General features: G+C 40.1%; 4 protein-coding genes and 1 long non-coding RNA gene across 5 annotated transcripts; 3 read left to right on the top strand and 2 right to left on the bottom strand.

Moving 5' to 3' along the window:
- The first annotated feature begins 7,338 nt into the window (after window positions 1-7,338).
- On the top strand, window positions 7,339-42,434 carry tcf7l1b (transcription factor 7 like 1b). The gene is made up of 12 exons (XM_059337741.1): window positions 7,339-8,218; window positions 8,344-8,416; window positions 8,517-8,644; window positions 29,189-29,272; window positions 36,293-36,428; window positions 36,923-37,025; window positions 37,675-37,758; window positions 40,438-40,575; window positions 40,722-40,881; window positions 40,984-41,091; window positions 41,277-41,328; window positions 41,900-42,434. Exons 1-12 carry the CDS (start codon window positions 8,033-8,035, stop codon window positions 42,376-42,378), a joined length of 1,731 nt encoding a protein of 576 aa, XP_059193724.1. The 5' UTR covers window positions 7,339-8,032; the 3' UTR covers window positions 42,379-42,434.
- A 6,430-nt stretch (window positions 42,435-48,864) lies between these two features.
- On the top strand, window positions 48,865-57,252 carry tgoln2 (trans-golgi network protein 2). The gene is made up of 4 exons (XM_059337280.1): window positions 48,865-49,039; window positions 52,849-54,164; window positions 54,753-54,836; window positions 54,941-57,252. The coding sequence occupies exons 1-4, from the start codon at window positions 48,985-48,987 to the stop codon at window positions 54,944-54,946; spliced, it is 1,461 nt and encodes a 486-aa protein (XP_059193263.1). The 5' UTR covers window positions 48,865-48,984; the 3' UTR covers window positions 54,947-57,252.
- A 1,972-nt stretch (window positions 57,253-59,224) lies between these two features.
- Window positions 59,225-60,214, bottom strand: zgc:153044 (uncharacterized protein LOC751678 homolog). The gene has a single exon (XM_059337281.1). It carries the CDS (start codon window positions 60,094-60,096, stop codon window positions 59,551-59,553), a length of 546 nt encoding a protein of 181 aa, XP_059193264.1. The 5' UTR covers window positions 60,097-60,214; the 3' UTR covers window positions 59,225-59,550.
- Window positions 60,215-61,049: 835 nt separating this feature from the next.
- Window positions 61,050-65,566, bottom strand: LOC131974419 (homeodomain-interacting protein kinase 2-like). Its single transcript, XM_059336724.1, has 9 exons — window positions 65,427-65,566; window positions 64,716-64,921; window positions 64,396-64,587; window positions 64,053-64,234; window positions 63,784-63,907; window positions 63,554-63,673; window positions 63,365-63,448; window positions 63,091-63,263; window positions 61,050-62,976 (listed from the first exon to the last, which is right to left on the bottom strand). The coding sequence occupies exons 1-9, from the start codon at window positions 65,509-65,511 to the stop codon at window positions 61,050-61,052; spliced, it is 3,093 nt and encodes a 1,030-aa protein (XP_059192707.1). The 5' UTR covers window positions 65,512-65,566.
- Window positions 65,567-75,603: 10,037 nt separating this feature from the next.
- Window positions 75,604-80,078, top strand: LOC131975444 (uncharacterized). Its single transcript, XR_009394725.1, has 3 exons — window positions 75,604-76,330; window positions 76,934-77,391; window positions 77,901-80,078. It is a non-coding gene; the product is annotated as an uncharacterized LOC131975444 (long non-coding RNA).
- Window positions 80,079-144,179: the final 64,101 nt, after the last annotated feature.

A 144,179-nucleotide genomic window follows, 5' to 3' on the forward strand; every position in this document is an offset into this window, starting at 1 on the left:
GACATATTAAATAAAGTCAACAGCCTCTCACTTGGGCAGGGTTTTACATCACAGGAAAGAATCTCCCAATCCTCCGAGGAGCGCTGCAATGCGTCCTCAGCTGAGAAAACACAGACAGTTGAAGACTGTGACCTTGTGAGCGATAATGTTAACTGGATCAATAAAACCAGGCGATAGCAGCATCTGGATAGAGTCTGACTCGGGCATTGCGGACAATTATGGCAGTCACAGAGCTGTGCACAGTAAATAGTGTCCATGAGGACCTGTTGGCATTGTTGGCTGTGCTTGTTTTTTTCCCTTAAACCATAAAAGACAGATTTCCATATAGACACAGCAAAATAAAGAGTATATTTGTCGTGTTGTATTTAAAATGATGGGAAATTAAAGTTAACATTAAATAAAGCCTGTAAAAGATTAATAGTACTTTAATACAGGCTGTATTTTTGTGCTGTAAACCTGAGTTACACTGAAAAACTAGCGCCACAATGCATTAGCATCACCTCAATACCAGTGAGGGCCTCTTCCTGTCCATTTGGAAAATAGAAGTACATTTTCAAGCTGCTGCACACTCTAAAAGCAGAGTGCTTCTGGCAGGCTTTGAAGTTCTCAGAAATAATGCTCCTTAAAAGCATCCTCTGCAATACAGAAAAACATGAACATGTATTTCAGTCAAAAGGCGTGAGTGAACACTACTTAGCAACCATGTAAATCTGCACTGGAGGACTTGGACATTGATGTCTTATAATGTTGCACACTGTTGCACGGGCGGCATTGATTTGCTTTTACTAAGACAATATTCACTCATACATTGCTTTTCTAAGTCTAATCAGCTTGAGCACTGGAGCGAAATGTGTTAATTCAGTCTGTATCTCAATGAATTAAAAATGAATTGATTATATATAAATAAACACAGTCAACAACCATTTCATTCTTTGAGTGCTTTCTGCAACCGAACACTTTCTTGTCTAGAAAACAAAACCTTTCAGAAAAAGGATACTACGAATGCAACAAAACGCCAGGGAGAAGGAGAAAGGCAGGAATAAAAGTTTGCAGCAAACTCTTTTATTTTCTCGTCTCTGCACAGTTTAGTGTTTCAGTTACACCCTGTAGGCAGTAAAAACTGTCATCTAATCATATCCTCACACAGTCTTAAATGCCATATACGCCCATACCAGCCTGGAAAGGAGACCTTTCTGTGGATTACAACGGATATGAGGTTATTTTTGTGAGATCCATGATTGCATGAGGCACTCCCATCCAGACTTAGTGTGATGACTGAGGAGGTGAGCTAATATGGCACAGTGGTGATGCAAAGAGTTGTGTAAAGCCATCTGCAGTGGATCCTGCCCTATGGTCAAATGTTTAGATTTTTGGTCTTTTAAATCTGTTGATCATCCTGTGATCCTTCCCCTCATATGATGGAATCATATGAGGGGAATTTCAGGGTGTTTAAAAATAGACATCATCGATAATTCAACACCAGTGGCAGATACTGAATGATCTGAAACCCTTGAATCAGTGTTTTTCTAACTATGAAGCTAGGAATGTGCAATATATGTACGTCCTAAACATATGTCGAGAAACATTTTTGACACTTGATGAGAGTATCGTTGGGGTTTTGAATGTAGCACAATTTGGCCAGAAGACAGCACTATAACAAGAACTTTACGTTTTTTTAATTATCTGTAACTCTTAAAACGTCAGTCTCACGGAGGAAAAAAACTGCTGTTTGCGTGTTTTGTCGAATTTTCCACCGTTTTGAATTACGTCTACATCTGACCTTTACCACTTCTCCTACAAATTTTAAGCAATCACCACCAAATTTGATACAAAATATCTAGGAATCTAGCTGGAAGAATTTACCTTTTCAGATGTTTGATCCATACAGTTTTGGTATAGCTGGCCCTACAAGGTTTAATTAAATGCATTGGACAGGGTTCATATTACAAAAAAAGTCACATCTCCTGATCACTTTGTGCCATTTCAACCTTGTTTGGTAGACTTGTGTAGATATTATGTCTGAGTGACCATGAAAAATTTGGTGGTATTTTACCAATAGGTGGCCCTGAATCTCTTTGTTTGTTTGTGTATGAATGTGTATGTTTGACCGGTGTTCATGTCCCGTGTGAAACCAAGAGCCAGTGTTGTTATTTGGAGTCAACTTGTGTAATTGGGTACAGCAGTTAAGTGCGGAAGTAGTTGTTTTTTAAGCCAAACCCTGTTTCTTTTAAATTAGCCTTAGTCAAGTTGTTTTATTTCCTTAAGAAGTTTATTTTGAAAATCTGCTATGCATGTAACTAGTGGAAACAGACCCACCATTCATGAAACATCCAAAATTGGCGCAAAAGTGTCCAAATGCTTTGGAATAAAAGTTTCTTTTCATACTATAAATGCAGCATCGTAAATACAAAGATATGAGGCCTTATCTATTACTGTATAATTGTTTCAGATTTGAGCAAAAATGGTCGCACACTCCACTTACAACATTTCTACGCCAGGGAATTAAATGTAATACCCTTTTTTCCCTTTCTTTTGCATTATGTCCTCGTCATGGTCATGCACCCTCCACCTTGACTCAGATTTGTTTTGAACATCATTTTTTTTGCTCCATCTCCCAAAATTCAACCTGTATGAAAAAACGAATGGAGACTTTGTGGAGGGTTCTTTAGATTAATGAAAGAACATGACTTTGGTACAGTTCAAAGACAATAAAGTGAGACCTAAATCTCCTGAAGTGAGATAGATGGAAGCAGCAGTAGCACATTGTGTGATCTGACATGTCCTCCGCACACTTTAACTAGTATTATTAGAGAGCTTGACAGGGCGGGTTTGGCCCTGGCAAGAAATATTGGACACACTGCAGCAGATCAGAGGAAAGACAAGGGAAATGCTTTAACGCCTGTGGAACAGTGAGGCGAAAACGTGATGAGGAGATGGGAATTACTGCTGAATTAAGCACCACTTTGATTGGAAACTGATTGACCGATGGTTGGCAAAACATGAAAGAATGACCTTGAATTCTCCAAAGCGAGTATGGATTGGCACACAGCATCTCTCTCTCTCTCTCTCTCTCTCCTCTCTCTCTTCCACCCTCACTGTCTCTCAAACACACACACACACAAACGACACACACACCTGAACACACACCACATGCGGAAACACATACATGGGTATCGACACACACGAGTGCTCCATCTCTGCGTTTTTTTCCCCGCACTCTCTTTAGTGAGGGGGGAAAAATGAACACACTGTCACGTACGACGAGCCAGAGTTGAGAGAGCAACTTCAAAGTAAGGCAGATGCAGGGACAGCACCCACTGAATAAATTTTCTGGCCACCAGTCGATCTGCCCCCAGGCTAAGATTGTGGCTGTTCGCATCTCTCCTGACCCCTCATCAACTCCCAGTTAAAACCAATCCGGCTCCAACAAGGCAGACGTACAGAGAAGGGAGGGATACATAGGTATACTTAAATCCTTATGTGGTGTACGTAAAAAAAAAAAAAAAAGATTTTCATCAAATGCTCGATTATCAGAATATTGAGCAGTCGCTTTGATGAATAAATCAGCTTGAGCAGCTTTGCACCAACACAAAACACACAATAGACACCTGAAATTTATCATTCAGTAAATATACATGTGTAATAATTATGTTTTTAAGAAAAAAAGCCATCAATTAATGTGCTTTATTTTCACACCTGCAGCCATTTTTTGTAACAATAGTCCTCCTTTTGTTTTCGTAATGGTGCCTCTCTCACTTCGGAATAAAACATTTCAGATCCACTGGATATTTTTTTTTTATATATTTATCACAGAAGTGTTACATCTCACTGTGCTGTTACAGCTTACTGCGAACAACAGTCTACTTACTGCATGCCAATGGTGCTTAATAGCACACTGCTGAAACTTGTGTGTGTGTGAGAAGTGTCAGTTTTTTAAGAGATATTCCTGTTCAGCAACTGCTTCTGCATGTCATTATTATTTTTCAGTGTTGACTTGTTTTAATATTTGATTTCTTTATTAATCATTCATAAGGCTATGGTGCATGAGGACTGCATAATTGTAATTACACCTGCTGGGACATGCACAGTCCATTACATGTCTGACATGTGATATATTTTGAAGAAAAAAAATCTGGATTTTCTTTGTTTTTTGTGTGCTGTATTGTAGGTTAGTGTCAAACTAAAGAGTTGCATCATAAATGTGGATGACCATCTTGTCTAAGCATCATTTGGAGAATGTGTTCTCTCACATTCTCTGCATACTGTATCCTAGAAAAACAATGATATGTAGCCCTGAGGGCAAATATTCACCTGTGTGTGTGTGTGTGTATGCAAGTGGAAACACGTATCTCTGTGTACGATAAACCTACTATCCATAACCCTTTCCTGTATGCAATGCATAGAAGATGCAGTATGCAACTACAGTATACGTTTGCTTTTAACTGAATACAAATACACACACTGACGCCCACGCACACACTAACACCCAGGAGTAGTGTGGATCTAATGAGGCCCGTAGAGACACTGCTGAATTGTCAGTCAACCCTCAGCTTGCTGACACGCAGTCGACAACATCAATGACTTCTTTTCTCAAACAGGGGAAGCCTGTCGAATTGCATCAGAAGTAAGACTGAGGCCTGTTGGACTTAGGCTGAGACAGGTGAGGAGAGGCTGCGGTAAGAAAATGTTCTAAAAGAGCCTCAAGTACAGCAGCATAGTGCTGTGGAAAAAATGGATCAGCATCATGGTATAAGGTGAAAAGAAATGATTGTCAGTAATGTTTTTTGCGTTATTACAACACATTTTCACATTATTACAACATACTAACTCATGTAAAAACAGCAAACCGTTCCTGTTATAACAATATAGTTCTTATCTTGATAAAACGTCAAATGTTTCATATAATATGAAATTATTGTGGTGACGTAAAAAGGTATTGTAACATTTTTTTTGTGTTATAACAAATTTTCAAATTATTACAGCATACACAAATGTTATAACAACAAACCTCTGACATATAACAATATACTACTTAGTAGGTTATAATGTGAAACATTCTCGTGAAAAAGGTAGTCGTAACAAATGTCTTATGTTATAACAAAATATTTTCACTTTATTACGACATGCCAACTTATGTCAAAACAACAAACATCTCTTGTCATAACAATATAATACTTACGTTGTTATAATGTGAAAAGATTCATATTATAACTATAAATTGTTATAACATGATAAATTATAGTTATAACATGAAAATATATGGTTGTTTTTCATGTTATAACAACATATTTCTTACTTCCTACTTTATAAAAACAAACCTTTCTTGTTATAACAATATACTACTTAGCTGGTTAGCATTTTTTGTTATAACATTAAATTATTGTTATAACAAGAAAAGTTTCAAGTTATTACAAGATAAATAGTATATTGTTATACCAAGAAAAGAAATAAAAATATATTGTAATAACTTATCGTTATAACAAGAACAGCTTCATGCTATAAGTTATCAAACTTATTGTTATGACGTAAACATTTCTTGTTATAACAAGATAAATATATTGTTATAGCAAGAAAAGTTTCATGTTATAACTTACTGTTCTAAAATAAAACAGTTTTTGCAGGAAGTTAAATTCCAAGTGCATTGTTACAGCAATTGCTATAAAAAGTTTAGTGTGATAACTGATTGTTAGAACAGAAAAAAAGTTTCATGTTATGATGCGATATCTTATTGCCATAACATATGTTTATGTTACAATAATTTAATGTTCTAACATAAATTGTTTCACTTATAGATAAAAAGCCTATTTTTATTACAAAAAGTGTTTCTTGTTATGAGTTTATGTTGTGATAACATGAAAATAGCTTGTTATAAGAATAAACTTTTCATGGTATGCCGTCATACTGATCTATTTTTCTTCATCTGGTTTGGCAGCAATGAGCTTCCATACACAAGAGCTAATGTTTGCTAACTTTTAATTATTTGTGAGCCAAGTCGTGATTTAGATTTATGAGCAGGATACTACACAGGAACAAAGAAGAAAAAAAGTTGTAACCACTTCCCTTCTTCCATCTTCCATGCTTGCAAAACTGGGCCTCCAATCCTGTTCCTCAAATCAACAATGGGGCCGTGCATGTCAGTCTAAAGAGAGAGAGAGAGCTGAGGCTCGTCATGTCACAGGAGGCTTGGATGTTTAGAGGCTTGTTGCCTCACTCTGTCATGCCTACAGTTGTGCCATAATGGGCCCATGCTTATCCCAGGTGTTATGGCGCTTTGTCTTTCCCAGAGTATTGTTTCAGGACACGCAGACGTGCAATTTACATGGCAGTGTGTAATTATGACTTTCTCACTAAATCCTGGCCTGTCATTTTCACACAGATGCAGGCAGTGTGGTCTCCTGACCTGACAATATGTGGGGGTATCAGCTGGTCACACCACATGACAGACTGCTGCAAGTTTACTTTAAGGCTGCAAATAATGCTTGTTTCCATCATTTATTAATGTGCTTATTATCTCAGTGGCTTTATATTTAAATATGTTATACTCTTGTTTTGTTTTTTTACAATTTTGTTTTTGTTGCTTTATAAGCTTTATTATATTTCCTGTTGGTGTCATTTTACTCACTATTGTTGTGCTGTTCACGTTATTGCAACACTCTGGTCAACTCTGGTTGTTTTTAAACCTTCTTTTTATATCAACTTGATTTTAACTGATTTCATCGATTCATTTCATCCATAAAATCTCCACTGTGGTGTCTTCAAATGTATTTTTGTCTGTAAAAACCCAGCGATGTTCAGTTAAATATTGTATCAAACAGAAAAAAGGCAGGAAATCTCTGCATTTGAGAGGCTTAAAACAGCATTTTCTGTAATTAACTGATTATGAAGAAAGTCAGTATTTTCAGTGGATCGACCAATTGTTGCAGGTCTAGTTCATTTAAACTAGGGAACACAAGTCTTGTTTATTTTCAATTACTTTATTATTATTATACAATTATTATAATAATGTATTTTAGAGTTTTATTTTTATGTATATTGTAGTAATAATACTACTACTAATCAGAATAATAGTAATAATAATAATAATAACAATAATGATGATAATGATCGATTAAAGTAATTCATGTATTTGGTTAGTGTATTACTCCATGTACAAACCTCCACTATTCTGTTGAAATGCCCTCATTTTTGTGGTGTGGTGTCTGTGTGTTGGTGGCTTGAGGAGCTACATGGTGGTGAATGAAGTGTCGGTTTTCAGTGCAAACTCCTCCCCTACGGACGGGCTGCGCTTTTCTTCCACTTGAACAACCAAGTAGTTTTTCAGGGCGCATTCCCCGGCAGCAATGTGGAGGGAAAGGGCGACTACGTCCAGCTGAATACATTTTTTTTTATACTTTTGCATCGGCTTTTACTCCTCTTTTATACATTTTGTCAGAGAAAACAGCGAATCATTTGTTCTTCTTGTGGAAAACAAGCGAGTGAGAAGTGAAGAAAACTGCAGCCTGACGGTCTCGTGTTTTTCTTTCTTTCTTTTTTTGTGGTATAACTCGAGCCATTGTTTTCTCACACATGGATATTAAGGAGATGAAATCGGACGTGTTCCTTGCTCTTAAGTAACCCTCTAGGTCGCTTTGGACTGTAGTTTATGTGGTCCCCGGGCTCTGTAGGAGGAGGAGAGAGAGTCCCATTCCTCAGCAGCACAACAAGGAGAGACACACAGGGGCCACAAGTTGTCCACAAGCTGCGAAGGAGACCAAACTTTGCCAAGTTGCTGCGCATCCGGCCGCTCACGCCAAATATCCATCGATATTTTCTGCCTCTGTCGTAACTTTAACTGTGGATTATTATCGCTATTCTCGTCATGGACGGCAGGAGCACGTTCAGAGGATGAAAAGGGGCTTTTGAAACATGAACACTTTCTTGTAGTTAGTTTGCTACTCCAGTGACTCGTTTGGACTACACCGATCTGATTAAAAAAAGTCTATTGTTATTGCGATTGTTTCCCCCCCTTGTCGATACTATCTACTCTGCAAAAATGCCACAGCTGAACGGAGGTGGTGGGGATGATTTGGGGGCCAACGATGAGATGATATCTTTTAAAGACGAAGGGGAGCAGGAGGAAAAGATATCCGAAAATGTGTCAGCGGAAAGGGATTTGGATGATGTGAAATCCTCCTTAGTGAACGAGTCGGAAAACAACAGCAGCTCGTCAGACTCAGAGGTAAGGACAGTGCAAATATAAAACCCGTCTGCACGCTGCTCAGCATGAAGACAAATAAGATTTAATGCTGTTGAAAGTTTCAATAGTTTCTTCCTCTCCCTGTGTGTATTTCTCCCCCTTGTCAGCAAGCAGAGAGGCGCCCCCAAACCAGACCCGACTTAGAAAGTTATGAGAAAGCGAGAGACTACTTCAGCGAAGGTAAAAAATATATGAAATAAAAAGTACTTCGTGTGCTTTAAATGGCTAGTTATGTCGCTTTTGTGCCTTTATCAACCCTGACTTTTCTCTCTCCCTGCAGCTCTGAGGAGGCAGCAAGATGGTGGCTTTTTTAAGAGTCCTCACTATCCAGGCTACCCGTTTCTCATGATCCCAGACCTCACCAACCCGTACCTATCCAACGGTTCGCTGTCCCCGAGTGCACGAACAGTAAGTGTCCCCGTGGATATGTTGTTACTCTTTACTCTCTTCTCTCCGTTTCAATCGCACTCTGCAAAAAACAGAAACTTTGGCCGTGCGTAAAAGTTCCTTGTGCACTGCCAGACCGCCATATTCCCTCCGAGTGGCCTCTCAAGGAGTACTAACTACTTCTTTGTTCTGTTTTGGGGATATAAAGTTCTCCCTGCCACCCACCCCTCGACAAGCCTCGCATTTGACAACTTCTCATTCGGCTGAAAGTTCAGACACATTAGTCATTCATTTTTTATTTTTGAATAATTTATGGCAACTCCTTGTCGAAAATACCGTGCAAACCCAGACTGCATCCTGATTACATACTTTATAGTGAATGATTGTGTTATATAAGCTCTCTATAGCAACCTATATTTTGAAGACTGTACACTCATATAGTTCCAGAGTGTATTTAGATATTTTTAAGTTGGCCACTATTGCTTTCCTTTTCCTGCTTGTGTTTTTAAGGAAGGGATTAAAGCGAGTAACCATCAGCTCTTCTTCTGGCTATTTGCACACATTCTCTGCAGAAGATTGTGAAAAAAGCTGTTCCTGAAGTCATATCCTACAGTAACAATGACAATGTAATACCTCGCTTTGACACACATGGGAGGCATTTCACTGCCGTGTCCGTGACAGCTGTTGTCCAGAGGCTTTTAAAAGTCTAGATAAGGTTGACAGTCTTAAGTAAGTGTTGTTGAAGCAGAGTTCGCATTCATTTACTTGTTGCATCACAGCAGTTGAGGTCTTTTAACCAGTGCTGCGATTAATGTTGTATTGGTTTCTCTTGTTTAAGTCAAATATATTTCGTTAAACATGCAATAATAACAGAGCTAGAACAATTAGATGAAGAATCGATGACTTGTTTGACAGAATAATAGGTATTTTGGCCATCGATTAATTGTTCAAGTAATTTTTCATGCAAAAATGGGAGAAAATGTTGTTTTCAATCTTTCTAAATATGGGGATTTTCACATTTTCTCTGCTTTATATCATATTAAACTGAATATTTTAGCTTTGGATTGACAAAACAAGACATTTGATGGCATCACCTTGGATGGACAGGTTTTTGTTATTTTCTGACATTTTCTAGACCAAACAATTAATCAGTTGGTCCATATAATAATCAGCAGATTAATGATAATGACAATAATCATAAGCTGCAGCCCTACTTAACAGCCGGTTAATAAAGCATGAAGACGTGACGGTAATTTCACACCAGTTAACAATGCTGCAAACATGACTTAGGGAAGTTCATATTAAAAAAAATGTCCACACTACAGTTAAAGAAGGCTTTATATGAAGTGACAGGGAATACTGATTCCAAGCAAATGTGCAAGATTTTAGGCAATTTAAGCAACAATATTTGGAATGGAAACTACTAAATGCAATTTAACTATGCAAACTTCCTTGAAATAATCCCTGCTGGAGAGCTGTGTTCCTTCGAGCTCGTCCATCCCCCAATCCATGTCACATCCCCCCAAAAAACAAGTACTTTCGTTAAAGCCTGGCAGGCATCTGACTGAAAAGACGCCCCCCTCCCCTCCCCTCCAACCCCAACCCCTCCTTTCTGTCTCCTTTTCACTGTTCCAGGCCCACTCCCCTCGCCTCCCTCTACCTTCCATTCAATTAGAAAGGCGTTAGTTGACCATTGTTATTCTGAGCAGTCTTGATGGCTTCATTGGAGGTCTCCATTGGGGCTCATTAACTAAATGGCTACTCTGCTCACACTAGGTGATACATACCACTGTGTAAATCTCATTGCTTTTGGCCGCCTGAGTTTTGTCTGAGATAAACATGCGGGGATGTAAAATGCATCATAATATTATCTGAATGATTTCAGCAGAGAACTGTGGTGGACGCTAACCGTCGTCAGTAACCAACTGAATTTTTTTCCAGCTATTATCTGCTTTGTTTTGTCTTGTGTTTCTGGTATGAAAGCCTCTCACTTCCTTGTGTTTTTGTGCAGCAAGGCAAAGTTGAAAAAAAAAACTGTTGTTCTTGTTACTTGAGGCAAAGTAGCAAATAATTGGAGGGGATTTAAAATTCAGAGGTATAATCCTCCATATTAGAAAAAGAAAAGAATGAGGTCAATGGGACAGAGTGAGCTGACTGTGTCAATCATCAGTGTGGCAGAAAACATGCAGGCAGACAATGGCCGGCATACTTAGCAGACGTATTCAGGCCCTCCATATTGCTCGTGGCTCAGTGTGAACGCAGTGAATTTGATTGATGAGAGATTCGATTTAGCACCTTTTTAGGCTCGCACTCTTGGTGTTTAGTTTGTTTACACCTGTGGATCATGTTCAATACAGTCAGATGATATTTACCAGCGGCCTGCACCTACATCTGGCCAACAACTTACTTTAATTACTGAACTCTATATTAGTTAACCCTGTGATTAAAATGGCCCGCAGGGTAACCTAATTTGTGTTGTCACCTCTCGCACACAATCCAAGTTTATTATAGTGTGTGTGTCTTGGAAAGCCCTGTTGGGACTGACAGATTTGTTTTATAAGTGTGCTGTGGTATGTGGTTGTACTTGTGCTGCATGGGACACATTAAAGTTATGGCTCCAAAACAGATCATGCAATCAGGGCTGGTACTGAGTCCTGAAAGTTTGGAAAATGCTTGATTTATAATGTTGTTTCACCTTTTGATATTTGAAATAAAAAGTCCTGTCGCTTTATTTCATACAACAAGATGAGCTAAATAAGTCCTCTAGTGATCCCTTCCTCTGGAAATGATCAAGCATTAGATAATCATGATCAAAACATAAATCCAAAGTGAATTTAATCAGCTGGTAAAATGTAAAAATGATTGCTATAGGAGTATAAATAAATTCTGTAAACTATTTTTTACAACTGCATTTATAGAAATAATTAAAATGTGATGACAAAGTCTTAATGATAGTTTTGAATATTTTGGTTTAAATACCTTGAAAGTGCTTAAAAGCACTTGAATTCTCCTTTTTTTTTAAAGCTTTCTGTGTGATTAATGCCAGCTTGATTAAAATCTACTGCTTTTCCTTACAGTTTCATAGCTTTGAGCTTAATATAAATATTTTCATAATTACACATAGAACAATGTGTACGTGTGTATGAGGCACTCTGTTTTTACATTTCCTGCTGTATCTGTTTACAACCCCCCCTTCCGGTCTGACATCTTAGTAATTTTGCGTAATAATAAGCAGCCTAGTGCTTATATATTCCGCACGTATCAGCATTTAAAACAACGCATAGCTCAATGGTACACGTTGCTCAACAGTCACCATGCAGTGATTTCACTCTGCGAATGTGCAACATGATGAAGGATTTGAGGCCCTAACTTTTAAATTTGGATGTGGCAACCCTATCATGAGCAATGAGAGACAGGCCTACATGGGATCAGCACAGAGTTCCCCTGAGGGCCAAGCATAACTGATTTAAAGCCTGCTCAGAGCTGACATTCTGCTGTAATCCACTGAGAGCTGAGGAGGAGGTTTTATGTTTGCAGAGATGTTCCACCAGACTTCTGCCTGCTATGGTGTGCGCGGCCAGAGAGTGTTTTTTTTTTCCAGTCAGCCCGACAAATCCAGCTTATTGTTTGTCGATTCATTGATGTGATTATCGCCTCATTGTTCCCGTAGTGACAGACTAGTGCCAGATTTAATTGGTGAGCACACACTCTGCTTGACGCCACCTCTTGTCAGCTTCATCAGCACTTTTAGATAACTCTGCTAGTACATCATCATCGTCACTAAAGGGTGAAATGCCTCTTGTGTGTGAGAGGTGGCACATATGCGAGAGCTAGGTTAGCCACTCAAATATATCTTCATCAAATACACAGTGGGACACTCCAACTCCTGAGCATGATTGTTGAATAGGAAATTGTTTGAGATTGAGATATGAATGGAGAGCTTGTATAAGTCTGAACATGTCGGTGGCTACGATTGCATGCCTCTCTGACTTCTTTTTTTCACTTCTTTCTGCTGCTTTTCGTGCTTAAAAATGTGCAGACAAAGAAAAGTCAACACAGACATTGTCCCGCTGAATAAAAGGGCCTCTCCCTGCATAAGCAAACGCTGTTTGTGTGGAGGTGTCTTTTCATCAGGTGGCTCACTTGGCATGTGGCTCACCTTGCTGCGTGTGTGCGTATGTGCACACATGCATCCATGCGTGCTGCACGTTTGTGTGTGTAAAGTCTGAGTGTCGGGGGTTGAGGGTGGGGGTTGTTCAGGTGAGGCTCTGTGGATACTTTGCAACAGAGGCAACAGTGTACAGGCCTCACATTCTGACAACCCTCAGTGTTGTATTCCTGAATGTTAGCGTGCAAATATTTTTTTAACCAAGCACTGTGTCAACAGAGCTAACGTTTTTTGACTGGGTTTATAGTTTTTAAAAGATTTTTCCTTCAAAGGCAAACACATCTACATCAATTTAGTGGCACTGTTCAATTTAAAACAGATCGCGAGCGACCGCAGAAATACCATCGCTGGTTGAGAGCTCTTGCCTGGAGTGATTAGTTTGGGTAATGAACTCAGCGCTAGGGCTCAAGGAAATTAAATTAAATTTAGCAAAAAATTAGTTTTGAAATATTAGATTAATCATGATTTAGTTTAGGAAGGAGGGGCGGAGTGTTTGTCTAGTGTTAGCATGTTTGCATTTGAAGAAGCATTTTAAATGAAAGTATTGAGAACTGTGTCAGGGTTAATCAAGGTCAGGTCTAATTAGTGCAACATAAACAGTTTAAAGTCATGATCATATTGTCACAACATGTTTCAGATGTTACAAGTCTCTGTAAGAGCCCAACAGATAGTGTTTTAGAGGAGAACATTTCTGTGATTACCAATATGGAGGCTGATATAGTGAATTTATGAGCTGGAATGAAAATAGACCTTCTCTATGTGGACTCAGAAGGTACTCAGAAGGCTGCTATCCTAACCTAATTACATAATTTAAGAATATTTAACATTATTATATATCATTATATACACATTGTATTACTTTGTTAGCCAGTACTAGAAATTAAAACTAAGAAAATAAAGATTAATTTAAGAAAAATAACAAAATAAACACCAGTACTGTATTTTTAGTGTCAGTCCATTGCTGACAATTTAAAAAAGAATTAATGAAATTAAAAGAAATGGCTAAACCATTTCTAAATCACCCTAAGTATCATCATGTTATGGTAAAAAAGAAATATACTGATATGTCTGCGATAGGCCGTACTGTGTAAATCACCCACTGTGTAACAGACATTGAAATCCGTTGCTGTTATAACAATGATATTTAGCTTCATGAGCTTCACATACAGCTTTTCTTATGAAGTCTTACAGGAACAAGTGTTTCATTTTGAGACCATTGATGCTCATGCTGACTTCCTAACATCACTTGTCTAGAACTGTGTGAAATGGTGTCAGTCCTGGTCTGTATCCTTCCCTCTTTGGTCTCTGTGGAAAGCATGAGCTGGCGTCAATTCCTCCCACTACCCCATAGCCTGCTAGTTCACTACCTAAACCCACCCACCCGCCCGCCTGACATTAGAAATTCTGTTTATAGCGCTCTCAGGCTTCTCGAGCGCGGGGCCCATCAGGAGCATCTCAGCACCCTTTGAGGAAAGGATAACCAACATCTCCCCTCTCCAGCCGCAGACTCCCCATGTTCAGTGACATCAATGAATCCCTTTGATGTGCCAAGATGAATATGTGTGCAAATGTGTTTTTATCAATTAATGTGTTTTTCTCGTTCGCTGTTTGGCCAGAGATACTGCGTAGTTCGGTACATTGCTTTTCCCTGAGAAAATTTGGGCGAACTTTATGTTTGAGTTGAGGGAGATTTGGCCAAAGGTGAACATTTCCAACACACCCGAGTTCACTCCGAAATCTTTGATTTTCCCTACGGCTTTATACATATTAGAGATGGTTTTCCACCATGTCTGTTCAACATCCAAACAACAACAATACAGCTGTAGAATTATATATTAAAGCCTTTCAATAAACAAAAATCTCCAGCTTTTTATAGAGGAAGGAAGTTGTTTTGTCTACAAGTGCTCTGTTTGTCTGAAATATAAGTGCACTGTCTGGCCACTGCAGGTTCAAGCTATTATGAAACTAAAAGACAGTAGTTGAGGTATAAGCACATGAAATAAAAAGCATTCTATGTCTAGTGCTCCACGGCTGCACACTATCAAAAAAGTTTTAGCCACAAATCAGGGATGTGGAAGGAAGGTGGAGACAAGTATCATGTGTCATGTGAATACCAGCTTAGTCATGTCTGTTCTGTGGTCTTAACCTGGAGCCCCGGTGCAAGGGGGGATGGTGGACTGAGTCGAGTCAGACTCACTCCCAGGTGACCAAAGTCTTGATAATATTTGCCCTGAAACAATTTCTACAGGTTCTTATCTCTTTTTTTATTGTGTCAGCATGTCACAAGTTGAATATATTTTGGTTTATGGTCTGTAAGTCAGACTAAAAAAGTAATTTGATGACATTATGGCTGCAACTAATGGTTCATTTCCTGATCCAATTATTTTGTTAATGAATATATGATTTAATCGAGGTTAAATTCCAGAAAATAGTCAAAAAAAACAACAACAACAACAACAACAAAAAAAACCCATCCATTATACTTTCCAAGTAGATGTCTTTAAATTGCTTGTTTTTTCCGAGCAGTAGTCCAAAACCGAAAGATGTTACATTTGCAGATGAACAGTTTTGCTTAAAAAAATGATTGCAACGAGTAATTCATAATAAAAAATAGCTGTTCCAGTTCTCCTCACAGTGATCTAAAAATCCCAAAAAGGAGACAATTTTTCATGAATTGAAGTAAATGGGGTTGCATTGAACAACAGCAAACCTACACAACTCTTGCAGTATAACCCTAGTCTTATTTATTTAGTCGTATGCTCCCAAAAACATTTGAAACACATACTAAAACACCTCTGCATACTTCCACACTGCTAGTCCGTACATGTCCGGATGAGTTGCAGTTGTCTGAGATTTGGGTTATAAAGCTTGTAAACAGATGTATTTTTTGCTGTTATTAAATGAAACCCCAATTTACTTAGATTCATTATGGATTGTATCCGTTTTGGGATTCTTCTTAGAGGCATGCATTAAAAGTTTTTTCCAAGAATTCAAGGTATTACAGGGTGAGTGATGAAACAAATGTAATTTTAAGAATAAAATATTCCTTTCTTTATTTAGCCAAACTTGTATCTAACTGATAGACAGAGACACAGTACACTGTGCTGTTAGACTGTCCCATATAAGTGTATGTGGCCCTCTCATAGCCATAACCACTACTGTTTAGCTCACATAAAGAAATGTTTTCCCTCTGTAATTGTACCTTAAATGCTTCACTCCATGCTAATAAAACGAGATTGTACAGCAGGAAGAAAAAGAAAAAGCTCTAAACAGGGTTTCATCAGTCTGGTATTCTAAGCAGCTGTTTTCAGTTTAAGCACTGCAGGCAGCAAGAGAGGGAGAGAGAGCAGGCAGGAGGAGAGATTGTTGATGAGATGTGGTGGTGGGAGCATAAACTGGGGCAGATACGGGTCCTGCTATTCCTTTGCCTGTTATCCCGAGGTGGGCTGGCTTCCAGACCTTGAGGCACTCACTTATCTGAGGGATTCTGTCTCCCACAGAGCACAGTTTCTCCACCGTAAACCACAATGCTTTGCCATTCCCTTACAGTCACAGCCCAATCAGCAAACAGCAGGAGGCTATCAGATGTGCACATGTTGCATCAGTGCTGCTAAGATTTGTATCAGGCTATGCTTCGGTTCACATAGAAATGTGTTCTCCTGCACCGGGTCTGTTAAAGGCCATGTCATACAGTATGCGCGTAGTATCAGTGAGGTTGTAGTGGTCATACTAAATTAAGAAGTGTATGGATATCCGTCCAGGATGAGGTTAGTTGACAGCGGAGCAGAGCAGCTGTTCTTCTTGTTGGAGTTATAAATCAATTTGGCTGCTTCCTACTGAGTGTGTCCTGGACTGGCGGAGTGAGTTTGGACTGCTGGTGCAGCTCACGTCCTCGGACGGACGCATGTCACGTCAACACATTGCACCTGCGTACACGTGCAACCTACTACTCAACCAGTTTATTATTGATTTGGGTTAGCTTTCATTTATATAGATTATAACTTCCCTGATCTTCCAATTTTATTTATTTTATGTTCTATGTATCCCTGTCTCTCAATACCGATGGAGAAACAAAGATTAAAACTTACATATGCTATAAACTCACAGCTGTAACTGTTGATGTATCCGATGAGACTGACGGGCCATCTGTAATCTGAATTTAGCTCTGGCTCTAAAAACACAAGTAGAGTATGTAATGGATCGTATGTTCGACTACATAAATCTGAAAGAGAGCCACTGGGAATTTTCCATGTTTTAATGCATTATATAAGCAGCACACGTGCTACTATAAGGTTACTTTTACAAACTTTGTCTTGAATACAAAAGGAAAAGTCTTACAACAATTTTTTTTACTTTACGTTATTTTAGCAGTTACTGTAACGGTCAGAGTTTGCACAGAAACATACATTAAAGTATAGATTTAAATTTGATGTTCTACAAAACAGCCGTAACGTTAACATGTATTCATCACATAACTATGGAATTGCCGTGTCTTATTTGATTAAGTCATCCGTCAGTTAAGGTTAAAACTATTTTATGTTTAAGGATAATTGTCTGTGATTGTTTGTTAAATTTCATACACATAGGCACAATTTTCCCATGAGATCAGCCTGCTCGTCCTCATATTGATAAGAACGTAACCTTTGGGTGCCCCTTGCTTCCCCCAGTTACCCTCATAAACTAATTGTACTTGTTAAGAAGTCACAATGTTCTGCGGAGTAACAAATTTGATTAAAGCCGAGCAAAGGCACAAGTCATCCAAAATGTGTAGCCTCCTTATCTGCGACCGGACTTGTGGATCCTGTTAGAATAAACAGCAGGAGCAGCAGAAGAGTCTGATATTTTTACATTGAGCTCGGGCGCAGAATGTTACTCTCTCCTGACCTTATCTGCTCAATTTGAAATTATGAGGTAATGTAATGTTGATTTGTTATGAGGACCAGCTGTTGTCCAGAGCCTTGTGCTCCTCAGACATAAGACACTTTGTAGTGATAGAGGGATTCCCCCTGCCTGCCTCAGATGATCCGCATGATTAGCTTTCTTTGTAAGGCGAATTTATCATGTGACATTCTCATATTTTTCTCTCTTTCTATAATGTGAAGGCTGTCAAAATTAGCCAAAAATGGGGTTCAAGATTCCTTTTAAAAGAACACAAAGGCCCAATCTATTTGAATATCAATTATTGTGCATCATGTCCATAAGAGGACAAACCCGTACAACATAAAATTGCTTCTACAGGTATACTTATTTCAACACATTGTCTTTTACAAGACTACATCCCTACACGTTACAAAATAAACAGATTATATTAAGTTTTAGGGTATAGGATATTATTTTGAGACCCCTTTCTGCGTCATGGCTGCTGCTAGACTCAAAACTGAGCCCCTAGCAAGCTAGCTAACTTAACTAAGTAGCCAGCAGCTAAATTAGTCAATTTTATCAACTTGATGCTTCATCTCCACACCCTTGTCGCAGTGTACAAAAGCCAAATACTACCGCCAGATGAGTGACAACTTTGTTCGACTCACTTTCTCTAACCAGTAGCATGAAAGTTTGGAGGTGTCGGCAAGCTAACATTAGCTAGCTAGCTAGCTGCCGTCCTTGCTGGCGGGAAGTTAATCCCGTCTTGTCTGTTAAACAGTAAACTCATCAATGCAGTCGTCGTAGCAGACAGCTGCAATAGTGCTGCTTCTTTCTCACAATCAAATAATACATTTCCATATTGAAATGTTTATTTTTACAATTTGACTACATATTTAAATTTAGAGTATTTGCAGCCTTAGCATGAGGTGAATCTTGTATTGGATGAAAATGATGGAAGTAGGAGGGTTGGATGGCAGCTCCACATCCTCCGCTGACGTAATCCCTCATCCATTTACATGGCTATATGCCAAATCCCTACAAATGTGACTGACTTATTTGCTTCAAATTTAGAGTAGCTACATTGGGAAAAAAAGATCTAATCAGCCCTATATGACATGGAGTAGGCCAAGGAGCCCTTTTGTTTGATTTGTACATGGGTTGGAGGGGCTGGCTATTGGAAATCCCTGAAGCAGGCTTTAGGGGCAGGTCTGATTCTCGTGTGAAATGGGAAGGCTCTATAGCTCTCGGCTGACTTGACTGGGGCTGTATGGGTGTGTTGGCAGGGGGAGCGCCGGTCATGAATAGGGTCTTTGACTACCTCAGACTTGCCCTGAAAGGCAGGACAAAGACCCTAGGGCAACGGCTTAGAGCCTCACAGCTGAGCTACAGAATGCTTGGCCCAGTCTTCCTCCCTCCTTGCCTGATTTAAATACTACAGTGGCTTTCAGCATTCTGGCGACGGAGGCTTGCATTCACCGCAGCACATTTACCATCAACTTTTCTCTCTGTTTTTGTTTACAGTATACTAATGCCAGAAGTGTTTACGTAATCCATTGTATAGAATCCATCAGAGGTGCTGGTTATTATGCATCAGTGACGCTCTTAAAACCGCCCGAAGATCATCAGCTTCATGTTGTTCGTATTAAGCAGAATTTATTTGGATACAGACTAACTGTTGGCATATGTTTGTATCACAGCTAATCACAACTCTACTCTGAGCCGTTAATTATGCAATGATTTTGCTTATCTTCGTGCAAGATGGAGTTATTGGCAAGTAAACAAGATGAAACTTGGTGCACACCTCTAATTGCTTGATTATTTCTGACAGATCCGTGCGACTCATCAGCGTCAAGATTTGCAGGGGCAGAATAAAAAGCCATAAATCTTTTCTGCAGAGTTAATGGGGTTATTTGAGTCCTGTCCAGACACTCTCTCCCAACAGAGTGTCTAGTTTCAGATGTCACTCAGAGCTTTGTTTGCCCCCCAGGGTGAAGGGTTAGAGGTCAAGGTTCAGGGCCAGTTGGCTGAGTGGCCACAAAAGCCCAGGCTTCCCCTCAGCACATCCGATCCCTTCTTCCACACCAGCCTGCGGCCACAATGACGGGATCAGTTTGCAACATTTGTCTTTTCTTATTATAACCTAAAATTAATTTTCACTCATGTCAAGGGTGTAATTATAAGGTTATAGTTCACAGTTTCACAATGGAGTCATAAAACTGTCTTAGGTTTACGGCTTGAAACTTTAATTGTTTCTCAGTGGAAACTTGTGTAATTATTCACTTACAGTTCTGGAATAGTGTTGTTGCATTTTTACTGTCCGGCTACTGTGTAAGCCCACTATGATTATATAGAACACATAACTTAATTGGTATTATTCGCATCATTTCAGATTTCTGCTCAGACTCTCTTAGGCTCTCTTTCTCTGTCGACGTTAACAATCAAGAAATGGCACCTCAGCAAGATCTCACACCAACACCAAAAAAGTTCTCAGTTTCTTTTGTTCCAAACACCTCCGTAACACAACCTCGCCCGCCTCAGCCCCCACCCACAAACTAAACTTTTCTCCCTGCCCCACCACCACCACCACCCAAACATGTCCTCCAGCCAGGTTTATTATGCCGTTTCACGCAGACCAAAATTGCAGCTGCATGGAGAACAATCTGGAGCACATTAGCTCAGGCGCTGTGATTTATAAATTGTTTCTCAGGCCATAAATCCCTGCTGTAATTGTGCACAAGCACCCCTCTCTTTCTCCAGTCACTCCCCCTTCGTTCTCTCTCTCTTTCTCTCTCTCTCCCCCTCTCTGAGCAGCTTACAGTTCTGGGGTTAACACTAATTGTTTGCAGAAGTGTGCAGTTTGGATTGAGTGGAAGTTTGTTGCATTGTGGCGCAGATTTGAGGCTCGCAGAAACAGCTCTTCATGAAAGATAAACTTTCCTCCTTTTGTTACGCCGTTCGTAAACTTCTTCTGTCACGTGGTCTGAGCTTAACGTCCAAAATGGGATGTGAGCATTTTGTCTTCAGCTCCATGTTGCTGTGGTTCATGCTCTGCATTCCTGAATACTGTGTAATTGTAAGGGGCCTCTCCTAAACTCTGTCCCTGGGAATTTGATATTTACAGCAGCCCCTGATCGTAATCACCTTACCGTTCTCATTAGATTGTATTGAAACTGAAAGATAGCAGCAGCTGTATATGTTGTTTTAAATAGCATGTCCAGCCTTGAGTTCTCCGTGGTCTGGTTAATGTTATGAATGTGTTTTTTTTCAAATGCAATTTTTAACAGGAACAGCCAATTTAAATCAATGTTAGTTCCTCAAAAACATCTCTCTTCACAAAACGTGTAGAAAGTAATTTATTCAATATTGACAGAGCAAAAGAAAGAAAGACATTCTCTGGAGATAGGCAGTCCCTTGCTCATTGTTTTGCTTTCAAGAGACCTGATGAACCTTGAAGAGGTAGGGGACCTCATGACCCAGCCTCATCCCGCCTTGTGACTCCTCTAAATTTCTTTTCTCCAACGACGAAAACCTATACGATCTTACTGGAATATTTATTCTTTACAAAGTTTCAGACATGTAAGAGGATCCCGGGATGTGAACGTGAATCGAATTTACAGCCAAAGCTCTCACTAGATCATGATTTAGCACTCAATATCACATCACGCAGCGTGATGAAAATGAAGCCTGGAGATTGCAGGGGGAATGACTTTTACAAATGTTTTAAGGTATAAAAAAAAAAAAGCTTTTGGCGACGTTCCAGACCTCCCTGCAGTCTGCTGACAATACGCATAACTAATCCTGGGGAATGTCATGGTGGTAAGTTGTGCTCTTTGTGGCACACTGTGGAAGTTTGGAACTACTTTTGAAAATATTTTCTTATTCAATTAGGTCCTGTGAGCATTATATATGTCAAATTAGATTATTTTCAGTCCTAGAATTTTTTTTTTTGGTGTAGTTTTTCTTATGTAGTCTGTTAGAATGTAAAAATTGCAGATAAGAGAATAATTTTGCTATTATTGATTGAACTTAAACTACATAATTCTATACGCAGATCAATTTTTTTTAGTGACTTCATAAGTTATTTAATTTCTTACAGACAGTCACTGTATCCCTGCGCGACAGGACCGAGCGTCAGAGCATACCTGTGGCGTGTGAATGTGTCTGTGTGTTTGAGTAGGACAGAGCTGCGCGGGGGGGGGGGGGGCTGGCGGCTGGGACAGGCAGAGAGGAGACGGAGAGTGGAGTGAGTGGAGTTAGCGGTGGGGTGATAGGGATGTCAGGTAGTAAAAAGTGAGATGAGGCAGGGCCCAGGAGTCTGCGGGGCCTGGAGATTTGCGCCTTGCACTCGGAGAGCAAACACAGGAGGCATCTGCAGGCAGCTGTGTATGTGTGTGGGGGGAGGGACTGCTGGGCAGGGGGGGTTGGGGGTGTGGAGCTTGGTGGTGGTGGTGGTGGTGTTGGGTGGTGGTGAAGAGGGAGAGAGAGAGAGAGAGAGAGAGAGGAGGAGGGGGGTGGACTTGCAGAGTGAACACAATCAGCCCTCTGTTTTCATAAGACTTGTGGTATGTGAGAGCAGAAACAAATGTGTTTAATTTAGGCCCTTTTTTCTCTCTCTTGCCTTCTCCACTACACCCACTTATGCCCACCTCAGTCTTTCAAAACTGACTTTTTTCCTTCAAGATGCCTCTCCTGCCACTGTCAGCTGCTCTTAGGAAGTTTAAAAAAAAAAAAAAGGAACAATCACCCACTGTGCCCTGTCAGGGAAAAAAAAACTTTGAGACACACTTTTAGCAGACGTACTCAAATTTACTCTTTAGGTTGGGGGTAAATATTTATCTGCAGTTTCTGGAAAAAGAAGAGAAAAAGATTATTTTCATGTCTTCGCAGAGAGTTTTGGAGTGATTACTGCGCTGTGGTATTTGCCCTGTTCAGTGTGAGGGGTGCATGCTGGATTACTGCCTCCTAAATGCCTTGGCAGGAAACACTGTATTATATTGGTAACCCATGCTGTCTCCAGTCAATTTGTGTTTGGTCATAAATGAAAAATTCACATCTCACTTGTGTGTCATTGGCGTAGACTCGCACACACCTTCGCTCACACACACACATTTGATTTCTAAGTCGAGCTTTACTGTAAACATTCAGCCAACCACTGGTAACCACCTCGTGTTCTGGAGTTAATTATATAGACGTTTACGGCTGTGAATTTCAATGAAACGAGGCTACTCCCCAAACAATAAAAAGTTGTGTTCCTGTGCGACTGGACAAACAATGCCACAGGACACGGAAAAGGACAGAATCTTTGACATTTGAGGTGTAGACTGTCCTGACATCAGATCACACTGACATTAAGCGGAGCAGTGTGTGACAATTGAAAGCAGATCTCCCAGGTACGGGAAACCACATAACTGACTGCACATAATTGACTTGAATAGCTTCGCACCCTCCTCTTTGTCTTTATGAGATGGCCTTGCTTTTACCAGATGCATAATTATTTTCTTGTGTGTCTAATTATACAGTGAGTTTTATATGACCTGCTGTTGTGCTCTGTTACAGAATTACTCACTTATTCCTAAGTTTAACCTCAGTGGCACTGAACGGTTTCTTTAACTACATGTCTGATTCAAAGTACCTGAAAGCAAATGAGACACAATAAGAACAATGGCGGCTTCATTTAAACACTCATATGAGCTCTAAAGCTGTGGATACAGGAAGAAATAACTCAGGATCATGTCATGCAAAAGGAAAGAAAAAAAAAATAAAACCCTGATACAAATAATTGCTTGAGTTGCAAAAATGCAAACTCCTGCTGAAGTCGCAGCTCACTCACTGGGACAGAATGTTAAAGAAGCTCTTTAGGGGGGTTTATTTTGGCCTTGTATTCTGTTAATGCTGTTTTATTACTGAAACAGCAGTAAATTCACTCCCAGGACTTTTCAAATAAACCCAGTTTGCTGGCCTTGTGCAGAATATGCATGAGGCAGACATGTGACTCATTCCTCATCGGATTTTTTAAAAGTGGAATATTGGAGATTCTTTGAAGCAAATGTGGATTTTAACATTTTATATGCAGCACAAACATTTTTCATCAAAAACATTTTTTGTTAAAATACTTAAAGTTTCTTCTTAGTGTCCTCTCTACTTTTTAAAGGGACAGTTCATCCCAAAATCAAAAATACACAATTTTGCTCTTTCATGCAGTGCTATTTATAAATCTAGGTTGTTTTTGGCGTGAGTTTCAGACTGTTGGAGATATGTGCAATCTCTTGACTTTAATGAAACCGGATGGCACCTAATAATACATTTAAAATCAACAGCAATGTCACCTGGCTTCTCAAGATAATTCAGAAACTTTGTTGTGAGCAGTTTCATGTGTTACAAATGTATTTGATTGTGCTTTGAGGACCACAAGTCAAGCTGTATATTCAACACCAAACACCCAAATAGTCTAAATTGATAAATTGTTTTAGTTTAATGCTAAAATAGAACTACAGGTAAGAATAAAAATATGTATTTCTGATTTTTGGGCTGAACTGCTCCTTTAATGAGTTACTTATGTTCTAGGTATACTACATATGTGCGTGGATGGAGCTGCAGGCAGAGTGTGTAACCATCTTGGAAAAACCTTGTCGCTGTGTTGTTGGGACCTCCCTCGCGCTGCCTCCCCTCTTCACTCTCCTCTCTCCCTCTTTGCACTAATAGTTCTTTTGTGTACAAGAGCATGTTAAGAGGCCAATGAGCCTGGCCTTAATAGGCCACGTTGCCATAGAAACCACAGCACTCTGGATGTCTGACCTTTGACCCAGTTTTTTTTACTGGCTGTGAATAAGAGTGCAGGACGACCAACCAGGTCACAATAGAGGCCCGGCAAACTGAGGGAGTGCCCCTGTCATAGTCACTTAACTTCATTCCTCTATGGGCTAATGGACACTTCAAATGTGGTAGGCATTAGCTGTGTGCTATCTCCACTGCAGGACCACAGGCTTCTCGGGGTTAATACGATGTAAATATACTATATATAATATAAGTGTTGAGCTAGAAAATGGACAAATGTAGTTTGCTTGGTGTTGTACAGGTGCCGGACTATACAGAAGCAGGAGATGGAGCACATCTTCATTAATAAAATACCAAGGTCATAAATAGAAGTCGTCTGCAAGACATTTCTCCACAGATTCCACCCTCACAAAATATATATTTGATTTTTCTTTCTCTTCCATAAAGATTTAATTAATAACTTCCTCCCTGACTAATCTACTTACATCATAGTGAACCGGATAATAGGACATGGTCCCCATTCAGAAAAATTTGCAGTGGCCCAGTAGTGCATTGTGGGTCTGACCAGCTGAGCTGCTTGTCGTTTCCCCATCAATTACACACTAATTAGCACAATGACTGCCGAGGTTTGCTTAAGAATTGTCAATGTAATTGCCTCTAATGTTGGTAAACAATGAGCCTTAATGCAAACTCTGAGACAAGGCGGGGGCTACTTATCACATTGTCTTTGTTGCAAAAGCTTTAATTGTGTTTCATGCATAGATCAGGTTGAAGGTGTCAATGGCCCCGCATGAGCAGGTGATATCAGCAAAGCAAACCAGGGAGGGACTGGTGTGTAGGGGGCCTGACAGGGCCATTGTCTGAAGTTGCTGTTCATATGGGCAGGGGACGGTAATTAACACCTCAGCCAAAGAGCAAGCTGTGCGGCCCATTTGTTTTCTGTTGGGGGGTAAAAGAAAACAATGGGGAGGGGTTCTCCACACAGTAGGTGATTGACATTATCTGCTGGAGCGATCCGTGGAGGCATTCCTGCTGTTCTGCTATTCAACACAAGTTAGGCGAAGCCATTTCACAAGCGTCTGAGCTGCCACTTTATACAAATTCACTCTTTTATTTGTTTGACTTTGATTGTTTGCTCTAGACCAATTGACTTAATGCAATTCAGCATAACATGCAATCTGTTTTAGATAATAATAGTTATTATGCATGGCTGCAAAAAAATATCATGGTTTTTCATGTTTTATTGAGTTCTAAATATAATTCTACATTAATATTACTTTAAACTTTACTTTCTGACAGTCATTATGACTTCTCAGTGCGGCCCTGAAGTCGGCAGACAGTAGCGAGCAAAGTTTGGGATTTTTTTCTGTCCCTTTGGCAGAGTGTCTGACTTAGTTTGACAGCAAATGTCCAGACATCTGTCTCTTCTCCGTGCTCTGATGTTGGCCTGCAGTATGGCACCACACACTTCAGAGATGACAAAGACTCTTGGCTGTGTTTTCCTTCGCTCTGTGAGAGCGATGTAACAATTAGAACCCAGCTCTGGCAGGCCACATGCCCCAGAGCATATGTTGCATTCTCTCTGTTCAAAAAACCAAAGGGCTCCAGTGTAGCTTTTTGGAAAATTTCAGCGGCATCACTGCCACCTTTGTCGCATCTGGGTCCTGTAAAAGTAGCACATTCTACTGATGTCTATTCTGAGTGTTGGAGGCAGCAGGGAAGGCTGGAAGACAATTAGAGAACTATGAAAATGGATCAGCTAAACTTCACTTTAGTTACACATTTCTTTCAGTAGTCTGTCCGAGTCTGTTTACCAGAGCTTCCAGCTCCCATGCTGAAACAGACATTGCTATGGGCCCTGACCATATGTCTGTATTTGTTTCTAATAAAATAAGGGCATGTGTAGAGCTTCAATAAATGTCCTGCAGTTACACTGATATCAATGTATCGCCTGTTTCGATCTCTTATAAACATTAAATATCACTTAAGACCTGCCATAACTATTTGAATCATCAGTTTTAAGAGCTTGCTGTCATTCAGCTGTCCTAACTTTTTTTTCTTACACTTCCCTCTTGTTCTTTTTTTCACTTGAACACCGAGAAAGTTTTTGCTGAGCAGCATGGCCCACAATTCCTCGCCTTTTGTTTCCTGAAACAACTCAAACGCCCTCCCTCTCTCCCCTCTCATGTGTTAGTGAGTGGTGTGCTGCTGTAGTCTGGACTGGAGCTAATGTGACAGTGTGCGGCTGGCATTACCTGGCTGGATGTTTCGGGGAGTGTGTGAACAGTTGCTCCATAGGGCACGCTGGCAATTAAAAGAAAAGTAAGGCGCTCAGAAAAAAAAGTGCCTGGGGGCATGTTCCTCAGTCCTGGCAGAAGCTGTCAAATAAGGGATGGATTGGGTGGGAGAGCCGGGGTGGGCACGGCCAGGCAAGACCAAACGCTCACAATAGCGCTCGTTTCATTTGTGGAAGGACTCATGATTGACATAGATTAGACAGAGAAAACTGCATTGTTTTGGATTTTCTCTCCGGAGAGCAGCATTCATTAGGCGCCATGCACACAGCAGAGTAAAGTTTCAATAGGGAGCTAGCAGCCTCTAAAAGCAACTGCCTCCTGACAGTTGTATGGACTTGGGCCCATTAGTTGGAACCTACGATTCAGCCTTGAGCAGTATAGTGAAAATGAAGAGGGCTGATGTCAACTCCAAGAATTTCCCCCCTTTTCGAAGGGAAAAAGGGTCCCCTTCCCCCTGCCTCGATCCTCTGTTGGACCCCAGCTGTCAGGAAACAATACCCTCTGCCTGCTCCGACAAACTCATTCCTGAAAATGTTTTTTTTCCCTCCTCTCCCTTTTCCCCCTCCTGCTATAATGTCTTTTCCATTTTTAACCCACAGCCATCCAAGCTTCCTTCCTCCTTACAAACTCTGAGTGATGAATGAAGTTTTAAAAATCAAAACCTGAATGCATGACTCCTCCAGTTTGCTTGTTTGTCATCATTTATCCTGCAACAACTTCTGAAAGGCAGACAAAGCTTAGCATATATTCTTTAACTGCTTTTGTCAGTCATTTTTTAAATGTCAGATACTATTTCTTGTCCCTCCCATTCATCAGATGTTTGCTGTGGGCGGACAAACTATTTGTGCATAAGAAGTCGTGAGCGCAGTGCTATGTAAATGAAGATGACAGTGTATGTTGTAGAATAATAATAGAGGATGTATGGTGAGATTGTGTAATCACCACTTAGAGACTTTTATAACCCATAATATGCTTCCATGCCCAAAAGGCGTCTTAAATAATAAACTATGATACCTTTTTGTCTCTGTGCTACATGGTCCTGGACGAGCAAAGCACAACCTATAATATAAAACCCTTTTAATTAATTTGAAATTGTACCAGAGAGAAAATCCACATGCATGACAAGCTGCTGTGTCCGGTATTTAAACTGATTCATAAACCAGATGGTTGAGCCGTGCTTTTGGAGCTCTGGCTTCATGCTATCTCCATTGCTGGAGGATACAAAAAAAATGCTCAACTTGTTGTATGAGGCAGTAAATCTAAAAAACCTCTCCTCAAGTACACACAGCCTTTTCTCTGTGGCACAGCGGCGAAGGGACAGACAGTGGTAACACGGTGGTTGAAATTTTTGTGACATGTGAGGGGGAAAAAAAGGGAAAGTAAACACTTACACAACCCTTTATGATAACTTTGATACATGTGTGAAAATAGTGATACTCAAAGGAGGAAGGGACTATGTTTGGGGTCAAAAGGCCAAACCAATGCAAGCTCCGAGTCCGCAGCTCAACCTTTCTGCTGCTCTGTAAATGGGGCTTCCTTCCAGCTGTCTCTTCCCACCCGCTCAGCGATGGGCGCCCACAGCTGGCCTCTTGTTTTTCCTTGACAAACGGCAATTTCACAGTCCTCCACCAGTCCGTTGTGTTCACATCGCTCTCCCTAGTCTTCCCCGTGCCAGAACTCACTGTCTGACTCCAGCAGCGATGTGGGTCTGGTACAGGTGTCTGCTGGAGATCTCTGCGGGCTTGACACCATTGATACCACGTTTGCACGCTTCAGTCCCTACTGTTTAGTAACAATAAACAGAGGGGTTATTTTTTTGCAATAGCCTTAGATTTTGCTTTTTTGTCTCTGTATCATGCATATTTTTGAGTGCATTCTGTTAAAGGAGACATTTTATGCCTTTTCTGTCATATATGATGTTACAATACTGGGTCATCATATAGGCCAAAGGTTCAAATAATGTGGTAAACAAATGTAAAAATAATTCATGTGGGCAAAAATCTCAGGTTTAAGGCCTTCTTTTCCACTTTATGCTCGAGCTGATGTCAACTTGTAACATATTTGTATATAAGGTCATCTGTTACAAGCATGTTACTGCAGTGCTCACATTGCATACACTTCTTCATGTAGCTTCAGGCTAATGTCAGTTGAAACCTGTAATTATGATCGCAGACGTTGCTAATTTCTCCCTAATTTCGTATCACATTCCTTCTGGAGCATATTCAATCGTGTAGATTTTGGTTTTGAAGCTTTTATTGGATTTTTTTAATGGTAAAACATTATAATAAAGCATGTTAACATGTTCAAGTAGAAACCCAAAGTGCTAGTATTAACTTGAAAATTACCATAATAGGTCGCCTTTAAATCTTGTCATGTATTATGTGTTTTTCTTCCTGTTTATATTTTTCCCGGCAGTGTTTCTGGCTCTGTTGTATAATTCTGCTCCTTTTCTGTCACCCGCAGTACCTGCAGATGAAATGGCCTCTTTTGGATGTCCCTGGATCTGCAGGACTAAAAGACTCCCGTTCTCCAACACCGGGACATTTAGTAAGTAGCTGCATTTTCACTCAAAACGAAACAATTCTTTGATGACCAGATGAATCCCTAATATAGAGTATGTCAAATTCAGTGTGCCAAAAATACTAGGATGGATTTTTTTGTAAGGGCTGCTGCAGTACATACTGAAAATAAAAATAAAAAGTATGCAACTTTGCAAAAGTATTTGAGCAAAAAGGCAACCTGGCTGGTTGGGAAAGGAAAAAAAATACTTCCCCTTAAAAAATTCACACACCAAACAACTGTGTGAACACCAGCAGAGTCCCAGCACTTTCCCTCCCTTATTTTTTGACACTAATAAGACGTTTCCTCCAGGCTACATCCTACTGGAACCTAATTATAAAAAATAAAAAAATCATGTCAAATTATTTGGAGAATTAGTTTACTGCAAATCATATAAGTGCTATAATCCAACTATCACCATAATGTGGTTATTCACAATAATTAAATTATAGTGTGCAGATAAATCAACTGGTTCCCATCCATCTATGCACAGCTTCGCCCCATAACCCCAACAGCACCCGCAGGCCAACTGCTGAACAGTCTGTCTGTCTTCACCACAATAACTCAGTCTCCATCATAAATCTCTCAAGTTCGAACCTCCTTGCCATTCTTGAACTTTCCCACACAGGTGTGAACTAGTCATCACGGTGTCTCACTCACGTTAGACAATGCGGGGCCTCAGCAGACCTGTTTGGTTTGTGGCTTCGCTGTGTGTTTGGGATTGAAAACATTAGATAACACGACCATCTATCTGGCATCTCACCTGCTTGATTGTATCAGGGCGTTTTCTGCTTCGGGAAGTAATGTTAAGCAGTGCATGCAACAGAGAGCCACCATCACTGCACTTTAGTAAATACAGCCGTTGTGACTCAGCCCCTTGACCTTACATATCCTGACTAGACGTGCTTGCTGAGTTTGTGGTTGATTCGCCAGATCCCATAATCGCAGCGATGCACATGACAAAGTCCTCATTGAGTGCAGTCAATGGGAAATTGTTATGAAGGGGACTGAGTTTGCTCATGGGAATCCAGGAATGACTAAAGTCTCAATAGAAAACGATTAAATATATTTTATTAGAATAAATGGTGACCTGTCGGTGACCTTGTTTATTTTCTTGTGGGACACAGCAGCTACTGTGTGAAGTTTTATTGCGGCAAACTGATTAGTTCAGACAATGTGTGACATTATGAAATCCGTGGATCCCCAACAGGCAGAATTTAGAGGAAAAGTCAAAACAATGACTACGATAATAGCAGTTGAATTTAAAGGAATTGAAAGCACATTGACTGAAGTTAAGTTCTCTGTTTGGATTGTTTCTGTTCTGTCCTTCAGTGGTTGCTGCTACTTTTCATGTGGCTCTTTGTTGGTGCTTTTCTTTTTTTCTTATTTTTTTTGTTTGGCCTTCATCTCTTTGAATGTTTTCAAACTAAAAGGGTCAATATGAAATGAAACATTGTAGAAGATGGAGAATGTGAAGGATCTAACTACTTTCTGGCAGAAATGTTATTCACATTGAATAATAAGTAGCCTTTGATTTTGTGCTCTTAAATATGTTCTTTCCTCAATGTTTGTGCTTTTGCCGTATGCAATGAAATGTTATTAAAGTGATTTTATATGTGTATAAAGACTTGCAACTACCTATGTAGTTTCTGCATTGTTTTGAGCATGTATAGAGGCTTCTTTGTATCCTGCTTTTATAGTTGATACTTGAGCGTTTTACTATTTTTATTGCATTTGAATAACACAACTCTAATGAATGGGCAAACCAAGGCCAGACTCTCAAATGAAACACTTCAATTGGCAGAAAAAGAATATGAGATAACATTAGTGTCTAAGAACTCATGCAACTCTTTCATTTTAAAGCAGTATAAAAGGTAGGGAAGTTCATTGAAAGTGTAACAGCTTTCGGTATGTGAACTAAAAGAGGAAGTCGCCATGCTTGATCTGATGACCTGTGACTAGAGGGTCATTTGATTAGTGGTGGGAAGCTGTAATACCGGGTGTGCTGCACCCTGGGCACGGAGGATAGAGAGTGAAACACCCCGCTGTGGCCTTACCCCCCACTCTGGGCCAGGAGCCCACATGCCCCTCTGGTGTGCTGCTGCTGACAGGGAGCCAGGCTGATTATGTGCTCATTACTCCAGCCGAGGAGAGAGAGAGGGAGAGAGTGGGAGGGGAGCAGCAGGCTGGCTCCCCAGGCCTGCAGGCTCCCCAGGCCCCAACACTGCACTAATGAGAGCAGGGGGAGCGGATGGGCACACACGGGGGGCCAGGGATTACTGCCCAGGGCCAAGAGGAGCCAGAGAGAGAGACCCGAGGAGAGGAGACACCAGCAGGGACTCCTGGAGCAGACCTGTCCTCCTGCAGTCATTCTGCAAGCATGTGCTAAATCTGACATGGTTGTTTTGTTTCTATGATGGACTGGCGTTCTTTAGAATATCTCTCAAGATCTGCTTGTAAGCATCTTATATTTTTATGCATGTCAACTATGCATAATGTCAGTGTAGTGATAAGGCTTAGAGGCCTGCTCGGTCAAGGGCCTCTGCAGATTAATAAATCATCCTCCGGTGAGCTCCTGCATGAAGACAATGTCAATTGTTTGATTTTTATGTGAAAATCATCTCTATCATTCCTACATATGCTTACAGAGATCAGTGCAATTGTTGTTGGGGAAGTGAAATTGCTTTGACAAGTATATGCTAATTCTGGCAACGTGGAACGAGATTAAAGGATGTTAAATAGAAATCAGAGCGTTCGGTGGATACCAAAGTCCAGGGAAAGACCATCCTGTCACTGTGCAGATTGGGTCCATAAGGCCCGTATGCTAATCGGAGCCTGCTCTGGCCTGAGATCCTCAATTATTCAACAGACAGGTTTGTTTAGCATTCAGTTGGTATTGCTTTTGGTAGTAATGGTGGTGCTGGTGGTGGGGGTGGGAGGACAAGGTTTTTCTGTGAATGTACCGCACACCAACCATGCATATACACACTCACACACACACACACACACACACACACACACACATTCACATGCACACATACACATACGTTCAGCACCCCGAAACCCCCGTATGGACCCCTGTGTTCAGAGGGCTGCCTCTTCATGAATAATACATCAAAGGCGCTGCAGGGCCAGGTGATGCAGTATGGGGAACATGTCAGCCCATCAGTAGTGGCCGAGCTGAAGAGGAGAGGAGAGGAGAGGAGAGGAGAGGAGAGGAGAGGAGAGGAGAGGAGAGGAGAGGAGAGGAGAGGAGGTGGCGCTGCTGTCTGGATCACGTGCGTCTCGTACTCATCTTCCACAACGCAGCAATTCACAGTCATTAACACTCCGCTGATAATGATGTCAAAGCAGCGTACTTTCCTCTCTGAGGTCATTCAGTCACTTGCTGTAATTTGTCCATAAAGCCTATTCTCTGTGTCATTACCGACTACACTGACAAGTACTGTTACTCCAGATTAGAAGGAGCTGTGAGTCTCTAATGAGGTAGAACTGACCAGGGTGTCTGTCCCTCAGTTACTTATCTCATCACGGCACACTCTGTGCTCAAATATGAGCTGATCTTCACTTGACAGGGACGCAAGAATCGTCCTCTTTGTTTTTGATATTGTAAGAGTAATCAAGGCGTCCTGTCAGCGTGTCATAAGGCACTTAGTCACAGAATTGTTTAAGTGAATTGAAGTGGTAAGGTCAAGAACAGCATTCCAGAGATGCTTTTTGTCTCGCTGCAATGCGTCCCGTGCAGTCTTCAACTCTCAGGGTGATACGACACTTTAAGTAGAGACATTAACTGGAAATATGCTGTGTTTTTCTGCTCTCCGAAGAGATACATATACTTGCCTTCAACCCATATTCTTTCAGCAGACCTTTGACTGAGGAGTCCGGTGAGATTCTCTCGTTTTGCATTAGGCAGTGAACAACCCGGATCCATCATGAAATCAAAGGCTTTGGGAGGAATGAACTGAATACTGATCTGAGGTCTGCAGTCCTGCTGGGCCACTGCAGAGACAAGATCCTCTTCAGAAATGGAATAAGGAACCAGTGCTTTGATTTCAGTCAAACTCTGAAGCGGAGAGATTTAGGATCGCTGAAGGATGCTGTTTATTAGTTACCAGAGAATAATATTGATGTATATCTGACAGTTTACAGATACTTATTACCACCGTGTTTGTGTCCATATATGCTGTGCTTATTTTGTTAAGAGCTCTCCCAATTTATTTAATGACCGCTGGGGATATCCACTCCAGTAATATGACGCCGCTCTGCTTTGTATTATTTTAAGCTCGAATATTACTCCCATTGACCCTTTCAGAGGCGATGACCAGACGCAAAGCACACGTTGTCTGTGATGAATGGCATAGTTTTGGAGCGGTTGATTTTAAAGACATATGACACGGTCAGTCCCCTCTCACGTCCGCTTCCTGTTGGCGTTGACAAACAAGGCTTGGATTTCTCAGCATGCCAGGCATTCTTTTCACCCGGTCTTTCCTGCAGTTTTGAAAGGCCTCTGAGCCTCCCACCCAGAATCACCGAGCATAAAGACACACAAAGCTGCGGGGTTATTCAGTTTGTTCTAAGCTCTCTTCCCCATCGGCTGTTTGCCTAGTAATTCAATTCAGATGTGCAGGATCCAAAAACATGTTTGCTTGAATGAAATCCACCCCTCCACCCACATTGACCAAGGACTGTGCTTTTCTTAGCGCCGTTCCAAGTTGGACAGCCAAGCGAGGTACTGCCACCTCGGCCTTTTTAGCTTCAAACCCTCTTAAGAGACAGACATCTTTTTCTCTGCACCGGCTCAGCAACTTTTCGCTGTGTTTTTTTTCTCCTTTAAACCTTCCTGTTACTATGTCCAATCCGCTCTTAAGACCAGTTCTGGCTGTTTTTACATGCTAGGTGAGAAGCACTCACCACTGTAGACCTGTTTGCAAGAAGCACGTCTATGTAAGAGCGTGATTTCTGCCCGTCGATGTAGATACCATCTGGTTCCAGGTTGCCCTTTATCCCTCCTATCACGTAGATGTTGTTTATATTTAAAACACGGCTCATGTTCCTTGTGGTTTCCTTATTACACTTTGCTTGTGGATCATGAAACCAGACGTATGAAGCTGTCGTGGGCTGGAGGAATATTACCTCTACACATAAAAGCAAGTGAAAGAAGGCATTGATTCGTTAGTGTTTAGTTTTAATTCACGATTGAGCCATTAGTCTAGTTTTTTTAAATTCACAAAACCACATGTTATGCTCTCAGAGCTCTGGGGAGTTTAATAAATAAAAATCAGTGTAGGAAATGATGCTGATTTTGATTGATTTCTTTAGATGATTTAAAGAGAGGGATTTTGCTTAATGAAGTAGCCATCCTTATTCCTAAAGGAGACACTCTGGCAGGTATGATACAGGTCAGAATAGTTTTGCATGTGTGCAACCTGCATTCTTCATTTTTCTCCACATTTTGTCGGGCTGCTGAACTGAAAGGCAGCCCGGAGTTGAAACTAGTGCCTTCAAACTTAGAAATATGTGTAGAGCACACGATTGGTGTATTCCAGGATATGAATAATTAATAGGCATCATTTCAAATTCTCACTGAAGTGCTTCCCAAAATGTGTTGGCACCCAGGTCTAGAGGTCTCAAACAGCCTTCACAATATAGGGAAAATTCAGGCATATTGTACATTAAGTAGAACAACAAAGCACAACTCAAATATACATGACATGTGGGAGCTGGGATTTCAACCCAGCAGGTCAACACTATTTCTGCCACAGAGCTTCATCAAAGCCTTCTCTGTGTTGTGTGAAATTGTGTTCTCTGCGCATCATCATATGCATTGACCTTATGTGCTCTTAAGTCTGGAGAAACTAAAAAAAAAAAGGTCCTGAGCAAAGTGATCTTAATATAGCCATGTTTAACACCAGTAAATATTTTCCTCACTCCATCTGGCATTACCAGAATCAAAGCGTGCTTTAGACACGGGAGAAACCAATTTGCTAAAGATTTAAAAGGAGGAAAAGGTTGGACCTTCCTTTAAAAAAAGTGGCAGAAAAAAAGCAAAGATTTGGAACAATTCTAAGCAGCGTGAAGCAAGAGAGTGTACAGAAGTCTCAATGCAAACCTTGTTCCCTAGCAGACCACGTTGGAGAGAGACGAGAGGTTGAGAAGGGGGTGGGGAGGGATATTGAAGAAAGGTTAGCCTGGAGGAACAAGACTCCTTTCTCCCCCCCCAACCACCCCTCCACCCCTTGACCCTCCCATGTGACAAGTTGAGCCAACAAGTGCTCTATTCAGCCAGGCAGCCAGGGGAAATGACTGCGAGACTGAGCGCTGCCTAATGAAAGTAGAGACGCTGGTTATTATTATTGTCTTCATCATCCTCGTTGTAATGCCAGTCGGATCTAGTGAAGTATTGAAATAGCTAAAATATCCACAGTGCATGTGAAACCAAGTCCCATCCCTGGACTTTTTGTTAAGTTATACACAACTTGAAGTGTTTTTCTAACATCATATGCAGTATAACGTGGCAATGTAGTCCACCCATGGGCGTCTGCTGTCAGACAGAGTGGGAGATGATGTCTCCACTTGTTTATGGGCATTCAGTTTACCTTAGCCTGATTGTGTTTGTTTGTGGCTCGCTGGTGTGACTTTTGGACTCGGTGGCACCGTTGTTTTTCTTGTTGGACTGAACAAACAGTTCTCTCCTCGGCTAAATGACCGTAATGGTCTTGGCATGTGTCTGCAGGGCTTTTTAGTGTTCCTTGGTGCCGGTCCAGATTGCATCACAGGGCCGGTCACACGCACAGACTGATGTGATGTTTACCGTAGAGGGCATTCACACATGATGGCTTATTTACACCAAGCATTTCTTTTGAACAATGGGCAACAGAGCTCACCAGGATAGTTATACACTTGTTTTCCTTTTCATGGATTACGGTCATGCTGTTTTAAATGTTATTTGTCAGACACTTGTTGCACTTCTTGCTTTTAACATCTTTGTGTTTTTCCCTTCTTCAACAGTCCAATAAAGTCCCAGTGGTGCAGCACGCCCACCATGTCCACCCTCTGACACCCCTCATCACCTACAGTAATGAACACTTCTCCCCCGGCACGCCGCCATCACACCTCTCCCCAGAGATCCTCGACCCAAAGACAGGTAACGTCTCAAGGATGGACACTGATTCACTCCACTGTGGCTTTTAAAGTGATTTTTTTGACATGAAGTTTGACTGTAATCTTGACAGGTGGCTGTTAAAATGTTACTTAGTCAGCATAAATTCACATCCGTTAGGTTGAATTCATATAATGACCATGTTTTACAGCTGCAAAGAAGTATAGAAAGTTCCACAGAAACCAGAAGGCAGACACTGTAATGTGCACAAATGAACGACAGTCATGAAGTCTGAAAAGGAAGCAGCGTGTTTAAACACATTTTGGAAAAACTGTATCTGTTTGGAACATACCGAGAAAGTTTCTATGGACATTTTGTTCCCTTTTCCCACCTTGAAAACTATTTGAATCACCAAAGTTAATTCACCACATCTGCTCTTCTCTGTGAAGGAGTATCAAGAATATGGCAAAAATGATAGCAAATATTTTCAGATATGTTGTGTTTATGCGTTGCATTTTAAAAGCTGGTTTCTTCTGCAGGTATTCCTCGGACACCTCACCCGTCAGAGCTCTCTCCGTACTACCCGCTGTCTCCGGGTGCTGTTGGTTCCATCGCACACCCTCTGGGCTGGCTCATGCCACAGTAAGCCACTTTAATTTTTCAGCTATCCACTCAGCCAGATGTGTTTTATTCTTAGATACATAAATACTAAAAAACACCACAGTTAAAATGTTAGCAAATTAACTTTATGTAGACTGGTCCCCTTTATTTAGTGGAGTAAATATTATTGCTATTTTGCTAATTTCTATTACTTATGAAGTTATCTAGTTATTTACAGTGTTCTTTTGTATTCTTGTAGTTGATTTAGTAAACACCACGGTTTCACAGATTTGGAGAATTGTAACACCCCTACTAACTGTCTGAAAGGCACAACAAAATGATAAAGTTCAAGTTTAGAATCAAATAAGAATAATAAAGTGTGTAAAGGAAGACATTTAAAACATTTTTGTTTAAAGTGTCTGATTGAATGCCCTGCTATCTTAGTACAGGTGCACCAAATCAGAAAAATGAAAAATGTAAACATTTTGGTTCACCAGGAGGAATCTATGAACATTCATGGGTTTTGCTACGGCTCTCGTAATCAATTGCAACGGTGCTGTTCCACAAGCAGGGGATTTGAGTTGATGAGTAGAGGATTAGTGCTGGTGGGTTAGCTGTCAGCTGTGTTTGATCCACCTCACACTCTAGCTTTCGCTCACTCTGTCTCCCTCTGTCTCCCTCTGTCTCCCAGGCAGGGCCAGCACATGTACTCCATCCCTCCGGGGGGTTTCCGTCACCCGTATCCTGCGCTAGCTATGAATGCATCCATGTCCAGGTGAGCAGATCATGTTCAGCAACACCCCCACCCTCCCGAAGGGAGACATCTAATATGTGCTGCTTCTATGACATGCTGTAATCACATTTCTCCTGCTTTCTATGCCAGCCTTTTCAAACACGAGGTAAAAGAAACGGCTGCTGTGCACTTTTAAACTTCCATTGTTTGCATTGTTCAACTATTTTGGCAATGGTTTATAGACGTTATTTTTACTAGCACACTTTCCAATTTTGGCAAAAATGTCGGATCACAGACAGGCAGCGGCGTCAGGACCACAAAGGGATGTGAGGTCTAAGTCTATCACAGACAAGTTCAGCTTCTTAAATAGTGTGCAGGCGTTATTGGCATTCAGCACTCCTCTCCTGTCTTTTCTCTCAGAGATAAACTTCTGTGGTCAGGCCAATGTTCTGAGCCACTCCACAACACACACACACACACCGCAGAGATGAAAGGGCTGAGAATCGATAACGACAAATCAAAGCTCATCTGAACCTACACGTCCAATCAGACTAAACTCTCTGACCCTCTTTCAAAATTGGAAAGATTTGTAGCGAACCTTCCGGTGTTAGTACGGGATGAAATATTCAGAAGGGTCTCTGTGATCAATAGGATGTGTAGCACCATCCTGAAACGGACTCACAACAATCGCAGCACACCTCACGGAAGTTTTATTGAGTGCATGCCACAGGGGTCGTACAAAGTCTGGAAAGTTTGGAAAAATGCTTCATTTTAGCTGTTGTTGCCGTATTTTGTTTGTTGTCTGAGTTAAGCTAACTAATAACCAGAGAAGTCATCTGTTGATCTCTTGTTCTGGAAGTCATCGAGCATTAAGTAATCATGATCAAAACATACAATTCAAGTTAATATAGACAGATTAAAATAAACAACACCAAGTCATCTACATCAATGTAGGTGTAAATACATTTTTTAACCCATGCACAAATTGCATTTATAGTAACAATTTAGACGTGATGATAAAGGTTCAAAGAGTCTGGACATTTTGTTTTAGGTACCTTGAATGTGCTTTAATTTTACTGCTTGAACCTCGATGCCAAATACTGCACCAGTGCACACAATTTCAACTTTAATATGAATTTGAAATGGGCTGTCTATTTTTGACATGATTTGATAATCAATATCAGAGTTCATACGTGGAGAGTTTGGAAAATGCTTAATTTTGACCATTAGGTTTTCAAGGGTAGGAATATGCTTGGATTCTAATATATTTGCAGAAAAATTTAATTTTCAACATAATCTGGTATTTCGTCTACACATTTACTCATGTAATTATTCATTAAATAGCTGCTAAAATAAACAGAATAATTATGGTATGGTAAAATGAGTGCCAATAAGTGCCAATATAAATTGAATACTGTGGGTAAAATTAATTCTATGAACTTTATTTTTCACAATTGCATTTAAAGTAACAATTTAGATGAGATGATAAAGGTTTTAATTGTCTGGAAATGTTTGGTTTAGGTTCCTAAAGTGCATTAAAGTGCTTGATGTTTTTCCCTTTAAAAGGTGTATAAAGCCTGATGCCAATACTGCACAAATCAACACAATTTCAGCTTTGATATGAATGAAATTATCTGTTTTTGAGATTATTTTCGTATGAATTTAATGTGTGCAGTAAAACATTTAAGATAAGTAGAATAAAAGACTTAAAGTAAGAGTAAAATATTAGTCAACAGCTTATTGTAGGTAACATAAACATGCCTGCATCGCTAGTTGGAGCATTATTTTCAAAATGTGGAGCTTGACTGCGTGCCATCACTTGGAGCAGCATTGAGTTATTCATCAGGGACTAAGTGGGATGTTTACAGATTTAGTCAGTATAGGTTTATTACCAAGGGAATTACATGGAACCTCCTTGTTTATACAGCATAAATTATTAAATACATCAAAGAAAATAAAGAAAATAAAGCAAAACATCAGTTCTTAATAACAGATATTTTATTAGACCTCATGTATTTATACATTTTTTCCCCTTTGGGTCAGATTTTATATTCAGTCAGATAGTAAATATTGAATGAGGAGTCCAAACAAGCCTGGAACGATCTTTCTGTGTGAAACCTGGACTCCAGGGTTGTGTAAGTTCTCCACAGCGAGTGTATCATAAGGTAAAGCTGATGACTGCGAGTACAAGGCTGTATTGTGCTTTGTCTCTCATGACAGCCTGTGTGACACGTTAAAAGAATTAAAATCGAGGAATTTTCCAATCTAACATTAACTGGAGTGTGTGAAAGAGGGATACAGAGCTTAATTTCCCCCTTGTTCATTACAATGCTCCATTGTATTAACAATTGGAAATAAAGAGAGACACTTTTGTAAAGGTGTTCTGTGTGGACGCCTGTCAGAACGCTCTCTGGAACGTGGTAAGGAAAGTGGTTTCAGGTGTCACGGCCATGCCGTCACCATGGTAACAACACACTCCACTTTTCTCCAGCCATTGCTGAATAAAGAGGCTTTTGAAAAAGTCTTTATTTGAACAAAAAAGCAAGCATGTAACTCATTGTGTGCATGAATTTAGTCTAGACAGACACAGTGGGCACAGTGAATTTCGCCCGGAGGGTAAGGCAGGGCGCTTATGTGCCAAGCTGAACCTTTTATCCTCAGGTTGACAGTTTTTGCTGTTAAACCTGACTTAAAATGTTGCCTGTCCTGTTGCCCTCGCAGCTTGGTGTCCAGCCGTTTCTCCCCTCACATGGTGACTCCGCCTCCACACAGCCTCCACCAGACTGGCATTCCCCACCCCGCCATCGTCTCCCCGGCCATCAAACAAGAGCCGAATGACATGAGCCCCTCGGTGCACGCGTAAGACCATTTTCTTAACCTTTAACTGTGTCAAAACCTGATTCTGTTCCCGCACAATATTTCCTTTTGTTTTGCTATAATTCACCAGCACCTCTCCACCATTCACGGTTTATTAACAGCATACTTTTAATGTTTCGGATTAGCAGGAAATCCCCCATTCCTCCCAAGAAAGAAGAGGACAAGAGGCCTCATATCAAGAAACCTCTGAATGCTTTCATGCTGTATATGAAGGAGATGAGAGCCAAAGTAGTGGCAGAGTGCACTCTGAAAGAGAGCGCGGCCATCAACCAGATCCTTGGAAGACGGGTAAGTAGCACAGATGTGCATCTGAGTATAACTACATATATATTTATATGTGTGTGTGTGTGTTTTTAGCAGTCGTTTGATATCGTCTGTCTTTGTCCACAGTGGCATTCGCTGTCAAGAGAGGAACAAGCCAAATACTATGAGCTGGCCAGAAAAGAGAGGCAACTGCACTCCCAGCTCTATCCAGGGTGGTCAGCACGAGATAACTATGTGAGTAGCTCCTTTCCATAATCTGCTCTGATATTAAGTGGGTAGAGAAAGTTTGTTTTTTTTTCTCACCAGGTTCAGTCAAATGTGGCTGTATCAGATAATTATAACGATCCCACTCTTGTCGTTGAGGTGGTTTACTTTCACTTTGACCAACAGTTTTTAACAGCATTGTTTTATCTGTGCAGGGAAAGCGGAAAAAGAGGAAGAGAGACAATAAGCCTGACTCAAAACCAGAAGGTAAGGGGGCCTTTTTCTTCTTGACTGCCTTCTTTTAAAATTTTCTTCATGAATAACTTTAGAAACTAACAGCAAGGTCTTAATTTTAGCTGTGACACTGCGCTTTTATTCCTATTCCTAACCTATTATTCTTTTTTTATCTCCCTTTATTTGCATGGATTCTTTTCTTCACTAACACGTACTAACTTCTTTCCCTGCTTCTATACTTTGACAAGCAGCTTATGAGGTTCAGTGCTAATAGTGGCAGGTATGTCTGCCGTTGTGCAACCAAAATGACCATCGACCAAAATAAGAGAGCTTTCCACACTTCAGTGCACATTTAGACGTAGTGTGTCATGTTCTTATTTTGCATCATAATTGCATACCATCTCAATATGTTTAACGTTTCGTTTCACTATGTTGCAATGTGTTTTCACAATGATTTGAACATGTTTCACAACTTTCACTGCCATCGTTTCGCTGGTTTTTATCATCACTCTGTCACCGGGAGCATTGAGGGACATGAACCAGATTTGAAGCCAGCAGCAGATCCATAATTCAGCTTCCTCACTTCTCCTTTGTTCTCCCCCAGACTTCTCGATAAGAAGCAAGAAGCAGTGCGTGCAGTACCTGCCCTCGGAGAAGATGTGTGACAGCCCGGCGTCGTCCCACGGCAGCATGCTGGACTCGCCGGCCACTCCCTCTGCAGCTTTGGCCTCCCCGGCTGCCCCCGCCGCCACTCACTCCGAGCAGGCCCAGCCGTTATCGCTCACCACCAAACCGGAGGGACGCATGCACCACCACTTCTCCCTAGCTGGGAAGGCTTCTGGATCCACATCTTCTTCTTCCTCCTCCTCTTCCTCCTCCTCCTCCCACACCCACCTCTCCATCCCAATTGGTACTTCAGGTAGCCAGTCAACCACACCCATCCTCACCCGGCCAATCCCCTTCACCTCTCTGCACCCCTCCATGCTCTCCCCCCCTTCCCCTTTCCATCAGGCAGCCCTTCACTCCCATCATGCCCTGTTCCAGTCGCAGCCCCTCTCCTTGGTTACCAAACCAACTGAATGAATCCGCAAAGGCAATTTCCTCCCATTTATTGTGCTGTATATTGCTTTTCTTTAAAATAGGTATTAGAACAGCTTTTTTTCTAAATAATGAAAAGGAAGAAATATTATTGGTCAATATTTGACTGTCTCCTTTTCTACATCTGTCAATGAAAACAAAATGTATTTTTTGTAAAGTTTACTGCAGAACTGGTTTCTTTTTGATGCATTTATCCAATGAACCTCTTGTATAAAAGAACCAATGTACATAAAGTTTCTTTATAAAAACAAAAAGGAACAAAAACATGTTTTCTTTTTAGCCAAACTCTGATTAATGTTAGTATTAAGTTTAATTCATAGTACTGGCCAATAATTGCAGCCCCCTTTTCAATTCACGAGTGTGTGCCCCTTCTTTGACATGTTAAATAAACATTTGAAATTGTTTCTTAAATAAAAGGTCTCTTTTTGTTTGTTCACATTCTGTCACTCCATGTTTTTGTCGTTGAATAAAGCGAGGTCATTTAAAGGGAAAATTTTCCACCTTTTATGTGGATACCAGTGTTGATGGTAAATGTAGTCCAATGAAGCAATGCTTTTCTCAGTGTGTGCTATGTTGAACGATAAAGCTATGTTAAAGCTATGTAAAGCTACTGACGCCCAGACAAATTATAGTGCAGCCGAGGGTTATGAGTTGTGCCTATACTTATGCAGGTAATAAATTAAAAAACACAGAGGCTCCTTAGTCCAAACCAGCATTTTTATTTTTCAAATTGTCCACAGGAGCACATAAGTTCACTTCTTCCGTTTTTACCTTTCACCCTAAAAGCCCAACTTGAAGGCAACTTAACAAAATAGCTTACAATTGCATTAGGTGATCAAAATACTCCCTCATCATCTGCACTCTCAGTCCTGCTGGTCTTGGTTTTGTTTGCCAGTTTATTTCCGGGATCCCAAAAAAAGTCTCCAGCACACCTCTGTCCAACTGAAGAATAAAACTTTTATGTACGGGTGCATCTCAATAAATAAGACTATGATTTTAATCATATTCTTATTTTTAATTTATGTCAGTAATTTAATTAAAAAAATTGAAATAACACATAATATCGATCCATAACACAGAATGAAACATTTCATGTTTTAATTTACTTAATTTCTTCTAATTATAATGATTATGACTTACATTTAATGAATACCTAAAATTAAGTGTCTCAAAAAAATTTGAATATTACAAAAGACCAATTTAAAATTTTTTGTTTAATATGGAAATATTGGCCTCTGAAAAATATGTCCATCTATATATACTCAATACTTGGTTGGGGCTATTTGACTTGAACTACTGGAAATAGACTTTTCCTTGATATTCTAATGTATTGAGATGCACCTGTATAGTAACGCACACACAGGCTCTCTTGGTGGACGTTGACCACAGCATCCGAGGAAAAAACTCCTCACGCTCACATTTATTGCAGAATTATTCTGTTTTTGTTGGCAGTCGGCGGGCAATTTGAGCAAAGGCACCACCAGTCGCTGTTTGTTCTCTGCAACTCTTAGAGGGACCCCACCAGCCATATCCCACCTGCATACACCCTCATCCATGACATCCTCATATTTTGGGATGACACTTTTGCTGTTGTAAGTAAAGCCAGTTTGCAAATCAAGCGAAGTGAACAAGAAGTTCTGTTTTTGTGTGACATCAATTCCACGCCCCCTGGCTACCCAGAGAAATTTAAGCTGAAGTAGCCTCCAACTACGTCACTGTCACGTCAAGTGACAGCGCTGGATACAGGAAGAAAAAAATGTTCTCAGTCAATATAGCACGTACTGCGGAATTTATTGCTTCACTGGAAATACATTCACCCTCTGCACTGACTGGACCTCCACATAAAAAGGTGACAAAAATTTTTAACAAGGGAATGTGGTTTGGATTAATATTCTCATACAAGTGACCACAGTGCATAACAAGTCAAAAACTGCCTTTCGTAGGTGTTACAAATGTATATTTAAAGAGCAGTATAATTTTATTACAGCCACACTGAAATTGAACATAAATCCATGACACACCTGTCATTTTCATTTTTTTACTCTTGTGTTCTGCTTAAGTTTTAAATGGAACATCTTCTTTAACCTTGCTGTTAGTAGTAGCAAATTTAATGTTTAATAAAGCAGAATTAGGCTAACCACACTGGAAAATGAGTGCCTTAATCAGGGTGAAAAAAAATTCAAGCCCAAAATAAATACAAATAAAAAAATAATAGACATCTGCTCTGTCTCAGAATATAGCGTCCCACAACAATGACAAAAAAGCAGGTCAGCCCCATCCCAGCACACCGAACCCTGCTTGGGTTCCCTGTTCCTCTTGCACTTTTACTGCATCTTTATTCACCGTTTGGCACACTGCTTAGGCTTTAATTAACTCAGAGGTAATGGGATGGAGCCCTTGGGACCTCATTAGGCATTTCAATTAGTGAAAAATACACAAGGTAGGTTACAGTTTTTGGTGGCTTTGGAGATGAGGAGAAGTGCCAGGGATGGACCAATTATGTGGGAGCAGGGGGGGACCGGCCTGGACGGGTCCACAGACGCCCCGCTCCCTCCCCACCTTCTCACTTGGAAACTTCCCCACGGGGAGCTCTACAGAGCTGGGAAATGTTACTTTTCAATCGGATTTGAGCTGATTGGAACATTCATGTATGTGCATTTTACCAACAAAGAAGAGTTTCCATAGCAGACAGCACCATCAGGCACATTGGACCAACACAGCACTAATTGACTTTAAGGTTGATTTCAGATGTCACTATAATGATCTGGACATTGTCAAGATTATTCTTTTCTCTCTCTGTTTTAAGCAATCATTAGCCATAATAAAACTTTGCTTATTTGCCGTTGTATCTTGCATCATTCCAAGCAAAAACCACACAGCCTCTGGTGCCAGGGCTGCCTATTCGGGGCCACTCCACCAATCCGTCAGTGAAATTACAGGTAATGAGTTGTCAAAACAGCCAGCAAATCTGTCTCCTCAAGGCTATACATCCAGAGCAATGTTCAATTCTCCGAAGACAGTACCCTTATTAAGAAACTCAGCCCCCAAGTGAATGACTTCAAATGCACCAGGTTGTTCTATTAAATACACTTCCCTGCCTGCTTAATTATTTATTTCTTATATCTCGTATGAGTTTTGTCATATTGAGGAAAATCCTGTGAAAAATTAGAATGTGATTGATGAAATGCAATTTCAAGTATTTTAAATCATAGACATTTTGCTCAGTATTAAACACAATATTTATCTTAAAGTTCCCATGCACCACTCAAAATGTAACACGCCACTGTTTATCTCTAATACCGTATCTGGTTGCTGCTCCACTCAACATCTGCCATGTAAGCACGAGGTCAGATTTAATTCATGTTAATTTTTGCTCATTAAATTCTTCCAATCTCTTGCCAAGGTTCTTTTTTGGGCCTTCCTTTGATCTTGAATTTATTCCAGGTTAACCCTTTGATAGTTCACATGCGTAGTAATATTGCACGGGGAACTGTCATTTGATAAGTCACTAAAATCATAAAAACATTGCATCATTTTCAATAAAAAAACACCCCGACAGCAGCAGTATTTAGCCTAAATGCTCATCATAGACAGCTAGATTATAAAACTAATCAGATAAGGTTGATCCTATATCTTCCGTTGACTCATGACCTTATATTCCCATTAATAACAGGATGCTATGTTTGCTTGACGTGTGGATTCCCAAAGTGATATTAATTGATTGCTTGGGTAACATTAACTGAGCTTAGCAACACTCAGCTGGTGCCTTTGTGAATATAGGTATAGCTGGCTGTGAGCTTAAGAACCTCCTTAATGTATTATTCATACCCATTTGACCTTAAAGATGGAAATGCAAATGGGAGTCAAGAATGAGAGGGATCATCGGACTTTTCAAATGTCAAATAGCCTGCTACAATTAGGACATATTCTTTACAAGAACCCGCAGGTCCCCCCACACCCAGCTGAGATGTAAAACACCCCCAATTAACATTTTGATGATTATCTCATCTCTAAAGCTACTGCACACATTCAATCCCTGTAATATTGTTACTTGTGGTGTAAAATCTAGTGGTTTTATGTTAATTGCTGCACTTAATGGGATTTTATTCTCTAGAATAAATTATATTTTATACCCCTAAAAGTTATTATATTATTAGTTTTTGCAAATATCAACAATTACATGCACATAATGTGTCATGATGTGCTTTTGTCAGGGTTTTTTTTCCAAGTGCATTGTATATCAATACTGCCATCTGCTGATAAGGTCAAATACTGACACAAGCACCGTATGTGGAGTAAATATCCCATCATGTCAGCACCTTACCTGTGGGTGGCAGTAATCACACAAATGTTATCTCCTCCTCTCCTACTGTGGTGGATCATTAGGGAAAAAATAAATAAATATACCATGTCATTCTTCATTAGAGCTCTTTTTACTTCATGAGTTCAGTTCAGCTGAGTACAATGGGGTGTAAGTACAATAGGAGGATGTCAGACTCACATACAGAAGCATCTGTATCTGAATCTGGCCTAAATATTTAGTCTCCCTTTGTTTCCACATGTGCCTTTCAAATAAAACTAAATCATGCAGCCATGAGAGTAAAGTCTGACCCGCCCGCTGAATAGCAAGATTCACAGACACAAAGAGCTCAAGTCAACTTGCGCAAATAAGCAAATATACATTGTTTAACTCAGTGAAATGTAAATACAGAGATATGTGCAGGTATGTGTGAAGGAAATGTGCAATGACGGGAAGGAGAACCTTTACATCCTCCCAGTTGGCATAAACAGTAATACTTCAACAACTGGCCACAGGGCATGTGAAAGCGTAAGGTGAAGTGTAAATGTCAACCCAGTAACATTGATTAGAACTGCAGCATGACTGTAAATATGTTATGCTGTAGCTTCTCAGGCAGTTTTCTATTGGTGGCAAGATCTGATCTTCTAGTGAGATGAAATCTTGTTGCTAAACTGGTGGATCCAGAATTTCAGGGTGCAGGAGTTCGCCTTGTTACGCCTGACTGATGAAGGATGTGATATTTTCCAGGTTGTGACGCAAGAGGTGCGCTACTAATGTCATATTATGAGAAAATGACACTGAATGCTGGCATTTGAATTTGACTGAAACTTGAAGTTTTAACTTGTTAGTTTAAAGGAATACTACATCAGCAAACTGATCAATAATTCACTCTGTGTTACCTTGAATCCTTGAAGAAAATTATCAAACTCTTGTTCCTCAAGACTCCAAAATGGACAAACTTCTTGATAAATTGAAGTAAAAGGAGGCCGTGCTTAATAACTCACACTTGGTGCCTAATGCAAGTGTCAAGCTGTCGGTGGAGAGTTTTAGATAATACGTTTTTAGCCCAAAATATAAAAAGTATGTTTGGGAAGCACTGAGAATATGACAGGATAAATTATACTTTATATGAGTTGAGTGAGAGTTTGAAGACAGATGTTCTAATATGGGTTTGCAGTTAAATGCCAATTTAATGCCCCAATTTAATTCAATGAATCAAGAATTTTCAATCAATCAAGGATTCAAGGTGAGTAGTTGATATACAAATGATTTTGGGGATGTAGTATTCCTTTAAGATAGTTAATATTAATATTAATATTAAAAAAACATTAACATTTAAAGATTGAACAACAAATGTATGAGCTTAAATTTGTCTCATTAATATCTGTAAATGCACAGAGAATGATCTACAAGTAGTCCTTGATTTGCACATGTTTTGCTATCCACAAATACAAATTTCTAATTTGTAACTTGTATTTTGTTTTATTTACAAATAAGTGTGTATTTGTCAATATATTGTGTATTTGTAAAAACACACTTCACAAACAGAATTTGTTTTTAAAAATGGAAAATTGTATATTCACAAATACACAATATACTGACAAATACACACTTATTTGTAAAAATCATAATACAAGTTACAGATTAGAAATTTGTATTTGTGCACACGTGTGTAACTCAAGGACTGTAGATCACCCTCTGTGCGTTTACAGGTATTAATGAGACAAATTTAAGCCCATACAAATGTGAAGTTTATTTAATCAACCCAATGTGAAGTTTACTATATTTCTTTTAGCAGTGTGTACCAGGACCTATATCACTCAACACCACATTTGCCTACTCATCCCATTGTTCCCAGTGAAACGTCACACGTGTTGACACAAAAGAAAGGAGTGATAAATAGTCCTGCCTTGAGCAAGCAAGCAGATAGCCTGTGTGAATGCATGCACAGAAAGGTGATAGTCCCTGTGCGTTGTTTAAGGCAGCTGGAATTACTATTTGGCAACTACTGAGAGTAAAGTCAGAAGAGAATAGGGGCACCAGGGAACTTCATTCATTGAACTAGATCCAAAACACTGCCCCTGTACTAGTAGCCCTCAGCCTGTAGGTGGCAGTAAGCGCTGTGTCTTCCGCTGCAGAAGAAGAGCAGACTTGTTTATACACGGAAGCAGAACCGGACTTGTCAAAACCTCCAACCTGTCGACTGGCGTTTGTCACAACGGATTCGTGTCGTGAGCTGAGCAGACGACAGACAGATTAAAGAGATTTATTTTAATTAGTCTGCGGTCACAATGAGGACGGCTTCCTTTGTACTCACCATATTTCTGTGTTTCTGCTTCGTCAGAGGTGAGTGGAGTTTTGTGTCACTTTGTTATTTATGTTCCCCGCACTTTACTTCTACGTAGATACAAAAAGGACATTGACGTGAACTGCTCATTCTGCAAACAGTGTGAAGAAGATCTTTGTCATTTGTTCTGGTCCTGTCCATTTCTAAATGTTTTCTGGCAAAATGTCTGTACATTCATTTCCCAGAATATGTTATCTGGTGTCTCTCTTACATATATAAATGTACTGTTTCGGTTCCCTTCATATCCACGAACAACAAAAAACATTTTTTCATTATCAACCTGATTGTTCTACTTGCAAAATACCATAAACACAAATCCAAATTCTCTAATCACACATCTTTTTAATTTTTGAGAAGGAGCTCAAACAGTACATTACAACAATCCAGCCTTCAACAAGCAGAAAAGCCATCAAAACCACTGAGCTATGCACTCTTATATATGTATAACATACTTACGAATTAATTCATCATTATTTTGTATACTGTGACCCCCAGGCAGAAATGTTTGCCTCCCCCATATTGCCTACTAGCGCTGGCTGCTATTTATCCAGAGTACAAAGTGTCAATTGTTTAAACACAGAGATGATTAACTCATCATAGACGTGTCACGATAATAAACTGACAATTTGTAAATATAGCTACACCTCCCTGTAGTTTAAAATCGTACCTAAAAATATATTAAAAAATGAATTCCTGTGTATTAATATGTTTATGTACTTACGTTTGTTATTTATTATTGAAGTATTAACTGAATATAAGTGGCAGTATTAATTGTGTTTCATCTTTTGTCACACAAAACCAAATATCACGTTACACAAAACACAAATAGGCTGAGAAGGCTGTCAACCTATCGATATGTCCATATTCGATATTATCGAAAGTACGGAAGGAAGTTTAAAAAAATCTACAGTCATGGAAAAAAATTATTAGACCATTTTTTCTTCTAATTTTTTGTTCATTTTAATGCCTGGTACAACTAAAGGTACATTTGTTTGGACAAATATAATGATAACAACGAAAATAGCTCATAAGAGTTTAATTTAAGAGCTGGTATCTAGACATTTTCCATGGTTTTCTTGATAATGATTTTGGTTATTATCAAGAAAACAATGTAAAATTGTCCAAATAAATGTACCTTTAGTTGTACCAGGCCCTGAAATGAACAAGAAATTGAAGAAAATGGGTGGTCTGATAATTTTTTGTATGACTGTAGGCTGAAAAGGCGGTCAAAGTATCGATCCCACGTGCCAAAAACAATAAGATGGCCATATTCATTATTATCAAAAGTACCGAAGGAAGTAATTAAGAAAAAAATCTATATTTAGACTTTTAACTCAAGAGAATCAACTGTTGCTTTTTATATAGTTTGTATGTAATATACTTTCTCTTTAAATCTCTCCTATTTTTTTTGTGCCTGGGAGGTTTTTTTTGCAGTGGTAACAAAGAGGCATTGAGGATTGTTTTACCAGTTATACCAGTTTTAAAATTGTGGTACCTCATTAATACTAGTCTGTACTGTACTGGCTTTAAAAGGCGGCATAGCCAGATTCATGTGTTGGTTCAAGGGTCTGGGAAGCCACACCCCCATCCCACGTCTACTGGTTTATGGATCCTGTCGGCTCCAAGTTCCCATGAAGTACCAAGCAAACAATAGACTATATATAGCAGCTTAATTACAATCACAAATAACCAGGACTGTGATCCTGAGATTGTACCTCAGTTTTTAAATGTGTGATTTAGTCGGTGACAGTTTCAGTCGACACAGTTTTAGTTATGAAAATCTCACTCTTAATAAATAATACAGACGACGAAATGATGAGTGTTGCAAGATGGTTTCACCTCAATAAGATCTCATTAAATATTAGAAAGGTAATTTTATAATATTTGCAGGAAGGGGCAGGAGGGATGTTTTGGATTGTTTGAGTGTGTCATCAGAAGGGAAATACATTTCTCAACTGTCTTAAACTTGCTTTTAGGCATTTTAGTTGTTGAGGAATTAAGTAGGAAAAACTTAAATTTTACCGGGGATCATCAGCAAAAAATGAACTTTCATTAATGCGTCTTGTTTATTAACTTTATATATAATTTCATGACTTATCTCTATTTGATTTATAGTATTTTTGTTTGGGAAAATATTTACCACTTCAAGCTTTATAAATGTTATTTGCTGTAAAACAATGCAATAAAAACCTCTGTTCTACTGTTCAGGAAACTGAATATTATTCAGTATATCACATAAATATTCATCAGATATGTGTTTGTTTATAAATTCCTTTTTTTTTTTGCCTTCTTTGTTTAGCAACTCTCAAATTAATTTAATTATATAACACTAGACAGGTTGATCCTCTTCACTCTTCTTGTGACAGAACAAAACAAATGCCAAAGTACATGTTATCAAGAGCTTGTTATCATCAGAAAATCGTAAAAGGAATTGTTATCACAGTCAACATCACATTTAATTTATGATGTCTCTTTATTTTGTGATATTTCTACATTTTTTTTACCCTACTGGTTGGATGTTTTTTGTGCTCACTCTTGTCACTTATTTTTTGTTGTATTTTTGACATAATTTTCTAAATTATGTCAGCATAGTTACCAAATTTTCATCATCTTTGTTACTGTTTGTTTCTCTTTTGGTTTAGGGGAGGTCCGTCGTATGAGCCTGTGGCTCCTTGACCTCTCCTGACACATTTCTTATTCTTCATTTATAGCTTTTACAGAGTCTTATGTATGGGCAAACAAACAAAAAATACAATAAAATATAATCTTAGAATTAAGAACTACAATTTTACACAGGGCCCCTACACAACATTGCGTCATTATGCAAATAATGCATGAACCACCTGAGTTGATAATGTTCTTTCCCTAACCCAGGAAAGTCCCCCAGTCCTCTACTTTGCCTGGTTTGTAATCCAACCCTGATAAATAGCTATGACTCAGGCATGACTTACTTGTCAGTACACAGTGTGAGAGTCATACCTATTAATACCTTCTTCTTATTTTTTTTAATACCCATTGATTTCTGGGATTCTGTTTGGTAAAATAAAATTTTGCAGGTGGTGGAGAGCAGTTTCAAATATAGGGGAAAAAAACAAAAACATGTTGTTGTCACAGTCCGCAAATTGTCCAAAAAGAGTAAAAATACATTTTAAACTTGCTTTAAATATTATTTTAGAATGTGTATTACAATAGTTATATGTTACATTTTTATGTGTTTTAGCTGTTTGTTTGTTTTTTTAATTTGGGTTTAATGCCAGAACTGATAAAAATCACAGTATGATGATGATTTCACTACTGCAGATTTTCTTTCCTCTTACAGTCATTTGTTTTGTTTATTTGCATAGGTGAATCAATTGGGGATGTTGTTTGTCCTTGTTCAGCGTGTACACCAAACTGTTTGTCATGTTTCCAAGTGGGTTTCAAGGGTGCGGAGGCTGCTTCCTCCACCTTAATGTTCTGGCTTTTATTTCATGCTTTTTACAGAATATAATCTAATCATCTAATGAAATCTTCTCAGCTTATTTAATCATGTGGAGGAAGCTGACAAGAAAGAACATAGAACATTACTAACAAGGTGGGACAGTACAGACGAGTTGTGGAAGTGACAGTTTGACGGGGAAACAAAGATGGGGGCAAGCAAGCAGATGTGTTTAGGTCACCAAGGCAGAATTCAAAGATTCAAACTAGCAGATTTCATGGTATTTATTATTGGATGGGAATATATTATTTGTTCTTTCTGTTATTGTCAAAATGGCCTGTGTTCTGCTGGTTAAAACTCTAATTCTGTTTATTTTTTTCTTACTTACAGGGGCTCCTGTAGGAGAACCTCCAGCAGACAGTGACACAGTTCTGCAGAATGAAGGCAAAAGCCCAAAATCGGATGATGGCAATGACAAATCATTAGAATCCAGAGCTGATGGTGACCAAAATTCTGCCAGTTCTATTGGAGCAAACAATAATGATGAACAAAAGGACAGTGACAAACCCCCAAAGACTGTACAAGCAACAGAAAATGAAAATAAACCTGTTGAAAAACAACCAGGTGGTGAAGTAAAGCAGGGTGATACTAGCCAGGAAGGACCAGTCAAACCTATACAAGGCAACAATGAACAAGGAGTATCAAACACACAAGGTGGCGAAAGTAATGAAAAAAAAACGACAGCTGTGAATAATGAAAAAGCGAAGAGTAATCCCACTGATAAAGGGCCTACATTCACAAAAGGACCAGCCAAGAGTCTTGAAGAGTCAGGAGGGGAAGGCAAAATGCCAGGAGCAAAGGGACCCAAGGAGTCAGAGCCACCTGAAAACGCTGACAAAGACGCCACAGAGGGAGATAACGCCAAGAAAGGCGAGACGACAGTAGACAACGGCAATAAAAAAAACACGGAAGGAGATGATGGCAAGAAAGGCAACACGGATGGAGATGATGGCAAGAAAGGCAACACGGGAGGAGATGATGGCAAGAAAGGCAACACGGAAGGAGATGATGGCAAGAAAGGCAACACGGAAGGAGATGATGGCAAGAAAGGCAACACGGAAGGAGAGGATGGCAAGAAAGGCAACACGGAAGGAGAGGATGGCAAGAAAGGCAACACGGAAGGAGAGGATGGCAAGAAAGGCAACACGGAAGGAGAGGATGGCAAGAAAGGCAACACGGAAGCAGAGGATGGCAAGAAAGGCAACACGGAAGGAGAGGATGGCAAGAAAGGCAACACGGAAGGAGAGGATGGCAAGAAAGGCAACACGGAAGGAGAGGATGGCAAGAAAGGCAACACGGAAGGAGAGGATGGCAAGAAAGGCAACACGGAAGGAGAGGATGGCAAGAAAGGCAACCCGGAAGGAGATGAAGACGACGTCAACGCAGAAGTCGACGGCGGCAACGAAGAAGTAGACGGCGTCAACGCAGATGGAGACAACGACGATGTCTTTGACAGTAAGAAAGATGAGAAAGAAGTAGTCGACAGCAAGAAAGATGAGAAAACACAAGGCACCAATAAGGACAAAACTCCATATGAGCCATTTGGCATAAAGGACGAGGCAGAAAGCAGCCACTTCTTCGCCTACCTCGTCTCTACAGCTGTGCTGGTTGCCGTGCTTTACATCACTTACCACAACAAGCGCAAGGTACTTGGCCTTTAGCTCTCTCAGACCTCTTTGAAGCATGCTTCCTATGTTTTCCACTGACCTAGATTTGAGTTGCAAATGTCAACCACTTGACTGGTTTGTGCATTGTTGTTGCAGTAACTGAATGGAAATTTACTTTTTTGTAACCCAGTTATTGTGCTGAACTAGAGATGTTGTAGACCTTTGTTTTATATTCAATTATATACAATGAAATAACTGGTCCACAGTTTAACTCGGGGGAATATTTGCTAGTTTAGTTAACAGGAATTTCAGACTGGACTAATTTAGTGCAGAAATATGTCATGCACTCAGTATTATGATATGATAACTGAATACTTGGTACAAATGGTCAGCTTGTGACTTGCAGATACATTTCTGGGCCCAAACAAGCACATAAGAGGAGCAGTCTTAAAGGAATAGCATGACATTTTAGTAAAAGCGCTTATTTCTTTTGTGACAGAGAGAGCTTAATCCTCTGTGATGTCTGTGGTTTAATTTATTCATAGTTGTTTTGTGGGTCAGGCTTCACATGACAGGCCAACTCATTTGAAAATTTGCCAATTTCTCTTTACCCTTTTCTCCTTCCAGATAATTGCATTTATGTTGGAAGGAAAGAAATCCAGATCCACACGTCGACCTAAATCCACAGAATACCAGAAGCTGGAACAGCATGTAAGTAATTGAGATAAGGAAAAATATTCTTCCCTTTTCAAAAATTAAAACACGTTATCATTACACATTTTGTGAGGACTGAATTCTCTCCATTTTCTTTTTAGATGTAATCTCAAGTCATTCTCTTGAAGCCATTGCCTCGAGCAGCTGAATACACTGGGGGTTGTGTGAGATGAATGAAAGGATCCTGGTGTTAGATATTTTCCTAGTGCACTCTGCATTGATTTCACCTTGTGTTACATAGACAGTCTTCTATTTTATAACCGTAGATGCTTATCATATGACTATGCAGATGACACTGTTGCCTTATTGAGGGAATTAGTGAAATGCAGTGAAAGTAAAATAAGCATGCTGTTTTTGCACTTGTGTCGTTAATCCACTTTTAAGGCAATCTTGTCATTTGACCTGACTAAGGTCCGGCACTCAGGATATTTCAGTAGCAGATGAAAAATATTAACTGTTTGGATTCCAGACTTGTTTGTGCAGTACATTAGTGATCACACTGTGCACTAAAGAAGCCATTTGAATCTTTGTAAAATACTTCCGTTTTTTCGAGGTTATTTTAAAAATGTCTATTAGTTAAAATGTATTAGGGGTTTAGATGTACTAAAGTATCACATGGGATTTCTGCTCGTGTTCATAACCATAATGGTGTTGGCCGGATGAATGTAGCAAACTTTATTTTCCAAATGAGATGCATACATATACAGTCTGTGTTTAAAGCAATAGTTTTGGAATATGCACTGATTTCCTTTCTTGCTAAGAGTTAGACAATACCACTCTCAAATATTTCCAGTATATTAAACATTAAAGATACAGCTCTCCCTAAAATCAAATACACTTTTTTCCCCCTCTTGCCTGCAGAGCTTTTTATCGATCTAGATTGTTTTAGTGTGACTGTAATGAAACTAGATGGTACTTGGCTTGTAGAAAAACCCAGAAAAACTCGACAGCAATGTCTCTTTCCAGCACTGATGTCCATGTTATTCAGGGACATCATTGCAATTAATCCCACTCCTCCTGAGGTTAGGATAGCCCTTTGGTCAGGGGATAAGACCTAAACAAATAATGTTCTACCAATCCCAGTGCTTAAATGCTGCAATGCGTGGGTCTTACATTGGAAAGGAGTGGGATTCAAAATAACGCGATAATTCAATATAATCTGCAGACCTTGTTGTGAGATAAACTATTTTCTTTCAAGAATAGACCTCAATATAAGGTATGTGGATTATTTTGTGTAACCGGGTCCTGACTTCTTGAAAGAGACAAGCTAAGAGCCAGACAGACATCTCTAGAGTTGATATCTCCAACGCTCAGCAGCTCACACCAAAACAATCTAGATTGCAAAATAGCACTATGGGGAAGAGGAAAATATATATGTTTTATTTTTATTTTGGGGTGACCTGTCCCTTTAAGACTACCACCAACTGCCAGTAAAATTAATATATCATAAGAGCTGGAATTGAGGCCCTAACAGTTAGCCTTGGCAGAAAAGGAACAAGCATATTTCCCAAAATGTTGAACTAGTCTCTTAAGATAAAATTAAACAACTGCATGACATTATAGCTGCTGCTGGGGTTGACCACACATGTAAACACCTTTTTTTTTATTTATCAAGATTCAGTGTCCTGGAAAACAATCTGTTCACCACAATCTAAGGTTAAAGCATGACTGTGCAACACCTCTGTGGCTTCCTCTTTAAGAGGAACACATCCAACTTGTACTACTTGTTGCTTAACTTGAAACCACTGTCTGACATTTTGCAACCTTAAACCTGTTTTTTTCAGAGGAAGTTGGAAACAAGCTGCTCTACTTTGACTGTTGGTGGGAAACTATTGGAAAAAATATGCATCTCTGAGGAAAGGTTAAATAGGGATACATTAGATTAAATCCTCTAGAGTAGATGTGTATTTGTGTTCAGAGATGAGACTTGTGCCAAATTATGAACGATTTTACTGTGATTCAATGTGTGATTCTTGTATTGTGCCTGTTCGCTAAATTAACAATTATATTTGTATTGGCCGATTATCATAATATATGAAAAGCCCGTTCTGTAAAAAATAAAATAAATTTAAGCGTATTGTTTCTTGGAGGAATCAAAAGTCCATATTAAGTCTCAAGATATATATTTTTATTGCTGAATCTGCAGAAAAGTGCAGCATTTTGTAGTTGAGTGAAATAAGAACCAGAAATAATTATTTCATACAGTCTCGCAGTTGACATGAGAAAAGCATGTTTTCAGGATGAACATATAGCTAAATTACTAGGTATTTATTTCAGTTTGTTGTGAATGGCTGTCCATAAAAACATCCTGCTGTCCGTCAAGTGTTTTATTGCACAACTATGTGTCTGTTAAACAAAATTTAAATGAGTATTGATTCTGAAATAAAAGCTTTTTGTATTTTCTAGCCTCAAATGTGTTTGATTGCTTTCACTGTCACAGCTGCTTTAGTGTCTGTCATATACAGGACAGGTTGGTAGTTAGTGTTAAAAGGACCAATACAACGATTTAAAATTCATACTCCTACAAAGTATTTTCAGCTAAATAGACCTCAAGTTTCTCTGTTTGATACAGTTGGGTAGTTTAGTCCAGTGCTTCTCAACTCAACTCAATTATGTTGCCAATAACATGGCGGTGAAAGTACACTGTAATAACTGCAATAAATGTTTTTGAAGTTAGACAGTGTGTGGGAGTCTTCTCTGCAGGTTTTAACTGACCAACAGTACTAGTCCAGCTATAAAGTTTATTATCATATATGCAAAAGAAAAGCATCAAATCCCCGCATTTAAAAAGTATGAAACCAGAAAATGTTTGTTTTAAAATGGCTTTTTATGCTTTAAAAAAAAATACTAAAACAATGTAATCGAGTATCAAAATATTTGCCATTTCATTTTCTATTGATCGACTGATCTACTATTCATTACAGCTCTTGTAATAAATTCCCGATAATGTAATAACCCCGATAATGTAATAAAAATCTGCACTTGAGTCCATTGAAAATGTAATAAAACCTGATAATGTAATTACTTCCCGATAATGTAATAAAGTGCATTTCCCAATAATGTAACACACTTTTTACCAATAATGTAATAAAGTATAACACCAAGCACCTTTAGATTTCAAGAAGCTGTTGAATGCATTCGTGTGTCATGGATACGTCATTTGTGAAAAACAGATGAACGGGTCAAAAGTTAATAAACATTCAACTTTGACCTGTTGGTGGCGCTAGAGCACAGTATCACCACTTGAACCCAAGTCATGGGTGGTCTGCTGTTAAATTATTACAATATTGGGGAATTATGACATTATCAGGACTTGCGTTATTGGGAAATGCACTTTATTACATTATCGGGAAGTTATTACATTATCAGGTTTTATTACATTTTCAATGTACTCAAGTGCAGATTTTTATTACATTATCGGGGTAATTGCATTATCAGGAATTTATTACATTATCAGGTTCTACAGCTCTGTTTCCCAACTTAGTGCTCAGGCCACTTTCAAAGGGTCACAAGGGAAATTGAAGGGGTTGTGAGATGGTAAAAGAAGCATTCACACCATCTCCAGCAACTTCAATGAGGGCGAAGTGCTTTCGATCATGGCGGTAGGGGTATGAAGTGGTTGACACCCAGATTTTGTTCTGTTGTGCTGAACTTTTGCCAGTGACCATCATAAGTTTTTAGGTTTTCTGGAATTTGGCAGCAGTTTGAGCAGCTGCTAAACATCGGTGTGAAAGCTCTTTAATGCAGGAAACAAACATTCCAAATTTGTTTCTCACACTGAGAAATCTAGTGGAAAACACTCTTTGGTTTGAACTGCTAACAACTAAAAAATGTGAAAGGGGCCCTCAACTAGATGCTGCTATTTTGCAAGGGACATGTTTAACCTTCCTCTTGTGTTAGGGTCGGCACAACCCGTTTTAGGTTTTAAATGCACACAACTTTGCTTATTGCATCAAGGCTTTTTGACTTTGTCAGGAACCTCTATTTAAACAAAAAAAATCAATTTCACTAAACTATAAAATTCCCTGGTGAAAATGATGTTTGTGTTGTTTCAGTTAGAATATAGGATTATAAAACAATATTTAGTGAAACATATACAGGTCAAAATTTACCTGTAACACCATAGATGTTACTATAGTTAATATTAAAATAAAACATTAATTTCAGATGTCTTCTACTACCCCTCAGTAATAGTCAGGTAACACAACAACCTTTTATTTTATATAATTCTCTTGAGGTTCATTTCACGATTTGGTCCAGGTGGCCACACAAAAAAATATTAAAACCAATCTTTTAACATATAAGGAAGACTACTAAGGTCACCAACAGGTGAGAAACCAATTGGATGATAAACAATTTTTTTAAGGGTATTTTATGGATAACATAAGAGGAAGGTTAAAAGCTTCATATACACTGTGTTTCACAAGAATATGTTTTGTGTTATGTTTTTATTGTAGGCTAAACTAAAGGTCTAAAGCTAGAAGCTGCAGCTTTCATAACAAGTGGAGGAAGGAACAGACAATCCCCTTTTGAAATGTAGTTGAGCCCATATTTACTCAACAGTAGGTTCATTATTAATATTTTATGTTTCTTTAAATGACTTAACAGTTGTTTATAACTGCATATATGTATAATATATATTGGATATATGCTACACACATTACAATATATTATTGCGCATACACTCATTAATTGTCCAGTGGCATCTTCTTCACAGTGGCATCATATTTCTGGCCTCTTGTTCATAAATGTCAGGTAGCTCTCCCATGGACGAGGTCACCATCCGGACAGAGGTGCACCCACGCAGCTCCATCTCATAGTGGATGAGCTGCTTCCAGAAGCCGTTATTCGGCCTCACCACGGGTCGACAGGTCCTCACCCACCTGTGGGCCTCCAGGAGGTTCACCCCGCGGTGCTTCATCAGGTAGGCAATGCACAGGGAGGCGGAGCGGCTCACACCGGCGATGCAATGCACCAATGTGCGGCCGCCCTGCTCTGCAGTGAGCTGGATTTTATCGGCCACCGAGTCAAAGTGCTCGCTGAGAGGCGACACGGCGGAGTCAGGGAGCGGGATGTGGATGTACTCCACCCCGGGGGGCAGAGGGCGGATGCGCTTGGTCTCAGTGACGTTTATGATGCAGGTGATTTTGCACCGAGTCACCTGTGAGGAATCAGTAGCCGCTTTGCCATTACTGAGATAAAGATGATCGGTGACTCGGCACAGGCCTGACAGACCTGCAAGACCCGATTGATGCATACACGACGTGGAATTCACCGCTGCCACAGTGTCCTTTTCTTTCCAAAATATTGTTGTTAGTAAGCTCTCTCAGCCCCGGTAGGGCGGGAACGATATTTCATTTCCTTGGATGGCGATGACCCGCCTCACGCTGCCTCTGATTGGCTGACCCAGAAATTGTTACTTCCATATTAACCAATCTCACGCCCTGTGTCCAAACCTAACCAATCAAATCAACGAAGGCAGTTGTAATAGCCAATCAGAGGTAGAGAGAGGCGGGTCGTGACTTCGTCAGGAAGACCAAATTAATGTGAGCCCACACGCTGTCGCCCCCTGCTGGATGGATGTATTAACGAGTTAGCCAAAATAAAGACAGGTTAACGTGTAGGTCTAAATTACTTTTCTAGATGTTCAGTATGACTTGTTCTATTGATATTCTCTTCTAATTTATTCCTATATTTTTGCCTCATGTTCTATGTGAATAGAACTTTGCAAACAACTTTGCAAAGCAAATTTGGTTTGTAAATAAAAGTTTGTCATGTTTAATTATATACATATTTTGTAAATGAGCAAAAAAAGTGAAAACAAAAGTTTAAAAAAGTGAACTTATTAAGATAAAAAAAAAGTGCAGGAGCGAAGGTGTGCTCAATAGGGACATGCTGACACATGCAGGCAATAATAAGTAGTAGGGGAAGGCAACATTTACTTGCTCATAATAACATAAAACAGTTTAATTTGTAATTGGTAGGTCATATGAGGGTAATACATAAAACCATACATTGAATTAGCTTATATCAATATAAGAATATATCCATGGCATAGCTTGTGTCAGTTGTTGCATTCATGAAATATGTCCAGAAAACCAAATAAATACATAATTAGATGATTTATTAAAATGCATGAAATAATAAATGTACATATTTACATAGGCATTAAAGGCTTCACATACAAAAACTCCATTTGATGCTTGAAGTTTAGCATGTCTTCTTTCTAAAAAGGATTCTTTTTGCCCTGCCAAAGAATTTCCGGATCGTCTTCAGCCGGCTCTTTTTCGCTTTCAGAGATGGAGCTTCGTCAGGTGACCTGTCAGTGGAGATCGTCTCCTCTGCTGGACTGGCTGCACCGTGGCTCACAGCTGGTTCCTCAGCTTGACTAGCTGCAACATGGTCCTCAGCTAGTTCCTCCTCAGCTTGACTGGCTGCATTATGGCTCATAGCTGGTTCCTCATTAGCTGGACTGGCTGCACTGTGGTTAACAGCTGGTTCCTCAGCTTGACTGGCTGCACTGTGGTCAACAGCTGGTTCCTCAGCTTGACTGGCTGCATTATGGCTCATAGCTGGTTCCTCATCAGCTTGACTGGCTGCACTGTGGTTAACAGCTGGTTCCTCAGCTTGACTGGCTGCATTATGGCTCATAGCTGGTTCCTCATTAGCTGGACTGGCTGCACTGTGGTTAACAGCTGGTTCCTCAGCTTGACTGGCTGCACTGTGGTTAACAGCTGGTTCCTCAGCTTGACTGGCTGCATTATGGCTCATAGCTGGTTCATCATCAGCTTGACTGGCTGCACTGTGGTTACCAGCTGGTTCCTCAGCTTGACTGGCTGCACTGTGGTTAACAGCTGGTTCCTCATTAGCTGGACTGGCTGCACTGTGGTTAACAGCTGGTTCCTCATTAGCTGGACTGGCTGCACTGTGGTTAACAGCTGGTTCCTCAGCTTGACTGGCTGCACTGTGGTTAACAGCTGGTTCCTCAGCTTGACTGGCTGCATTATGGCTCATAGCTGGTTCCTCCTCAGCTTGACTGGCTGCATTATTGCTCATAGCTGGTTCCTCATTAGCTAGACTGGCTGCACTGTGGTTAACAGCTGGTTCCTCAGCTTGACTGGCTGCATTATGGCTCATAGCTGGTTCCTCAGCTTGACTGGCTGCACTGTGGTTAGCAGCTGGTTCCTCATCAGCTTGACTAGCTGCAACATGGTCCTCAGCTAGTTCCTCCTCAGCTTGACTGGCTGCATTATGGCTCATAGCTGGTTCCTCATTAGCTGGACTGGCTGCACTGTGGTTAACAGCTGGTTCCTCAGCTTGACTGGCTGCATTATGGCTCATAGCTGGTTCCTCCTCAGCTTGACTGGCTGCATTATGGCTCATAGCTGGTTCCTCATTAGCTGGACTGGCTGCACTGTGGTTAACAGCTGGTTCCTCAGCTTGACTGGCTGCATTATGGCTCATAGCTGGTTCCTCATCAGCTGGACTGGCTGCACTGTGGTTAACAGCTGGTTCCTCAGCTGGACTGGCTGCACTGTGGTTAACAGCTGGTTCCTCAGCTTGACTGGCTGCATTATGGCTCATAGCTGGTTCCTCATCAGCTGGACTGGCTGCACTGTGGTTAACAGCTGGTTCCTCAGCTGGACTGGCTGCATTATGGCTCATAGCTGGTTCCTCAGCTTGACTGGCTGCACTGTGGTTAACAGCTGGTTCCTCAGCTTGACTGGCTGCATTATGGCTCATAGCTGGTTCCTCATCAGCTGGACTGGCTGCACTGTGGTTAACAGCTGGTTCCTCAGCTGGACTGGCTGCATTATGGCTCATAGCTGGTTCCTCATCAGCTGGACTGGCTGCACTGTGGTTAACAGCTGGTTCCTCAGCTGGACTGGCTGCACTGTGGTTAACAGCTGGTTCCTCCTCAGCTGCGCCGGTATGTTCTACAACTGCTGCTCCATCATTTGGGCAAGGCATATTCGTAACGCCATCATCGGCGCAAGGAGTGACTTCACAATGTGTTTGAGTTCTGTCTGAAGGTCCATCATCTTCAGGTCTTTCATCAGCCTGGTCATCAGAAGGAAGTTCCTCTTCTGAGTCATCCAGTGGACAGACATACATTGCGTCAAAGGAGTCTTCCACACTGAATAAAACAAAACAATCAATGAGTAAACCAGTCAGTCAGAACAGAAATCTGACCATTCATCCAATCATGAATCTGTCCAACTGTACTGATACCAGAAACATAGTGACTTACTACAAGCTGGAGTTTATGCCATGCTCCAGATGTGACATTGTGATAAACCGGTGTTTGAGAGCTTTCTCAGGCGTGATCCTCTCCTTAGCGTCCGTATGGAGGAGGCATTTCAGGAGGCTCACAAATTCTCTTTGGTCCTCCAGCTCAATGGATTCCTGCAATTCTGTGTCAAGCTGAATTTGAAATGAAATGTTGTGTTTATTTTCTTCCTGTCTCTTAGCAACACATGAAATTGTTATGAATGCAAAATTTACCCATGAAATGGACCACTTACTGTTATCAGGCCATCCAGGCTATCAAAAGACCGCTCCCATCCTTTCGGCTTCATGCCAGTGTCGAGCTGGTACTCCTCTGGAGTCTACAAGAACAAAATATAGAAGTCAGATGCTTTTTCCTCAGTTCTGTTACCATTTCAAAGAGATGTTTTGTCATTGGGATGCAAAATCAAAACTGGTTAACATACCTTCAGCGACCATTTGGGGTTTTCCAAGTGCTGACTTGCCTTGAAGTACTTTTTGGTGTAGTAACCAGCACTGAGGAGGTGGTCAGCGGGCTGGCCCAGGATCTCAACAATGGCTTTCAGCTGGAGAGAGAATATTAAGAACCATGTCAGCCAACACAAGTCCCCCTTTTGGGTTTGTGGCATTATGTAACAGCCTGTGCATTTAAATGAAGATTTGTTTGGATTCTTACACCCTGGTACTCGCACTGGATCGAAAAGGCGTGGTTGCCGATGTACAGCAAAACAAGCACACAGCCTAGACCCCACATGTCGATGGCCTCGCAGACAGGGAGACCAAGGGTGACTTCAGGTGCCCTGTGTGTAACATACAAGAATGACACAAGATGTTAAGTACTGTCTCAAATTTAAAACGTGCGCTTGAGATGAGACTGTTGGGTTATTTACTTCTTAAACACGGCCGCAAACAAGTTCAAAGATGAGCTTTGCAGATTGAACCTACCTGTAGCCCAGAGGCTGGATTGAACAGCCACGTAGCTTCTCCGAGGTGTAGAAGGACACACCAAAATCTATTAATTTCACTCTGAAGGGCTCAGCCGAGTGGTTTACCAGCATTATGTTGTCTGCCTTCAGGTCTGAGTGAACCACACCGATGCGCTTTAGAGCAACAAAGGCCGTCAGCAACTGCAGAGACAAAGGGTAAGATGTGGACGATTAAAGAACAGAATCTTCAGTTCAGTTTTCAGTTTTAATTTATGTGTTTTACATAACAAACCATCTTCCCTATCTGATTGAGTATATTGTCTAGTTTGTTAACACCTAGTTCAAAGTCACACAGCGCTTACCTGCTGTGCTATTGGCCGTATCTCAATGAGAGACAGTGGCTTGCAGTCTCTGTCATTGAGCAGGTCGTGAAGACTCCTGTCCAGCAGTTCAAAAGCCAGACAGGTCTGACCATTGTGTTCAAACTTTTCAAAGAACTGGGCCACATTCTTCTTGTCTGAATCAAGAACGCTTACTGCTTCGAGCATTTTCATCTGTGGAGAAGAGAGGAAAAAAATACCAAGGTTAAGTGACACAGCACGGATCAGTAGTTAATTCAGTTCAATCTAAGTAAGAACATTTGGAAGAAAAGATAATTATCTAAAAGAATAAAGTTATCTACCTCTCTTGTGGTGGCTACACGGTCCTCAGCTTTTAGGATCTTGAGGGCTACTTCCTGTGATGTGTTTAGATTCACACATTTGGCAACTTTGCCAAAGCTCCCAATAGCAATGAAGTTCTTCACTAGGTAGCGACCTGTATCGCCGCACAGTACGTCGCTTTTTTTCACCTCAAAGACCTCCGATTTCTTCTGCTCATCTGCAACAGCTGACAGAGAAGCAGTACAGAGTTAGTGGGGGTCATTCAGTCAACACAAAATAGACAGATATATAGGTGAAACACTTTCTATGCTCATGTAAATAAATGTGGTTATCATTTTACGACCACACGAAAAGACTAATGTATCACATACTGATTATGAGCATTTCATTGAGTGTAGAATAATTAGAGCAAATACACTTAAAGAGAAGAAATATGCACTAAACTGCATTGATTGTCAGTATTTACTTCCTTTACTTTAGTCAAAGAAGCAATACAACAGTGTTAAAGTACTCAATTACAAGTCTTGCTTTGAAAATTTAAAGTATCAACAAAGTTTCAAAAGTAAAATGTACTAATTACACAGAATATAACTAAATTATCAACTCAGTTATCACAGTAAGTAGCATACCATTCAGATACTCATAATACAAGTAAGTACAGTACTTAAATAAATGTACTTAGTAAGTAAGTTTCTTCCCATGACTGTGTGTGTTTTAGCAGCTTTTCTTACCATTTTTATCTGCTGACAAACAGATGGCTGAACGTGAACTTGATGGCATTATGCAAAAAAAAAGTTTTTTCCAAAAGCGCTTCATTGTAACTTCTTCAACTAACTGTTAACCAACTTGGCTTGTAGGTAGAGAACGGTTTGCAACTGAAGGTAAACTGACCAGAGGTCCAGATATATAGGAGATATTTAAAATAATTCTTAATTACATCACAAGGCACCAGTTCCATTCTAAAGGCAGTTCCATTCTGGAGAAGGACTGAAGATTCTATGGGGTTTTTTGGTTTGGGACAAGCTAATTAGGGCCTGAGCAGGCAACGACCTGCGAGGTCCCTATTGTATTTCGAATGATTTTTTTTTTTCTTCTTCCCAAATGATCGCATTTTTCACTGCCTGAACATACCCCAAAACTCATGAAACTTTAAATATAAGTCATACCTGGCAAAATATTTTATAAAACTCATGAAACTTTAAATATAAGTCACACCTGGCGAAATATTTTATAATCTATTGTCATCCTGAACTTCCACCACTAGGTGTCGCTATAATAAAGGAAAGTGCGTTTTGGCTAATAACTCCCACATACTTTATCGCACATTCAAAAACCTTATATCCACACGTTCACTGAATTGTGCTGAATCTCGTGATATAGGCCACGCCCATTTTCACCTCGAGTTTTTTCCCCCGCAAATTCGTGAAATGTCGTAAACCTACTTTATCGAACTCCTCCTAGGCAATTTCATCATTTTGCACCAAACTTTGCACACAGCATCTATGGACCTTCACAACAAAAAGTTATTAAAAGAATTTTGATAACCCAAAGAATACTCAAGTTATTAAATAACAACTTCCTGCAGGTGGCGCTATTTTCAACACAAAACACAAAGTGTTTTATATCTCCATATTGGTGTGTCTGAATGACATGGAACTCAAGATCCTACTTCCCCATGAGCCCCTTGGGCTCTGTTTACAAAATTTTGGCCGATGACCTCTAGGTGGCGCTCTTTAAATTTAAGTATTTTATATCTCCAAATCGGTTGGTCAGATTAACACCAAACTTGGTATACATATTGTCAATGCCCTCCTGAGGATAACCCTTGAAGGTTTTATTGATCGGCCCCTAGGTGGCGCTCTGGCGACAATTTAATTTAATATTTGGCACTGTGCCCAGACCATAAGAATTAAGGCAATGAAATTCATTATCATTATCATGTTTTTTATCTTTTTATCTATGTTATTTACTTTATTTGTACCCAGAGGTAGATTTTGTTTGCAGTATAGAATCCTCATACAGACACACAAATATCACACACATATCACACATCATTCAACTTAAGACAGTGGGAGTTAAGAAATGGCAAATTAAATTAAAAAAATAAAAAATAAAATCAAAAATTATTAAAAGTTCTTACAGGTCCAGACTATACTTAGATATTGATGTGAACTAAAATACGCATCGCAAAAAAAAAAAAAGACAGAAAAATAAACAAAATAAAACAGCAAAATAAAATAAAACTTGTATAGGCTGTAAAAACGTAGATAAAGGTTAAAATGTATATATAGAAATAGTAAATACATACATAAAAGCAACAATAAATAAACACCTGTGCAAAGAATAGCAGGGACAAAACTGTTTTTGTGTCTTTTTGTTCTACACCTAGGGATTGTAAACCTATGCCCAGAGGGGAGTAGCTGAAACTCTGTGTGTAATGGATGGGAACTGTCATTTAAAATTTAACCAGTAATGCGCTGTAATTGTTTTGTGTACAAGGTCTCCACATTGAGCTGTGGCTCACCAATCAGTCTGCAAGACCACTTTACTATTTGGTTGACTGAGTTTTTATTTTTCAATGACACGTTGCCGTCGGGGTGTGTGCGTTACAGGGGCCAGTCTATACCACCCCTATGAATTTCATTGCCTTAAGTGTTATAGTGTGGCCACGGTACCGAATATGAAATTAGGCTGCCACCACAGTGCCACCTAGGGGCCGATCAATAAAACCTTAAAGGGTTTTCCTCAGGAGGGCATTGACAATAATTGTACCAAGTTTTTTTATAATAATGCACAAACTATCCCTTTAATCCTCATACAGTGTCTGAAGGAGGACTCTTAAATTAGAATTAATCAATTAGAATTGATTTTAAACTTTTGTTATTTGTTTTTCAGGCCGTTAATGGACTGGCCCCATCTTATCTGTCAGAGATTTTAACTGTTCGCAATTGTGGCAGAGCCCTGCGCTCTTCGGGTCAACTTCTCTTAGAGGTCCCGAGGACACGGCTTAAACAGTGGGGCGATCGGTCTTTTGCCGTCGCTGCTCCAAGGCTGTGGAACAAACTGCCCCCTGACATTCGTTTCACTTCTGATCTCAGCCTTTTTAAATCAAAGTTGAAGACCCACTTTTTTAGGTTGGCATTTAATTCTGCCAACTCTGTTTCTTAGGTCTACTCATTTTGTTTGTTCCTTTCTATGTATGGCTATGGTCTATGGCTTGTACTACCTTGCAGCACTGCAGCACTTTTATTTTGTACTTATATGTTATGCATGTGTTATGTATTGTTTTTATGGATTTCCTGTGAAGCACGTTGGGTACCTTCTGGCTACTGTAAAGGGCTATACAAATAAACTTGATTTGATTTGATTTGATGTATAAGTTAAAAGAGGCAGGTAGCAATGGTGGAAAGTTAACTCAAGTACTGGACTTAAAGTAAAATTTTGAGGTTTATACTTCTACTCCACTACATTTTGAGACAAAAAAAATAAAAAAAATAAAAAATAAAATAAAAAACAATAAAAAATTTAATTCATTATCATTATCATGTTTTTTAAAAAAAAATCTTTTTATCTATGTTATTTAATTTATGTGTACCCAGAGGTAGATTTTGTTTGCAGTATAGAGTCCTCATACACACACACAATTTTAAAAAAATTAAAATAAAAAATTATTAAAAGTTCTTACAGGTCCAGACTATACTTAGATATTGATGTTAACTAAAATACGAATAGCAAAAATAAAAGAAAACAGTCCCGGCCCCGGTTAAAATGAGCAGAGTGGAGTCATTTCACAGTGTGGTATTAGTACTTTTTACTGAAGTAAATGATCTGAATACTTCTTCCACCACTGTCCTTTTTACTTCTTTACTTTTTCATTTTTTTTTCATTTAACTTTTTTTTTTTTTTTTTAATAATTATTTTTTTATTTTAATTATTATTATTTTATTTTTCTTTAATTATTTTTTTCCTGCGCTACTGCACATGTGCGTCCCCGGTTCGCTACTGCCCATGCGCGGCCCCGGTGCGCTACTGCGCATGCGCAGCCTTGGTGCGCTACTGCGCATGTGCGATCCCGGTGCGCTACTGCGCATGTGCGGCCCCAGTGCGCTTCTGCGCATGTGCGGCCCCGCTGCGCTACTGCGCATGTGCGGTCCCGGTTTGCTACTGCGCATTTGCGACCCCGGTGCGCTACTGCGCATGTGCGACCCCGGTCCGCTACTGCGCATGTGCGGCCCCGGTCCGCTACTGCGCATGTGCGGCCCCGGTCCGCTACTGCGCATGTGCGGCCCCAGTGCGCTACTGCGCATGCGTGGCTTTCGCACATGCGCAGAAGCGCACCAAGGCCACGCATGCGCAGAAGTGCACTGGGCCCACGCATGCGCAGAAGCGAAGAAAAAAAAGAATAAAAAAAGAATAATAAAAAACACTAAATTTAAAATTTACATTTTTTTAAAGAAATTTAAAAATGTAAACAATTTTTTTTAATTAAAAAATTTAAAAAATTAAAAAAAATTAAAAAAAAAAAATAAAAAATAAAAAATAAAATAAAAAACAATAAAAAATTAAAAATTAAATTCATTATCATTATCATGTTTTTTTTTTTTTATCTTTTTATCTATGTTATTTACTTTATTTGTACCCAGAGGTAGATTTTGTTTGCAGCATAGAGTCCTCATACACACACACACAAGAGGCACATATCACACAACATTCAACTTAAGACAGTGGGAGTTAAGAAATGGCAAGTTAAATAAAATTTTAAAAAAATTAAAATAAAAAATTATTAAAAGTTCTTACAGACCCAGACTATACTTAGATATTGATGTGAACTAAAATACGAATAGCAAAAAAGAAAAAGGAGACAGAAAAATAAACAAAATAAAACAGCAAAATAAAATGAAACTTGTTTAGGCTATAAAAACATAGATAAAGGTTAAAATGTATATATAGAAATAGTAAATACATACATAAAAGCAACAATAAATAAACACCTGTGCAAAGCACAGCAGGGACAAAACTGTTTTTGTGTCTGTTTGTTTTAAACATAGGGATTGTAAACCTACGCCCAGAGGGGAGGGGCTGAAACTCTGTGTGCAATGGATGGGAACTGTCATTTAAAATTGAACCAGTAATGTGCTGTAATTGTTTTGTGTACAAGGTCTCCACGTTGAGCTGTGGCTCACCAATCAGTCTGCTAGACCACTTTACTATTTGGTTGAGTGAGTTTTTACTTTTCAATGAGAGGTTGCCGTCGGGGTGTGTGCGTTACAGGGGCCAGTCTACACCACCCCTATGAATTTCATTGCCTTAAGTGTTATAGTGTGGTCACGGTACCAAATATGAAATTAGACTGCCACCACAGAGCCACCTTGGCCCGATCAATAAAACCTTAAAGGGTTATCCTCAGGAGGACATTGACAATAATTGTACCAAGTGTTAGAAAAATTGCATGAGGAAACCCTGAAAATTGAATAATCTGATTCCAACAACAAAAAATCCTCACCAATTATTTCTGCGCAGTCGTTGATGGGGACTGATGAGCAGGAGACGTCCAAGTTCTCAGTTTAACAAAAGTTTATTACAATACGTCAAGAAATGTGAAGTTACAGAGCTCTGGGTTCAATTTTTAACTGTCCCTGATACACACAGACTGGTTACAGGTCATGAAGTCTGAACCAGGTCTCTTCCCCTGGAAAAAAAAACCCCAGTTCCAAAACTAACAATGTTTATTATATAATGAAGGTAGATTTCTTCCAGGAAGTGCCGCCTTCTTCATCCGCTGATTTCGCCAGTCTTAATCAATACAGGGACACGTCAAGCCAACGGGCAACAATCTTGCTGCCTGGAACAAGGCCGTGCCCTGACCTGCTAACAAACTTGTTATGACAAACATTCTGCCTTGTTATGTTCTACAGAGATATAACAGGAGCCAAAAGATTCTTCAATGTCTACTTGTTATTTTACAGTCTAAAAAATATAAAACAGACGATAAAATTATTTGTTATTATAGAATCTTAATCAGTTTAAGCAAATGGACTATATGTAATTAAAGTAATCATAGTTTCTAAATCAACATTAACACACAAACATAATCATTGTATCAAAATCATATCACCTGATTAATATAAATGCATAGAGATAGATATTGTCAAGGTTTAGTGAATTACGCATGCATAGTGACCTTTGATGATCGTGGAGACAAATAACAAATACAAAAAGAGAGACACAGTAATCATTTCATTTTAAACAACGTAGAATATTCAAATTATTCTAACACAAGTTTTGTATAATAATGCACAAACTATCCCTTTAATCCTCATACAGTGTCTGAAGGAGGACTCTTAACTGATATGTATAAGTTAGAAGTGGCAGGTAGCAATGGTGGAAAGTAACTATGTACATTTACTCAAGTACTGGACTTAAAGTACAATTTTGAGGTACTTTTATGTACATTTTATGTAACTTTATACCTCTACTCCACTACATTTTGAGGCAAATATTGTACTTTTTACTCATCTACATTTAGCTGACAGCTTTAATTACTTTTCAGGTCAAGATTTAAAATGAAAAACATGATGCATTTAAAATTATTACCCATTTTTATAAATTAAACCACTTAAAAGTTTATTAGGTAGTTAAAATGAGCAGAGTGGAGTCATTTCACAGTGTGGTATTAGTACTTTTTACTGAAGTAAATTATCTGAATACTTCTTCCACCCCTGTCCTTTTTACTTCTTTACTTTTTTATTTTTTTTATTTTATTTTTTTTTTATTTTTAATATATATATTTTTTTAAATAATTATTTTTTTTATTTTAATTATTATTATTTTTTTTATTTTTAATTCTTTTTTTCCCTGCGCTACTGCGCATGTGCGGCCCCGGCGCGCTACTGCGCATGTGCGGCCCCAGCGCGCTACTGCGCATGTGCGGCCTTGCTGCGCTACTGCGCACGTGCGGCCTTGCTGCGCTACTGCGCATGTGCGGCCCCGGTGCGCTACTGCGCATGTGCGGCCCCGGTGCACTACTACTACTACGTGTTTTCCGCACATGCGCAGAAGCGCGTTTGGGCCGCGCATGCGCATTGCGCAGAAAAAAATAAAATACAAAATAATTAATAAAAAATAAAACACATAAAATAATTTAAGTGAAAAAAAAGTCAAAAAAGTAACAAAAAAATGGCAAAAGAAGTAAAAAAAAAAAAGAGTAAAAAAAAGTAAAGAAGTAAAAAGGACAGTGGTGGAAGAAGTATTCAGATCCTTTACTTCAGTAAAATTACTAATACCACACTGTGAAATGACTCCACTCCGCTCATTTTAACTACCTAATAAACTTTTAAGTGGTTTAATTTATAAAAATGGGTAATCATTTTAAATGTATCATGTTTTTCATTTTAAATTTTGACCTGAAAAGTAACTAAAGCTGTCAGCTAAATGTAGAGGAGTAAAAAGTACAATATATGTCTCAAAATGTAGTGGAGTAGAAGTATAAAGTCACATAAAATGTACATAAAAATACCTCAAAATCTGACTTTCAGTCCAATACTTGAGTAAATGTACAGTTACTTTCCACCACCTGTCTCTTTTAACTTATCAGTTAAGAGTCCTCCTTCAGATACTGTATGAGGATTAAAGGGATAATTTGTGCATTATTATACAAAACTTGGTACAATTATTGTCAATGCCCTCCTGAGGATAACCCTTTAAGGTTTTATTGATCGGCCCCTAGGTGGCACTGTGGTGGCAGTCTAATTTCATATTTGGTACCGTGGCCACACTATAACACTTAAGGCAATGAAATTCATAGGGGTGGTATAGACTGGCCCCTGTAACGCACACACCCCAACGGCAGCATGCCCCGACACGATTGTACTGCGAGGGCCCGTTCAGTACTGCTTGCAGTCCTAGTTTTTAATGTATTTTTATGCATTTGACCACTTTCTATCAGCTACAAAGGGAATACAATAAAGTCCATGTACTGTAGCTGTATAGTATATGGTTCCAGTGTGAATTATAAACTGTGTTGCAGAAAAGCAAACACTGAGACCCTTCAGGACAAAAATGTGCCCACTGAAATCCATTATAACTAGTCTAACTATAGTATACCATCCAAAATGCATAAAAATGTCATAGTATAGCATATCATCCAAAAAGTCACAAACAAGTCATAGTATAGTATGATGTTAAAAATCAGAAATGACAGAAAAACACTATATTACAGGAAATGGTGTTTGTGGTGTTTTTCTGTCATTGCTGGCCATGCTCCAACATGTATCAACAGACTATATTTGACCAATTTGAAGAATTTTTAGGCATTTTAAAATTTGAGCATTTTTGCAAAAATCGACAGACTATAGTATGACTTTTTTGTTTTAGGCAGTCATTTTTGGACATCCTGTAATATGATGTTTTTTCCCCGCTATTCTTGGACAAACTATACTATTACATGTATCAAAAGAGGATAATTTGGCCTTTTCTAGCACTTTAAAATTTGACCATTTTTGACACAAATCGACATACTATAGTATGGCTTTTTTTGAGGTGGTCAGTTTTGGAAATCCCATAATATTGTGTTTTTCTGCCATTTATGGCCATAGCATGCTCTTATATGTACCAACAGACTATATTTGACCAATTGCAAGCATTTTTAGGCATTTTAAAATTTTACAGTTTTTGTCAAAATTGGTCAAATGTTAATTAAAATGCAGAAAAGGCCTGATTATACTCTGTTGATACATGTAGTAGAATAGTTTGTCCAAAAATAGAAAATGACCCCCTCAATCAAAAAAAGTCATACATGTCGTAATATAGTCTAATATTATGTTGATTTTTTGTCAAAAATGCTCAAATTTTAAAATGCTTAAAAATGCTTCAAATGGTTCAATTATAGGCTGTTAATATATATATATATATATATATATATATATATATATATATATATATATATGACAAATGACAAATAAAACACCATATTATGGGAAGTCCAAAAATGACTCCCTGAAAAAAAGTCATACTATGCTATGTCGATTTTTCTCAAAAATGCACAAATTTTTAAAAAAGTGTGCTATATGTCCATTTTTCTCAAAAATGGTGAAATTTTAAAATGCCTAAAAATACTGGAAATGGTCCAATTATACTCTGTTGATACGTGTGGTAATATAGTTTGTCCAAAAATAATGAAAACACCATATTATGGGACGTCAAAAAATAACCCAATATAAAAAGGCATACTATAATATGTCGATTTCTGTCAAAAATGCTCACATTTTAAAACGCCTAAAAATGTTAAAAATGGCCCCATTATTCCCTTTTGATACATGTTGTATCGAAAAAACACCATATTACAGCATGTCCAAAAATTACCCCCTCAAAAAAAGTGTTGATTTTTGTCGGAAAAAAGTCAAATTTTAAAACACAAAAAAATTTGTCAATTATAGACTGATCATACATATTAGAGCATAATATTGCCAGCAATGACAAAAACACCATATTATGCAATGTAAAAAGAATATAAAAAAAAAAAATAAAAAAAAGTAATACTATAATATGTCATTTTTTGTCAAAAGAGATCAAATTTTAAAATGCTTAAAATGCAAAAGAAATGGACCAATTATAGTCAGTTGATACATGTGGTAGTATAGTTTGTCAAAAAATAGCAAAGAAAAACAACACCTTATTATGGGATGTCCAAAAATGACCCCCTCAAAAATGGGGTAATACTATAGTGTGGCGATATTTGTCAAAAATTGTCAGATTTTTAAAATACCAGAAAATGCTTCAAATGGGTCAATAATAGTCTGTTGATACATCCAGTAGTATAGTTTGTCCAAAAACAGTGAAAAAACCCAGAATTTTATGGGATGTCATAAAATGACTCCGTCAAAAAAAGTCATACTATACTATATCATACTCTTACTCATGTAAGATAATCTGTTTTTGCTAATAAACCATGAAAATAATCAGGAAAAACATTTGGACGATTCATATTATTTGACAACTGTATGGCTCGTACTACTGGGAGCACAAGCAGTCACTTTCCACAAAATACATAATCATTGTTGGTAAACAATAAGTTTTCATAAAAAATTCATAGTATATGGCGTCCAAAATTCAGAAAAAAAGCTCACAGTATAGTATGGTTTCCAAAATGTCATAAAAAGTCTTAGTATAGTCTTATGTCCAAATTTTCATTAAAAAAAAAAGTCAGTGTATAGTATGGTGTCCAAAATTTCTTCAAGTCATAGTATTGTATGTTGTCAAAAATTTTCAAAAAAAGCCACAGTACAGTATGGCGTCCAAAATGTCATAAAAAAAAAAGTCATAGTATAGTATTATGTCCAAAAAGGGTCTAAGGACAGAGGATGTCGTACCATGTACAGTCTGTGAAGCCCTTTGAGGCAAATCTGTGATTTGTGATTTTGGGCTATATAAATAAAGTTGATTTGATTTGATTTTCATCAAAAAGTCATAGTATAGTAAGTATAGTGTCCAAATTTTCATCAAATAGTCATAGTGTAGTATGGCGTCCAAATTGCATTAATAAAAAAGTCATAGTATAGTATGGTGTCCAAATTTAATAAAATAAGGCATAGTGTAGTATGTCGTCCAGAATTTCATTTAAAAAAAGTACAAAAAAAGTCATAGTAGCCTAATGTAGGGCGCTCAAAAAAGATATAACATCATTATCATATTTTTTTTACATATATATTTTAATCCATACAAAAACGTTCAAAACCAACTTAACATAAACCACAATAAGGTTCACATGAGACAAGCTATTATTAAAACAAAGCACAATGAAATGCTAAAAGTAAGCATATAGATTACAACATGAACAATCAGACATGATACCATAAAATAAAATAAAATCACTTTAATACATCTTTTATCACTGATAATGTAATTCCTAATTTCTCATCATTACAAAGCTATAGATCAGAAAGGGTTAGTTTGTGTTTTTTGTGCTATTAAAAATAAATGAGAAGCAGAAAAAATAGAATAAATGCGTTGTGCTTTTGCGTGCATGTGGAGAAATCAGTTGAAAATCAAGTTATAAAGCATTACAGTATGTCCCTTTAAGTAGAAATATCGCAGTACTGTAGTGTCTTTTGGTTTGAGGTGCTGGTGCCTGCAGGCAGTCCTCGGTTGCCCAGGAAACACAGATGGTGGATGAAGGGCGCGCATACAAAAGACCATAAACCTGTGGCAGCAGCTGGAGACCGAGACCACTGATTAATTCAAGTCTGTGCAGTCCCCGCTCAGTCAAAGACGTCTCTGTTATCTTTAATACCTCCCATCCATTTTCTTTGTCCCGGGGCTTCCGTCTCCACTTTATCCTGTTTTCTCCGGACTGGTCTCCCGTCAGTGCGCAGCTGTTGTTGGCACTCCCACATCTGCTTGTCTCGGCTCGGCAGCCATGTAGACGACGCTCAGCCGCGGCTCGTGTTAGTGCGTAGCGTGTAGGTCCAGGGGGCGACCAGCCTTTTACTGCGGGCTAATCACTGCACACCCACGGCGTGTTTCTGCAGGTTGGCCAGCTTGCCCTCAGCCTGGAAGAAGAAAAAGAAGAAGTGTGTTTTTTTTTTCTCCCACCCGCACCGTTTGATGCTGCGGGACAGGTGCAACCTGGACATCACTGGTAGGAAAAAATACATTCTGTACTTCCTATTATTCTGTTCTGCTTTTACATTCAACGTGTTTATTCTATACTTAAATTAATCTGTTGTTAAACTACATGAGCATGGACTCATTTAATTCCCTGCAGAGGAGGGCCTTGTCTGCCTTACCTCAACCTGACAGCCTTGCAGGGTTGATTAATATTAAAATATGCTTATTTATAGAACACCTATTTCTGGCTGGTGGACACATGCCATTTTGGAATAAAGATGTATTTGATCTCATACAATAAGCTGCTGTAGGCAGTGCTATAGTATATACAGCATAGCCTACATGGCCTTTTATCTGCAGAAAGACAGTGTATGAGCTGCAGCCAATGTACTGTTTTTTTTTGCACTGATGGACAAGAGAAATATCTGACACATTGAATCCACACCTAGCTATGGTCTAAAGTTCTGATTATTGCTTCAGTTTTTAGGTAAATATAAGGTAAAGTGGGCCTTAATTTGCTACAAATGTAATGGAAAACAGTGAATCGTCTGCTGCAACATCTGCTTATAGATATATATGATCAGCTGTAAAATGTTCCACACATTTATCCATTTAGTATGCTTTTATTTTTTAGGTAATCGTGCAGTTGGCATGGCTGGAATCATCAGAGGTGGCGACATATCACCAGCCAGGACAGTGGGAGGACCGAAATGAAACCAACAGCAGGACAGGTTATGTGTACAGGCTGTATTGTCTTTATTAAAAATCATGGGGAGGAGAGTTTTTTAATAGCACACAGTATCAGATGGAGAATTTGATAGCATTACTCAGTCAGTTAAATATCTTTTTAGCAGAGGATGTATTTCAGTCTCATTTGTCTTAAATGAAAACCGATAAGGAGAAGACAATTAAAGGAAAGAACAAGTAATCCCCAGGGTATCTTTTGAGGACAGTTGGGTTGCGTCCCACTTTTCTGCTGCTTTGTGTTGTGTGTTCCTCTCCAGTTACACTGATGAAAAAGCAGACCGGGGCTCGCTGGACCTCACAAGTGGCATGGCTCCATCGCCCTCTGCTGTGCTGCCTCGCAGACTGGTACAGGATCTGTCAGTAGATTTACACTGCTGTGACTTTTATTCCCCTCATATTCACTTTACACTCCACCCTGTGACTTGTTATATAAGGTTAGATGAATATAAACTGCAGGGCCAATTTTTATAGACTCTTATCTTGCTTCTTGCCCACATACAGGATGTACCCCAGTGTGTGTGTGTGTGTGTGTGTGTGTGTGTGTGTGTGTGTTAAGCCTCTGTGCCGGCTAAGAGAGCAGATAAATGGGGAGCAGATAGAACATGGGAGATTAGTTATGTGTTAAAATTGCTGCCATATTTCCACTATATGCTGCTATCCCTTTTCCAGGATTATGGTTAAGAGGGGAGATAAACCAACCTGAAAGTGGAGACCATGACCAAATCAGATTTAGCATAATCTGCTTTTTAGATTCAATATTCATTGTGCAGGATTATCCTGGAAAGAAAAAGTCCCGGCCTTTAAAAGTGCAACAAATCAGAAAAATCACAACTATTGTGTCATTTCTCCTGCAGTGATCGATGCATGGTGCCATCTCTGCTGACCTGTACCTTCAGAGGGAGAGAATCCATGTCCAAGTGTGTCCCCACTGAGAGATGACTGCTGCTGCTTTTTTGTATAAGTGAAAAAGGGCTTTGAAGAGCTCAAAATGCCACCACTGCTTTGTAGTCAGTGTCAGCATGATTAGATTTAGCAGGGAGGTATTTCATGGATGGTGTTTTGAGTCCAAAATTATTTGCTGCAGCGTTGTTTCCTGTTTCTCTCCAATGTGCGTATCTTCCTGGCTGTGTGAGTAATACTAATATAGCTTCATCCACCCCCACTGTCCTGTTTTTCATTTTTTTGAGCTGAAAAAAACACAGACAGTGCAGCCATCAAACACCACTAATACTTGTTTTCTTCAGCCGACATGTGCAGTGACCTCTTCACTAACACTTTGGCCACTTCTCCCTGTATAAGACACTTAAACGAAGTGGTGTTTTAACATGTGGCAACTTCTCACCAAAGCTAGCCTGTATCTATGCCAGATCCAGAAATGGAAAGCTCTGATGTTTTTTAAGCCTGTATTGTTAAAAAAAAATCTGCTTCAATGTGTGAGAATGACTACTTTTCTCACATTGTGACAATGTGTAATTCTCACAGTATGTTCTTTGTTTGTCTTGAAACTTCCTAATCTGGGTGTGATACCAACTACTTGTAATGTACTATGTACAGTGTATACTCCGTGTATTTTTACTGTAGTGTGTGGGTGTGTGTGTCTGCGTGAGTGCACGTGTTTGTGTGCATGTGCTCTATTTGTGTGTGTGTTTTCTTCCTGTACGTGTGCATGTGTCTGTCTGATAAAACACATTTGTAATGGGCCTGAAGCTACTAGCTGCTTTTCAGTGGTTTTCTCATCGCTGCACAGTTTTTTAAAATGCCTGAAGTTCTTGTTTTAGCACACTGGATGTACCAGACAAAGGATAAAAAAAATATTTGCAAATGGTTCTTAGCATTTGTTACAGCCTCATTGAAGTACCAGTTAGGTGGGGGTTCTTGTGATTTAGATAATCACAAGAATGTCGCTGGAAATTAATGGTGTGTGGTTTTCTAAATGATGCCTGCCGGCATTAATTAAACTGTCCCGATGCCTACAGCCCCATCATCTGATACTTCAGCAAATTACAGCAAATGCTAATAATTATGTGCAAATAGCTTTTTACCCAGGTCTGGATTCTACTAACAGTATCTCACTAATATCTAACAATACTAATGTCTGCTAACAGTCGGATGATTACTAACCTGTACTCTGAATGCTGATGGCTGGCCTTGTTCTTTCTAACCCACTGACTAACCTCTGCTTTATGCCCGCAGTCTGATGCACACACTCCTCTCTCATGATCCTGCAATCCTTCTTCTAGAAATCACCGGCTAAGATGAATTATTAAAGAAGAAAATCAATGAAAACTGTTAAAGTGAGCGAGTCAAGAAGGGTTTCAGGACTTGGGAAGGGAAATGTTATTAACCACTAGATGAAAAGAGGAGCAGAAACAGCTGCTGATGTCAAACTGGGTTGACCACATACTTAAGAAAATTCCTCTCAAAAACCGATTATGATCTGATCCCAAATGATATCACTTCACAGGCTAAATTCACATCTACAGAGGCCATCTTTTGGTCTCTGCCTGTGCGCTGTGTGGTCAACCCTCGCAGGTGAGTGCCTGGCTTGTCGTCACCACAGGCCAAGCAAACCTCAACTCCACTACTAACTTATAATGGTGTTGATACTAACAGTGGTGAGGCTGTAAAGACCCACCTGTTGCTCTTACTAACATCTGTGTTCTTTCTGGCTCACACATCCTGATGTCTGTAATCAAATTATTCTGTGTCTTTCTTAATCTTTAATTAAATCAGAGCATGCCTTGTGGTACTAGTGATGTTTATTAAAGGGACAGTTCACCCCCAAAACAAAAAAAAATTTGTATTTTTCCTCATACCCGTAGAACTATTTATCAATCTAGACTGTTTTCTGTGAGTTTCCAAGTGGAGATATTGGCTGGAGAGTTAATAGAAAAAATAGTTCCGACATAAAACGGCTCACAACAAGGACTGTGGATTATCTTGAGTAACCAGTTCAAGAGTACCTTATAAATCCATTATATTTTAGAGAGTGCAGACTTCTCTATTGCCAACATCTGTAACACTCAGCAGCTCACACCAAAACAATCTAGATTGATAAATAGCACTGCAGGTAGGAGGAAAAACATCTTTTTTGGACTTTGGGGTGAACTGTCTCTTTAAATTTTCCAAAATATCTTCTAGTGCCATGATTGTATGTTCTTTAGCTCTTACTGTGCCAGTGACATACTCAACAGAATTCCTTATAAACAAGCAAGAGGAGTTTCGTTCTTTCAACAAGCTACTAACATCATCTAAAGTTAAATTAACAGATACTAACCAAAGAGCTTTTGTTAGCTCTCTTCAAACTAACAAACTAACAAACTAACCCACTAATAAACTAATAATCTAACAAAAACTAACTAAAATCACTAACTTTGTGTTGAGTGGTAGAATCAGTGAAGCACCCTGATGTTGAGGAGTTGCATAACTTACTGAATGTACTAACAGAATTACGTTTTTGAAGTTACTGATTGAATGTAGCTGTGTGTGTATGTATGTGTGTGTGAGAGAGAGAGCGAGGACAGAAGAGTGTGCGTGTGCATGTTTGTTTTCATAAACAATAATTTAAAATATCAATGTCAGTTATATTCATAGAGCAGTTTTAGCCAAATGTATCCAAAATTAGCAGCAGGATAGCTATAAAACACATCTTCTCAAACTATACACTGTGTCGAAAAATAAATTCACTGTACACAACTATTTTTGTAATTTACTGCAAATGTATCAGTTGTCTTTATCACATACTTTTGTAATAAACAATCTTTACATGTAACTAAAACATGTTTTTGTTATATTGATTCTTCTTTCAATTACGTATGTGGGAAGCTGCAACCTACAGAGTCAAACACAAAAGATCTCACCCAGGCAAGTGTTTAAATTATTCACAACAACAACAACAACAACAACAACAGACGGAACAGAAGAGTCCTGTCCAGGAACATGTTTTCTGAACACAGCCAAGAAATTACAAGGTGTTTTATTTCTATGGTGATATGGAGAGCCAACTCCAGGAGTGCAATTTTACTGATTGCTGTAATCAAACTGAAGAATGATTACTGTGACGACACATGCAGAGTCCTGCAGAATACTTTTTTTTTCTTACAAATTAATTGAAAATATGTGCTATCCATCAATGACAAGTGTTTTCAGGATGTTTTTGTGCTCAAAAACCAGTAAGAGTTTAAAAAAAAATAAAAAATAAAAAAAGTAATACTTAACCATGTTTAAAGGTGCCAACTCTCAATGGATTTAAACTCTGCAAAAATAATGCAATTCTGCTACTACATGTTGCCACAGGTCCATTGATTTCAAGATTTTCATGCATGCAGTGTGACAGCAGGGGGCAGCAACTCCTCAGGTTTGAGGATTTTATGGTTTTTGGTGCAGTGTAAGCTATTCTATATATTTGCAGCTTCTGAACACATGTTTGCAATGGTGCAATAATTTCACTATTTCATTTGGATCATACACTGCATATTTGATGTATTGTGGTTAAAACTACATGTTTCTGATTCTGATCATAGGTTGTTTTTTAATTGTTATAAATAGTAGTAGTAATAGTAATCTTAATAGTAGTGTCTTTCAACATAAAGGTGAGAAGACACTGTTGTCAGTGCCAGTGGAAAGATTTGTAACATGAGAATGTGTAAAATTGTCTTTTCTTGTAAAATATGCACAGTAAATTATTGAACTGTCTCAACTTTAAGGGTGTGAAATAATTATAAGCACTTTTTCACCTTAATATGAAAGACACAACACTAAAGACATTCACAGCTTTATAAACTCTTTGAAGGAATGATATTTCCTGTTATATGTGTAAGATTTCTCACTGATCATTGAAGGGCAGATGTTTTAATTCAGCTGTTATCAGACTGCTCTTCCACAGCATGATGTCAGAAACTGTCCTAATTGTGTGTTTGTAGATATATAAATGCATGTGTGAATATACAGTTTATGTGTGTTTATGTGCAGATGTGTATATAAGTTGTATATTTATCTTACATGATGATGCAGCCTCATTCAACGTCAATATTATCTCCCGCACATGCCCATCATCCCAGCCTCTTCACACACGCACACGTTTCCATCACTTAAGAGGACATTACACCAACTTACGTTCATGTACTGGAGACTTCTCCTAACCCTATCCCTAACCGTAACTTTAATTAAAATGAAAATTTAATGATTTATGTTTGGGGACTCGTATTTTGTCCCCATAAGGAAGGCAAGTCCCCAAAATGTGACTGTGTAAACAGATGTAGGTCCCCATAACGTAAGTAATATATGATCACACACATATACACACTTGCATAGCTTGTTTTTCTGGCCTTATTTACCAACTCACTTGAATTAAAGTGATATTTATTATTTGTTTTTTGTTTTTTCTTTTCTGTAGTTTGTTTTTATCTCCTTTTTTAATCCCCTTTCAGTATGTATCTTATGTGTCCCTGCATTTGTCTTCAGTTGTTCTCTAGTCACATTATTGTACAATAAAAAAAAGAAAAAAATGTCTTAGTAAGTTAGTAGTTTTTGCTAATTTCCTTCCTCCATGGTTTGTTGGTCGAGATATAAAGATCAAAGGTCATCCCATCTATATTTTGAGAGATTGCATATTACGGATCTACTTAGATCCAAATATGTTATCCGGGATAGCACAAATAATACAATGGAAAGATTGCTGCTGAAGTTGCTTGTTATTATTCAGGGGAAAAAAGGCCATGATTGACACGTCTGTGTGTCAGCTATTTGTTTATTCAATTCGATTCATATCATCGTGGATGGCCACAAGATAAACATTTCCAATCAGTTTGCAACTTTGAGTTCGCTAACTAGACTTTTCATTTGCCAAACACTATTGAAAAGTAAATTGCTATATTTTATAGTTGTACACACTGAGTCAGGTGCAGGAGAGACAAAACTCTGATGTGGCAGCTGGATTATTCTGCAACCTATACGTCAAAATGTGGCTGGGTACCTTTTTTTTTTTCAGAATTTGTTAACTTCCTCCATTTAATAAAAAAAAGTTGAAAGTAGTTTCATTTACTAGACCCTTTTTCCAATGCAAAACAGAATCTTTTGACTCATCAAACTTTATTTCGATAACAAAAGATATAGAATTGTTTAATATGAAGATGTGGAAATACATTTCTTAATTAATAATATGCCAATATAAAATACATGTATGACTTTGAAGGTACAAAAAGTGCATTGCCAATTAGTACGACTGTAAATTAGGAAATACAAAATTTGCCTGATTAAATGTGATTTATGGTATAAACCGAACCTACTTCCTGTATTCTATCTGAATACAGTGACAGCTACTTTTGTTGGTTGAACATGTCCAGATGCAAATAATGTCTTTGCACACTGTTGCATATGCAGACTCCAGTAGTGTCCAATGACATACAGTCATGGAAAAAAAATATGAGACCACCCTTGTTTTCTCCTTGCTTTCTTGTTCATTTTAATGCCTGGTACAACTAAAGGTACATTTGTTTGGACAAATACAATGATAACAACAAAAATACCTCATAAGAGTTTAATCTTAACAAAACAGTTGTATCAGGCATTAAAATTAACAAGAAATTGAAGAAAACATTGGTCTAATGACCAATGGTCAACCAAAGTGACTCCTACTTTTGACAACCTAATCAAAAGGACAGATTTATTTATTTTAATTGTTCTTTTTTAACAAATAATTTGGGTTACCCTGGCTGTGATATACTCCAACTGAATGTCATCCAGGTTTATGTGTGTGTGAGACAGACAGAGAGAAAGAGGGTTTGTGTTGCACACTGAAACACATACACACATACTTCAAAAACACACAGCGGACCTTCATTCCATGGTGCGCCTCCTTTGCTTGTGTCAGACAGAAGGGGCTCTGCTCTGCTCTGCCCCCCATTTGAGCCCGATGTGATCCAGATGACGGGGGTTCCAAAGGTAGGAGCAGCGGGGCCCGGGGTCTTCATGGGTCAGCTGTAATTCACCACAGAGCTCAGAGAGCAGAGTCTTAACACACACAAAACCCCTCACAGAACAGTGAGGCTCCACTTAAAGTCTTGAATATCACACAAAAACTCCAGTTCAAAGGCAGGTATGTTGGGATGAAAAACATTAATCGGCTTAATGATGTTCTCAAGCAAATGGTTAGTTTAGCCAGCCTTTGAAAACACACTAATGCTCGAGTTTACAGGGACTCGGATGCCACAGAGGCATTCGTGGCCCAGAGAGAAAAAAAGAGCGAGTGGTGGAGAAGAAACGATGCAGGCTGGCAAGAAATAATTCCACAATTATCTCATCATTTCAGAATTTCTGGAGATTTTACCGACTATGTATTTCCGTTTTACTCTTTCCTTAAAAAAAAAGAAGCATGAGGAATGTCTGTGCATAGTGCATGTGTGTGTGTGTGCGTGCGTGTCTGTGTTTATGTGTGTGATCGAGAAGCAGCTCTCTGTAACCAGAGCCTCCATCACAGGGAGGATGTCTGCTGAAATAACAGCTCACTGCCTCCAACGGAATTTGTCTGTAAGCTGTAAAAGATGGCGAGGGAGAAGGAGAAAAAGTGAGCTTGGGAAGTATTTCTCTCTGTGGCGCTGTAATCAGCAGCGCTCGGCCCTGCGGAGTTTAAAATAGTAAATCCGCTCAAAGACAGTTCAAGGGCTGAATAGAGATTGCTCTCCCTGCAGGTATGTGTGTTTGTATGTGTGTATCTCAGCTTGTAGTTCGGATGAAGACGTGTGAATGTGGTTGTGATGTTGAGGCTCTCTATTTTTAGGGTACAAGTCTTATTTAGGCTTGCTCTACATACATTCACTGGCATATTAAATGTGTTTTACAAGCTTAAACACTCTGTACTGTCCATCTAGGTTTGGAAAAACACACAAACTAGTGAAATATAGTGGTGAGGTACTTAATTTCTAAATAGTTGGAGAGCAGCAGATGCTAAAAACTGCGGAAAACCCGGATTCCTGATTAGTTAGAGGTATCTTCCATTTCCAAAATCCAAATTTGCAACAAAGCAAAGTTTCCTTAGTTTTTTTCTTTGAGAATTTCCTCATGCATGATAAAGCTAGACCTTGCGATCTGCTACAAAGCAGATCCAGACAGACCTCAGTGCTTATGGCCTGCACCCATATTATTTTGGGCCCCAATACAAGTATTGGAGAGCAGGAATGGAAGTGTAGAGCAGCAGAATTTGGGTCAGGGGTTGCGGGTCTTTAAATGTACAATAGGGGCTTTAACGCGAGAGCAGGGGGAGTTCATGAAAATGGTTTGCAGACTTTTAAAACATTTGAAGAAGAGGAAAATCTAGCTCCGAACAGGGTGATCTCTGTTTTAACCAGCCTGCAGGTTCTTTACAACAACAAAACATCCAACGACTGACGTGACTCAGTGTCTGCAAGACCACAAAACACGATGTGGTTCAAGTATTTTGGAAAATCTGAGTGTTCTTGTACTGCTTTATGTTGATGCATACTTGTAGCAGACTTTTCTTTTTCACTTTCTTCTTCTTGTTTCACTCTGCCTCTAAAACTTTGAAATTATCTTCCATTAAACTATTCGAGACATGATCTGCTTCCATTAAACTATTTGACACATGATCTACCTTGTCACACCGTATCCGCCTCCCTTCCTCGTCTTTCTTCCCTACACTAAGTCCTGTTAATAGTGTGAAAATGGTGATATTAAGTCAGAGACCTGGTGCTTCCTAAATGTCTTTCTTTTCCCCGCCTGCAGCCAACATTCAGAGACTAGATAAGCGGACAGTCGGAGAGGGCCAATCTGTCCTCCTGGCTGGTGAATGATGGACAGTAATTAAAAGTTAGCTAATAACCTCTTCACACCTGACATTTCAACAGGGAGGTCCTGGACACCATTATCTACATATAGATTAAACAGCGTAATTGGCAGGGAGATAGGGTTAGGAGGATCGCGAAAGGAAAAGGAGAAAAAAAAGGCCAGGCCATCGCCAAACCATTAAGCAGAATATCTGAGTGACACTCTGATTTTGCTCCTCTTGCTAATGCGACAGGAATTGAGCTGAACTAAAATGCTAAATGAATGAAGCCTATCTCGGTGTGGTTATTACCGGGGCAAACATCGGCCATGGAAAATAGCTTTAATTTCATAATAATTGCTAGATGGACGTGACTCGTTAGAGACACAATATGAGAGTGCAAGGAAAGGGAGAAAGAGGGGGAGGCAGGGAGGAGGAGGACGAGAGAAACTCTTCTAAGGATGAATGCTGTTCGCTGGGCTGCACTACTTGTGCTCCCACACACTGCAATTTGCACAAACTCATTGATAAGTGATACTGTGGACTGATGAGATGGAAATGGAGAGAATTAGTTGCACTGTCATTAGCATTGTGGAAATGTGAAAGTACTTAATTTAGAAACTAAAACACTCCTGAATGAGTTTCTACACAGGTTAACACTTTTATAGTTCCCACAGGTTTGTGTTTAACACTAATAGGCTATTATGCATGCATCATATTGTAGTATTCAAAAATTCTGATGGCTTTACTAATGAATGTGATATTTAGGTTAAGAACTACTCACTTTGCCAGGTCCACAGGAAACACTGTCATCTGGCGTCTCCATTAAGGCTTTTAGTTCATTTATGTAATACTTTGCAATGTCAAAGAAGTAGTTTGACATTTGGGAAAATACCAACAAGTCCTCCAAACCATATGGCAACATATGTTGATTGTTTCTACCCTCTGATCTGATCTATAAGAGTGTTTCCTTAATTAGAACCCGAAACGATAGCTGGGGATCAACACGTCCCCATACTAAACGTAACGGTCAATGTTTTAAATATGTGGTTAACAATATCAGATGGTTGCAAAATTACTTGGTTAAGTTTAGGAAACAAAACTGAATGGTTGGGCTGAGGAAAAGATAGTCTGGCGTTAAATAGCCTACACTGGAAGTGGGGTAGTTACATTATAGTTGTAGGTGATGTCAAACATAACATAAAAAGGTGACATAGACATGGAAGATAACGTAATAATAAAATAAACAATTTTAAAATAATAATGTTTATTTTTGGTTTCACTGTATACATAGGTCCTGTGTTTTTTTTTACCCATCTCACCCAACCTGAGCAGAACTTGTCGTTCTTTATACTCCATATCCTCACTTCTGCTTTGGCTTCCATCATAATTTCTACGACCACTAGAGGGCGCCACCTAACAATAAATCATATAAGACTTAGGGGTTGTTTTTGGGGGGAGGACATTGGAAATACACTAATACGCTTTCTCACCAAGAGTTACATGAGAAGATTTATACCGCTCTCATATTTTGTCCATTATTACGTGACGCTGCAGCCAGTTGGCTTAGCTTAGCACAAAGGAGGAATCAGCTAGCCTGACTCTGTCCAAAGGTACAGATAACCAGTGCTAATCATTATGTTGTATCTCAACTGTTGAGTACATACAAACACTTTTTGTTGTTGGAGTTCGCCAGACATATAGCATTGACTCCAAGAAGCCACTGCTCCTGACCAAAATATTACTTTTTGTACTGATTAAACGAAAGAAAACAGTATAACTAGCTATAACTTCAACAGACACATGAGAATGGTATTCATGCTTTTGCCCTGCATCATACGGCTACTCCCCAAAAAGTGTTTCATACAGAATTCTTTTTTTTTTATAGAAGGCTAAGGCCAGTTGGCAGAAAAAAAAGCTGTTGGCATTGCATGTTTCTGCAAACAACAGAAAGGTTGATTATGAAATATACTTGATGCCAACGAGACCTTACAAAGCATCTGTATGTTAGATCTTGTTACATCTATTACAAAACTTCAAGACTCAATGTATCTGTGGTTTGCAGAAACATACAATGCCAACACTTTATTCTGGCAGCTGGGTTGGCCAAGTTTACAGGTTTGGGAAAATACCAACAAGTCTTTTAAACTATTCAAAAACAACACAATTTGGGAATATGGAGTAGATATTTTACAATAGGATGAGTTGGACAGATGGGAAGCAGGAGACACGGCCATTTCTCAAAAGCAGAGGAAGTGAGTCTGTCCACACTTTAGTCCCAAAGCCGTGATGTGCTGTTGCAACTTTCCTCACCTGTGTAAAGTCAGTAGAAGATGATGTAAAACTGTATCTGAGAAGACTAGCAGAAAAACAGCCATGAAAACAGCCTTATTTGCTTCCTCCCAAATAAATCAAGCTGACAGAGAAAACTGAACAATAATGACAAAAGCATGCAGATAGTTGCGGCCCCTAAAGCTATCAAATAGTTACCTTAAAACCTGCCAGGTCACTGCTCTGTGTTTTTCTGACTCTTATTATTATCCGGTGATGAATATAAACCCTTTCTCCTGCTATAGGGGGGTAATTTAGTCACATTTTGGACAGCTTTTGATTTTTGGCCTATTATTTTCACTGTCTGAGAAAGGGCAATTAGTCTACTGCTTGATGCAATTGCTTTTACCCAATAGTTGTTCTTTTCTTTTTTTCCTGTGTGAGCCATTCATTGAGGCATAATAATGGCTCCAACCCCTCCAACCCCCACCCTCCCCCCGAAAAACTACATAAAAATTGCCTTTCAGTGGCAGATAATGGCCACTTGCTTTAACAATGCTCTATATCCCACTGAATAACCATATGTTTATGGTAGAGTGGTAATCTTTGTTGCACAAAAGTCAAACTATATGCAAATCAGCTATACTGAGGAATATGATTGGCTGGTGCCATATTACAACATGAAAAACTCCATTTATGTTTTGGATTTTTGGAGAAAAAATGTAAAATAATTACTAAAGAGACTGTATGTAAAACATATATCAGCTTTTTTAAAATGATGATTTTATTTAAATTAGTGTTGACTGTACTACACAAAGCTTTTACATGATTTTTTTTTTCACTCTGTGTCTTTGGTAAACGTCCTTCTCTTGCATCTATAGAACTGATTCCAACACATGCAGCCCACTGTAGAGCGATCAAATAGAGCATATTTGGCTCTCTAATTATAAGTGTTAACACATTGCTGTGAATAATCACTCACAAGTGCTGCAGCCAAAAACAATTACATATACACTCAACCCTTCCAACAGCAACACACAGGATGTTAAAGGAAAAGTTCACCCCCAAAATCCAAAATACATATTTTCCCTCTTACCTAAAGTGCTTTTTGGTGTTGGAGTGTTGGAGAACGTCATCACTTCATCTTTTTATCCTATTGCCAAAAACACATTTTGTAATGTGACAGTGACTTTGACCTTTCAACACCAAAATCTAATCAGTTCATCCGTAAATGCAAATGGATGTTTGTGCCAAATTTGAGGAAATCCCTCCAGGTATTTTTGATATTTTGCATTCACAAGAATGGAACAGACCTGAGTACACAGTGACCTTTGACCTCTGACCACCAAAATCAAATCATTTCATCCTAGAGTCTAAGTGGATGTTTGTCTCAAATTTAAAGAAAGTCTCTCCAAGTGTTCCTGAGATATCTCGTTCACAAGAATGGGATGGACGGAAAAACCTGACTACATAATGCCTCATAATATAGCAATGTAGGAACTATTTTCTTTCTACTGAGCTACACCCACCAACCGTATCTACCTACCAACCCTACTAAATTTACATTACAGCTCAGCCGAGGAGAACGCCATTAATGTTTTCATCTCACACTTGAAGACTAACCTCTCAACCAAGAGTAGATGCATGCTTACTTCTGCACAGTGATATGACTATAGCATGTAGTTTGGTTGGAAGAAAACAGTTTGTACATGAAACTGCTCAAACAATATCTGTGCATCATCTTGAGTAACTGGGTCATGATTTCTGGGAAAGCATGGCTGTTGAGTTTTTCAAATGTATATTTTTTGCCCTTTAAGCGAAGTTCCATCTAATTCTATTATAATTGTAGGAAGGTAGATACCTCTATGATATCTCCAACACCCAGCAACTCACACCAAAGACATTAAGATTAATAGCACTACAGATAAGAGGAAAAATGTGTATTTTTATTAAAGGGTGAACTATCTCTTTAAAATGCTGTGTATAGTCATACATTTTATTTAATTGTTTGACTTTCTTTAAGTTACAATCCGTCAAAATTTATGGCAAAAGTTTTCTTATCTGACAAGTTTAATTTGTATTTGCTGTCAGTAATCTTTTCATTGCACAGTAAGGCAAATAGATGATATTTTTCAAAAAATGTTTAGGTTTGAAACTTGACATTTAAAACATTTGCAAGGAGGAAAGAGTAATATATGGTGAAGTTAAATGTACCACCACTAGATGTCCCTCTTGCTTAAGTCTGGGGGCTGCTGTGTTGTGACTGGAGTGTGTATCTGAGCCATCTGTCCATGACTTGTCTATCCAGACCCCGGGTTCATCCATCATGTCCAGGGGTGCTAGTCTCTCTAAAACCAAACAAGAAAACATTTCTTTATTCCTCCGCTTCATCTCTCCTCTCGGCTCTTTCCCTCTCGCATTCTCCACATTCTCTCTCCGTCTGTCTCTTTCCGTCCCCCTGCCTTCGATAAAAGGATCACTTTACTGTTTATACAAGGGGATTGGTGTTGTTAACAGGTGTAGGGTAATGGGATCCCTACTGGCAGCCAGGCACGGAGAGGGTCGCACACCCTCCTCTTCCCCACACTCGCACTCGCACCAGCGATACTCTTCTGATGGATTGCACCCACCATTCATCTAAATTATGTCACTGGCAATGAGCTATCAGTTCAATCTGGCCTAAACGAAGCACAGGGTTTGTTTCTGTTGACACTTCCTCAGCATTCACTTCTCCTCCTGATTACTGTCAGGGCCTGCAGGAGTGACGCAGCTCGGCCAAGCTTGTGGCGAGGCCCCCGCTCTGCCGCACATTGTGAGTGTGTGTTTGTGTGTGTGTGGCCCTATTTTCACTGCCACTCTACAGCTGTTGAGAAGCTGCTATCAGGAGGAGGGTGAGGACTTTGAATCTGCATTAAACAGATACAGATTGCTGCTACTTGAACTCTGACATGCTGTACATTTACTACTCATTAGGTGAAACTTGACTTAAGCTGCAAATTACCTCACCTTTATCGTAAAAAGAGGTTTTTACGATAAAGGTCAGCATGCAATCGTAGTTCTCAACTACGCTTCCAAAGTTCATCACGCCAGAGAGACACAACCAAGCCTATATGACTGTGTATATAAAAAGGTGTTTCTTTACTCCTGCCATCTTAATACAGTCCAGCCATTTTGGATCCCATGTTTCTCCTCTCTCCCAGCCTTCCCTGAGCGTCCCCTCCTCCTCCATGTGTTTAATTCCTTTTTCTCCTGGCGTCCTTTAGAAATACTCCCAGCTGCATAACAGATGTCAAATATCTTTCTTTCTTTCTTTCTTTTTGTATCCTCCTCTCCCTTTATCTATATAACTCCCTGATGGCCATGACGATGACTGAATTCATAATTCTGACCACACAGCCAACATGAGATACCAGCAAAACGGTGATTGCCATAGAGGCTGTACCATCATTTACATTTATTACAGTTTGGTCTTTCCCTTTGCTGGCCTTTCTTTCTCTTATTTCACTCGATCTGTCTCTCAAATTTGCAGTTCGCCTGGAGGAATTTCACCCTCTTCCAGTGGGTGCGTTTGGTGAGGCGAGTGATAAGGGACCGCAGACAAAGTGAGAGGGGCCAAGAGTGCAAACAGTGAAAAGTTACTCTGGTCTTTCCACTCATTGAGTAAAAAAAAAAATACAGGCATGGCTTTGATTCATTGAGCAAATTCCTAAAGCTGATTATTTGACCATCATTCATCGTGTGAAGCTTGATAAAACAAGATAAAGTCTTCCACTTGGCTCAAAAACACCTCATGGTTCAGACTTCTTAACTAGATGGGGGTGGAGAACAGCAAACAAGCAGAAATTGAGAAAAGAGAAAATGAGGAAGAGGCACCAACATTACGCTGTTTTTTTTGATTCGCTGGTTAATTGAGCCTATCTAACACGTTGTTAGCTTGTTATTTCAGACAAACAACCCAATAAATGCTCCCCAGATTACATTATTACAGTTGTAAAATGTACCCAGGGAATCAGTTCCTCTATATAAAAAACTTGTGATCATGCCTCCCCCATACTCATTGTTTTTTATTGAGTTCTTCACCCACAGGAGCCAAATATAGAACTAAAGCCACGCTGATAGAAATAATGTGCAATACTTAGTTTGGAATCTACACTCCCAAACGGTTTAAAATGCACGTTTTACCGACGCCTGACAGCAAGTTCACAAGACTTACAAAAGAAAGCCCTTTCACAACATTTGCGTCATTCCTTTGATGTCTAGACATTATATGTTTCTTTCTTTCTTTTTTGAGAAACTGAAAAACCCTACATCTGACGGGCTAGTATGTCATCTCCTAAGAGAGAGGTACTTGACTGAAGTCACTGTGTAGACAGTACAAAGCTTCCACATTGGTCCATATTCATGAAGGTGTAGCTATTACTGACATATTTTCTTATGGGAACAAATCACCAGTAGGGTGTGAAGAAGCTGCGGCATAGTCTACAGTCTCTGGAGCTTTGTCACATTCAGCTGATCTGAGTCCAGTCTTTGTGTTGAGCCTGTCGTGCGGGGAAGTTCCCATGGGCGGGACAGTTTTTTCGGCCCCCCTCCCTTATGAGAGTCAGTGGGTGGATGGTGAGAAAGCGGGCTGAGTGAGTCAGGGATTAGGGCGACAGAAGGTAAGATGTAAGGTGAGGATCAAGGAGGTTCAACAGTGAAAGTCAAAGACAACTAAAGAGACAGAATGAGAGAGCATCTGTTGTGTCTTGTGTGCTCAGCAGTTTGGGTTCGGGCCTCCAGTCTTTCAATCTGAAGCTGATGATTTATTTCTGGGAAGGGAGGAAAAGTCAAATCATGGCCTGTGATCTCTTTTTTTGTAACATATTCAACATGCAATCCTTACTCTTCCTCACGCAGCTGTAAAAACTAGAAATGGTCACAACAACACGACAAAAGTATTACATCAGAAAATCTCCACAGAGATGAGACACGCACTGCACGAACAAAATCTATGATTACTTTTAGATTACAGAGCAGTTGTCTAAAAAGCAATGTTTCTTTTACATGCCAGTAATTAGTCAGCACCAGTCGATGTCATCATGATTTTTCTCCATTCCCCTTTGCCTGGTCAAATTATTCATAGGTGTCATTTGCACTGGGGACGCAGAGGACATGTCCTCGCCACTTTTTACCCCTATCACTTAAAAAAAAAATTGTTAAAAAGGTTCTGAAAAGTATCTTGCACCAAGAGATGTTTTCTAACAAATGAGAACGCTTTGAGAAAGGTTTATTTGCACAATAACAAAACAAAACGAATGCAACATAAATATTGAAGAAACAAATCTGCATTGTCCCTTAAAAAGTAATGCGAGCTTTAAAAAAAAGGAGTAGCCTTGGAATTCTAAAATTTCCCCCCAAAATGTACATATGGCGATCAGTTGCAGCTGTGGATGTGATGCATACTTGTGCTGCCGTTTTATGTTGAGTATTTTCATATTGTCTTTGTAGTAGCCTATGCTATGCCTTTTTGATGCGCCAATGTGCATTTTTTCCCCCCACATTGTTGTAAATATGTACTCTGACATCACCCACATTGCCTAAAATTGCATCCATTGAAGTCCACATAAAAACTGTTCATCTGGGCCCTTATGTCCCCACCACTTTTCAACACAAAGTGACACCCATGAATTCACTGTGATTAATGCAAATGTGCTTACAATTTTAAGCATTTGCTGACCACTTACAAACTTATGACCTTAACAATGGTGCTATTGATCTCTTACACTGATTGTTTTTCTTGTGTTTGTTGGGACCATGGCTCTCTTTGCCAACATCCCTCCTCCTGCAGGATGACATTGAACATGCGCTGAGTTGAGCACACATGGGAGTGAGGGTTAGCAACAAGTCAATAACCGAAACACAGCAGAGCAGTGAAGGTTATAGAGGTTTTGTATGCATGCAGACTGCTAAATGTGCGACTACCTGTGTGCATTAGTGCGCTGGCATGGCGAAGGCTTCTGTAGTCTGTTACGAGGCCTAGGTATTCCTCCTCTACCTCATTAGCGCTGATTTACGCCACAGCTAGGTGAAAGCAGGCAGGATGGACCTCCCACCTCCCCCACACACTCATACACACACACACACACACACACACACACACTGCCCTGCGCCCCCCCCCCCCCCCCCCCCCCCCCTTCTTCCCCTCTCTTTCCCTATCTCTCTCCTTCTCATTCTCCTGCCGCTCACAGACAATGGGGCCCTGGAGAATACCGGCTTGTGCTGAATTATTCAAATCAGCAGTGGCAGCAAGCCGGAGAGCAAAGGAGAGAGGCAAGGAGGTAGAGGAGAGAGAGGGGGGAGAGAGGTAGAAAGTGAGAGAATGCAGGATGATGGGAAGAGGATGTGGAGGGGAGAGAGAAACAGACAGAGAGAGCGAGAGAGAGAGAGAGAGAGAGAGAGAGAGAGAGAAAGGCATTGTAGAAGTGGTGAATCTCGTTGTCTCTGCATGCAAATAGCCTCTTGCTCCTCTCCCTCCCTCTCGCTTTCCCTCTCTATGAGTCACCCCCTGCCCTTCACTGCTTCATTAATACACATCTGTACCCCGGCCCTCCCCTCCACCTCCTTTCTCCGCTCACTCCTAGTGAGGAGGAAGAGAGAAACAGAGGAGTGGGGGAGGAGGAGGAGGAGGAGGTGGTGGTGGTGATGGTGAGGGTGGGAGGCGGGTAGGCGCTCGACAGCAGCAGCACGCTGTTGGCAGGAGGAGAATGTGCCGGTAATTAGCCAGCACCGGTACAGACGAAAAAACCCAGGAAGGAGAAAGGAGAAGAAGAGGAAGGGAAAAAAAGAGCAAAGCTCTGAAAACAAGCCTCCTGCCAGGCTAAACTCCCCAGAGGCGAGACCTGGACATGTCGGTGTGCAGTCTGGGAACAAAGGAAGAAGAGGAGAGCTGGGGAAAAGATGGGAGGCTGAAGAGTGGGCCCATGACAGCACCTGCAGAGATTGAGAATCTGATTGTGTGCATGTGTGTGTGTGTGTGTGTGTGTGTGTGTGTGTGTGCGGGCATGTCAGCATTATTTTCTTGTGATTGTGTGTGCGTCTCGGTGAAGGATGCCTTCAGATGCACAGATACAAGACTCATCACCAGAACGTCTACCTCAGACTGGAGGGTAACAGCTATGTGTATTTGCCTTATATTAGAAAAAAATCTTCTTTAAAATTACAAAGAAAATATCTTGTCAAGACGGAGTCCCTCTGATGCTGATTGGTTGTTTAAATCCACTTTCTGCCTCAGTCAGCCTTCACAGACTCAGATAGTGAGACAAGAAGCCATGAGAGTCCAAGGTTTACTGTTATAAGTCAAGCCATGAAGCATGAGTTAATTCATAATTCATAATGATGATAATAATCACAATATTCTCCCCAGCAACATAGTTGTTGAACAGGTTGCTAAGCAACAGAATAGTATATGAATAATGATTTCTGGCGATGGTGTTAATATTCTCTGCGTTTACTTCACAGCAGCTTCAAACATGACTCAGCTAATCATCCTGCATCATTATTTATTATAACATGCAACAGACATTTTTCGCCCTGATAATACAAACACGGCAGATGGTGCCTCCTGAGGTCACAAAGGTGTGATTTCCCACATTGATGTGATATAAAAAAAAGCACTTCATCGCCTGGTGTCATGGAAGGTTAATGAACTTAAGTCTAATGAAGAGACTCTGACCTGTCCTTACTAATTAACTAAGAGCCTCGAAATTTTAGCGCCAGTTTTTCTTTTTTTTTTATAAAGAGCTTCAAAAATGAGTGTCAGTGGAAACAAAGTGTGTGTGTGTGAGAGAGGGGGAGTGGGGGTGGAAGAGAGAGAGAGAGAGAGCTTGACCCTTGAGTCCTTTGCTAGCCTCATTAGTGAGAGGACTTGGTTCATTAAATGATGTGAGCGAGCGGTGTGAGCTAAGCACAGATCACACACTGAGAAGCTGTCCCTGTGTTTTTTCTTTGGCTAATTTAATGTTTTTGCAGAAGGAAAAAAATAATGAAATGAGGTCTGTCTGAAACACACCTGAGACAAAGATACATGCAACTGTCTCAGCGGGACTATGCAGAGGAGGGTGTTCTATGTTCTCGCTCTCAACAATGCCTTGTGCGGCTAATTGGTTGATCCAACCTCCTGTTGAAAAGTGGGTTCAAAAAGGGAAAGAAGTATTTGTTGGTACAACTTCAAGTATTAAGCCAAAATGAAATTGAATGCTATACTTTAATGATACTGCAGAAGTATCATCTGAGTGGGTGTTAGCCATGGCAGCGGCTGACTGACATTTGAGGGCTGATTTTGCTCAGAGATGCACTGTCACTACCTCAGTGCAGTACTGACTGGAGAATGTCATGACAGTGTATGAATGATGACGCTACAAGACAGGGTTTTCCCACACAGTGTAGGTTATGTACCATTAGGAATTTAAGCAGTCTAGGTGAACTACTTTCTACTCGGAAAGTGGAGGAAAAGCTTGCTAACTTTAGCACTATTTCCCATCCGTAGGCTACTTATTGATCATGCTGTGTCTGCTGTTGGCAGCTCCTTTACAAGTTGTTTGCTTGGCATCTTGCAATTTATATTTTTTCTCACAAACTGGCATCATAATATAATTATTTTGGCCTTACCTTTAATCACTTAATTACAATGAAATTGCAGCAAAATATGTTTATTTTGGGTACATACCATGCTGTAGAGACTCTGTAGAGGCAGTCAGACAGACCCAGTTCCTGGAGAAGGCTGTGAAACTCTGCAAAAGATACAAAGCAGCAATAGTGGTTATTCATGCCGCTGCTGATGACAGAAAATTAGTGATACTATCATTATCATTTTGTACCACAACTGCAGAAAAAAAATGTAACATTTTTGCTAAGAAATCAGTGTTTGGTCAAAACATCTTTTATACTGCAGAAAAAACATAAAATGAACATTTACAGTAAAATACAGTTCTGTCCAAATTCTAGTCAAAACAAACACTGATTTCTTAACAAAAAATGAGAGTTAATGCATTGGCAAATGTCTTTCATGCATATGTGCTGAACTTGCAACTTGATATGAAAACAAAAGCTGCAAGTCAAAAACAGAAAGTGGAAGCCTGACGTGGAAGTACAATATGTCAGAAATCTCAGTTTAAAAGCATTGAGCACATTCTGCAATGCTCCTTCCTTGCTATCATTGATGTGTGGTGGCCTCTCGTGACTTGGCTGTGGATCGATTCAGCCCCATGCGCCCGTCCAGCCGTGCAGAGCCCCAGGAGAGACTGGCTGTGGCTTGACATGCTCCGTGCTTCCCTCCAGCACAGCAGCAGTCAGCCAGCCAGCCAGCCAGCCGGCCGGCCGGCCCAGCGTCCCCACACACCGTTTGGAGTGTCAGCCCAGCATGCTCTACTGGGAGCTGGGCTTGGCAGTGCTGGTTACAGGGCTCAGATGGACCACTGATAGGGCCTTCTGCCCAACAGCCCCATGAGGGCAGGTAGAGAGGGTGAGAAAGACAGGTGTGTTTATGTTCCACTTGTTGCCCCCCCCCCCTTCCCTCACCACAGAGGCCAGGACAGATGCCCATGACATTGATTTTGGAGAAGGCAGAAACGGAGAATCAGACAAAGGGGAAAAAAAAAGGGGGGGGGGGGGGGGGGGGGGGGAACATGGGATTGAGGGAAGGAAAGGAAATGCAGTGTGATGGTATGAAAATTGATCTCATAAACTCTGCTCAATAGAAATCAATAGAGGATTCCTGTAGGATGCAGTTTGTGACAAAGGCTTCCCTTCTGCATACAGGCTTGTGCATATGATTTCCTCTGCTAACATATACCCAGCCTTAGGCAAGAAACACATTTCCAGGAAATCCATTTTTCTCAATGCTCCCGGGGCAGTTTTGACTAGTCCCTTCGTAGTCATCAGTGCGTTTTGGAAAACGAACATTACACCACATTCTTGGAACAAGCATTATACAAGGTGTCTAGGTTGACGACTGAAGCAAAGTCAGGTCGTTTGGCTCAGCAGGTTGCAAGGCTTTGAGTAATCAGGGTTTGGGGATTCTAATTAGGACAATTAAGTCCTAATTACAATGTAAACACATTCTGCTGCCAAAACCCTAGACCCCTAGAGTGAGGCCTCTGTACCGTACCCTCCCATTCTGCTCTGCTGTCTAAAGAACAGCATGGCCCCCATACTGTACAATTCTTACAAAGATTAAACTGCCTCAAAGTACCAGCAGGAAACTACCCATAAAGAAGACATTTAACCTTGACCGACCAAGGTTCAATCACCATGCTTAGGTCAGAGATTAATTAGTAATATATATTTACTGAGGGGCAGATTTTTATGGTTCAGAAAATAGGATGGAATATTAAAGTTACTGATGTGAAAACTAATTCTCAACACACCATCTGACCAATACCAACTTGTAACAATCTTGCAAAAAAAACATCCCCTCAGCAGATGACACTACCCACGGCTGCTGCTGTTGAAAAATGGAGGGGGAGTAAACAGACAGAGGCACCAGACAGGACAGTGCCGGGTTGTTCTGCCATCAGCTCTAGAGGCTCCGAGATGAGAAACATACAACGAAGGAGCTCCTTGGAGAGGTAGCGGGGAGGTGACAGGGTGTCAGGGTGCTGTCACCATCCAGGATCAGGATTCTTTGCAGCAGAGAAAGGAAAGTGGTTTGCTGAGGTCAAAGAGCCACCATGAGCTGTTATACCTTTGAGGGAAGAAAAAAAAATATGCTTAGATTTTTCAGCCTTTGCTTTTTCCAACTTTTATACGCTGATGACTTCCCTCCCTCCATCTCGTCATCATTCTCATAATTCATCACTGCCTTGTCCTTTTTGGCAGCACGTCCCTGTCAATGTAATTGGCAGTGGGCCTCAGTATGATGAGGCTGTGAACTGTATTTAGTCCCTGATGTCCAGATTCCTTCCTACAAACTAATTTCATGGAACATGTGACATGTTTAAAGTAATATAATGCAACATTTCAGTTTTGGTAAAATATAATTGTAATATTAACACGTCTGACTGATGTTACATTTGAAAAGTCTTGCTGTTTTGAATTCTTGCGAAATGCCATTCTTCCCCAGGAAAATGTTAAAGCACACAGGAAGAGATTTATTCCACATTTGATTGTGTGTTAGGGACCCATCATGCCAGTTTTTAGTACAGCGGGGATCCTGGCTGCCCTTCCACGCCCAGCCCACCTCCAGTACCACATAAGCACCCTAATTGTCACGCCACTTCCCATTACACATGTCATTCCTCATGCCACGCTCCCATGCCCATGTGCCTGGCCAGCTGCTCAGAAGGGGTTGGAAAGCAAGGACAGGGCAAGCAGTCACTGTTTCCATGTATTCCTGTCACTTGAACTTTGGTGTTAAATGAACAATAATCAGTTTCAGGCAAAGTTTTTCTGGTCAAGGAAAAATAATTATATTGTAAAGAGAGGCTGGCCTCCCCCCAAAAACCGTCCCATAGGTCAAGTGTAACACCAGCTTATTACAAAACATATTTACGTCATAGACTGTATATAAATAATGGACGTAGTCACCGTGACGTCACCCATTGGTTTGTGAACTGCCCGTTGGAAGCCTCGAGTTCAGCGTTACACTCGTCGCCATCTTGCGTCGCCAACTTGTTTCCGATACGCGGAGCAGGCCATATTTGGACTGTGGAGGAGCGCCAGGGATCTGATGACACTGACTACACGCCTCTCTACATCGGCAACCCGACTGAGAGAAGTCACTGCTAATTCATGTTAGCATTAATTGGAGCATTAACTGGGATGTTAGTTTTGGCTAGAAAAAAACAAAAACAAAATGTATGTTACTTACCTCAAAAAACTGAGCAGCGACTCCTTGGAGTGTCTGTTAGTCCAACCAAACGCTGAACAAGACATTTTTACTGAACAAAACGTTCAAATAAACTGTCACTAAGTGAAAATACAGTGTGAAAGGGTCAAAGTTATGAGACCAAATCGGTAAACGTCCTCTTTTATATCTATATAACTTTATTGAGTCGTTGCCATGGATACGCATTGCTCTGCTTCTCTCCTGATGACGGCTCGCCTTGTCAGTGACCTGTCAATCAAAGCTAGAAACGCCCCAAATCATACGATTCTTTATCTTCTATTTTCTTCTAAATGGGGCCATTATTAGAACTATTGACATCAAATTGTCTTGAAGATCATTTTTAACTAGCGATTGAGACCATAGTGTTGTCCTGAAAAAAATTTCTGAGGTAATAAATCAAGTTTTTTAAATTTTGCACTGAAATGAATGGGCAGATTTTTCCTGCAGCCAAACTTAGCACCCCCTACTGGAAATTTTCGATGGATTGCAGGCTTAAGGCACTTCCTGGTTTGCCTCCATGCTCAGACACGGAGATTGCCGCCTGATTTACGTGTATTATTAGAGGCGACCTCTAGTGGCCATAGGATAGAATGAAGTCAGATGACATATAAAGAGCGACAAAGTCCATATAGGGAGGAAATCAGGGTGGATGGGTAAAAAAACACAGGACTTTGACTTTTATATCACAGATCTAACGTAATGAAAAAAATGTGAAAGGGTGCCTTGTGTGTTGATATCAGACACAGACAGTTGTCAGTATATAATGTTTTGGGGATGAGAATGTGTCAATAAGAGGGTAGAAAAAAACCATGTGTTCGTATGAGTCAGATTCTATTTATGTAAAGAAGAAACTCACTCATTGTCCACTTTAAAATACAGTATAGGTCTGTGTCTTCTGTATTGTCAAGAAATGATTTATGTCACCAAATATCCTTTGAAAGTGTATTATAACAGTTTTTTTTAATCTAAAGTTTGTGTTATTTTAGCTGTGTAATGGTAGTTGTCGTTTTTAAATGTTAGAGTTTTCATGATGAATACAACTTCACAAAGATCACATTTTCCCCAGGTTTCTCACAGAGGAAAAATATAATCACTGTCGGTTCTCAGCCTCTGGGAAAAAAAGCAGTGTTAAGTACATGAGAAATACATTTGAACAGCTTGATATTAGACAGCTTTTGTTCTGTCTCATTACCTTGGCAAATGTAATCTAGGACTCCAAAAGACTCCCATCCTTTCAAGCGCATTTGCTCCCCGTGATAGTATTTCCCCCGTGCGCTCCTTCCTGTTAGAGAATAGCTGGACCTGACAACTCCTCCACCCCCACCTGCCACCACTTGGACAGAGCAGAAACTATATTCGGCAAATGAGGCAAGGAACGGAGGCCATGGTTGAGTGGCCCTAAGGTGAAGGCGAAGGCTGTGTCCAGGGGAGCGGGAAGAAGGAACCAGAAGCCTTTCAAAATGAGACTGTTTCACAGCCGTGATGATCTCACTTCCTGCTGGGCAGGTCTAGCGGAGCGACCTGTGATGTTGTTGCTGAAGCTGAGAGGCCGGCCAGAGGCCCCTGGAGGAACAGGAGGTCTGTGTTGTGATGTGGAGGTGATGAAACAAGAAATATACACAGACACAGAAAGCCATACATGCACACATGAGAACATTCATCACTCTGGGACAGAAAGAGGGAGAGAAAAAGAATAATGACAATTTTTTTTATACTTCCTCAAGCCATTTTAGTATTATTAATGATGAAAACTACAGAGGGACATTTAACCTCACCAAGCACCCGGCATCTTAAATCATTCTCACAGTGTGTGTGTGTGTGTGTGTGTGTGTGTGTGTGTGTGTGTGTGTGTCTGCTGGTGTTTACCTCACATGGTTAAATAACTGTTGTCTGGTGGCTTAGAGTGAGACATATTTGTGAGGGAAAACTACAGTTAACTGCTGCAGTTGCAATTATTACAATGAGCATTTAATACCCGACTTGTTCATTAGCGCTGAATGAAAAACATTATCAGTCCATCATAATGAGGATCTACTGGCCTTCTGTGGCTCGACTGCAAGATGTGGTGGTGGTGGGAAGCAAACTGGTATTTAACATGGGATTTTCATTCATCATCATCAGTTAAACACTTGCTAGTGTTGGTTCCTAAAATGCATCAAATCTAAATCACTTCTGCAAAGGAACTCTAATCACTTTATTTAAGGTAACAATGGATAACATAACTATTGGTATGTGAGAATTCAGTGTTTGTAGTTATACATATGTGAAGTAATGCACTGGTATTCATAGTGGTTATAGTACATATTGCAGTTGGAGAGGGTGAAAAAAATCAGTTATTTTAACTTTAAGGATTTATATTGCCTTATCAAATAAAATGTTTCTTAGGGAAAATCATCTGGTGCTTAACAGATATCACTGGAACAAACAGTAGTTTGTTTGGAATGAAGAGAAGAAGAACTGGGTAGTTACCATGAGTTATTTGGGCAAAAACAAATCAATTTGATGTTGAAATCATCCTCAGGCGGTGCTGTTTGAAGGCAGCAGTAAGTGCTTGTAACCAAAGAATTCACCAGAAAATGGGCACTATGGGTGGTCGTGTGGTTAACTTTTTTCTGACATTTTCATGCATTCCCAGTTGTTTTTTATTTTTAAGTGAGGTCATGTAACAGAATATGGCTCTGGAGAGGAGTCTGAAAAGGGAGAAGGTTTAAAGTATTTATGCAATGAAATATTTATTCAAACAAAAGAGAGATTGTCTGTGTTTTATTAGGCAGAAACAGCAAGGTTACATTGATTTTAGATGAGGCAAATTGTTGCACCCATTTGTTATATCTTTATGGCTACAGACTTTGAGTACTGTAAGGTTGATGACTCTGCAGATCAGCAGTCATGTTAGTTTGGTTTAGCAGCTTAGATCATCTTCGGGATTTACAGGCCTTTTGTTTACCACATGTTGATTTAATTCCTTCTTAGAAAGTTTCTGTTTAATTCAATATACAGTAATGCTTGAACAGGACTGGGCTGCCAATTCCCCTGCAGCTGGACATAAACTTTTATTCATCTGAATAATCATCTATGAATCGTGGTTCATAAAACAAATTGTCGTTGTAAAAGACATAAAGACATTTTGCGAGCAGCAGAGAGATTGTGGAGTGAGAGATAGTTGAAAAGGAGGAGATGCTGTCGCCTTGTGTGCAGAGCCTTTCCTGTGCTGCTTCCTCTTTTATGGTCTGACCTTTCTCTTAATTGGCTGCCATGTCTTTACACTGAGATTCTGTTGGTCTCCCAGCCAAGTAATTTCTCCCGCTCTTCTAGCTAAAGCGTCTCCCTCTGACCCATAAATTGGAAGTGCTTTAACCTTTCCTGAGTGCTCACTTTATAGTGCTCTCCTTATTCTTTTATTATGCAGATGAGATGGATTTTCAAATTTCAAAAAGTGACTGGTATCGCTCACACCTGTTTTTTATTCAATTCTTTTTATTCTAAAATATGTTTTAAGACTACATTTTTGTAGAGAGCACATGATAAATGACATACTGACATTAATTTGCTAACTACAGTTAATCTCTTTTGAAGAAATAACATGACCATTTAAAGAAGTACAGGCTGCGTTGTAGTGTATTATTGCAGATATTGCCAGGAGATAAAAAAGAAAAACATCTCCTCATTATAGTCAGTAATCCATAATTCTCCTAAATCAACAAGCATGTAATATTCCCCACAAATGCTTGAATTCTGAATCAGAAATGATGGCCTAGTTTGCTTATTTCATCCAGTTATCTATAAAATACATTACGTGTGCATTAATCTACCGTGTATTAGGCTAAACAAGGTTCATAATATATCTGTGAAAGTGTATGTGTGTGCTCGGGGTGTAATATACTTGATGTATTGATATGTTTATTTCAATTTATTTCAAGACCTCATCCTGCGACTCTGACCTCGAAATCAATACCTTCATTTATGGTCCACCACCTTCAATCAATTCTGCCCCCGTCTCCTCTCCACGATGGACTGCCTCTGACTGGACACATGTAAGCAGAGCTCCACAAGCTCTGACTTTTTTTTCTTCTTCTTCCTCTTCTTCTTCTGCCGACTGCCGTCTGTGTCGCTGTGCAGTGGGAGGTAACTGGTCACTCACATCCTAGATTGGCTGCTGGTCATCATCCTACAGCTTTTCATCGGCACTCATTGCTCTCCTGCCCTCCTTTCTCGGCGTCCTCCTCCAGTTTTCACCTCCCTGCTCCGATCGTGACTGGCAGCTATATGGCTCTGATTCATGATAAACAAAGCACACAGCCAACAGCAGACTGAGAGAAGCACATGCTGAACAAATGCAAATGGCCCTCAGTTCTGTCATGCACTTCTTCTCTCCCCATGCTGCGCTCTCTGTCTCACCGTTTCTGGCGTACTTATCTGCAGAAATGTATAATGTCATTCCTATGAAATATAGACGCTGTGTGCATGCAGATATGGTGTGGCATCCCTTTGACCACACTGCAAAATTGTATTCCTACCAACACAAGCAAAGCTGTTAAGAACATCGCCCAGGCCTGGCGAGGAAGATTTAGCCGTTTAGCCCGGTCACCTCCTTTTAGAAAAGCACAAGGTTGAGGGAAGCCAGGAGGTTTTATTCTTTTTAAAAAGCATGCATGAGCTGGCAGTATTGCTCAAACAGCCCTTTGCCTCCTCTGGATTTATTAGCCAATTTCCACTACCATTGTCTTTCACTTCAATCTCAGAAGTGAGGGTGCACCGGGCAGAATATAGGGCTGCAATCATCCGAGTGTGTGGCGACAAAACCTCCAGCACTCGCACCTGGAACTCAATAGATATTCATGAACATTCTCGTATTTAGAGAAGGAAATAACTTAATACCGACAGTGTCGATGGAATAATAGCCATTTCCTGCCTGACTTGCAGCCCCTCAGAAAATGAGATTGCGCTGGCCGTCATTTTTCTTGTCTGCTGGGTGTTTCCACGCAGAGGTCTATGGCTGCAGCTATGCTCCCTGCATTGGCAATGAGGTGCAGATAGAGAGAGGTGAAAGAAATAGGGAGGGCGAGAGAGACACGGAGAGAGGGAGAGCAAGTGAGATGGGCTGACTTCAACAGGAGACAGAGGATTTGTTGTCAGATTTTACCATGCATAAAAATGGAGGTTAAATAGAAAATAAAAGTGGAAAATGGAACGGAATCAAAACGTGTGTAATTTTCTAAAACGGCAACATGGTGTCCTTCATCCCACTCTGGGTTCCTGATTTAAAAGACCTCCCTGGATTCAGTGTAAACAGGACACAAGTTGACCCAGCCCAGAGATGCTGCTCCCTGCCTGAGCCAAGGCAAATATTTCATTCATACCATGATTAAGATTGATTACTTCTGAGATGGAGTAAGAGTGTCCACTAAGGAAGAGAGGTCTGAAAAAAGCAAAACAAAAAAAAGGAGATTCAGGAAAAAGAAGATAGAGGAGGGAATTGAGTGACGTGAAAGGATGCCTGACCTGAGAGACAAAGGAATCTTTCAAACTATTCCTTACCATTACTCGGCCTGTCACGTTACCCCCACCACCGGTCTATAAATTAACCATCTCACAGAGGAGCTCAATCCTGCAACCCTCTCTCTCCTCCACAATTAGGTTTCTCCTCTTTGTAAGCCTTCCTTATCTCTTTGCTTTTACTCAGGCCTTCATCAGCACGAACATATATCACGATTTTCCTTTTTGGTCCATTCTTATTCAAGCCTTCATCCTCACGAGTGCACAGCATTCATCATGAGTTCGAGAAGGTCTGCTTAAGATTCTAGTAAGGGTTGCGGCTACAAGTGCCATCATGGAAAACCTCTCGAAAAAAAATAAAACATTTGGTGCTATAAGAAATGAAAACACTCACACAGACGATGCATCTGTAGATTGCTAGTAGACTAAATCTAGACCTTTTATTAAGGTTAAATGAGTTGTATCCTCATTACCTGGGTACATGTGATTTGCACTGATTTTCGAAAATGTTTTAACATTTACAACTCATTTTATTTAACTCATGCAGCGCTCTAATATTCTACAAAACAGCAGATGCAGTTAGATAACAGAACCACTTGTTTAATGTTCTGAAAAAAGAACACAAAAAGCTAAAATAACTACTTACGTACCAGAATGGTCTCGCTCCCAACAAATAATCGTTCTGCATCTGATACCAGTGCACAAGGCATCGTTTAGCATCTATATATGAAACACACCAGCCTTTCCATTCATTTCAGTGTAAACCCATATGCAGCAGTATTAGACGTTTTGAATAGGAGATGTATTGTCAAGCGCGGTAAAGTCCGTTTCAGGTGGGTGGGTCAAACAAATTTCAGACTTTAACCCAGGGGATCGGTGTTCGTGTCCTGTGTGAAACCAAGAGTCAGTGTTGTATTGAGTAAACTTGCATAATTTGGGCCAGCTGGGCCACGACAAAGCATTGAATATGAAGATTTGGCATCAGAACACGTTATATATACATAGCTACGAGATATAGTTACAGCAATGACTTAAAATATGAGTCAAGAAGTTTGCAACAGGACACAAGCACCCATCTACTGGGTCAACGTTATTGGTTTGTGCCATTCACTTCCACTCCCCCGACCCTTTATGCTCTTGCGGTTTGTTCAATTGTGTGGTATAGTTATGAAATTGTGCATTTATTCCAGAAAGCTATGGAATTCAGTGCATTACTTTCACTAGGAATAACTACAAATCCCGAGAACAGCATCAATATGTGGCTTTCTATGCTGCTGAGCCACCGTAAAACAATTAAGAACTTTTAATGCTAGCATAAAAACATTGTACCATTGAGCGCACAAATGGCCGGATTCCCTTTGTGTCTTTGCTCTGAGTTAGAGGACCAAATCCAGGAATGGGTGGCTGAGCTGTGGCCATTTCAGTGTCTCTTTACTGGGCACACAGAGAGCAGTGTGAAGAGGGAAGTCTTGCTATTTTTGGCTGAGTTGAAAGACTCCTGTCTGTTGGTTGCTCTGTGAGAAGGAGAGAAAAAGTGTCTGTGTGATTTTGTGTGGGATAATAGTATGAATTTGCGCTGTAGGGAAGGGATTTTTCTATAGAGAGTTCAGAGTTGCAATAAAAGGAGTAGAGACGGTGAATGAGTGTGGAGAAGTGGTGGTAGGACTGTGGGAGTCGGAGGGGGAGTGGGGTGAGAGGGGGGGTGGAGGAGTGTTTAAATTAATTTGATCTTGGATGCCTCAGAGACATGGCCGGTGTGAGCTAGCCACGCACCCGGACAGAAACCTGAGCAGATTGCACCGCTGCTTTGTATTCCAAATTAATTGGCCTCTGAAGATCGCCCTCCACCCCTCACAACACTACTGATGCACATTTTCCTCCCCTCAATTAAAAGTGTGTACCCCACACGCAGCCCTCTCCCCTTGTTCCCGATGACTCCTTACTCCCCTTGTTACCCAGAATAAACTGGGCCTTCACATCAGAGCTTAGCAGGACTGTGGGGGGAAAAGAACAATTAAAGGCAGTAGGAATTATACAATCCATCAGTCTGAGCGTGTTGTGATTGTCATTAATTGCTCTTAAAGGATGCCTCTATTTTACATTTTCTTGCTGCAAAAACCCCCAAAGAAAGACCAAAACCAACAATGAATTCATCCTACTTTTAGGTATTCACTGTGTTTTTTAAAGCCTGATATAGGTTACTATCATAGACTGTAGAAAAGTAGTGGACATAGCCAACATGACATCAGCCACTGGTTTCTGGAATATGGTTTTAAAGGCTTGTGTGGAGCCTTTCTGCTGGTACTATATTGGTATTTTGGTATCAGTGCATGTGCAGAACGAATATGGCAGCAGGGACATTTTTAGACAACCAAAATGTTACAATTAGCTTGATAAACAGAAAACAATGTGAAATGGTAGGATGAAGACACATAGTATGCCATGTTGGTGACTTGTCAATCACAAGGTAGCCCCAGCCTCAAGCTAACCTATCTTACTTATTTACTTTAAACGTGACCAGGTTTTTAGAAAAATGATCATGCTGCCTTGAAGTAGACTTGAAGCTAGCAGGTGAGATTTTAAACTCATTAGGAAAATTAGAAGAAGAGAAGTAGGGTCATTTTCTCACAGACTTTAATACAATCTGACTTCTTCTTTTGCAGCCAGTAGAGTCAACCCCTGCTGGCCATTAGAAAAAATGCAGGTTTAAGGAATTTCCACCTTGGTTTCACTTTTAAGACCCAGAGGTTACTCTTCTATAGAACTCAACTGAAACAATAAAAACACGTAAATGAGCGTCGTTGTTGCACTGGGCGACATGTAATTGTGTTACAGGGGTGGTGTTTGAGTCAATTTCAGATCCACTATCCTTCGGCCTTAAAAACTCAAAAAAGCTTCATATTATTCCGCTGCAAAAAAAGTCTGTTTTTGTGCTAATTACTCCTATTTGACTAACATTTGATAAAATCTACTGCACCCAACTTTTTCAGGTATTACTGAGCATAATAAAATGATATATTTGTGACAAATAATTATAAATCTATGTCTTTGTTAGGAAATACAGGGTTTGCAGCGGAGTGTCACAGACCGGTTGGGAAACTGACCTAAAAATGTGTCTTTTTCTAGGAATTCATGACAATAATTTAAAACAATAATAAAAAAAGAACCTAAACTGTGCTATCAAGACTAAATTTCTGAATATATTTTGATTTCCCCCTCATTTATAGTATTATTTTGTATTTCTCTATCCACCTAATGATGAAAAGCTCTACAGAGAGACACTTTTTTAGTAATTTTTTGCTTACAACATCCTAAATCATTTTGAATATACTTACTACTGGGCAATATGCCTCCTAGGAATTCCAATCAGCACAAGAGCAAGATGAACATGTTTTTCTTTTGTGGGGGTTAATTTAGGTTCAAAGCTCCTATTAAACAAGAGCAAAAAAAGTCTCAATTAATAGCATTGGTGAGAACAATTTTTTTACATCCACATCAATTTCCAGGTTTTATGTGCGGCAGGGTGCATTACATGTGAGATGCGGCCTGCATTACATTACAGCCCTGATTGTTTGGTTGTGCTGTTCTTTATGAACTGTGAAAGCTCCCTGAGCAGCAGGGGGGCAGTTTACAGCTCCACCTGTGATACACAAAAGACATTATTGTCCTGCTCCCTATAACTGAAACCCACACTTGATACGCTCGCAGGAACAATACCAGCCGTAACAAAATGGTGACGATAAACAAACAAAAAATATCTCGATTCCGGCTTAGAGTACACCCGAGGTCTGCGTTTGCTCCCTCATACTATAACTGTCTCTGTAATGTCACAGATTCAAGAAGTGGAAAAGTGATCCGTCTAAAAATAGCAGGAAAATGTTCACAACTGACATATTTCTTTATGAGAGTTTAGAAGTTTTGCGGGGAAGTAAAAATGTAGGATGAATCTATTTATTGAACAAAGGACAGCAAAACACCACAACAAACATCAGGCGAAAACACTCAAGATCCAAGATATTTCAGTCAGGAGAGATGTGAAAATGTTCTCAGAGGAGAATTGCCCCTGCGGACGACAAATGCCAAAACAACTCTGACAAAGAAAGAAAGGAGGAAAATATGAGTGAACAGAAGGAACAACAATTATTTATGTAAATAATGTGCCATTGCTGCTTATAATTAGTGGGAAAATTAAGCAGAAAAGAAAAAGGGGGGGTGAAAAAACATCACGCATGTCACCCAACTAATTTTTCTCATGCAAATTAACAATCGAAATTATAAATGGAAATGGTGTTGTTGTGATCGAGAGAGAAAGAGAGAGAGAGAGAGCAATGAGAGATGCCCTGCTTCTTTTTTTCTTCTTTTCTTCACTCTGTTTGGAATTCATTATCTGGTGAAGCAAGCAGAGGCAGATGTAGTTTGACACAAAGGGTGAAGTCGATAGCAGCAGCAGGGGGAAAGAAGTTAGGATTATTGTTTCGGACAGAATGGCCTTAAAAATATAATTGTTTCATGCAAGAGGGCAGCAGGAAAACAGTTGTGTGATTTTAATACAGTTAGAAATCTCGATCCATCATTCCATATATCAGTTGTTAAACCTTAATACCTCTTTGAGTGGATTAAACCGACACACCTGCCCGCACACACAGCATTTCTATTCGCTGGAGGGTCAGGGAAGTTTTTCTACTATATTTGTTCTGTTTTTCTCGATCAGTACTGTCCCTTCAGTGTAAAAGCTGACCTGTGCTATGCGCTATATGTCCCTGTCCATAACACCACAGTGCCAGTGTGCACAGATCAGATGTGCCGAGGTGCTGACACAGTTATCAGACACAAAATCCCCGCCGCTCTCCCAGCGAGAGGTGCTGGTTGCAGGGACTATAAAGGCAGTGTCAATGAGGGTGTGATAACTGTGAAAGTCTGTCTACATGTGTCTCCTGTCTGCTCGTCTCTCCTGTTCCTCCTTCTCTCACCACCGGCACCTCACACACACTGCGACCTGCTTTCTGCCTCCCCTCTGTCATTGGGAAGTGTTTTTAAAAGGAGCCGGGATCAAACGAAGTCGGAAAATGCCTGTCTGGCGTTCATCTGACAGCCCTGCATCCTGAACCCTTTTAAAAGAGGGTGCAGAGGAAAAAAGGGAGAGAAAATAGGACATGTTTCGCACAATTTATGCAGCGTTAATTTTCCAGCCCCCGCGTCGACTGTTTACAGAGTCCTGCGCATCTCAAACCTCCGTCTCTTGTTCTCTGTTCCCCCCCCATCCACCCCCCCCCCCCCCCCTCTATCTCTCAAACCACAATCCCTCCTTTACTTTTTCCTCCCACCCCTCTCACTTTTTGTGGCTTATGTTATTCTGATTTTTTTTCTCCAGTCTTTTTTGTGTCACTAGTGAGGATGCTCTCCCTTGGGGTGGCTAAATTTACATCTCTCCATATGACAAACACAAACAAAGAAGCAAATAAATCAAATGTGAGGTAGAGAGAGAAAGAAGGCGGGGATGAGGAAGAGAGCAGCTGTGGATGCTTATCTGTCTCAGAACATATATATGAATACAACCCTGTGGTAATATTGATAACCTATGGATAGATTATGAATACCGTAATGATTAAACATTCCGGGAACCAATAATTTTGTTTTTATTTAAAGACTATATAGGAAAAAGTGCCACCATTAAAAACCCAAACTGTCTTCAACAATGACACCAGATGACAGCTGGCTTGACAGCTTTTGGATAATAAGATTTGATAAAAAAAAATACAATGAAAAGAAGTTTAAAATAGATGGTGTGTGGTTGTGTTTTAAGGCCTCAAGTGTTTGTGTGGTACAGAACAGAGAGACTCAACCGGACAGGAGGAGCCATTACCTCTACACCAGCACGGTGTCACCTGTCATCCCTCCCCAGGGACCCCGCTACATCCAGGCTGGATATGTGTGTGGGTGGGTGCGTGTTTGAGTGTGTGTCAGAGGAGTCTAGAGAAACTAACCCCCGTCACCGCTCCCACCCCTCCCAGCGCCGGCTCAGTTTACCATAAAATTTCACTTATGAAAATTCATGCGGCGGAAACAAAGCCCAAAAGAATCAAGTTGTGCTCAGTTCCTGTTTGTCTCTGTGAGCGTGTGCAGTAAGTATGTACATATATGTATGTACAGGGCTTCAGCAGGATGGAGGATACGTCAACAATGGACGGTACGCATGTATTCAGAGCCCAGTGTCTATTTCCTCCTCCTCTCTCTCCTGTTTCGGAATATTGAGAGGAGCATTGGGTGGGGGCTTCTGTAGGGGAAGGAAAGGGGGAAGCGTGATCAGTCCCAAATATGTGTGTATGTGTGTGTGTGTGTGTGTCAGTGCTGACAAGCAGAGGAGCCCTGCTGTGTCTCAGCGCGTCCTCTCTGATACATTATTAATTAGGCGGCGTTTAGAGTAACGAGCAGAGCATTTGAGCCCCCTCTCTCCCCGTCCTCGGTGACACGCTCCCTGGGAATCCGCTGTGTGACTGCAGATCAGAGGAAGCGACAATCCGACACTGCATCACCACCTTCCAGGAATACCAGAGAGCCGGGCACCCGGGGAGATGGAAGACAGGAAGTATCACAATACCTCCAGCAGCATCTTTCTGCTCACACACATTATATTACACAGCCGTCTGCAGGAGTCCGTCCACTCTCTGACATCCTCTAATATCCAGATGTGAAAAGTAGCTGAAGTACTCTGAACTGAAGAACTTTTGTTCTGTTCTTTGTGCGCATTCTGTCTTATATTTCTTTTCAGTGTTGCAACCTGACTGAGCGAAGCCGCTGCTAATTCATGTTAGCATTAACTGGAGCATTAACTGGGATGTTCATTCTGGCTAGCAAAAAACAAAAACAAAATGTACGTTACTTACCTCAGAAAAAATTAACAGCGACTCCTTGGAGTGTCTATTAGTCCAACCAAACGCTGAACAAGACATTTTAATGAACAAAATGTTCAAATAAACTGTCGTTAAGTGAAAATACAGTGTGAAAGGGTCAAAGTTATTAGACCAAACCGGTAAACATCCTTTTTTATATGTATGTAACGTTATATATAACTTTATTGACACGTTGCTGTGGATACGTATTGTTCTGCTTCTCTCCTGATGACGGCTCGCCTTGTTAGTGACCTGTCAATCAAAGGTAGCCACGCCCCAAATCATACGTTTTCTTTATCTTTTATTTTCTTCTAAATGGGGCCATTATTTGAACTATTAACATCAAATTGTCTTGAAGAAGATTTTTTACTAGTGATTGAGACCATAGTGTTGTCCTAAAAAAATTCTGAGGTAATAAATCAAGTGACACGTTTTCTCATTTTGCATTGAAATGAATGGACAGAAATTTTTCTGCAGTCAAAATTAGCACCCCCTACTGGAATTTTTGGTAGAATGCAGGCTTAAGGCACTTCCTGGTTTGCCTCCCTGTTCAGACCCAGAGGTTGTCGCCTGGATGTGACATGGTGATTAAAAAATTTCTAGGGGGTGTTGTAATTATGACGGAAGCAAAGGTGAATGACAGTTGATGCAGTATAAAGAGCAACATGGACCGCAAAGGGAGGAGTTCAGTTTAAAAATCCGGAGAGCTGGAAGACAGGAAGTATCACAATACCTCCAGCAGCATCTTTCTGCTCACACACATTATATTACACAGCGGTCTGCAGGAGTCTGTCCACTCTCTGACATCCTCTAATATCCAGATGTGAAAAGTAACTAAAGTACTCTGAACTGAAGAACTTTTGTGCAGATGCTTTTGTATTGCAACATTTTGCAGTTTTACCTACAAGAACATATAATATCAGTTCACACATGCATGTTTCTAATTCCATATGTAGCTTGGTTTTTGGGTTTTTCAACTATTTCCACTTTCTACATTTTTATAGTGGTATGTAATTCAGTCTTGACTGTCATGTTTGTTGTCTAGCTGCTGAAAGTAGCCATGTCCCAACAATTACATTGCCCACTTTGACCACAACTGCTGATATATCACATATATCCACGATTGTCAGTGATAACTTAAGTGGCTTTGCAGGCGTGACAGTGTGTTTGTGAGACTGGAAAAATGGTGGGCGAGTTGTGGCACTGAGAGGATCAACAGCATGTTAATGAGCCACAAATCCTCCTCTCCTCTCCTCTCCTCTCCTCTCCTCTCCTCTCCTCTCCTCTCCTCTCCTCTCCTCTCCTGATAAATGAAGATTGGACTGTGCAGATGCTTTTTTCCTATTATTATACACCTCTCCCTCTGATAAATAATGCAAATGCAAACCTTCACCCTCCAATTCAATCCTCGGCATCTTTTCTCTCTGCTGTTAGTTCTGCTATTGTTTTGCATGATTTCATATTTTGGGTCATAACCCCCCTCCTTCCTCCCCCCGGTGCATGTTCACATTATACTCATCTCTTTCTGCTATTACTGTCTGACTAATTCAATAATTTTCTCCACCCTTTGTCATCCCTTCATCCCCCCCCCACCCCCCCTTCTCTCCTCCGTCTGCCCTTCAAATCTTCTGGGTCTGGCTGAGTCTCTGTTGTCTGCCTCATTACTGACTGTTCAGCCATTTGATTTTCTGAAACGGCTGTGCAGCCACACCGAGACCCTCTCATCCCTATTATTGTCCACCACACAAACAAGCGCATGCACACACATGCTAGAGCACAGAAACGTATAAAGACACAAGCAGACTTTCTATTTTTCTTGTGTGATATATGCTGCATCAATGAATATGTGGAATTTTTGTGTTTCCTTTTGCTACATGCCGAGTGCCCGAACACCGGACAGTGTTATAGTGCAGCAAAGCGTGATGGTGACAGCTAAGATTTAGCTTTTATTTTTCCAGGGCTACTCAGCAGAATGTAAAAAGTGCCTCCATAAAGAAGTGTATCGTAGAGCGACTGCCTGTGATTCCACACCACAGTTGGTGATGACACCACCATTCCTCTTAGTGACGGATGCACTGTTGCATCCTCCCAACTCTCGGCCCCACTCAGGTTATGAATGTTGCTGGCATAGCGTGGAAATACTGGGGCAAGTCTTTTTCTCCACCCTAAGGTGGAAATGGAGTCGAAACAAACCAGTAAAGACTCAAAAGCATCTCAAACGCATTAAATTGGCACAAAACTAAATCGTGAACAGACGCAAAAATAATGTTTTTTCAGCACCACCTGTCATTTTTTTCTCTCTCTCATCCTAATCTCTATTAACAGATTTTGCATATGAATGCAGAATATCTAGGCAGGAACATTTTTGGTATCTGAAGTGTTTTGGTTTCCTTTTGTAGTCCAAGTAGAATTGACCAATCATTTTTGAGCGGACTTTGGTTAGCTGAAAGTAAATAGTCCGAGTGGAGAGCAATAGAGGGGGAACGAAATGCAATCACGAAACCCATCGGTTATAATCCGATCATGATTTTGCTTATTATAACATAACCATAGACTGTATATAGATAATCGACATAATCACTGTGACGTCACCCATTGGTTTGTGGACTTCCCGTTGGAAGCATCGAGTTCAGAGTTACACTCGTCGCCATCTTGCGTTGCCATCTTGTTTCCGATACGGGGAGCAGACCATAATTGGAATGTGGAGGAGCGAGAGGGATCTGACGACACTGCTCTCTACACCTCAATAATAACATTATTCATGTTAACATTAACTGGAGCATTAACTGGGATGTTCATTTTGGCAAAAAACAAAAACAAAATGTATGTTACTTACCTAAGAAAAATGAACAGCGACTCCTTGGAGTGTCTATTAGTCCAACCAAACGCTGACCAAGACATTTTTAATGAACAAAACGTTCAAATAAACTGTCATTAAGTGAAAATACAGTGTCAAAGGGTCAAAGTTATGAGACAATATTGCTAAACATCCTTTTTTATACGTATATGATGTTATATATAACTTTATTGATACGTTGCCGTGGATACGCATTCTGCTTCTTCTGATGACGGCTCACCTTGTTAGCCACCTGCCAATCAAAGTTAGCCACGCCCCAAATCATACTATTCTTTATCTGCTATTTTCTTCTAAATGGGGCCATTATTTACACTATTAACATCAAATTGTCTTGAAGATGATTTTTACTAGTAATTGAGACTATAGTGTTCTCCTAAAAAAAATTTCTGAGGTAATAAATCAAGTGATTCATTTTGTATTGAAATGAATGGAACACATTTTTTTTGCAGCCACACTTGGCACCCCCTGCTGGAATTTTCGGTAGAATGCAGCTTAAGGCACTTCCTGGTTTGCCTCCCTGCTCTGACCCGGAGGTTGCCTCCTGAACATAACCCAGTGGTTCCCAAATGGTGTGCCATAAGATAAATGTGCCGTGAAATTTTGTGACAACCATAGACTATTAATGCAGTATGGTTCACAGCAGTATTGCCAAAATGATCTCCTGCTTCTGGCAGCAGGAGATCATCATGTCCCCATACCTACATGTAATAATTGCTATTTTAAACACGTGGTTAATGTTGTTAAGGGGTCGCAGGTTGTTTAGTTTTAGACACAAAAAGAGTTAGATGGAGGTGCTGTGGCTTCGCTGGTTAAAGCACCTGTCCTGTAAACAGTGCCTCTGGCTGCGGTCGACATCACAGTCGTCATTATACATACACCTACGATTTGCAGTTGAAAAAAAAGGCTGCAGTGTCATTGAATTTAGGCTACAAAACCACTGATCTAGGTTAAGGTCAAACTATTTCCTCGTACAGTGATATAAAGGACAGTTTAAACAGTAAATAAATGTATGTAAATGCTGGAAGTGAAGTAGTTACAAAGATGACGTGACTACTGAAAGTGACATAGTTGCGTAAAACTGTGAGGCACAGAAGTTCAGGATGTTGAAACCACATTGTTTAGTTTGTTTTCACATGGGACACAAACCCTGTTCTCCTGGGTGAAAGTAGCTAAATTGGCTACTTATGAAACAATCCAGTTAAGGACACCGTCTCTCAACTCAAACTCCACTCTTGCATTTCATTTTGCTAATCAGACTGGAAACAATGCTCAAACAGAGGAAGAAGCTTTGGTGCAGATATCCGCTGGCTACACTGGAACCCAAAAAATATCAGCCCCCGCCCCCCCAGAGCCAGCCCTCGTCAGACGATAGCTATAGTGTTCTGAAAATTATCTCACTCTAACCCTCATTTTCACAGGTTAGAAAGCCTTGGCCTGGAAATGCCAGCCTCAACCCCTCACATCCCAATGGACTATGCTGCGAAGGACGTCTCAACATGCCCAGCATCCAGCAGCAGGCAACACTGAGTAACAGTGTGAATTTGCTGGTGTGTGTTTGAAGGATTGCTGGAGCGTCCTCTCCTTGTTTTCTGAGTGATTGGCTGTCATTTTTCTGCACCTTGCTTTGTTTTTCTTTTCTGTGATTGAATCAGCATACAAATTAGGCTCAAGTGATTGAGCAGTGAACTACAGGTTTGGAGGCCTCTTGTCTTTCTCGGTGACAGATGTGACCGGAGGAGTCTTTTGTTATTCACCTGAAACTCTGCTGTGAGATTTCACTGAATGCTTTAAAAAACAACAAAATATATTCAAAGAAGCCTGTGAAAGTGCCCATATTCCAAATGCTAAAAAATGTTTTATATTCATTGTCTTTTTTATAATTCCTGCACATATACAATATATATATACACAGACACACAGACACACACAGACACACACACACACACACGCGCTTGCACCTGCAGAAACCTGCATTCAGACTATTCATTATCTACCCCCCTAGAGCAGTCCAGAGGGGCAAACTGTGTGGCCACTGCAAGCCAAACATGCTTGGAGGCTGCAGGCCAGAGCCAAATGGGCCAAGCACCTGCCCTAGGTGTCAACAGGCCCCATTGGCCCTGAGTGCCAGGCGTCCTCCTGAAAGAGAAAGGAGATGGAGAGCCAGATAGAAAGCCATCTCATTACCTGCTCCCTGGGGCTGCAACTAAGCAGGAGATGGAGGGTGTGAGGGCCATGTCACCTCTGTGGATGGCCCTCATGAACTGTGGTTAATTGAAATCTGATATATCTGAGTCCCTACTTGGCGCACAACCAGTCAAACAGCAGGCTGGGTTTCATCCTGCCAAGTGAGGCTGGAAGAAAGAAAAAACTGGAAAGAGCTCCATCTTTCACTTTTTTTTTTTACATCTTCCCCAGCTCACTGTCTCTTCTCCAGTCATGCAATCCACAGAGTTATTGATTTGTTTGCGAGCTGTGAACATGGTCCATCATTGGCGTTGCTCTAGGATGGTAAGAGCTGATCATACAGCACAGTTTGATGCTAACTTGGTGTGCTGTGTGCTGACCTTGGCTGAGGTACACAATGCAGGCTTGCTGAAATCCCAGCCTCTCACAGAGGTGGATGCCAGGTGGGGATACAGGCGGTGAAGATGCATCTACACAAAGAGCTGTTTAACTGTCCAGAGGCCCTCTGGGTACTCCACCTTTCACTTCATCCTTTTAATATTTCATATCCTGGCCCCAACCACGCTCTGGCCAAATGCCTCTGCCCGGGTTGCTGGAATATGGATGAGAGTGCACATTTACCCATTTACCTGGATGTCAGTCGGAAGCAGCTCTGAACAATACACCTCTCCCCCCGTAACCTAACCTCTGCTCACCTCGCTGGGCCCAGAGCTAGCTTGTTACAGAGAAGAGGGGGGATCGAAGGCAAAGGAAAATAGACAGAAAAATCCTACAAACAGGAGCCCTGGGATAACAAATACACAACACCTAGTAGAGGAGATGTTGGATTTAGAGAAGGGAGATTATAGTCGTATGGAAAGGTGACTGATGATGTGAACACAACTGATTCTTAGGTATATATTCTACAGTTGCAATTTACTTTACATATTATGAGTTTTCGTTAGAAAAAACATATGATGGGCTTTTATAAAAAAGTACAGGCATAAAAAAAAAACAGTGCCGCCTAGTCACATTCAATATGTCTTTGAGTTTTTAGCAATTTTACCAAAAACGGCATTTCTACAAACTTTCATTTAAATAACTGAAGCCCAAAAGGGTGAAGCTCTGGCCTGTCTTCTTAGCCCTATTTCTAAAAAACTCAGTCTACTCTGATTGGTGAGACTTTCTTGGTCTTCTCTATCCACAATATCCATTAGTCATTACAGCTGGGAGAATGACTGTAACTGAGTATAGCCACATTTTCTGCCAAAAAAACAGCAACACAAATATCAACTTCTAAATCAAAAACTACATAATTGATCATGTTCTAGCAGGAACATGATCCAAAATATGGGAGAAAAAAACAACATCGGCAACCAAGATTACAGGTTTCTCTGATATTAGCATGTAGCTACATGTAGCAGTGCATACACTGTAACACGGCAGTAAGGAGCCCTGAGCAGATCACCATATAGAAATCCATCATGAACGGACATCAGCTCAAGCTGAGAGTAAAAAAACTGTTAAAACACAGTTTTCAGAACCATCAGAAACTTCAAGTTTGCTTTTAGGGCATTATTTGAAACTTTGTCTTTATGTTATGTATTAAACTTTATGTTTAATATGAAATTCCAACATTGTAAAATTATATAGATGACATAAAATAAGGAAAAGCTTAATAGGTCCCCTTTAAGATTCCTGTTTCTGTTGGTTTGGTGCCACCTGTGGTTACGGAGGTGACAGTAAGTGCAGTCAAATACTACATCAAGCATTGCTTGATAAGCTACTTTGTCGAAATTACAATATAGGAGCAACTGATTTATGTGTTTACAGTGCAGCCAAGCAATTTCACATTGTATTAATAACAGAGTCAGTCAATATTAATAGCAATCCCTTTCTTAAAAAATGAGAAAAAATGCTGATAAAAAAAAAGCCAAAGTAACAATGCACTGCTTTTTCTGTGGCTATTTCAAAATAAAAGCCCCCCCTATGATTCGTGAGTTGAATGCTTTTATTGTGACTTGACTATCTGTCGCTCTGACATGGCACTAGAAGAGGAAAAGTAAACAGTGAAGCTGTTATCAGTGAGATAAAACCTGAAACCAGCATGGACAGGAATGGCTGACTCCGCCACTAAAAAAACAACTATAAAGAGAGGTAATTAGTGATTTTAAATACAAAGTTTGATTTTTGCTTGGATTCCAAATACAGGACATATTATGACTTTATTTACTTGTAATGGAGTATGTTTTAACTTTTGGTAATGCCTCTTTAAATGAGGAAAATTATTATTTCTACTGCTGCATTCATTTGAGTTTCTTGTACTGCACTTGCCTGGTTGGTTACCTCAGTATACCCACACATCTCCATGCACTAATTGCATGTATAGAGTTTAAGATTGGGCAGCCACTACACAAGACTTCACTTAATGCAATTAGGCTGTGGTTTAATTGTTCTTTAATATCTATGGATAAAGCCAATGTGTTACATAGAGTAATTATGGCTAATGACTGCAGCGGGAGAGAGGAGCAGAAAGTGGGGTGTGTGTTGAAAGAAACCAGTGAATTCATTTTTGTCTAATAGACCTTTTGTTGAATTGGTTCCGTCCGCATGTGATAAGGGTGTTAAAAATTAATGATTTATAACTATTGAGCCAGCAATCACATTTTAATTAGGCAGTAATTTATGATAATTTGTCTTCTTTCACAGCAGAACAGTTAATAATTGTTAATTAGCCGTTGATGATTTGTCCTTTGAACATATACCCTAATGGCCAATTCTCAGCCTATATGAGCAAAGACCTCTGCAAGAACCACCCGAGTATGTGTTTAAACACATGTGAGAAGACAGACGTGGAAAGAATATAGAAATATTAGACAAAAACAGAAAACAGCAACATGTCATGTCCATCTGTACCATCTCTGTATTGGCACCAGATTTTCTCACATTACCAGGCTGGCTATGCGTGCCTGCCAAGTCCATCCATCTATCTCTGCCTCGGTGTGCCAAGCCAGCACAGAGAGAGAACGAAGATGAGAACACACTCCAGAAGAAGTTTTGCCAAGTGGAAAAAAAGTGGAGAAAGTGGAGGAAACGTAAAGGCTGGGGGAGAAAGAATGCAAAGAAAAAAGGGAATCATACCTTTGCCGGTCCTTTCTAAACAACTGTTATTTGTTTAACAGTTTCAAGTGGCTGAAATTGTCTGTGTGTCTAAGTCTTTGGCTTTAGATATTGACCCCGGGCTGCTTTCACTCTAAGTGCTAGCAGATTGCTGCTGGGGCTTTCCACTCCATGCTGCACTCTCTGCTAACCAATGCTGTTTTTTATTTGCAGTCTCCATTCCCTCACTTCTTTGCCTGTGAACTTCTTTGGATCTACTTAAATACATACTCCCTTTACATTTGCACACGGTCATTTGTGCAGCAGAATTCTCACATAATTTCTGAAATGGGTTGAATGAATGCAGATAAGGTTTAAATATGGGAAAGAAACATGCAGCTTGAGAGGTGAGAGGGTAGAAGACTACAGGAGGGGGCCGCAGTTTTGGTTTTGTTGGACGAGCGAATAGAGGACAGAACTGTCAAAAGACTGTGTGTCTGCAGGATGAAAAGCAGCAAGGTGAAGTCAAGCTAACCCCTTTTAAACCCCTGTTACTGATTTGAACTACTCATTCATTCCAAAAGTATATAAGAGTCTTCAAAGGGGCCATGTCAAAGAGGCAGAGAGAAGGGTGTTCAAAAGCCTGTGACAATCAGGAAAGTCTGTGGATATGAAATAAATTTGGGTTCCTTTGTACAGTCAGTCCTCTGTTGGCTGCTCAGTTTGATAAGTAAAATACATCTTTAAGATATTTAGCAGGTTTTAAAATTAATAACAGCGTTTTTCAAGTTTAATATATAATACATATTTTAAACTTCCCCCTCTAGGACATGTCCTTTTGATTAAAATATCTCTCCCCAGTTGTTGCTCGTAATACGGTTCAGATTGCTGGAACGCGACGAAGCATGTTGGAATATAGCAAAGTAATATTACAAAGACTACGCGGAGCTGCTTGGATCATTAAAAGACAGACATCCTAAGTGTCTCTGCAGCATTTGTCCCCATATTGGCTGTCAACTTCCTACTCCACCTCCAGAACTCCATCTGAAAGAGACAAAATTTCACACAACTGTGCTCACTTAAAAGTATAATACTGTAACATTTCCGCATTAAAATGACTTAAAATGACTCGACGTGTGATACATATTTTGTTGAGTTGTGTTCTTACACTTTTCCAAATCTTTCCAACAATTTTTCAAACCTGTCAGTTTAATCAAGGACACGCTCCGTATTCCTCGTCCTTTTTTGCACTTTCGTCAGCAGTGTGGCTGTCTGCCAGAAGTTGTCATAAATTGACGTTTTAAGCCACATTTTTGAAATCCACTTCTTAGATTTTCCTTGTTTTCAACTATATATTTTAACCATATGAAGGATTTTAATCATCGATATCTTAATCTAAAGTTATCAGAGAAACAAGCTGAGCAAACGTTAGCGGCAGCTCAGCTCACAGCCCCTCGGTTGGTTCCAAATGGCATAGGAAAAACACCGATTTTTAAAGTGAAACTTCTTTATTCAGTGTTTTTACCAGTTTAAACCACATGATCTGTTTAATTCTGAGAGGAGAAGACGTCTGCGGATGATTTGGCTGGTCAAAACCTCCTAAACAATGCTAACTATATGAAATCTGACCTGGAGAAATGGCTGCAATGACAGCATTGTGCTGTCTTTTGTCACTGTTTTGATTGAGAGACCCCTAGAGGCAGAAAATTACATATTCCACGTCTAACTTTTTAAACACCATTAATTCTAAAGTGGTCACTCAAATGTCATTTCCATCTCATATTCACACACTCACACCTTCTCCTCCTTATTTCTGTCACTCGCCACCACAAACTAGTGTTGTTTTCCTACATCGGTTATAAATGTAGCATCATTTGGGGTCATCCTCTTAGCGCGCTCTCTTCCACTTCGTGCTCTGTGTAACCCATTCACTGCGTTAAAAGTGCTCTTTTGTGCCTTCATTTTTTTTTCAAGCTGTGACATAAACACTGAAGTCAGTATGGTCTGTGGGGAAGTCACTGCAATGGGCGAGTGGGACAACACAACCCATTGTAACAACTATTTTAATGTATTCACCTTCTGACGTTGGAGAGTATTTTTGCTAATGCACACTTTCACATGTTTGCTCATGTGCTGCCATCTTCGTTTGACAGTTCTACACTTAGCATGTGTTTGCAAAAACGAGCCTATAATTATATACAGGCGCTTCATGACGTTCACTCGACAACTACAGCGGCGTGAAAAACAAGAAGCATCCTTTTAGATTTTTCTATTTAAATAAGGTCCACGGCACACCAATTTACTGAGAGAGCAAACAGGAACCTTGACTCCAGGTCTGTGCTTTATGTGCTTCAACTCTTTGACCTACTGTTCTTCAAGCCCGGCTTTGTGGCCTGTGGTCGAAACACATATTTATTTGTGTCTGCATGCGCTGGATCGCATGAGAGTAATTATAGTGACACAGCTAAGTGTTGTCATATGACGTGCTTTATTGAGTAAGCTCCTATACGGTGGAGTAAATGCATCTTTTGGCCCCTTTTGTTTGAAGGCATACCATAACCCTGAGCACACAAGGCAAGACAGCTGCTAATTAAATCAATATGAGATAATGAAGTGCAATTAGAGGCACTGGCTGGGCCGATCCTTTGCTGTAAGCACTGTTTCCCTCCCTCTGGGCTCGCGCCTCTTTAGAACCTGTTAGTTTTTCCACTTCCAGGAGCCACAATCCCCACAGCAACCGTTTGGAGGAGTGATCACTGAGCTCCCGAGGCTGCCAACGCATTCTCACACTCAAACAGTGTTCTGCTCTCCATTTATCCTCACCTACCTCTCTGAGCACGGAGCGCACACATGCTGTTTACTCCCTCCCCTCTGCTTCGTTCTCCACTTTCTCACATTCTCACCTCTGCCTCTTATTGCTTCTTCTTCTTTTTCTAACCTGGCAACTCGTAGCGTGCTTTTTTTTGCAAAAAAATAATTTCAAAAAGTCATCATAACAGCTCGAAAGATGATGAGAGATGCATCGCTCTGCTGCATGAAGTGAGAATGTTTGCAACTCGTGTTAATTAGACACAACACCTGTTTTAAATTGAAATACTGGATTTGTTTTCTGCCTAAATTACACATTTACAAATTGTACAGTTAACACTGAGTATTTTCCCTCGGCACGAAGCCTCCTAATTTATACAGGTCCTCATCATTATTATCACTTCAGGGTTTGCCACCTGATTCTTAAAAGTCACCAGATGGCACTATTTAGCTTTCACATGCTGCATACAGAACTCAACAAGAACATGTTAATAGTAGTTTCCTCTGATGCAGAACTTCAGCAGCAGCTTCAGTGGTCACGATTGACCTCTACCTGTGCAGCATCCTGTTCCTCTCTACTATGTTACACTGTGACACGTTACCACACAGCAAAGAGTGAAACACTCTGGAGAATACAGCTCTCACCAGCTAAACATCTGTGTCACACTATGAACATGAAGAAATGTCACACACTGATGTGAGATTTGCTACCACTCTCAGATATTTACCGCATAAAATGAGCTGAAAAGTCAACAAACATTCAAATGGAAAAACAGGTGAAAACAGGAATTGTTCAGGTCTGTCTTCATGCTTTCCCTTTGGCATCAGGAGCACTTAGCAGTGGCATCTTCAGCGCCATGCGTGGTGACGTCTAATGGGCTTTTAAGAGCTTCGCAAGGGGACTATTTGTGTACCATCAGTGGAAGCCTGTGATCGCTATGTGACAACAGTATTTTAAGCTAGCTCCACAGCAGCGTAGGATGAGTACCCTGAGCTGTGGCTTTCCCCAGGGGAGCGTATGCTACTGAGATCTAACAGCTCAACTTCTCTCCCACTTTCCAACTCAGGTGTCTGTTTCCAGCGAGACAACTGAAAAGTCTTGATTCCTCCTTTTCACCAGAAAATGCATGTTTGTGAAGAAATAGAGCACGACTAAACAGGGCGTTTTTCGACACCCGCTCCGCAGAAGAGAGGGAAAGTTTTGATTTGTTGCAGGAGATGTTTGGTTTTCCCCAGAGACATAGAAGTCACACTTACTTTATTATTTTCAATTGCCTCTACATGGAAATTGCTTCCTGTTTGTGAGTAAGCTCATGCTGCTCATGAAGTGACATTATTACAGGGCAGCCAGAACACATAATGACCTTAAACCGGTTGGATTTAAAGATGTCGTTACACAGCTTACCTGATCCTATTATGCAGGTCTGTAATTATTCCCCGATATGCTGCACACTGTATCATGATGTGCAAATGCAAAAGATATAGTTGCACAAAGGTGACTGAAACCTCAACAAAAATGTCCTCAATGTTTGGCTCTAAAGTGGAAAGGCTGTAAAACTGTTGTGTATATTACATGTTTAAAAATAATGTTTTTTCAATGCATCCTTACCTTAAAAGCATAGACTTTGTGTTTCTTCTCTGTTTTACACAAATCTCTATTTAATCTATTTAAATTGTGTTCACATGAAAACAACTCTAAGCTACAGTAGGTAAGGTAAAGCTACCAATGACTAAAAACCTCCAGAAAAGTTGGGACACTGAAAAATGTAAAAAAAAAAAAAAAAATGTAAAAAAAGAAATAAAAAAGAATTAAAAGAAAATTTAATCATTTGTAAAATATTTGCAATCTACATTAATTTGAATAAAGTACAAAGACAACATATCTAATGTTCAAACTGGGAAAGTTTTGTTCTTTGGAAATATTTAAACTTCTGTTCTGAATTTGATGCATTCTGTTTTTATTTAAATTTCAGACAGTATCCTGACTATGTTGGAATGGAGATTGTCTTACTTTCCTTTCCATGCATAAATCACAAGCTTGATAATGTTTTTCAATGTGTTTTATACATTTTTATATTAATTTAATTTGTTTAAATGTGTTGTTCCTTCAGTTATCATTGTTGGGGAGGGTTTTACCAACCAAATTATCCGCAGAGGCCTTCTCCTGTCAAATTCAAACCATGTGATTTTTTTTTTTTGTCTTTCTCATCTGCAGCCAGGGCGTATAGGTATGCATGAGCAGAATGTGGCTACTGGCATTTTTCTTTTAATTATTTCAATATTTTGTTGAGCTCCTTGAGCAAGATGTTTGTACATCCTGTCTGCATTTTTGAGAGATTGAATGCAAGTAATAAATTACAGCATGTACATTCCTTTTATTGTACCAGTGCGTACAGTAACAGTAACTCACCAAACCAGATACGATTTTTTAAAAACAGAAAAAAGAAAATGTACATTACAAAAACGACAAAAGTATCTCACAAAAAAGAAATAATTGGAAAAAAAAGTTTTTTTTTTCAAAAATGTGTGTAAAAGCATTTTTTTCTTAAACATTAAAAAATATATATATTGCATGAATTTTTTAACAATATATGACGCATGAAACCACATGCTTGGCCTTTTTGTAAAAATGTCAACCACCCTTCCCAATCCGCAGAGAAAAAATATATACAGTTAACTCCCATGATGACTTAATTCTTTGGTTGCAGTTCTTGTTTAATACGAGAACAACAACTATGGTTTTCTTCTAATTACTTCTAATAGCTCTCAGTGGGGAACACACACACAAACAGACGGTCAGTGGACAGCACACAGTAACTGGAACTGAAAAAAGAATAATTAGCTATGTGTATGGGAATTGCCATGATGTATATGTTGTTTACACCACATACTATACATTATGTGGAATAAAACAATTAGCAAGAGTGGGGGTATAATGGCGCAGTCTAATTGTTTACTCTCCTGTTGGTTATAATAAAGTAAAATACTCCATTGCACCTAACTGGCCTCTTTGCATAATGAATTCCTGGAGGAGTGAACGGAGCAGAGAGAGGAGTGGGCTTGAGCCGGGGCTGTGATGAGTGCCAATCAATTATCATCTCCAGTATTACTTCATCAGAGGAAAGGTGCAGAGAAGGGAGGGATGCTGGGAGTGAATCGTGACACGTTATAGGACTCTAAATGACTCATCTGTGGTAAAATACTGTTTATCTGTCTTTTTTAAACAGACAGCAGCATTACTTTGAATCACATTACTTTTTTTTTTAACATCATGAGTCAAATACCACTTATATATTTAAATATATTTATTCGTTGATGTTCATACTACTACTTATTTAACCTATTTAACATGCTAAAATATATTTTCTCCAATGTGCAATATCTGTAATAATGCAAAGTACTTTCTGGAAAAACAACCAAACACAAAAAATATATATAAATAATAAATGCCAAATAGCAGAAATGTATGTATATAATGTATATAGAATGTATATGTCTTATTTTGCATGACATTACTTTTTTACATTATGAGTCAAATACCACTTATATATATTTAATTATATTAATTCGTTGATGTTCATACTACTACATGCAACAACTTATTTACCCTATTTAACATGCTAAAATATATTTTCTCCAATGTGCAATATCTGTAAAAAAGTACTTTCAGGAAACAAACAAACACAACATATATATATATATATATATATATATATATATATATATATATATATATATTAACAATAAATGCCAAATAGCAGAAATGTTTGTATATATGTGCCTGTACCTTGAGCTGCTGTAACTAAATAGAAATCTAATCTCAGCTCTCTTTGCATTGAAATGATCGCTTTCACTTGAAATAAATGTTTATAATACATTTAGCTGAGATAAATGATCAGCGTGTGTTTTTGTTTCAAAAGTATTTTAGCAATTTTAACTGCAACAGAAATTAGGAGCTATCTTGGCATAATTTTTGCTATTTTATATAAAACAAAACAAGACTTAATTACTTTTTAAGATGTCTTCCTTTTTTTTTTCCTGCTGTAAAGTTTATAATAGCAACCCAAGGCAGCAAGGGAGCCGAGAGGAGGAGAGAGGAGAGAGATGGGAGGGAGATTAGGAATGTAGAGTGTGGGATGTTATCTCAGCTGTGAATGAGACAATATAATTATGATATGGAAATGATGCTGAAAGAGGAAAGTTGAGCAGACTGGAGCTTATCTTGTTAGGATGGCACTTTGCCTACCATCTCCAATATCAATTACTAATGTCTCAATAACAATTACAAAATAATTTATCTATTTGGAATTCTATTCTGTTCTTCCGTAATAATGTTATATACTTGAAATCAATTTGCCATGCCGGTCCAAACATATAAATGAGTTTGATGCTATTCATGCATTGTTCCATTCGGTGACAGCCAATAATGCTGAGTGTGATTGGTGATACATTAGTGAGATGAAAACAACCGAACGGTGCCGCAGAGTTTCTTTGAACTTCTCTCACCGAGGGAGAACTTTTGGCGAGTGCGTGCACTGAATACACAAATAGTCTCTTCTCAATCTTTCATTGGAGAACAAATTCAAACTCTTTTCACCCTGCATTTTAACACATGCACTCGTGCACTCACACACTCGCACACACACAGAGTGAATCTGCCATTTAATAATTATGAGGCGTAAAATCCTTGCCGACGGCGAGCATACTGAAGGATGTAATTATGACCTCTTTCAGAGAGCCCACGCTCAGTGGCAATGCCTACATTTCCACCCAGAGAGAGAGAGAGAAAAAAACTCCCAAGGAATGACGGGAAAACGTGCCCTTCATTGCAATTAAGGACAATAATTCTCTGCAAGAAAATTGTTTCAATTGCTTTTCAGCCCAGGAGCAAAATGGCATTGATGGGGGTGATGGCTTGAAATGGGGGTGACAGTGGGATGAGGAGTGACATTTTAGATGGTGGAACTGTTGCTTAAGTGTGTGTTAGGGCTTTAACTATGTGAGAGGTTGCAGAGAAATCAGAAGTAAAAGTACATGTAAGCAGAAAAAAAAACTGTGTATCAACATGATACATGCATCCTTCAGGCAGGGATCAGGCTCAGTAAAAGTAGAAGATATGTCACACAGCGTGTTCCTGTGTTCCACTATACCTGAAATAAATCTCTGCATGCAGAACAGAGGCGCTCTGTTGTCCTTCAGCTCACTTTTATCCGAGCTGTTTTTTTCTGTCAGCTGTTACACCTTTTTTATTGCTTAATTTAATTGGAACGGAGTGAAAATAAAACATTTTTAAGAGAGTTTTTTTTTAAATATGCTGAACAAATTTAAATATAAATATGAAATTCATGTTTTGTGGTTGAGGATAAAGATGAATGCTTATGAAAAATTCACAATTTTAAAAACATCTTATGTTGCATAGCAGATGTCTGGCTAGATGATCCAGTGTGCTGCATCTGTATCTCCCCCAGCTGTGTAGAATACCACAATAAGTTGCAGGAAAATTCCTTAAGTCTCCTAGTTCTGCATAACAAGTCTTGTTTAGTAACAGCCACAGTGTGGGGTTGAAGGTCTATCCCACTGAGAGCTGCAAGTATTGCACATGCATCCACTGATAAATATATGATGGGGCACAGTCATGGCCTGCTGCATAAAGAGAAAAACCATATATATGCTCCAGCACTGGTGAGCTTCTACTCTCTGAAGCCTCCTCATCAGCTCCAGAGGCAAAGTGCTGTGATTGACCCAGACCTTTGCCCCTGCTGCACAAGCAAAAGTAGAATTTCCTTTAAAGATCAATACAGTTTTGCATATTTATTATGGCACAAAAGGCTATAAATTCAATCTGAAAATGATTAGGGACCAGGGAAGATTATACATAAATAAAATAATAATTTATTGTGATGTCTGTACTACTGAATAAAATATTATTTACTGTGATCAAGTTATATTTTAGACTGCCGAACAACCATGAAGGGCAAGAGTCATTTTCATCCCTTTAGACAACTTCAGCCAAGCGTTTGTTAATCACAATAAACATCCGGATTGTCAAAAATACAACATGTGCAACTGTTTCGACATGAAGTTTGCATTATATTTAACCTAATGATTAAATAATTACCATTATTATTGATGCTTAAAAAGAGTTTCTTTCAAATGACACATGCTAACAAAGAGGTCTGTGAATTATACAGATTAACTGGGACATCTTTTCTGGAAGAACACGTCCATTTTAAAAAAATATACACTTTTATATAAATTGCCCTTCACATCCTTTGTAATGGGGTGTCGGCAAAGTCTCAATATTTGAGATTTCAAAACTTTCTGTATGGCTAGTGGTAAGTAATTTGGTGTTCCTAATTTCAGTTAAAGAAAAGAAAAAATGGCTCTCTCTTCCATCCACTTGCATTGCCTAAAGACAGGAGAGGATGATTGATATCATTTCTTGTACCTGAAGCTTGGATTGCTATCTTTACTACATGATGGCGAGGACAGCTGGACTCAGAGAGGGCCGGGCTGCAGGCGGGGGATCCGGATGCTGTGTTTGTGTACAGTATGAAATCCTGTGGTGGGATTGCATCTGTGGTAGCTGGCAGAACAAAGGTCTGAATGAGGAGAAATGGGCACCAGGGGGAAATGGAAAGCAGCTTTAGAGGAGGGAGGCATGCACACACGTGCGCTGGCTGTTTACATTGGGCTGGGACGCTACACGCCGATGCATTCCAGCGCTCACGGTGGGCTCACCAGATCCGGATCCATGTTTTCACGCTTGACTTTTCATTACCTAAATGTGTGCATGTGTGTGCTGGATTCTGCTTGTGATATGTAAAAGCACAAATCTTTAACATATCATAGCTTCTTTAAGGGAATATTTATGAATCCAATGTCTGTGCTTGCACCTCTTCACAGTGTTTTTCTTCTCTTTGTCTTTGGGCCATTATCATACACCTCTGCATGTCTGTCATCTTCCTCTGGTTGTTGGGGGATTTGACGGGTAGAGGGCCCCGCTGCAGGGGTCACACACATCCCAGATCCCTTTTTCTGTCTCTAAACAGTTAACACGGCTCCTGTCCTCCCCTCAGCAGGCAGAGGGTCCGCCGTCTTTACTGCAATCAAAATTCACAAGAAAATGGAATCCTTTATATGCAAAACAAACAATGCGGAGGAAATAAAACATTCAGGCGAGCTGTCAGGTCCTTTCAAGAATCAATACGAGGCCTTTCATCTGCGTCCCAACCTCTTCCTGGTAATTATCCTTCATATTTTATGCCCCCCTCCATGCCTGCTTACACACAAACATATAATGTACCACACACATGCACATACATTTGCAACACTTCCACACACACACACACACACACACACGTACAGAATCTAATGCAAACATATAAAGACACAAAAAAAATGTCTGATTTGCATAAATCCCTATTATTATTTACCAGGAATTGTGTTTTTTGCAATTATATTAGCATGCTGATTTTCAACTATTTTCTCAGTTAATTATAAACCAACATTTCACACTGGTACATACAGTATAAACAGTGAGAGAGCAGAGGGAGAGAGAGTGAGCAGTGTCCAGTCAGACGCCTTGATCAGGATTAAAGTGTTGTCAGTGACAGAGTGACGTGCCCTTGAACAGAATCACCCTTAAAGTGTCCTGTCATCACATTCCTGCCTCCCATTATTAGGGCCAGGGGGGCCTCTGGGACGACAGAGAGTGATTGGGCAAAGCCTTCCCTCCCCTAACCAGGCCCGAGCCCCCCGTGTTACCAGACAAAAGATAAAAAGCAGAAAGAATAGATGAGGTCTTATTGGTCCCACGGCGGAGATGGTTATGAAACTGTGAGCTGAGTGGAATACCTGAGCGGTTGCTGTGTGAAGTGAACTACCAGCAGCGGATAGTTGAGTGTTTAAGCCTTCACATATGATGTGCACCCACTGGCAAATATTAAACTACTGCTGAGGCTTTTTTTCACCTGTCTGACCACGGGAGACTGTTGATGAAAAGCTACAACCGAAGCCCCCAGGAACAGCGCCAGGTTTTGAAGCCAAATTGATATAATGGCCAAACTGTTACAACTCCTGGATCTGTCACGTGATGCCATAAGGCCCAAAACTATTTTTTTTCCATAGACTTACATTGTAAAAGAGATGTCTGTATATCAGTTGTTGGCTTTATGTGTCATAGGAATGAACAGGGCTCCCACCTCAAACTCTGGATCCAGTTCTCTTTAGGCATCCATGGATACAACCAGCAAGTTGGGGGGTCATGAGATAGACAAAGATAGCCATGCAAATCACTACTGCCAATGCCCAAAAGCACTGAATTTGTCCTGGTGTCTGAACCATGGAATTACAACTTTCAGGTCAGCATAATGCCATAGGGCCCAAAAATACTTTCCCCCATAGAATCACATGTCAAATAGCAATTTGTTAATGAGTGGATACATTTTTTAAGCTTAACAACCCCTACAAAATGACTAGTTTCACTGTCAGAATTCGGTCCATTTGGTACGATGGAATGTCTAGAAGACGCACGCACTTAAATCATACATTCAAGTTAGCAAAGAGCTAAACTGGAAGTTAGCCGGCTCGCTGGTGTGCACGCTCTATGGGCCCCACAGTGCAGCAGATCCATAGTAGTGTAAGTCTTCCATTGACTGTGTATGGAATCGAGACAGATCTAATGTTCAACGTGCATTCTCTGTTTTTATGTTTTTCTCTGTTCAGATCACAATATGTCAAGAATATGACTTTAGAAATGTGTCAAGCTGATGAATAAGTTTTACTATGTTGTTGTTCTTTCTGTATTGAGTTTCAAGTATTCTCCAATGCTTCCTCGCTGTTTGCTGTCTGCTACAGTACAAACAGACAAGCTAGTAATCCAACTGATAAGTACCCTACTGATGCCTTTCGGCTGTATCTGTCCGTCACATTATGACCTCGCCTTGCAAGTTGTAGAGGTCTGTCGAGAGTCTCACCACCTTCACTTTTCGGCTAAAGCAAAAATATTGTGTGTAAAATACTAAAGAACAATGGGCGCGCACTTTTCTTTCAACTGACAAACTGTGAACAAAAAAAAAACTGCATTTCTTCCGTCTCCTTTTTAGCTTAATTTTTTCAGTGCTGGACTAGAAAACCTGGCCAATGATAATCCTCAGAGACAGAAAGGCCGTGTGGAAGTGCGTATGGGCCTGGGAGGGTGTGATGGAAGGGCTCTAATGAGGCATAGCAGAGAATGAAATATTAAAGTTTCTAATTAAATAGAGAGACCTCTTCCACTCTCGTCAAGGTTGTTTGGACCATTATCTCTGCCATGTGATCAGCAGTGACCCGATCCGTTTAGGAGTTCCCTTGTGCTGGAACTGACAGAGCACACACACACACACACACACACACACACACACACACACACACACACACACACACACAGTACAGGGGCATATACTGTACACACACACCCACACACGCCTATCACAAATCTCCATCAACCTGCTGGAGAGATTTCTCCCAGTTCGGCGCCTTTCAGACTATCTATACTTTACAACTGACAGTCAAGTGTGGAGTTGGATCCACTCTAACAGTTATTATTCTTATATCTTGAAACAAAAAGAGAGAAAAAGAAGAAAGTTTCTGGAGCAAGGGACTGCTGCTCTCCTTGACATTCAGACCTGTTTGACGTTCTGGTGTTTTGCGAAGGTGAAACCTGCCTTTGGGACAGAATTACAGAAGAAAAGGAGGGAAGAAAGAGGGGCGACAGAGTGCCCTGTAAGAGAGACAGGCAGGAGAAAGAAAGAGAGAAAGAAAGAAAAGATGCTTTCAGGTGTTGTGGACTGCAGCTTGAGTGCAGATTTGAAACAACCCTCCACCCAAAACCTCTCCTCCACTGCGGAGCATGAATGTGTGAGCAGCTTGTTTTCTCAGACCTGGTGAAAATGTAAAAAGACCTTGCTCTTTACAAGCACTGAGGCCTGGGACAAAGAGACCTGGGGCCTGCATACTGCTGTATAATATGCAGACTGCCATTGTGTGTGGAATAACTACCATCCTTGCTTGAATTTTAATCATACTGTTTTATTAAGCTCACTGGGATTTTTCCTTGACATAGTTTTAATGATTTGTCCAGCATGCCGGGTCTGTTGTAACCACATTCTGACACTAAGGGTCAAAGTCACTGCATAAAGGAATATATTTCTCATACAAAATATATTTGATTTATCACTTTATCGGCTTTTTTTATCCTTGACTGCATATTATATCGATTTTTCTGTAAGAGTTAGGGTTAAGACCTACATTATTTTTATTCTGTTTACCTAAACATGCTAATCTATTCATGCATGGATGAGTTTTGATTAAAAAAGATATAACAATTGACCTATTGTATAATATCTATAGGTTATATAAACCGACTGCATTGATATTGTCTACAGATACCTTTTTAACAGTCAAAGTGCTTAACAATTTTGCCTCTCATTCACACGCACACACAGACAAGGTGTTGGCCTGCAGAGTGTCTTGCTTCATTCACCTGCACACTGTAAGCATATGAGCATTTCTACTATAAAAGCAATTTTTATTTGCTCTATTTACTTGCTTTTCACCTTGCATTCTACTTTTGACTACATAACCGGCATGGAGAAAGGCTATACATCATGCAGCCAATTGGGCACCAATATGTGCTCTCAGTCCCCTGCAGGAAAAGGTGCCCAGGGACTTCAAAAAAGCTTGAGTGCCCAACAACACAAACACAACATTTTGTCCAAGTGTCACACAAAGGACGAGCCAGTCTGGAACATGAATTGTATCCCTCGTCTGACCCATAGATTGTATATAAATAATGGACATAGTCAATGTGACGTCACCCATTGGTTTGTGGAGTGCCTGGTTGAGGCATTGAGTTGCTTTACGTGTGTTGCCATCTTTTTTTCGGAAACAACAACAGACCATATTTGGACTGTGGAGGAGTCATGATTCATGTTTACATTAACAGTAGCATTAACTGGGATGTTAATTTTAGCTAGCAAAAAACAAAAACAAAATGTATGTAACTGACCTCAGAAAAATGAAGAGTGACTCCTTGGACTGTCTGAACAATACATTTTTAATGATCAAAACGTTCAAATAAACTGTAATTAGTGTAATTAGTCACAGTGCCGTGGATACGCGTTGTTTTGCTTCTCTCCTGATGACGGCTCACCTTGTTCGCCACCTGTCAATCAAAGGTAGCCACGCCCCAAATCTTATGATTCTTCATCTTTTATTTTCTTCTAAATGGGGCCATTATTTACACTATTACAATATTGTGCATATGAATAATATTTTTTACTAGCGACTGCCAACATAGCATTGTCTAAAAAAAATTTCTGAGGTAATAAATCGAGAAGTTTTCTCATTTTGTATTGAAATGAATGGACAGAAATGCTTTTGCAGCTGCCGTCAGCGCCCTCTGTTGGAATTTTCGGTAGAATGCAGCTTAAGGCACTTCCAGGTTTGCCTCACTGCTCAGACCTGGAAGTTACCGCCTGGTCTGACCACATTGACAATATATAAAAAATATTTCTTAACCTCATTACGATCAGACGCTGTGCTGGTGGGCTGGTCTTTCAGAAGTCGTAATGAGCTCTAGATTGAGAGAGCTAGAGTGAAACTGGAGAGCCAACCATATCATGCTAGCTTCTCAGGAAGAGCACTCCAAAGTTTAAGCTAAATTTTGGCGTGGGGAAAACTGATCTGACCGTTTTTGACCATTTTAAAAAACGGTGTTACGAATATTTCTGCATATTGTGGTTCCCTAAAAAGTAGAGATTGTATACATTGTGTATGATTAGAAAGCTTGTGGATTCAATGAGCCTAATTCTATTAATGTGTCAGGATGTTAGTCCCCATGGTCGCAGTTTCATTGTAGGGAGAGCTTTTTTTCTACTCACTGTATAAAATAAGTTGCTGTGACTACAAGGATAATCACAGCCTCATGAAACTTTACCTCCACAAACTAGAGACCTAGAGCAATCAAAGGATATATGTCTTATAAGGGGGTTCTCTGCAGTTTACAGAGAAGAAGTACTCCATCCAATCGCCGCATCAGAGCATGGATTTTTTCTATGGTGCTCCTCAAGGTCTTGGTGTCATAAACCTTCAACATTTTCTCAGTTTCAGCACAACTTTTTGTATCTACATGAGCAGCACTGTTTATCCCTTGGAGAAACAGTCAAAAACTATACAGCAGCTACTGTAAAATTAATTCTCATGCATGCAGCATAAAAAAGTTCATGCAGTGCTTGTCTAATATTGAAGGCTACTGCCTGTTAAGTTGTGATATCTGTTTATTTCTTCTGGGCAGGAAAGTCTTTCCATGACACTTTGACTGATTTTGAAGACTTATCTAGTTTTAGATGCCATAAAACACAAGACCATGGCTCACAAAGTATCCATCTTGACTCCTCTGCCTTCTGGATGTCAGTCCGGGTTGATATCCTCTAATAATGGCACGACTCAAATCTCAAAATATTTAGTTTCAGTGGAATATTGTAAAATTCACATGGGTAAAAAGAAACCACTTTGAAGTGGTTTTATCTGTTTACCTTTTGCCTCTCTGCCTGCCTTTCAATCCGTCCACCCTTTCATCCTTCCTTTCATTCATAAATTGTCAAGTCTTTCTTCCCATTCACAAAGTGGCGTGAAGCAAACAAAGCAGATTAGATTTAAAGAAAATTCTCCACACACACACAAGTGCAATCACTCCACATCTCGTTCCAGTAAACGGCCTTGAACGTGGCGGTACACAGCAACATCAAGCACACTATTCAGCCTGAGTACATCAGCTGCAATGACATACATGGTCATACGCTATGTGTTAAGCTCCTGTTGCTTTCTGACTCCATGCCCCTAACTTCACTTCCTCCTCCTCCTCCTCCTCCTCCACCTCCTCTTCCTCCTCTGGCCTGTTCTCCCTCTGGAGACTTCAGCCTGATTGGATTCTGAAAGAGAGATCGAACATAGAGGTCAAAGAGAGCCTCGAGGACGGTCCTCATCTGGGTGTGCGCGTGCGAGTGTGTGTATGTGTGTGCTGCTACAAGCCTGTGGTCAATTCATGTGCACTTTGGCAGGCAAGAGTGTCTTATGAACTACAAACCTCATTGTAGGTTATATTGGAATTTACTGACATATACCCATCTGCAGCATAATGAGCTCAGATCATATGCGTGCATGTACATTATTAACCTTTCGTTTACAATGTATCATTGAGGCGATTTATCACTACACGATCGCCTTATTAATCACACTATATGGGACACGGGGACACATTTTTTGCTGACTTGAATCGCGCTGTGTCCCTCCAATTCTGCAGCTCTAAAGGAACACGCAGTACAATACTAATAGAGGCTGCTGTGCCTGGGTTAAACCCACGCTCAGCCATATAAGCACCGTGAAGTCAATTAATTTCTGGCTGCTTAATGACTTGGAACCTCGGTGGTGCAGACACCCCGCCCCTCGCCCACATCTCCAGATTGATTGAGTGGATTTCTTGGACATGGTGCAGAATCCACAGATATGCTGTGAGGAATGATCACATTCAATTTCCCTATTACTGCGAGTTAAAACGCCATCAGGATCCTGTACCTGCACTTTGAGAAAAAAACAGAATTAATATATTTAAAAGCTGAATTTAAAATAGGTGTTTTTACCGTACAGAGAGCCAAACATATGGTGCATAATATGACAGAACTAGCTTTAGGATGTGTTTGCCATAACCTATAAACTATAATGCACATGACATGCAGGAATAATGTGAAGGTCACGGTGTGTACATGTGACATGTGTGCACAGACTGGACTTTTTTCTCTCTGGATATCATCATTCTAACTGCACAACGCAAGGAGGCGAATAATTACGTCACTCAGAAAACCATCAGTCCTCCACGCTTGGGTCACTTCCTTGTCCTCCCTCTTCTCTCCCCCTCTCTCTCCCTGTTCTTCTGCCCCTTCACCACATAAATGTCTCCTTGACGGGGTGGAAAACTGCCCCTCCGCAAACTGCCCGCTTGTTTATTTCCTGTGATTCCTGAGAGTAGCAAAAAAAAGGAAGAAAAAAAAAAAGCACTGATCTCTATCCCTGCTGTTCAAGGCTACCTGAAGGTTCTTGTCCTCTCAGTCTCTCCTGGGCAGAGGAGGATGGAGGGAGGGGAAAGACAGGAGGGAGAGAGAGAGAGATCGAAAAAGATGTGAGGGAGGGAGGGAGAGAGGAGAGAGAGATAAGGGAGATGTGGGGAGGCAGGTTGTAAGTGAATGAAAGTGTGTGGGTGAGGGAAGGTGGGGTGGGCAAGCCGTGAAATTGCTCCAACACTGGCGACACCGCTGTGCACACTGCTTCCACCAAGGCCTCAGCCAGTCTCCTGCAATAGGAACCCCCCTCTACCACCCTCCCACAAACCCTCAGCTCCCAAACCCCAGACCCCCTCCTGTCTGTCTTTTTTTTTTTTTCAGGTCTGTTGCACACGGGGCGGAAAAGATCGTATTTATCACCTGTCAGCATTTGGCAGCCCTGAGTTACGCGACGCAGGACAGCATAAAATTATCATACACAGGCATGAAATTACAAAACCGCCCGGGGACCCCACAACAAAATTATTTCATTTTTTCCCCAAAAAAAAGGATGGAGGGTGTTTGGTTGTGAGGTGAGGAGGGTGACAGGTGAGAAGTGGGGGTGACAGACGGGGGAGGGTGCAGCACAGAGATGTGGGAAGTGATGTGATAGAGAGAAAACTCCAAGAGGACGTTTTGGGAAACTGTCCTTCACACTCAATGTGTGATAAAATAAAGGCTGGCTCGGGCTCAATGATGGCGGCGCGGCCACCTTTGGTCAAAACAAACTTCTGTGGGGGTCAAACATCCATCTGCTGCTCTTATTTGTTGAAAATCAACAGACTTTCTTTCAGCATTTTTCTTTTTACACCACTGCGTAGATAGTGAAGATTTACGTCATATTAATTATAACCCTCTAATGTGATGTCTTTATTTGCAAATGCATTCTACATGCACAAAAAATGATAGAAATTCAGTGTAATTCACAGCTGCAAAGCATCGTTTAAAAAGGATGTAGGGCACTTGAGCAGCAACAGGCGGCTGTTTGGGGTGGAAAAAATAATAATAGGTGCATTTGCCATCAGCTTTACTCTTATAGCAACAAGACATTTTATACTCTATGTGCACAGTTCAAGTACTTTTAGGAACAAATTCAGAAATTGATGAGTACGTGTTTCTGTTTTACCTTCTAAAAGGACATTTAAGGTGAGCTTTTTCACCTGCCTTTTGGAAGGCCGCTTTCTTGGCACCATAGTCCATCTATTGTGTGCGGAATTGTGTGTGTGTGGATTGGATGGCATTGACAGAGGGAGAGGTGGCTTTACATAGGTCCTCCATAATGCTGTGGGTATACTAAATGCTTCATTAACGCCACACACAGGAAATGGAGGGTCAATATTTATAGACCCTGCGCAGAGCACTATGTAGATACGGGATCTATTGGCTTGCATTCTAGGGAGGGGAATCAAATTAAGTCAACGAGGGACTGGAGTTTTTCTCTTGGTCTCTCTTCCTCTATGAGACGGTCAATTTCCCAACGATTGCCGGTGGTGGCTGGCCGCCACAGGCTTGACCCCAAATCTGTGGAGAGTATAGAGAGCTGAGCTGTAGCAGAAGTCAGTGAAGGTGGCACTGAAGATAACTCCTTCAGGTGTTAAGATTATTTAAGATTGTTAAGATTCATTTCATTCATTCATTCTCGTTAACCGCTTATCCGCACTCGGGTCGCGGGGGGCTGGAGCCTATCTCAGCTGACATTGGACGAGAGGCGGAGTACACCATGGACAGGTCGCCAGACAATCGTAGGCATATATACATATAGATAGATACAAACAATAATGCTCTCATTCACTACGGGCACTTTAGAGTCACCAGTTAACCCTAAGTGCATGTTTTTGGACTGTGGGAGGAAGCCGGAGTACCCGGAGAGAACCCACGCTGATACAGGGAGAACATGCAAACTCCACACAAGAGCTGCAGGAGGCGAACCACTAGACCACCGTGTAGCTAGGTGTTAAGATGTGCTGTGATAAACAAATGATGGTACCTTAACAGCTTAATTCTTTCATTCCTGTCTTCCTCCCTTGCAGTATCGGTGGATTTTAGTGGTGGAATTAAACAACATTTATTTTTCGTGAATCTTTTTTCATGCCAGTTTAAACTTCTACATCTCTACATTTAAGACAAAAATATTTTTACTCTACAGCATTTATCTGAAAGCTTTAGTTACCTTAATGAATACGAGTTTTACACATGAAACTACTGGTTAAATTGATTGACAGAAAATAGTTCGGAAACTATTTTGATGGTTTAAGTCATTTTTCGTGTAAAAATATTTCATAGTTTCATGTGAAGATTTTCTTCTCTTCCTCTTATTAATGTTGATAACTGTAATTTGAAATAATGTTGAGGTATGGACTTGTGTTTGGACATTTTGGCGTTTGGGTAATTTTGACATTTTTCACACCAAACAATCTAGTAATGGGGATACTAATCAGCAGATAAAACCAGAATGAAAATAACCTTTAGTTAATAGTTCAAAGAAGCTACAAGTACAACAGCAGTAAAATCCTGCTTTTATATTAATTAATAAAAGTAATAATAATCTAATGACAATTACAGGACACAGTACTTCTTATACTTTAAGTACATTTTCCTGATTATACCTACCTATGTTTAACAACATCAGTAACATTTTCAATAAAGGACTTTTACTTGTGGCTGAGTATTTTCACAGGTTTTAGTTATTTCACTTTAGTAATGGATCTGGACACTTCCTTCACCCATGGTGTATTTTCAATTATTCCCACCTCTGGCCCAAACCCATAATTTTATGTGAAAACTTTTAACATTGTCTTTAACAGATGAAAGAAAGGAAAATAACTCTTGGACTTCCACTCCTCCGGGTGAAAAATGTGCAAGGTAAATAGCTTTGGTGGAAGAAGTAGAGAAGGTGAGGGTCTATGTTACATTAGCTGAAAATGAGTGATGAGGAAAAAGAGGAGGGAAGAGAAAGAGAGCTAAAGAGTGTATATGTGAGAGAGAGAGAGAGAGAGAGAGAGAGAGAGAAAGGAGGGAAGATATTGCCATAATTCCTGTGTGTCGGCATGGCTGTTAGGAGCTCAGGTGGTTGAGCGTTTGCCCCGGCCAGGCCTCATCAACGTGAAGGGCGATCTCATCCTTTCTGCATCTCTCCTCTCCTCGGCTTGATTAATTGGGTTCCAAATACGCCAGTGGAATACGTAATGCGCCCCTCACAACAGCGCCCCCTCCCCACCTGAAAGCCCCCCCACCACCACCACCGCCGACCCCCTTCCTCCCCTCCACCTGCCTCCCAACCTCATTGCACTCCTGCTCCTCTTCCCACCCCCCTTTCTCTCCGTCTCACCTCCGTCTCCCACCCTCTCCTCATCTCAGACCCTCTCTCTCTCTCTCTCTCTCTCTCATTCTCATTCCTCTCTACCTCTCTCTCCATCTCTGTGTGCGCTGGCAATCTCCAAAACACATTAGCATACACTTGGTATTCCGGGCAGGCGAGGAAGAGGGGGGTGAGGGAGTGGGGGGGAGAAAAAAATGAAGAAATATGAAAAACAATTTAACAATAATAATGACGCTGATGATAAAATTAATTATGCCCAGGGATGGAGGATGAGAAAAAAGAGAAGGAGGCCTCAGCAGCAGTCGCTCACTTAATTTGATTCCCAGACGCTGGCGGATATCAGGTGCCATTTGACAAGCAGACACAATGAGTGTGTACTGCAAAAAAATCTCTATGTGTGTGCGTGTGTGTGTGTTTGTGAGTTGCATGTGTAAGCGCCTGCGTGTTATCCCCAACAAAGGTGCTGTTACAAGCTTCTCAGACAACACATGGGGTAGTTCTTTTCTTTTTCACAGTATGTGTTCATAGTGACACTGTGTATGACGGCACACCCTGCAGACAACACAGCAATATACATGTGGGCATGCATACGTGCCAGCCCACCCACATCTCTGCCTGCACGATCCTGCTTAAGAGAGGCTGAGAAACAGATTTCTGCTTTTCAACTGCAAACCACATCAGTAGCCTGTACCGGCGCACAACTCTGCAAACATGTTGACGCGAGTGATGTCGCCTCCATCTACCAAATGTAGATTTTCCACAGCATGTTTTTATTTCCTTAGTCTTATGAAACGTGCAGCCTCTCCCCAGGGACTGTGATTGACACACACAGGCTTTAGGGATAGGAGTCAAGCATGGCTGGCTCTTGGTGGGGTGGAGGGGGGGGGTTAACATTTTAGAGTATTTTTCTCCATAACTACTGCTGTAGTGATGTCTTGTGTAGCAAAGCTGTCTGGCGCTGCTATAGTAACTCATCTCATTAGGATAAACGGTGAGATCATCCTGGGTGGGGTCTGTTTTAATCTCCCTGCATCTCATGTTGCATTATCACGCCTGTCATCATGCATGTGCCACGCTGTGTCCTCTTTGTGTTATTTACACTGCGGCTTAGCACTTGCAGTTTTTTCCCTTCATAATTCCAAAACTGCACAGTGTCGGAACAGAGTAATAAAAACATCCTTATCTACCTTATCCAGAGAATCTTTAGGCTCTCACTTTCTGTCTTCCTCTGTGGGTATCTTTACGTCCGTGTGTGAGAGAAGAAAGATGAGAGTGGGAGGAGAGGGAGGGGGGCCTTGATAGAAGTGAAAGGGGGCAGAGACTGGTGGCTGCATTGATTTAATTTGCGGAGGTTTGCACGACGGCGAGGCATTCCTTTTAACGATCACTAAATTGTTTTCTGACAGAACCCCACCAAGCAATTTCTCCCCCCCGACATTTGATTTACATATGATCTTTAAACACCGCCGAGGCCGCGCTAGCTATTTGGTTATCATTCAAATCACTCTCCTCCGTGTCACACTCTAGGATAGGTCACTCTCCTCATGCCGGCTCCTGAGACGAGACATCGGAGAGGGAGGCGAGAGGGAAAAAGAGGAATGTATAACTAATGAAATAAATTGATTAAGGGGCAAAATCAATTGGTTTGCAGGCCGCAATGAAGATCTAGTGCTTAATTTAGCATGGACCCTGCAAGCCTGGGCATTAGCAGCAGAAAGGGAACTGGAAATCTAATTGGTGCTAAATGAAGTAGTGTACAGTAATGGGCACAGGGACACGGAGAGGGGTTCCCATCTTCTCCGTTGTGGAGCTCCAATCACCACCCTCTTTGAATGCACTCAAAGCACATCTCAACTTTGATTCTCCCTAATGCATTTAATAAGCCTAGTTTATTGGGATGAAGGTAAGAGACAGCGAGGTAGAGAGAGAGAACATTTGCATGTCTTTGAAGAATAAAAGAAGAGCACTTTTTAACCTGAGAAGTAAAAATCTCAGACATGTGAGCATGCTGATGGAGAGTTATGATAGCAGTGGGGTTTTTTTTCTCTTAGAATGTAATATCTTGACAGAGGTGGATAAATGAAATCTGAATGCAATTCTGAAGTCTGTGCGACCCAAATCCTTGATTTCATTTCCTTCCATGGAACTGCAGGATGCACACCCATGCAACATACATGCGTCTACCTACTGTGCTGCACCAATCAAGAGGTATATGGCAATTTCTAATATTGTGTTGCTGTACAAAAAAATCAATTTATAATGTCGTTCTGACTGCTTGTACGACGAAGCTGCGGAAAGGTTAAGTTAAAGCCAATTAGAATCCCGCTGAGGAGGCCTGGGTCCTCCTGCACATTGGCACAATTAAGGCTGATCTTTAAGATGAGAGACACACTGCCAGGCAAACCTCTTCCCCGTCAGAATGGAGTAGCTGTAAAGCACAGCGACAAAATGACATTATCTGTCTGCTTGTTCTACACCCCGACTAATGTAAAGTGAGGTTCTGACATTAAGAGGAGTCATTTTGAATGTGCCGCTGCATGTTCCTGAGAGGCCCGTTTCATGTTGACTCTCCATTTATTTAAAATGTTAGCACTAAGCTGAAAAAGTACAAATATAAAAATCTGACATGATACTTTTTTCCACCCTTTTCTTCTAAACTAAAATTTGTGACCAAGTGAAAGCTGGCAAATTTGTAACCAAGTGATAGGTAGGGGTTGCGTCAATAAAATTCATAGGTGGTGAAGAAATAGGCATTGATTTTTCCCCCCGTTTCTCTGTCTTTTATGAATGTGTTCCACCTTTCCTTACCTTCCCCAGACTGCTTTTTACAAGACAGGTTTTAGTGAGTCGCCATAAAAGCAATGAGGAGCTACTTAAGTGCACAACGGGGACAGACCCCTGTAAAGATCATCAACAACCTTCACTTCCTTTAGAGGGGAGCAAGTGTGGGAGGAGGATATAGGAATGTGAAAGATAGTAAATAAAAATGAAAGTAATTGTGAAAAAGCAGTTTTCTAAATCCCGCTTTTTAGTACCTCAGTCATGTTAAGCAGCTGGAGCGATGGGGAGACTTTCCGCATGGTTTTATTCACATATAGAGGCAATAAACCACCTGGATGTTATCTACAGCAGACCACATGCGGCCTGATTAAAACGGGTGGAGTTTGTTTCCATCTTTTTTGATTACAAATGCAGTTGTAACTTGTGAATTGCTTCTCTTTATAGCCGGGCAGTCTTTTCTAGTTGCCGTTTCCAGAAATGGCTTTTCCATCCAGATGTCTGTCGAGAAAGCAAATAATCATAGAAACTGCGCTGCATGTTGGTTCTGCTCTCAATCTATCAGTCACCTAATAAACATTTTAATTCTTTACTTTTAATTAAGTTAGTGTTGGGGAGGAATGTCTCTCTGAGTGCAGCTGCTTCATTGACTCGATGTGAATTAACGCTGAA

This window comes from Centropristis striata, chromosome 7 (assembly GCF_030273125.1).
Source record: "Centropristis striata isolate RG_2023a ecotype Rhode Island chromosome 7, C.striata_1.0, whole genome shotgun sequence".
Taxonomy (NCBI): domain Eukaryota; kingdom Metazoa; phylum Chordata; class Actinopteri; order Perciformes; family Serranidae; genus Centropristis; species Centropristis striata.

Coding starts and splice junctions, on each gene's coding strand:
- LOC131974419 (XM_059336724.1), bottom strand. CDS start 65,511: ATGAAGCGCTTTTGGAAAAAACTTTTTTTTTGCATAATGCCATCAAGT. Junction 63,674..63,783: donor TCCAGTGCGAGTACCAGGGT/GTAAGAATCCAA, acceptor TTCTCTCTCCAG/CTGAAAGCCATTGTTGAGAT. Junction 62,977..63,090: donor GGCATAAACTCCAGCTTGTA/GTAAGTCACTAT, acceptor TGTTTTATTCAG/TGTGGAAGACTCCTTTGACG.
- zgc:153044 (XM_059337281.1), bottom strand. CDS start 60,096: ATGCATCAATCGGGTCTTGCAGGTCTGTCAGGCCTGTGCCGAGTCACC.
- tcf7l1b (XM_059337741.1), top strand. CDS start 8,033: ATGCCACAGCTGAACGGAGGTGGTGGGGATGATTTGGGGGCCAACGAT. Junction 8,417..8,516: donor GAGAGACTACTTCAGCGAAG/GTAAAAAATATA, acceptor CTCTCCCTGCAG/CTCTGAGGAGGCAGCAAGAT. Junction 41,329..41,899: donor GCCTGACTCAAAACCAGAAG/GTAAGGGGGCCT, acceptor GTTCTCCCCCAG/ACTTCTCGATAAGAAGCAAG.
- tgoln2 (XM_059337280.1), top strand. CDS start 48,985: ATGAGGACGGCTTCCTTTGTACTCACCATATTTCTGTGTTTCTGCTTC. Junction 49,040..52,848: donor GTGTTTCTGCTTCGTCAGAG/GTGAGTGGAGTT, acceptor TCTTACTTACAG/GGGCTCCTGTAGGAGAACCT. Junction 54,165..54,752: donor CTTACCACAACAAGCGCAAG/GTACTTGGCCTT, acceptor TTCTCCTTCCAG/ATAATTGCATTTATGTTGGA.